At 40.6% G+C, this 143,176-nt stretch overlaps 7 protein-coding genes across 11 annotated transcripts; 3 read left to right on the forward strand and 4 right to left on the reverse strand.

The window, feature by feature from the left end:
* The first annotated feature begins 3,659 nt into the window (after positions 1–3,659).
* Positions 3,660–29,623, forward strand: LOC142385587 (CD9 antigen-like). Of its 2 annotated transcripts, none has more exons than XM_075472243.1 (8): positions 3,660–3,840; positions 21,380–21,482; positions 26,059–26,156; positions 26,410–26,484; positions 26,565–26,666; positions 26,776–26,865; positions 28,003–28,086; positions 28,930–29,623. In XM_075472243.1, the coding sequence occupies exons 1-8, from the start codon at positions 3,772–3,774 to the stop codon at positions 28,993–28,995; spliced, it is 687 nt and encodes a 228-aa protein (XP_075328358.1). In that variant the 5' UTR covers positions 3,660–3,771; the 3' UTR covers positions 28,996–29,623. The 2 variants fall into 2 exon arrangements, with proteins under 2 accessions (XP_075328358.1, XP_075328359.1); XM_075472244.1 differs by lacking the exon at positions 3,660–3,840 and adding an exon at positions 11,423–11,567.
* Positions 29,624–31,625: 2,002 nt separating this feature from the next.
* cwf19l1 (CWF19 like cell cycle control factor 1) lies at positions 31,626–43,282 on the reverse strand. Its single transcript, XM_075472248.1, has 14 exons — positions 42,999–43,282; positions 42,622–42,706; positions 42,458–42,542; positions 40,246–40,347; positions 39,802–40,016; positions 39,558–39,673; positions 39,380–39,464; positions 38,873–39,025; positions 37,895–38,057; positions 37,584–37,663; positions 36,413–36,622; positions 35,691–35,810; positions 35,503–35,600; positions 31,626–32,127 (listed from the first exon to the last, which is right to left on the reverse strand). The coding sequence occupies exons 1-14, from the start codon at positions 43,019–43,021 to the stop codon at positions 31,983–31,985; spliced, it is 1,680 nt and encodes a 559-aa protein (XP_075328363.1). The 5' UTR covers positions 43,022–43,282; the 3' UTR covers positions 31,626–31,982.
* A 708-nt stretch (positions 43,283–43,990) lies between these two features.
* dmtf1 (cyclin D binding myb-like transcription factor 1) lies at positions 43,991–57,946 on the forward strand. Of its 4 annotated transcripts, XR_012770215.1 has the most exons (18): positions 43,991–44,066; positions 45,371–45,486; positions 46,952–47,047; positions 48,315–48,397; positions 48,833–48,944; positions 49,819–49,895; positions 49,985–50,142; positions 50,238–50,270; positions 50,346–50,455; positions 50,538–50,766; positions 50,865–51,016; positions 53,328–53,513; positions 54,243–54,322; positions 55,518–55,676; positions 55,756–55,959; positions 56,069–56,174; positions 56,353–56,435; positions 57,366–57,946. XR_012770215.1 is itself a non-coding variant. In XM_075472245.1 (17 exons), exons 2-17 carry the CDS (start codon positions 45,378–45,380, stop codon positions 57,398–57,400), a joined length of 1,929 nt encoding a protein of 642 aa, XP_075328360.1. In that variant the 5' UTR covers positions 43,991–44,066; positions 45,371–45,377; the 3' UTR covers positions 57,401–57,945. The 4 variants fall into 4 exon arrangements, 3 of the variants coding, with proteins under 3 accessions (XP_075328360.1, XP_075328362.1, XP_075328361.1); XM_075472245.1 differs by lacking the exon at positions 56,353–56,435 and having other exon boundaries at positions 57,366–57,945; XM_075472246.1 differs by lacking the exon at positions 56,353–56,435 and having other exon boundaries at positions 44,004–44,066; positions 45,351–45,486; positions 57,366–57,945.
* A 459-nt stretch (positions 57,947–58,405) lies between these two features.
* Positions 58,406–72,436, reverse strand: tmem243b (transmembrane protein 243, mitochondrial b). The gene is made up of 5 exons (XM_075472250.1): positions 72,307–72,436; positions 64,429–64,697; positions 62,926–62,976; positions 62,369–62,473; positions 58,406–61,311 (listed from the first exon to the last, which is right to left on the reverse strand). The coding sequence occupies exons 2-5, from the start codon at positions 64,504–64,506 to the stop codon at positions 61,192–61,194; spliced, it is 354 nt and encodes a 117-aa protein (XP_075328365.1). The 5' UTR covers positions 64,507–64,697; positions 72,307–72,436; the 3' UTR covers positions 58,406–61,191.
* A 2,835-nt stretch (positions 72,437–75,271) lies between these two features.
* Positions 75,272–87,470, forward strand: dclre1c (DNA cross-link repair 1C, PSO2 homolog (S. cerevisiae)). Its single transcript, XM_075472251.1, has 15 exons — positions 75,272–75,485; positions 75,570–75,621; positions 76,346–76,430; positions 76,565–76,624; positions 76,780–76,835; positions 77,502–77,603; positions 77,702–77,774; positions 78,609–78,749; positions 79,118–79,219; positions 81,784–81,920; positions 82,026–82,080; positions 82,476–82,564; positions 83,722–83,819; positions 84,710–84,796; positions 85,131–87,470. The coding sequence occupies exons 1-15, from the start codon at positions 75,377–75,379 to the stop codon at positions 85,793–85,795; spliced, it is 1,911 nt and encodes a 636-aa protein (XP_075328366.1). The 5' UTR covers positions 75,272–75,376; the 3' UTR covers positions 85,796–87,470.
* A 5,793-nt stretch (positions 87,471–93,263) lies between these two features.
* LOC142385875 (overexpressed in colon carcinoma 1 protein homolog) lies at positions 93,264–98,629 on the reverse strand. The gene is made up of 5 exons (XM_075472568.1): positions 98,482–98,629; positions 95,172–95,196; positions 94,894–94,929; positions 94,733–94,809; positions 93,264–93,332 (listed from the first exon to the last, which is right to left on the reverse strand). The coding sequence occupies exons 1-5, from the start codon at positions 98,552–98,554 to the stop codon at positions 93,277–93,279; spliced, it is 267 nt and encodes an 88-aa protein (XP_075328683.1). The 5' UTR covers positions 98,555–98,629; the 3' UTR covers positions 93,264–93,276.
* A 5,568-nt stretch (positions 98,630–104,197) lies between these two features.
* On the reverse strand, positions 104,198–143,114 carry cpm (carboxypeptidase M). The gene is made up of 10 exons (XM_075472252.1): positions 143,026–143,114; positions 137,830–138,000; positions 133,867–133,964; positions 120,188–120,360; positions 115,727–115,826; positions 114,353–114,458; positions 113,589–113,759; positions 111,849–112,001; positions 111,627–111,775; positions 104,198–110,421 (listed from the first exon to the last, which is right to left on the reverse strand). Exons 1-10 carry the CDS (start codon positions 143,063–143,065, stop codon positions 110,122–110,124), a joined length of 1,461 nt encoding a protein of 486 aa, XP_075328367.1. The 5' UTR covers positions 143,066–143,114; the 3' UTR covers positions 104,198–110,121.
* Positions 143,115–143,176: the final 62 nt, after the last annotated feature.

Raw genomic sequence — 143,176 nt, forward strand, 5'->3', positions numbered from 1 at the left:
CCTGGACGCCTCCCCGGTGAGGTGTTCCGGGCCCGTCCCACTGGGAGGAGGCCCCGTGGAAGACCCAGGACACGTTGGAGAGACTATGTCTCTCGGCTGGCCTGGGAACGCCTTGGGGTCCCCCCAGAAGAGCTGGAGGAAGTGGCCGGGGACAGGGACGTCTGGGTCTCTTTGCTCAAGCTGCTGCCCCCGCGACCCGATCCCCGGACCAGCGGAAGATAATGGATGGATGGATGGATTTCTTAAAAGATTACATGAAGGTGAAACACGATAGAACAAGAAAAATAATGATTTGAGTTCTCCTGATGACATCCATCATATTTGAAGTCACACACATTGACTCACTTTGTGACTCTTCCTTTTGAAAAAGTTGTCTAAATCTGTCTTAAAAGGTACGAACACAGGTGAAGATATACTTTCAGGATATGAGCTTATTCAGTTTTTGAATTATTTTTTCTTTGGCTGAAACACTGTGTTCTTTAATCACCCATAATGCATTAAGTACAAAACCAGAAAATTTTAGTGGAAGAAAGTAGAAGAAAGTTTTCTGTTTTGCTGGAGCTGTGAGCATACAGTTATATTGCTCTCGTTCTGGTCAGCTGGCTTGCAATGGACTCCTTAATCTTCCCCATTACTATGTGTTTGTGTGCAGCTGCAAACAAAGTAGTGGGCTGACAGCTCACACTGCTGCCTTTGTTCTACAGAAGAAGAAAAACAGTCCCCTTTCCAGCACAGAGACAGAGAATATAGCCTCATGACACACACACACTGATTTCACTTTGTGTAGACCTTTGTGGCCTCCTGAAGGCTCATAATGAGGTATTAAGTTTTACATATACAAATGTAATCCGGCTTGTACTATCCAAAACTTGTGAAAAATGCACTGTTCTTTATCATTGTTGAATGACAGGAAATGTTGCTCTCCCTCCTCGAGCTCCCTGTTCACCAGAGAGTTGATATTAAAATGTTGTTGTTTACTTTTTAAATGCCTAGACAGGCTCATCCTGACTTACTTGATCTCTTAAATGCACGTACTGCAGCTGGAGACCTGCAGAGTCAGCGTCAGCAAACCAACTGCTCCTCGATGTACCTAGAACCAAGCTAAAAACAAAAGGCGATGGAGCTTTTGCAGCAGCTGCCCCTAAATTGTGGAACAGCTTAACTCTTTGTATTATCTGTATTATCTGTATGATCTGTTTCCACTGTTGGGCCAATCAGATTATTGCTAAAAACCCATCTTTTTTTCTCAGCCGTCTTTTTGAGCTGAGCAATTTTATCATCCCAGCAGATTTTTTTTACGGTAATTCTTATGACTTTAAAAGTGCTATATAAATAAAGGTGACTTGACTTGACTTAACATGTATCTTTCAGTTTGTTTAGTTATTTTTCTCTGTTCAAAATCTTTTTTTTCTTTCAGTGTTTGCTTCACAGACTTTGATGATGAATGTAAGTGGAAGATGGTCTAACACAGGGATGTCCAAAGTCGGTCCTCGAGAGCCGCTGTCCTGCAGGTTTCCCTGCTTCAACACACCTGATTCAGATGAAATGTATCTCTTCAAAATATTGTTAAGTTCTGCATAAGCCTGCTAACGATGCATTGATCTGAATCAGGTGTTTTGAAGCAGGGAAACTTCTAAAACCTGCAGGACAGCAGCCCTCGAGGACCGGATGTGGACATCCCTGGTCTAACATATCCTTATGGTATGATATGTCATACTGTATGAAATGCTACATACTTTATATTGGCAGCAGTACAAATTTAAAGTAAAAAAGTGTGCATATATATATATACATATGGAATGCAGAATATCTTTACACTATTGAACAATATTGATTGCACTCCTCTGCAATATCATGAAAATGTTAAAGGTTGAACGTTAACATTTAAATATGGGCTGTATAAGTAAGACAGTTTGCATATAAATAAACTACAAATATTCAAGAGTTAAAGGACAATTTCGGTCGTTTACAACATCTAGCTGTATTGCCCAATCTACCCATGATTTAGCCATAGCAAAGACGCAAAAAAATGTCATCCGACCCTGACAGTGTTGCTTGCACGGAGATTTCGGACTGACAACATAGCCATGGGGGCATCAATTTATATTGTGTTTTAAACGCTATTTTTATACCTCTTCTACAGCTCCAAACAACATAACATTTACGTGGTAGTGAGTAGAGGGTCCCTAAAGTCAAACCGAAGTGTCCCGAGGTCTTCATGTGGTCGGATATAGAGTCCAGAATGAATTCAATCAAGCCTTTACCTGCTCTCAATCAGAGCTCTTCCGTCAACATGAGGCTATCTCACGCGAGACATCACGTCACGTGACATTTCAAAATTCCAACCTGTTAGTAAGCTAGGCTTTGCTTTTGCATACAACTTCATTTCACTTTCGAAAGAAATACTGGACTATGTTTGTAAAAAACGGCAACGAAATTGTGCTTGAATTATGTCTGAGGGCAAATTTCGCTGCTTTCCAACAATATCCAGAGTCATTAAAGTTAAACCCACATTAATCAGCTGTAACATTAAAGTGATCCATTAAATACTGAAATACTTATTCATGCTTTTAGGCTTTTTTTTTTTTTTTACATAAACATTCATCTAGAAAAATGCATTAAAACGTGTTTGCTTCGTTTGCAGTTGTGAAAAACACACTCATGTCTGCTCTTATTCAAGTACACTTATCCAGGGGCGAGGCTAGGGTATTTTTAGTGGTGCCAAGGCACCACTAAAAACACATTTTTTTTTGCTCAAGGATGCATTATTTTAGTGATCATTTTATTTATTTTCTAGCATTTGTTTTTGTTTTAACTCTTTACTCCCAAAATAAATCAGAATCAGAATCAGAATCAGAATCGCTTTTTATTGCCAGGTATGTGGACACACACGAGGAATTTGACTCCGGTTACACCTCACTCTCTTTAGTGCAACAATTACAAAAAAATAGACAAAAAAATAGACATAGAACAAGATTAAATCAGAAGTGCAAATTGGTGCATGGTGCAAGGATGAAACACTGAAGTCCGGTTTTAGCTGTTTAACACAGAGACAGCCTGAGGGAAGAAACTGTTCCTGTGTCTTGTTGTTTTGGCGTACAGAGTTCTGTAGCGCCTTGCAGAAGGGAGGAGTTTAAACAGATGTTGAGTTATCTTCAATATTTGTCTCAGGCTCTCTGTTATCCCTGTCAAGCCACAGTCTTTTGAAATGAAGATGTCAAAATTGAATGTCGTAGGGGAAAACACTACTCAAAGCAAAACTAATACGGCTCCAAATTTGTAAATGTACTAGTTCGCCTCAATTAGTGAGAAATAATGTGCCTCTGTGAGCACTGGGGGCTGGGCACCCCTAAAGACCAGATCCTAAAATCGCCCCTGCACTTATCAAAGGCAAATCCATTGTTTGTTTGTTCTTTCTGTATTTTAGTTGATAATGCTTTTGTTTTGTTTTTGCACATCATCGAAATGTCTCGAAGTTAAGCATGATAAGTCTTTCTTTTTTTATATATATATACCAACAGCTTCCTAATTCGGCCGTTTGTGTTTATCAAAGCAGACACAGTTCGACAAAAGGACAAACGACAAAGAAACATGAGCGAAAGCATCCTTCTGTGGGTGTTGAGCAGTCCATCACGTGTTTCTTCACAGTTGATCTGCAGAGCCCAGACAGAGGCGACCTAATAACGGACCTGAGGACAGCCGACAGAAGCAGCAGCCGCAAAGTTGGCAGATATTTGACCTTTTTAAAGAACCTGAACAGACACAGCAGGGATGACGGCGCTAACCAGCTGGGAGTTGTGTGTTAAGTACGCCCTCTTCATCTTCAACTTCATTTTCTGGGTAAGTGTAAAGAAATCCAAATATATGGGCGTTCATTTGAGCTTCCGTATTCTATCAAAAATAAACCTCTAACAAAGTTGACGAACCACCAAATAAAAAGGTTCATCTTGGTCAAAAATCGCCAATGTGTGTCGTTAAAATGATGATTACTGTACTGTAATATCTGACTGCAGTTGGTTAAACTTTAGGACTTAATAACGCACATGAAGCTGAGCATTCGTTCAGTTTAGGTAATGTTTTAGAGGAACGAAAGTCGTCTGTTCAACATCTGGATTCTGCCTCAGGTAAACCCTTTTCCAGGTTATGCTCACTCTTTTCTAATCTCGTCTTTATCAGTTTCTAATAAGCTACAGAAACAACTGAGCATCTTCAGTTGCCTTAAACACCACACCATGCTTTTACCTGAAAATGTGAGAAATGATGATTATAGTGTGCTCTTTTATGAATGTCACAGTCAAATCTGAAAAAGGTGGGTCAGTTTAGAAAATGCTTTTCGAGAAAAGAAAATACCCACATTGTATTTTATATTTACTTGAACTTTTATGTTATGACAGACTGTAAATGCCCAAACTATTTCTCATTTTGTCTCTTCAACTTCATCTCATGAATTGATATATATCTATTTTTGCACTTCAGGCCAGTAAGATTTGCAGAAAAAGTTGGGATGGGGGCAATTTAGGGCTAAAAATGGCATTAGAAATAGATATATTATGTCGAAAAGGTAATGTCAACAGATGATTGTAATCATGATTTGTTATTAAAAAAAATAGTATCCATGAAATAAACTAAATATCGACATTTTCAAAGGCAGTTATTTTATTAATGTTTTAAAAAAGTTTCTAAAACTACAAATTGATCATCAAGTTTTTGATTAATGCAGATTTCCTTGAATGATATACATTGAATTAGGCATGGCGGACAGTGTTTTGGACAGGAGAACTATCTTATTAGGAATATTCTCCTCTTATGCTGCTGTTTTTGTGTGGCAACTAACTGACATCACCTTCAGGTTCTCTGTAGAAAATTTGTTATTTTTGCCCTGATAGGATAAGAATAAAATAAAAACCCATATCTTCATTGTGATGGAATCTGCACTGTTTAGTACAAGTGAAAGTTTTTCTTTTTGTATTTATTTATGCGTATACTGGGAAGTATGGCGTGAAGTTTGAGCAAGACAAGTTTGGAGAAGTTCCAAAAGGGGGCGATAAAGAGTCCATCCTGTCATTAAAGGTCGGCCAGGTTGAGCAGTAGGTGCTCTTTCTTTTTCACTTCCACAGAAAAGTTGTGTGATGAACCTATTAATGTCCATCCAGCCATCCATTTTCTATACTCGCTTAAGTTTTTGAATTATTTTCAACGGGTCACGGGAGGGCTGGAGCCTATCCCAGCAGTCATCAGGCGAAAGGCAGGGTACACCCTGGACAGGCTGCCAGTCCATCACAGGGCCACACAGAGACAAACGAGAAGAACAACCACACACACTCACATTCACACTCACCCTTAGGGACAATTTGTTAGAGACACCAATTAAGCTAACATGCATGTTTTTGGACAGTGGGAGGAAGCCGGAGTACCCGGAGAGAACATGCAAAATGTTTCTTTACATTTTTTAATTTCCTTGAAATAAATGAAAAGAATTCATGTTTTTTTTTTTTTATTCAAATGGTTGGGTTGAAATGCCAAAAGTATCATTACTTCAAAAATGTTAATAGTAAGTAATTTCTTTAAACATTACAAAGCTAAACTAAATGTTATAGATGGTTTACTTTCACATTTTTTCTTTGAGATAAACTGTAGTCACTGAAAAATGGGATTTACCCAATGGTAGAGCAGGACATTAAAGAGTTAAATCAGTCTGAAGGACGCTTCCTCATTCAGCACATTTCTCAGCAGAGAAATTTGGAGCCAATTCAAACATTTTCTGACAGACATGACAGATTATAGATTAATCATGCCATCATAACTCGAGCATACTCATGAAATGACATTTGTCATTTGTCACTGATGACGTTTTCAAACAAAGAGGAATGAAAGGCAGGCAGCAAGGGATGAGGCAGGCTCTCGCAGCGGAGGAAACAAAGCTGGTGTTGTTGGTTTCACTGGCTCTGCTGGGAACAGAGAGCAGCTCCAGGTACTTCAGAGTCCCAGTCCCAGAGTTGTGTATGAACACACCTGTGAAACCTCATTTCTCAGTCTAAAAAACAGAATGTTGTTTTTAATCTGTATGTATCATGTTTTTGCCTGCGTTGTAGCAGGGTGAGACAGCAAGAGGTGACGGTACAAATACAGAAAAAAGCATCCGAACCAACAGCTAGTTGGTCTCTCATAAACAGTTTGATTGGATCAAACAGCTTATATCTACTAAGTAATGCCTCTAAAAATATGTTAATTTGCTGTTTTTTTCCTACCAAATGACTTAAATTCCTTGAAACCTTTAGACTTGGAGTCATTGCTTCTTCTGGAAAAGCTTTTCCCTATTTTTCAGATGATATAGCTAATTAATTTAACTTAAAAACATCAGATGGGACGCGGACAGGTCAGTATCACTGAAATACAGCTGTGGATTTCTGTATGAAGGGACAAAAATCATTGTTACACATTGAAAGTAGAGTTTAAATTGGAAGTTGATCAGTCTACTGATTTACAGTTTTGGTTAAAGCTTCTCCAAAGAGATTTGATACTTTTCTTTGTCGTATTTTGTAGTAAATGGCTTTCATAGCGCCTTATAACCTCTCTGTAGTACATACTGCCCGAACTTCTGTTTTTATAGAGCTTTAGAGGCATTTAATTAGCCGCACCTGGCTGCCACTTACCTCTTAATTCCTATGGAAGCAGTAAGGTTTTTGTCCATCCTATGTGTTTGACACATTGTAATATGTGTTGTGCCGTGTGTTCTATTTGATCACTTTCCAGACTTAAATGATTTGTGTGCCTTTAAGCCTGGGAAAAGTGTTATGATAAAAAAAGGAAGTATTCAGAATTTCCTGTGAATGCTTCCAAATACAACACCTAAATCTGGCCTCCTTTCTGTGACTACCAGCAGATATGTTGAAGTTAAAGAACAAATCAGTAAATCAGAGAAATTAAACCTTTATTCCTTTTTGATTCACAGCAGTTACATTGTAAACCACACAAAAACACATCTATACATCAGCACGCCTCACACAATCCCTTTTCTCTGTTGATGTAGCTACCCTGCAGATCATTGATCTCGGTCACTTAGTTCTGGAAGAAATTAGGCCGAGTGACAGGTGGATGGAAAGGTCGGTTCTGGAATTTAACACCACTGTCATAAAAACGCATCCCCATGTGAGCCATACACAGGAATTTGTTGTCATGACGAAGGTGCCACAAAGACACCATCAAAAATGTCAAGTGACTGTAAAAGGATGTGGTGCAGGACTGGAAACCCTTGCATGCTCCAGGGCAGTTTTAACGGCCCGAGCCAATGTGCACAACCAAAGTTAACGTACTTCAGGATGAGTCAGAAACACATAGTTTTAAGGTTCACAAACTTCTCTAATGTTGCTTTAAGTATTAAGCAAGCTAACTTTATAAGGACATGGTTTGAACGCAAAATCAGACCATATTTACGTGATTTACTAATCAGACCAGTTCCTAGCTATAACATTAACTAATAATAAGTCATTGCCCTGCAGTCCCCTTTCTTTTTTGTCTTGCCTCTTATAGTATTAAGTATTGAGTTAATAATAGAGTTATATGTAGAAATGACTGAAGTAGCGAGAACAGAAGCTAACAAAATAGACGTCAGACATGTGAAGAAGTCATTTGTGTTTTTTGCTAAATGTTCACTCTTCAAGAGGTTTTTGAGGTTGTGAAGAAGTGTGGGCTGAGATTTATGCAACTCTGTGATAGAAAGTTATGGAAAACTGGACATTTGAAAAAGGTGCGTGCAGCCTGTGTGCTATCATAAGATATCATTCAATTTCATCCATCCATCCATCCATTATCTATACCGCTGAATCCGTCGATCGGGTCGCGGGTGGGCTGGAGCCTATCCCAGCAGTCAATGGGCGAGAGGCGGGGTACACCCTGGACAGGCCGCCAGTCCATCGCAGGGCCACATAGAGACATACGAGATTTTATGTTGGCTATCAAACATACTGCCTGTGATTGACATTAATGACAAAAAAGTTCTTAATTTGGTTTAAAAAAATGCAACTTTTTTTTTTCCTGGCCCTCAGGTTGTATTTTGCACATGTGTAACTGAGAATGACTGATTGATGTCCAGACCTGAGGGAAGTGGCACCTTGATTTAATTACAGTCTGTCAAATCATGTCACAATTTGTAACGAATACACACGCATTCACACTGAAAACCTGAGCCACAGAGCCCCAATACTTCACAAATCCCAGCGTGTCCCTGCTAACCACATCAGGATTTCTAAGAATCGTGATGATAAGCATATTTACTTCTGTCACTGGCAAAATGATTACGTTTTTTATTAAGAAAATAATTTATCAGAAATCAGAATTTAATTTTATGGGTTTTTTTGTTCTTCAATAGCTCTTTTTCCTTCCAAGCAGCCAGACTTTCTTGTAATCGGTGGCACGATTCAGAGTGGTCCTGGAAATCAGAGGTGTACAGGGTGAACAGGAATGGAGACAGAACAGTCCCCTGTGGAGCTCCTGTCTTACTGAAGACCACATCAGAAAGACGGTTCCCAAGACGAACAAACTGTGGCATTTCTGACAGATAATCAGCAACCCAGGAGACGGTAGATGTCAGCTCATCGATCCACAGCAGCTTCTCACAGAAAATATTTGGTTGAATGGTGTTGAAGGCACTGGAGAAATAAAAAAACATGATCCTCACAGTGAGTGGGGTTACATGGCACTGAAAGGATCGGATTATTGGCTAAATTACAATAAGACAGAGTTATTAAGTTCATGTAGAAACCTTAATCTGACAAGAAATTGGATCGGATCGGATTACTCGTGATTGGATTAAGACCCCAAGATAACTCGGTTGAAAGTCAAATTAAACGTGTTTGCAGACGGTGAAGCACGCGGTGAATTAGACTTTGCTTTCTACGCCTGCTCGATATTTTTTCCCGGGGTCGTGAACCAGAAGTCGGAAGAGACGATATTACTGTTGTAGTCGCCGTCGGAAAGAAACAAACAACGCCATGGATAATGCGCCGTTGTGCATCGCGTTTGTGCAATAAGCAGCTCATCACAAACGAAATGCAGATGGACGTAGCTTCATCTTGATCTTCCTATCAGGGTATGACACGCTTTGTGCCTCTGATTCAATTCATTCACCGCCATATATCCAAGGATAATTACCCTTGCTCAACTCATTCTTATTGTAATTTAGCCAATTATCCGATCCTTTCAGTGCCATGTAACCCCACTGAATGTCCCCCACTGCAGCAGGTAGATGACAGCATCATCCACACCCACACGAGGCTGGTAGGCAAACTGAAGAATGTCCATGCAGGTTTCACCAGCGGTCTGAGGTGGGACAGAACCAGTCTCTCCAGGACTTTCATCACGTGTGACGTGATCGCGACTGGTCAGAAGTCGTTAAGAACAGATGGGTTGGTTTTCTTTTGTACCGGTACTATGCAGGATGTTTTCCATAGCACCGGTGTCCTCTCCTGCAACAGACTCAGATTGAAAATCTGTTGCAGGATATCAGACAGCTGGGCTGCACAGGAGTTAAGGACCCTCGGGCTGATGCCATCAGGTCCTGCTGCTTTGGCATGTTGGAGGCTCTTCAGCTGTCTCCTCACCTGGCCAGATGTCACAGTCACGTTGGGCGGCATGGCTGATCCTGAAGAGGTTGTTGGAGTTGGGGGTTGTAGTCCAGGGTACTCAGCAGGGGTGGTTGTGGGGAGAGCAGTGGCAAAGAAGATGTGAAGGCAGTTCCTGTGTGGGATGGCCCAGCAGGGGTCCTGATCTGAATCTGTTGAAAAATCCATTCAGCTCATTTGCTCTGTCCTGGCTGCCCCCCTGCTGGTGGTCTTTGATGTTGAAGCCGGTTATCTGCTTCATACCCTTCCACACATCCTTGGTGTTTTTCTGCTGGAGTTTGCTCTCCAGCTGTTTCCTGTATCAGTCCTCACACCTTATCAGTGCCGCCCTCAGTTCACGCTGCATCCTTTTCAACTCATCCTTGTCACCAGATCTGAAAGCTCTCTTCTTTTTATTCAGAAGAGCCTTCAAGTCACTCAGTGGGTCTACATGATGACATTAATTCGATTATAGCTATAGTTGGGTTATGCTCCTTTTTTGAGCAAGGGCAATTATCCTTGGATATATGGCGTTGAACAAATCGAATCATAGGCACAAAGCATGTCATACCCCGGTATGATAGGTACCCATTTGTGCAATGGGTGCAGTGTGGGATCATCTTGACAGAGAACGGAACAAAAGGCAGCCGACATCCAAAGAAGAGCTTTGGGATGTCCTTCAAGAAGCCTGGAGAACTATTCCTGAAGACTCCTTAAAGACATGACAGAAAGCTCGTCTGAGAGGGTTCAGGCTGTGTTGGAGAATAAAGGAGCTCAGTCCAAATATTCACTTTCAAGCTCGTTAGAATTGCACAAACTCTGTTTCTGCCTCATATAAAGTATTTACATTTATGTTTGCACGTTTCATTCAATCACAGCAACTATTTGCTTTTGTTCTCAAATGATGGGTGAACCAAGACCTGAGAATTAATTGGCCATTTCTTTCTGTTCTTTATTGATGGCAACAAGTGAAGTATTTCAGCGCTGGTCTCGGTATGACAGAACTCTCGCAGGAATCCGTCAGACAGAGTCCCCATTTCCGGTAACATTTTGTATTTATATGTCTCATTGTTTCACACGTTGGATCCATTATTGATCAAATATGATTGGATATGAGTAGGTTCTTCGTCATAAGCCAAATAATGTCTCTGAGTAACCCAAATAATGTGTGTGTGCTTTCCGCACCTGGTTCTCAGGGTTCCCTGTTTTGTCTGGGTCAGTCTGTCTCGTGTCCCTCCTGGATCACTTTAGGTCATCATGGAAAAGTACTGAGACTATTTCATTTATAATGTCTAAGACCAAAGCCAATTTTTACAATTACTTCATGTTTTAGTATAAATGACAAACTTATGATAAAAAGTGTTGCTCTCATTTACGTTATCAGTTAAACAATAAAGCGTGAATGACTTTATCATTTACAACAACATCATCTCCAGTCTGTGGTGGAAATTAATAATTATAGGTGTAGAAATACATTTTTGCTACTAACATGTAGATGTTGCAAAGTTTGATTAATTCCTTTAGTTTTTATCAAAGCGTTCTTTCCTGCCGCAGTGGTTTGCTCATTAAATCAATTGTCTCTGTGTTCATGTGGTTCTGGCCCTCACACTTGGAGCCTGTTAATTGCTTTCACCTGTAGTCCAGGTAGTAAATCAGCAGGGCTTCTGTGGTCTGTCTGAAAAGCAACGCAAGCAAACACCCACAGCATTCCCACCCCTCATTCCCACCCCCTCCAGCTCATCTCTCCTCCTCCTCCATTTCCTACCAATGCCCAGGTGATCCACACATGGGTGTGGTTCACTTGCACAAAAAAAATCCTGCTGCCTCACTCTTCTTTTGTTCTTCTCACCAAGTCAAAGTAGAACGCTCATATTTTCCTCTGACAAAGGCCTAAATCTTAAGCTGAGAGCCATGAAGGGATTGCAGTGTGTCAAATACTTGGTTTTTGTCTTCAACTTCCTCTTCTGGGTATGTAGTAATCTGAAAAATGCCATTTGTGGTTGGTATGTGAGATTTCTGACACAGAGCTACTATTGAAGTGGTTTGGTTTGAATTCTTCTGTTATGTTTGACCTGCCTTTGATTGTTGTTCAGCGGTGTGTGTACGTATGTGTGTGTGACCGCTGAAGGAAAGAAATCTGGAACTAGTTAACCTTAAAGCTGCTTTTAGCTGTATTTACAGTTAAATTGCTGGCTTTTTGTGTGTGTTTTCTCTTTCAGTTGCAAATCAGCAGAGTAGCTTCAGGTGTTAATGTTAGGTGTAAACCAAGAGTTTGGCGTGAGATAATACCTGCTGAGTCCTTGTTGTTCAACTGAAGTCAAAACTTTGAACTAACCTTCAACATTTTAATCATCTTTTGTTTGGCACTCTCTAAATCTGCTTTAGATCTCAGCTCGAACACTTTTGACTATTTCACTTATCTTTCAGGACACAAAACAAAAAATGCATCATGTTAATTTTAGAGCGAGAGTTGATTTTCATGTTGGTGCTTTTTTTTTTTGGTTGAGTAATGAGAAAAGCAGGATTGATGAAAAACATCCTAATTGGAGGGTTAAATTCAGCTCGCAATATGTTTCTACTCCTTAAAACAAATATGTTTGATTTAAAGAGTCAAAAGTTGATCCCATCTTTGAGTGTCTGTTCAGAGTCAATTATCAAGCATTAATGAAACATTTTTAATTTAATTTATTTTTTTTTTTTTTAGGACAAGCTTGTCTTAAAAGTGATATTTTCTTGCTCTAGATCAGAGAGGACTGAGATGTGGATTGTAGCTTAGACAAAGAAAAATGAAGAGATGGCGTTAATCCCCACCCCTCTGATGTTTTATAATTATTTAAATTACTAATCTATAATAAAGGTAATAGTTGATGAAGGGAAAACTTCCTTTGCTTCCTGGTCATTTCACCCTCATTCGTGACATGAATGTTGAGCGTTACAAACCAACACTTAGAGCCTGGAGATGCCTCAGAGATTTATCATGCTAATTCAGTTCCTTTTTGGTGTAAATGAAGCTGGGGTAATGACTGTACCTTATGTAGCCAACATCATAGTAGTACATTTAGTTTCAGCCCAGTTTTTTTTAATGTGTCACATGTTTGTCAGATTGGTAAAAGTATTGAACTCCCAGCAGCAGAGGGAAAACTCATTCTGAGATCCACGGTGAGGTTGGGGTGATGTGGTGCCCTGAGCAGCTGTTCGGACCTTTTGCTGCAGGTCATGACCTCCGATCTCATTCCTGCACTTTACCGTCCGTCTCTGCTGAACTTATCGTCTGTCAGTTTTGTCCTAAACTGGAGATGGAGTAAATAATGACCCTCGTGCACTTCAGTTGGAATTAAATCTCTGACTGCTGAAGTCTCATCTGAATAGGGCTGAAGTCTGAGTTTTAAAACGAATAAAGTTCAAGGCTGCTCACTCCATATAAGGTGTTTGTGTGACGAGACTGGGTGTATTTAACCGAGTGTATTTCAGACAGATTTGTTCTCTACCTGCTGTGTTATTGCTGTAATTACCTGTTTACACCCAGTGTTGGACACACAGCTGCACTGTGTTTAATCACTGTTTTGAGCAGTCTGCAGAGTCGGAATGTGATGACGCTGCGTTGATCCATGAGACAACATAACACGAAGAACTAGAGTGCTCATCCAAAAACGTAAACATCAGATTAGATGAGTTAATCAGCCTTTAGTGTCCTGTTGAGCTAAAAACTACATTTCCCACAATCAACACCACGTTCTGTTGTAATTTTAAGTGTTCATTCTCAGTGTTTTCAGGTTTTATGATGCTGCTAAAATGGAAATTCCACTCGCATCATCTCCTTTTAGGATGAATAAATATTGTAAAACCACTCAGTTTACATGCTTGTTTTCAAGTTTGTTTTTCCAATTTCATTTGACCAAACAATCCGGTTAGTGTAGTTTTCTGGTTTGTTTTTGTGTTGTGGCTGAAATGAATTTTAATGTTATTTTGAGGGGGTTTGCTTGAAATAGGGAACATTTCTCCAGCTTATGGAAGCCGTACAGACTTGTGGTGTTTTTAGCTCCGGTCACACTGAAATCATGTCTTAAATATTTTCTGACTTTTGAAAACTGAACGTAGTAGATCTGATTATTTCAAAGTGGGGTGGCTTGTAAATGCCACATTTTGAGAATTACAAAATCTAAATCTAAAACATTCTTTAAGTACACATGATTCAAACTTATCCCACAGAACTGAAGGTAAAATGATGAAAATGAACTCTTCGGAAAAGCCATTTATTTTATTTTTTTTTTATGGGAAGAGGGGGTGAAATGAGGGTTTTTCCTTTATGGACAAAGAAGAGAATGCCGTTTTGATTATTTTGATCAGTTGATGGACACTTATTTGTGTAGTGGAGTTTTTGAAGCGTATTCATAGCTGTGTAGCTCTTGACATCCAAACATTATCACTAAGGAGTGCAGTCTGAAAATTATGAACCTCAATTAAATTTTGCCACTCATGCTAATTTTGAACTACTTGACAATCTTATGAGCTTTTTAGGGTTAATGAAACTTGTTTATGTGATCGTTAAAGCAGATAATTTAATCTTATGAGCCACGCAGCCTTTTTCTGCAAAATTTAAAGGTGTTATCTTTTCCATGACGTTGGTGTGGAGGAAACGGCCACTTCCGGTTGCAGTCTCAGACTTATTCACAACATTACAAAGGAAAAAACCTGTAAATTATTCCGGAATTGCTGCCAAACTTTAGAAATGATTCACGTCTTTGTTGTTTCAGCCCTGCTTCTGTTGCTGAGGGCCTTGAGCGGTTGAGCTGTTCAAATGTACATGCTGCAAAACAGAAGTGAGGGCTTACAGTTTGTGGGTGGCCACGAAGAGGGAAAATCAGAGGAAATCTTTGTTTGATGTTTACACTGGAATCTCCATTTCCTGTTTACTGTGTTGTGGTGTATAGTTATGATGCTTTGGATGCTAATGTTAATTTAATGCCATGTTAACAGTGTTGTTGTGCTACTTCTGCGCAGACTCTTTGATGAATGTCCTCTAAATTTTCGTCCTTCAGAGGATTAATTGCTTCCAACTGTGCTCATTTCACAACTTTTCTTTGGAGGTTTAAGGATAACTTTTAAAAGTTGTTTTAAAGGACAGGTGTGGAGAAAAAAATGGGTTTTTCTTGCTGCATTTCCCTGTCAAAATTACTCTTGAAACTGATAGCGTTCAGTTGTCTCAGTTGCCATAAACTAAACTAAACTAAACTGAACAAACCTGTCCATTACTTGAAGGGAAAATACCAAACATGCTTGTCATAACGACCGCTGTTACTTCACACTGGGGCAATGCGGTCCTGAGTTCACTTTAAATACCACGTTTGAGAAAGTTTGAAGATGGTGTGCCTTCTCACAGTTGAGTCTGCGGCGCCGCATCATGGTGCTGACACATTGTGGGTGTGGTGGGGAGTCATTTCCATTGCAAAAGAATGTTGAGCAAGAACCAGCTTGCTCACTTAACTTTCCCATGACGCACTTGGAGCGTAACTATGCGAAACATGCCATTGTGGATCATGTGGAGTAGAAATGCGGGGTTAAAGTCAGGTCAATATTTTTATTTTTAAAAAAGGTGTCTTGTAAAGAAGCACTGATTATTTTAGATGATCATCATGTAACTTAATATCATGATTTTAGTCATCCAGGATTGATCAGAGAAATATAATCTGGTGCCTGTGATTTTTGTGGTGCGGTTTACTTTACTGCCTCCAATTTAAGGAGGAGGGGGGGGGGGGGTTTGAGGACCCTGTCATGTCATCATTCAAAGGTGGTAGAAATGCTAGAGAGGGGTCAACCACAAAGATGATATGTTAAGGAGGTGTATGTTAAGCTTAAATTTAATATACTTTTGCAAATGGGACACTTTTTACCCTGCTCTGTCACCATTGTAAATGATACTGAATTTTTTTTTTATTTTGGAATTGGGCCTAAAGATTAAGATCAGATTGATCACAGACGTGATCCAGACACCACTGGTGGTGCAGCAGTGAGCTGGTCCTGATCCCTGAATGGTTGCATCAGTCTGGCACTGAACTGACTGAGAAATACTTTTAAATTGATAGCAGTGAAACTGCACAGTCGGTTTATTCTCGTCATCAGTCAGCTGATGATGAGCAGCAGAAAAGAAAACAGCTGCTTACTTCATGATGGTCTCTGTGTACCACCAGCTCACCAAAACGGTTTGCAATGAAAATGCGGGTGGCCTGCTAATCTAATTTTCTGAAGCATCTTCAATCAGTGTTTACTGGCATGTTTGGCAGATCACTCTTTGTGTCATGTGACTTAATTTGGGGGTTTTGCATCACACTGTTGCCTGGGGCAGTTGACATCTGCATAGAAAACTGCACGCTCTTCCTTATGCCTTTTTAAGTGAGTTTAACACTTCTCAGGATTCCTAAAACTCCTCTTGTTCCAGTAACTTTCCATGAGCTGCAAATGTAGAGTATCCACATAAAGGAGGAGCCTCTTCATGTTAGATCTAATCCGATAAACCCATATTTACATTTTGTAGATCTTGAAATTCCTCCTGCATCTGAGTTGAGTCTACACTAGTCCCATTCACATTTGGTGCCAAAGCAGGTCCTGGGTGATCCAGTTAAAACTGATCTAAATACATGTTCACACCTGCTTTTGAAATGAGTCCTCAAGGGTGCTGAGTGACCTTTGAGGACACCCAGGACTACGCCAGTGTCATAAACTAGTTTTGCTAAGGAAATCGGTGTATTTGTGCTGATGAAGATTAAATCTGTACCTTTTTTTTTTTGTTTTTTTTTGTATCTGAGAGGGCAGGATTCAGCAGCCAGTAATCCAGAAAAAGGACTTTTGATGGAATACGTTACCATAGGATAAGTCCTTATTCAAGCAATGTTTTTCAGACCATAATACCTTCACCAAATAGGTGAATGAAAGTACTAGAAAGCCCTGACTGAATGCAGGAACATTTCTAGGCAAGGCAAGGCATCTTTATTTATATAGCGCATTTCATACCACAGGCAACTCAATGTGCTTTACATAAAGGCAAGGCATTTAAAAGATAAAAATTAAAACGCAGTTAAAAGCAATCAAAGAAGAGGGGGAAAAATAAAAATATAAAAAATAATCATTAATTAATTAATTTAAAAGTGAAGAGTGCAGATAAAATACTTTCAGGTGTCATTTGCACAGCTAAATAGAACTGTTTTCAGCCTGGATTTAAACATTGTCAGAGTTGAGGCCTGTCTCACATCTTCTGGAAGACTGTTCCAGATTTTAGGAGCATAAAACTGAAACGCAGCCTCACCTTGTTTAGTCCTGACTCTGGACACCAGCAGGAGACCCCTCCCTGAGGTTCTCAGTCTGAGTTGGTTCATATGGCTCTAACATGTCAGAGATGTACTTTGGTGCTTGACCATGAAGAGACTTGTACATGAGCAGAGCTGTTTTAAAGTCTATTCCCTGAGCGACAGGAAGCCAGTGCAGAGACCTGAGCACTGGACTAATATGGTCGTATTTCCTGGTTCTAGTCAGGACTCGAGCAGCAGCATTCTACTTGAAGGCACCAGTGTTCGGAGTGGAACTTTAACTTAGGCTGCGGCTACACGGAAACGTTTTTCACTGTAAACGATACTTTTTCTTATCGTTTCGCTGTTGCGGCCACACGGAGCCGGCGTTCCCACTACCCCAAAACGATAGTTTTTGAAAACGGGTTCCAGAGTGGGAAAGTTTGAAAACGGCCTCGTTTCGTTTCCATTGTTACAGCTAAAACGTTTTTGCGTCAGTCACACGTTGACGCTGTGAGCCAATTTTAACACTTCTCTATTGTCTCACAGCGTGGCGTGACACAGCGGCGTGTGTATTGCATCGTTTCATCCGTTCTCGTCTGGACAGCAGCGCGTTTCCGTGTGGTCGCAAGAATTTTCGTACCCGTTTTCAAAAAAAAACTCGTTTCGTTTTCGTGTAGCCGTAGCCTTAATTCTACCACTTAACAGTTGGGTGTGTGTCTCCACCCCTCCACCCCCTCCCAACTCCAACTCCAAATGTGGACTTTTTTTTGCCAGTTAAATGTGACGTAATACTCAAAATTGAACAATTTCATTAAATGCATTAAATGGAGGGGGAAAAATAGAGAAAATCACACCTGTGTACATGAGGCATGAGTTTGCATGACTATGTCATTGAGTCACAATGTGGTCTACCACACAGTTTTGCGTATCTCTATTTCGTCCACGTGGGTCTGTTCCAGGACCTTTCTGCTGCTGCTGGCAAACACCCCAGAACAGAGTGTTTGCAGCAAATTGGTCTAAATTTAAACAGATCAATGAACAGTTAACATTTAAAACTTGTGAATTATCCATACATCCTCCAGGATTAGGCTTATAATTACTACAATCTAGGGCTCAGGTGAGGAGAGAAACACATTTGTTTTGTAACCTTTTTTTAAAATGTAGTTAATTGGCTCATTTCACGATGTTCATTATTCATCTATAAAAGAACAAAAGGTTCAATGCCCCTGCCACTAATCCACTAAAGCTTTGTCTGGAGTGGGTAGACCAGGAAGGAATTCCCTTGCAGGAAGGCGGCAGCGGGAGGAGACTTGTTGGGGTGCACAGGGTTGTGTGTCACAGTCACTCTCTGTTGCTCAACACAGACGTCGGGATCATCCTGTGTAGGACATGGAAATTATTTAGTTGGCAACAAGGTGTGCTGATGTAAAGTGTTTTTGTGGTTGCTGTGGAGATTGAGTCATTCAGTGGTTTGTTACTATGGAGGACTCGCAGTAACACTGTTTTTCTACAAATTACTTGATATCAAAGGCTTCACTCATTGCGCATTATGAGCTGTTCATTCATTAACCACATGGGTGTGTTACCCTACATGCTTTTATATATCATCACTGTTGAGGGACTGAATTGTTGACCATGTTTTTTTTGGGTGTGTTTCAGAAAGTTAAACTTCTTCCAGCTGTAGCTTTGTGTATTCTGTTTGAGGAAACCCAGAATGGAGTGTCCTCAAATGTAATACTCTTAGAATGTTATTGTCTGAATGCAATGTCAGCTGATTGTTCCCTTGTTTTAGTCCAGACTTGAACTCTTCAGCAGCTGTCGGAGGAACTGCTGTAAAACTTAGTTCAGACATTCTTGACATTCTATCTGGTCTTGTTACAGTACTGTGCAAAAGTCTTGAGCCCCCCCCTCATTTCTTTATTTCCCTTCCAAGCAGCCAGACTTCCTTGTAAATACTTTAGGGTGGCCTTGAGCAATAGTTCTTCAGGTCTTACAAAATTTCATTGGACATTGGCTGCTTTTTTACAAATTTCAGCCCAGTCCTTGTAACTCACTATTTTTTTTGTTTAAGCCACTTAACACTGATCTATGAATCATTACAGCAGCACTCAAGCAGAAAAAGAATCCTAACTCAAGTGATGAGCCAGTGTTGTGTCTACACATAACAATTTAGAAAAGAACCAATTTAGTATCTTTAGGAACTAATTTTGTTCCCATTTCTTTAGTTGCGTCTATGAACAATAACAGTTTGACAGGCAACAAGGTGATTCCCAAAGAGCTGTTAGCTGAAAAGTTGGCATATCTCAGCATGGTGTGCAGTGTGTCCTTAAAACATTTGAGGAAACTGGACAAGTGGAGGACAAAGAAGTGTCAGGCCTAAAGAACTATCTACAGCAGATGAACAGGATCTGAAAGTGATGTCCTTAAGAAAGGAAAAAAATCCAGCAAAGACCTGACACAGGAGCTGAGAGATGCATCTAGACCTTCAGCTGATCCATCTGCTGTTGGCCCAAGCCTCATCGAAATGGGCTCCATGGAAGGGTGGCTGTCAAGAAGCCGTTCTTAAGGAAGGGAAACGGGGAGAAAAGGCTGAGCTGTGCCAAAGGACACAAGAAGTGGACTGAAAATCAGTGGCAACAGGTCTGATGGAGGGATGAATCCTCCCCAGAGCCCGGAGCTCAACATTACTGAAGCAGTGTGGGATCATGTTGACAGAGAACGGAGCAAAAGGCAGCCGACATCCAAAGAAGAGCTTTGGGATGTCCCTCAAGAAGCCTGGAGAACTATTCCTGAAGACTATTTAAAGAAAGGACAGAAAGCTTGTCTGAGAGGGTTCAGGCTATGTTGGAGAATAAAGGAGCTCAGAGTAGATATTCACTTTCAGGCACGTTAGAATTGCACAAACTCTGTTTCTGCCTTTTTATATAATGTATTTACATTAGTTTCTTGGAAATGTGTTCTAAAATGAGGGGTGGCTCAAGACTCTTGCACAGTATTCTATCATCTGTATTTGTCACAGAGCTGCAAGCATGGTTTAAAAAAAAAAAAAAAAAACTTTGAGCTTAGATTTTTCTGACTACATAGAATTCACAAGTCTGTCTAAAAAGACCCCATGAACTAAACAAGAAACCATTTGTGTTGAAACAAACGAGTTAAGCTGAACTGCTGTTCAACAGTCGCCCACTGTACCGGCATTCTCTGTGGTGGCGGCATCAGTTCACATGTCTGTAATGCTGTTGCTGTGAGCAGCATTTCTATCTCATGTGTGAGAGTGCTCAGTCTGAGTCTAATGCCTGACAGAAAACTGACAACTTTTTTTTTTTTTAAGTGTATACGAGTTGTTTGGAATGTAGAATGAAATTAGCTGTATAAGTATATGTTGGTGTCATTGAAATCCTAAAAGTCTGAGTTAGATGCATCCCAACATCTCTTTTTGGTTCTTGAAGATCTTTAACATCTGAGAGGCTTCCTCAGTTCTAATCAGCGGGTCGGGTATTTCGGGATTTTATGATGTAGCTGGGACATCTGAGTTGTTGAGGTCACATGTGAGTAGCTGACCCACCTGACCTTTGTGTGGGTTGGTTGCAGACATATTTTAGTCGGATGATCCAAAGCATGAATTGTTGTGAAACCGCCAGGGGAGGAGAGTCGCTGTTCGAAAGTGTTACCTGAAGCTTTTTGTATTTTTCCTGTTTTAAAATAAATGGCTTTTTTTTTTTTTAAGTCTTTTCTCAAACATGTGCCTTCCCTGTCCAGAAGGTGGACAGTACAGTCCTTAGGAGTGTCCCTTCTCTTTGAGATGTAGGCAGACAACTTGGTCCTGACCAGAGGAGCTGGCTCTCGTGTTTATGGCATGTAAAGCATTTGAGTTTTCCTGATTTAAAGGTCTGATAAATGGACTACGACGTCTCTCAGCTTGTTTGGGAGTTTTGTTCTTCAGGAGAACCGGTTTCTATCAGAGGGTGTAGTGTTTTTTTTGTTTATTTTTTCCTCTCTCCTGGATGCTCTTTTTCTTTCTAGATTTCTTGGCTGACTTTAGAAAAGCCCAGTTCTTGTATCCACAAGTTTGAAATGTGTCCCCTCAGCCTTTTTTATCGGGACATTCTCATCTCAATGTTTTAGAGTTGGACAGATGCTGGTCTCTGTGTTGAGGCATCAGTTATACCTCGGGGGGGGGGGGGGCAAGTTGTTTTACACATCCTCCCTTGTGAACTTGATGTCTGCCCACTGAGCTGACAGCAGTGAAGAACTCTACTTAAGGTTTCTGATATATCACAAAACAAACCACGACTGTTCCAGCAGTTCAGGGGATTTCTAGCTAAAATTCTGACTACACCACAGTGGTGTCTAACTAAATGTGTAACTAAAACTGTCCCATATGTTAAACGGCTCAGCCACAGGTTTGCCACCGGATATTTTTAACGTATGCAAGAATTAAAGCGTGTACACGTAAAACCTCATGCAGTGACGGTAAAGCTGTGTTTTGTCATGTTGCAGCTGGCAGGTACTGCAGTGCTGGCTGTGGGACTCTGGCTGCGTTTTGACTCCAGGACCAAAGGACTGTTTGAAGGAGAGGACTCTCCCACGGTCTTCTTCACAGGTAAGGCCTCTACAGTTGCACTCGGGACACAAAACACTTAAATCAAAGACACCTGTGCTGTCCTGCAAGCCCCAGTCCTATGAAAAATGATGCGACAGGATACTTGCCAAAAATTATTTTATTTTCAGCTGCATTATGTCAGACATGTTTTTTTTTTTTTTTTAAATTGGCTAGTTTTGCTGACATGCACACGTGTATGAATAGAAAAAATCCTACTTCCAGTCCAGCCAACAACACTATGATGCATAAGTGTTGATATTTATCTTCACAGAAACATACCCACAGTTTATATTTATTTATATATATAAAATCTTTTTTTCCAATGATTTTTATTTTTGTTTCTCATTTTTAAGTTGGTAGTAAGAAACTTAGGAGTGACACATTGCTGCTTAAAGGTTCAATGACTGGTTGGTGATCAAACTACAAGACGTTGGGTTTTTTGTTTGCTTTTGTCAAGACAAACTAACTTCTCAACTAAAGATGAACTTGATAACATTTCTGCAGCAGCATGAACGCACTATTTAAAGGCTGTGGGGAAAAAAATGGAGGAAGTTGCATTTCACCACAGTTTCGTATTGCGTGCATATCATGAACACATTTTTGACTATGTCGTACACACCTGGCTCCTCTTTACATTTCCTACAAATGTTGCATTTAAATGGTAGAAGTACAGTCTGCAGCTTCTGTGATATTTACCTTTTTAAAAATGTGGAGGAATTTTAGAACAGTAGCTGGTTTAACCTTGGGCAGCAGTAAAGTCCTTTCGAGGTTAAACATCAGTATTTGCATTTAGTTTAGTTTTCATCTGGTCTGTGTTGTTGTGAAGTCAAAGTGACAAACAAAGCTTTTTTTTTTTTTTTTTTTTTCTGGAGCTAATACTTCCTCATCTGCAGCCGTCACTGCCTTATTTTTGCCATCCTCGTTGTCCCTTCACGTCTCGATTAAAACTTCTAACTGCAGCACAGGTGGAGTTAAACGTCCGACTTGTTGTTTCTGTGCATTTGTTGGCTGTGACCTGATGGACGGAGCTGCAACATGAGCGAACTAATCGGAGAAGCTGGGCGTACATGGGGCAGCTGAGGCCAGCACCAGTTCACAGAACCCACCACACACAGCCATCATTCTTCACCGCTGCACAGACGCGTCTTTGTTCGCCGACTTGTGAGTTCTCGGAGAAATCATCACAAAAAGACAGATTCGTTCCCTCCCATTGCTCTTTGTGTTTCGCCTCCATCAAACTGATGAGTGAAGTGGGCAGTGAGGCGACAGAGGACGGCTTAAAATGACAAACATCTTAATAACAGCTCTGGAGGAAAGAGGCGCTTGGAGGAAGAATGTTTGTGTGGCTGATGTGCTGGTGACATCAGTGCTGTGGTTATTGTTTCACATTAATTTCTTTATCCTTTGATTATGACTCACCCAGATGAAAACCAAATCGCGGGACAAAAACATCAATCCATCACCACTTGTTTGTTCACACTCACCACAGGATGATCACATTTGTTTTGTTAAATGATTCCTCACATCAAAAACTCGGACGTCATCAGGACTCTGTTGGTAAAGCAGCTGTGACAAGATAAACAAATGACTGGTGTAAATTTACATTCTGTGAGGCAGACGAACGAGACAAAAATTATTTACTGAGCAGCGCTCGTCTTCATACACTCTGTTCGCCAACATTGGAAACCCTCTGAGATTCTGCTCCCTCTTATTCATGCTGGCGCATCAGGCTTCAGATCAGCTGAGCAGGGAGCCCACACAAGTCTCCTAAACTCAGTCAAGTTCATGAAACAAGATCAACATTTGCCTCTAGACATATATCGGATAAACATTATGTGGCAGGTGATGTTGCATGCATAAGAGTAAAAGCCAAACCACACCTGGATCATATAATTTCCAAAATCAGATTTTTAGCAATTTTTTTCCAATCCAAACATGACAAATTGTTAAAATCAAACAATCTGCCCTGATTGTAATAAACTGTGGACCGGAGTAGGATAAACTTGGAGACATTAGCAGAAGTTCTATAGTCAGCAGCTCTGTACGTACTCTCTTTGTATCTTCTTTAGTTTTTCTCATGAGCTTTTTTTGCAGATTATTTTATTTTTTTTTAATTTTTTATTTAAAATAAAAAAAAGAAGCTGATTTGGATGTTGTGCTGCTGGAATGATTTCTACTTCTAGCTGTGGTACTTCTTACCATGTTATGATGCATAACCATGCCAACAGGAAAGTTGTTTCCACGTGGGAGTGGTTGGTTGAGATTTCCAAAGCTCAAGCAATGCCTGGAATTGGACCACAAATCCAGAGGTGTTAAAGAGGAGATGTCTAGGAACAAAATGGAGAGAAGGGATGATGTTTAAATAATTTCTGCCCTTTTTTCATAATGTGAAGTGTGAGATCACTTGGTGGTACAACGGATGAGTTTAAAACCCTAACAAGGATGCAACAGAAGTATTAGTAAGGCGATATTTCTTTCAACAAAACATGGCATCCGAAGCAATTTTAACACCTGTTACTGAACTTTAAGACTATAAAAGCTGGCAGAGACTGCACACAGAGGCAACTGTAAAGGAGAAGGGGTTGCGGTGCTTGTTAACAACAGATGGTGTAATCCTGGATGTGTCACTAAGAAGGAGCATCTCTGCACCCAAGATGATTAACCATTGGCTTTGAGGTTCTGCCCATGTTGTCTTCCGAGAGAGTTCACCTGGGTTACCTGCCAACAATATGTGAGATAATCTAAGTTGTTGCCAAGCCACAAAAACACCCCAGTCCTTTCATGGTGATCTCTGAAGAGTTCTATCCACACCTCTTTCTGCCACACTTGAACTTTCTAAATGTTTATCAGTTGACTTTTTGTTTTGTAGCTTAGCTTTAATAATTATGCTGCAGCAATTTAGTATCCTTCTGGGTTTAATCATTAATTTGAAGACCCAATCAAGGTTAAAAAAAAAAAAAAAAACAACTCATTATGGTCAAAGCAAAACAAAAAGATTTTAAATCTGAAGGTGTCGTATAGAGGAACATTTTCACTGTCTATGAAATTAAGTTTCAAAATCATCAGAAAATGAGAAGACTAGGGGCATGTCCATTGAAGACCCTGACATCATTGATCTCAGGTCAGCTCAAATGAACCAAACTTATGGGACAGAGTGGAGTCAACCAGGTGAAAAATGTGGCAGGTGTTGGAGGTGATCCTCAACTCTCGATCACAATGGCTCCCCACAATATCAATCCAACAAGCATTTTATAACCGTAGTTGGACATCAAACTTCAGATTAGGTGTGAGGCCATTAAACCTAAATGCGTTGCTGGTTTTTCCACAAAATTAATCTACAGTACGTGCACATAGTCCTGTAGCAACCACAATATTTGTGGGTGAACTTGGTGTTTCAATCCAAAGCAGAGATGTGGTTCTCTGAGCTGATATGTTGCCAGATCTGTGGTGGCTTTGCACTTCACCTTCATTCTTTACAAAATTAACAATTTTGTTTTCAAATTTTTCCCTCTGCAATTTAAGTAACTAGCCCAAGTTCAGCAAATTTAGCATACGGGTGGGGTCGGCTTTTGTTCACCTGAAATGGGATCCACTGCATCATACATCCCTGATTTCAGTCCTGCCCTAAAACGCCTTAAAGAAAATCCCAAAAAGCTGTTTAACAGCCCAACTCTACAATTCAGTTCAGAATTCTCACCCTTTTAATGTTTTCAGTAACTATTGTCGATGCATGTAACACGTTTCCATGCAAATCTCTGAGTTTGCTTTACTCTGATTTTACTTTACTCATTTCTCTTGTTGTCTGCTGTTTATTAGAGGAGTTTCCAAGCTTCACTCAGACTGCATCCCAAGCACTGCTCTTCAGATTTATGCCTCTGTAAATAAATATTTGTACATTCTACAGCTCAGCTTAAATCGTTGCACAATTAAATATAGAAGAATACCATGATGCTGCCTTCAAAAGCTTAATTTTGTCTTTGAGTTTTGTCATGTCACCACACTCTATGGTTTTCTCTGCTCAGCTCGAGTGGTTGCTTTTCTGTCGGCTCCAAACCAAAATCCAGACGATCATCATGTTCAGTATTTTCCTCAGTCAGATGTTTATGGGTAAAACTCCAAACCTGTGCCTGCACAGCTGCCACATGATTGAAGTCTGCAGGTGCTCCTAACTAAATTGCGCAGTTTCTCCATAAATTGTGGTGGGACTGCTGAAACGGTCTCTCATTTCTTGCTAATTGAGATCAGAAAACCTCAGCTGTGAGTTCTGGTTGGCTGTTGTGGTAGCCATTAAAAAGGTTGAGTGCAACACTGTCTGTCTTTGAATGAAAATTGGTGTGTAGACTGTGTGTAGATGATAAACAAAACACTTACATGCACAAATTGATTTGAATCTGCTCCTCTCCACCACTTGGTCTTGAAATTCTCTGAAAGGTGCACAATGTGGCAACTTTTGTTACAACTCAAATGTTAAATTTTCCATAATTTTGTCAAAAGATGATCATTTTTAGAAGCAGAACAGCAGTTAATTTATCTTCAAAATTGCTCATGAGTTAATTGTGTGTGTTTTGTGTTGTAGGTGTGTACATCTTGATCGCAGCGGGGGCCCTCATGATGGTTGTGGGATTCTTGGGATGCTGTGGAGCCATCAAAGAGTCGCCGTGCATGCTGGGACTGGTGAGTCATGCTTTGTTCGGATGTTGCCGCAAACTAGGGCAAAAACTGAACAGCAGCAGCTTTCCTGTGTTAGAGAGAATGTTGGCCTCACTACTCAAACCTCCAACAGGAGAGAAATCGGACATTAATATTTAACGGAATGTTTTTTTTTTTTTTCTGGGGCTTTTTGGTGGTATAAGTAGAAAGCTGAATGCATACTGACACAAACGTGACATGCAGCTGAAGAGTGACCCTCAATTGTTTTCTGGTTTAGTTCTTCCTCTTCCTGCTCCTCATCTTCGCTGTGGAAGTGGCCGCTGGTATCTGGGGACTCTCCAACAAGGACACGGTATAACATACACGATTGTTAATCCATTTAATTTGAGGTGATATATCAGCAGTTGGTTAATGGTTTCCTCATGCCTGCAGGTGGTGGAGGATGTTACAGAGTTTTACAAACAGACTTACGCCAACTGGAAGGACACCAAACAGGAAGCACTGAAGGAGACCCTCCGTGTCATCCACTTTGGAGTGAGAACCAGTTTTATCATTTTTTTCTTTCTTTATGAACCTGTCAGCGGGCCATAAAGAAACAAAAAAACTCAGCAGCACACTTTGAGTTGGTCTTTCTTCTCTGCAGTTGGACTGCTGCGGTCCTACGGGAACAGTGATAGACGCTGCCGATGAGATCTGCCCTAAAAAGGAGGGGCTGGAGGTCCTCATCACCACGGTAATGCGGATCAGAGACACAAAACACTGTGGTGGAAAGTTTAAAGAATTTTAAATCCAACAACTTTCCATATGTTGGCTAGGCTACTTTTTCTTATATTATTATCTTTATCTTGTATTGGCTTTGTATGTATCAATTGGACTAATCTGGAATTTAGTGAATAAGATTTGTTTGGATTATGATAGTATTACAGTTGATTGGATTCTAATTGGCTTGAATTGGATTGTACGTTTGAAGTGCTTTGAGATGACTTTTCTCTTTTGGAATTTGGCGCTATGTGAATAACATTGATTTGAAATATGTATCCATTTTAAAAAAACTGTAATGGTGTGAGAATCTTTCACTAAGAGGACCTGCTACATGTATTACTTTGAAGTGCTGTGCATTAAGAAAAATGCCTCAGTATCTGAGTTTTATGACGCCAATAATCCTGAACTTAAAATTTCAGCGTAAAACAAAATGACAAAGTAAATCCAAAAACCTGAGCAGCTTAAAGTGAAGAACGGAGTTAATTTATTACATGTATTTATGCAGGGAAGCCAGTTGAGAGCAAACTTTCTTTTCATCTTCAAAAAAGAACTGAAACTTATTGCCTTTTGTACCAGTGAACTCCACCATTTGTACCAGTGTCTGTATTATACGAAAGAGTATTAGGGCCAGGCATAAGAAAAAATAATAATATTTTGCCTGTCGAGATTAAAGTCGACATGTTGAGAATAAAGTCGAATTTTGGAGAAAAAAGTCAACTCCTCTGGTCCATCATCTAATTACTTTATTTTCGACATGTCGACTTTATTCTCGACAGGCAAAATATAAATATTTTGTCTTATGCCTGGCCCTAATACTCTTCCGTAGTATGTATGCTGCTCGCTCTACTTGGATTAAATTACAAAACTACCTGAACCTTAAGGAGCTGGTTTCACTAAATGAATTTAGGCAAATTTTAAACATATTAGAAGCAGATGTAAATGCTGTCATTGACCATTCTGTTTTTATTTCCCGGTTGAAGTTTAAAAGAATAAGTAAATACATTTTTCCACGATGCCTTAACACAATACGAACATGTTAAAAGCACAATAAGAATAAGGTAATGAGAGCACATAAAAAGTTTAACTGACTGTTTTTGATATCCGACAGAGCTGTCCGTCTGTCATCGACAAGATGTTCAACAACAGGCTGCACATTATCGGCGGAGTTGGCATCGGCATCGGAGTCATCATGGTGAGTCTGCGACCAGAAGAAATTGCGAGTTTGAAATCTGCATACACAGGAACTTTAAAGGAGAAATATTAATGGTTTTAAGATGATAAAATGTAACGGTAAACACGGACATGCCCCTTTTTTTTTCTTTTTTTTTTTTTTAGTTTGCCGTTTCCAGTGCTTCAGGTTAGGTGATAGGCTAATGTTTCATTATAAGTGGTGGTGGCATGTTATCTTTTGTTATGCACATTCCTGGGCCTGAAACTGCCCTGGAGCACCTGGAGGCTGAGATATTGCATTAATGACTTTGATTTCCAGCCCCTCACCACAACATTTTGATTTATGGGCTTTTGATGGTGTTCAACATGACCACAAATTCACGTGCAGGGAAAAAACGTGTAAATGTGGAAAAAGTATGGACCCTGAAATGTGCTTTAGTGTCTAAAAGTAAAAAGTAGCCCTTTTTTAAAAGACTCTTCCGTTGTTTACATGCAAAGATATTAAGTTTGGTCTTAGAGAATACATATTTGTTTGAGAATCGGACACCTGGCTTCTTTCTTTTTTTGGCTATTTGGTAAAGAATAGCAATTCAACTATTTTGATACATAACTTACTGCATTTGATGAATAAAGTAAGTATTAACTGTGCAGTTTGAATATTTTGACCATGACCTAAATTGACTTATTGAGATTAAATGCAAAATGTACAGAATGGTAGCATGATATTTGGAAAAACTCTTGTAAATATATTTTAATACCACCACTACGCACTCCTTCATATAAATTCTGTTATAAATGTTGTGTCCACATCAGACAACTTGATGCCTAATTAACTTGCTGTTCCTGCCTCTTCATCTGTCCGCAGATCTTTGGGATGATCTTCAGCATGATGCTCTGCTGTGCCATTAAGAGGTCCAGAGACTTTGTGTAAACTGGCATAAAAAAAAACCTCCATCTTTAACTCACATGCCCTCACTTTTACAACTTGCTGCTTCAGAGTTTAAACCAGTTTAACAGTAATGGCATTTGTCCCTCAGTGCTTGAATCCATACAGGATGGCCACGTTGCTCAGTGAGAGTATGGAGCCTCTTTAACGTTTCCACTCTGTGGGGTCGACGGGGAGATTATATTTCTGCTCAGAGTAAAATGAACAAAAGGATGTTCTTCTTTCTTTTTTGGTTTGGTATCAAGAACCAAATTTAAAATCTTTTCATCGCACCACCACAGAGCAAATAAATCCTCTGCAGGACAAAGGGAACATATGGGACTCTGCTGCCTTCTAGTGGTAGTTTCTAGTTTTCCCCGTTTTTGTTTAGTTCCTTTTAAAAAAGATTTGAATATAGTAATATTCACTTCAGTTCTGGTCATGTAAAATGCACTAAAATGCAGGTTTGTGAGCTGTAGTGTAACACTTTATTTGCAGCTAATTGAATGTTTTATGTTAGATTTGATTTTTATGAAGCAGAGCTGCGGAGTTTTATGCAAATATATTGATGAATGCAGTTCAAATGTCTTTAAGATGCCAAATAAACTAATAAACATGGATTTGTGTTAACTGAGCCTTTTGTTGAAAGTTTTTCTTTATGGTTCTGATGGTCCACATGAATATAGAGTAAATTCAATCCTAAATTTATATTTAAAACATACTGTAAATGTACAACAGTTTCAGTTATTTTCCCAATAGTAAAGTTATCCTTTTTCAAGATTCATTGTCCAATGAGTGAACAGTGCTGTCAAAAAATGAATATATTTATAATCTTTGAGATGTAAAGCAGGTACACAGATGAAAGATTCGGGCTTATTTAGTACTTGGCGCCGTTAAACCCTTAATTTTCAACACTTTACCTTGTTTGGGGAAAAGCATTTCAATTTGATCACTCTTTGAAGCTATATGTGTCTTTACTGGCAATTTAGTTTTTAGAAAATGTAATTTTTCAGCTTTTTCGTAACCTTTATGCTGCATGTGTGGAACTTTACATAAAAATCATTCTCTAGATTTGTGAACAGAATTTGGTTGTTAATGATCTGATTTTTAAAACTTTTTTTTAATGTTTTTTAAGATTTTTTTATTTTTTTTTTTCTACCCACATCTGACCAGTATGTGATGGGTGTAATATTTTAGCAGTTTTGATAAAGCTCATCTTTTAGTCATTTTGATGTCTTTAGTTTCTCATGACATATGTTAGCATAACTTCTCAACTTTCTTGCTTCCTGCCCATTTTAAACCGTATTAAGGGTGTAATTTCCCAAAAATAACTTCATGCCTGTGTAAACGGTCTAGTGACCTGTCAAACCAGCTGGGTCGGTATAAATATGAAGTAGTCGCAACAGAATTACGTCAATTTTATGCTTGTGAGTTTGCCCGCACATTGAGACAACCGTAATGATGCTGTTTGAGAAGTTGTGCAAACAATAACATATTAAGAAGAAAGATCATGAATGAGAGCAAACACTTATGGATTGTTAATTTCCTGCTTTGGAAATTAATGGAACATAACCTGCCACTCTGGAATGTTTATTTGCCTTCCTCTGTGGACCTATTTTTTTTAAATTTTTTTTTTTTTTCATTTTGTAACAGAGCTGTGAATGGAACTGTGTCGACAAGGCCTTGGGAAAAAGCTTTGAACAATTGAAATCCAATTGTGTGGCCTCAGTCATTTATTTTCAGTCGGGACAGCCACATCGTTAATTTAGTTCAGACTGAAATATCTGTTCATTTTGATCGTAAAGAAATCACACCCTTAATTTGTCAAATAAAGATTAATATCAAATGACAATTTCAAAAGTGTGTTACTTCTGGACCAAAACTCCAAAGTTCAGGTCTCACTTCAGCTGTAAAATATTTAAAGCAAGTTAAAAAATGAATGATAATGACTGGAATGAGATCCTTCCCCAAGTGGAGGAGTTCAAGTATCTCGGGGTCTTGTTCACGAGTGAGGGACGAATGGAGCAGGAGATTGACAGGCGGATCGGTGCGGCGTCTGCAGTGATGCGGGCTCTGCACCGGCCTGTCGTGGTGAAGGAGCTGAGCCAGAAGGCCAAGCGCTCGATTTACCGGTCAGTCTGTGTTCCTACCCTCACCTATGGTCACGAGCTGTGGGTAGTGACCGAAAGAACGAGATCGCGAATACAAGCGGCCGAAATGAGTTTCCTCCGCAGGGTGTCTGGGCTCTCCCTTAGAGATAGGGTGAGAAGCTCGGTCATCCGGGAGGGGCTCGGAGTAGAACCGCTGCTCCTCCGCATCGAGAGGAGTCAGATGAGGTGGCTCGGGCATCTGGTTAGGATGCCTCCTGGTGAGGTGTTCCGGGCCCGTCCCACTGGGAGGAGGCCCCGGGGGAGACCCAGGACACGTTGGAGAGACTATGTTTCTCGGCTGGCCTGGGAACGCCTCGGGGTCCCCCCAGAAGAGCGTCTGGGTTTCTCTAACCCCGCGACCCGATCCCTGGAGAAGCGGAAGATGATGGATGGACGGATAAAAAAAAAATCTTAAATTTTCTATAAAAGAAGTTCAAAGTAAAGTGGTGTACAATTATTTGTTACAATCAAATAAGAAGCCGCAAACCCCCCAAAAAAGAGTTTAATTGCAGTTAATTTACAAAATACAGGAAATGGATTTAAAAACAAACTCATCCAAAGTTAAACAAAAGCATCACTGTAGAACTGACAGGAGAAAATCCTGTGCTGCTTTTCCCAAGGTTAAAGGGACCTTCAGTCTTTCACTAAGAAGTTTCTGTGGTAGCTGCACAAACTCGACTTTCTGTTTGTCCATTTGAATTCCAGAATCCTCTGAAAACTAAAGCAGACCGTCAAAGGGCTGTTTCAGAGTTCACCAAAAACATGACAATGAAGGTACTGACAATGCATGGCTTCATCAGTAGTCCTCAGTTAGCTCATGGAACAAGCGCATGTGTGTGTGTGTTAGTCCTCCCAGGCAAAGTCGTACTGCTGAAAGTCTTCTCTCAGCTGTTTGCAGCTCTCCTCCTCTTCCTCCCTGCTCATCTTGCACTCCTTCCAGTCAGCTCGGGTTGGGATGTTCAGCACTGCCTCGCTGGCCAGCACCTCCCTGGGCGCCCACAAACGTAAAAAAATCATGTAACCATCAAGTCAATCATTGAGATTATCGCCTCTACATTTTTTTCAGGACAGTGTGCATTTCCCCAAACACATTTAGCACTATAAAGTCACTGTATTTTGATTATCAATCTCTGTTCTTGTATTGTACATTTTGGCAACAATAACTACCAGCAGCTTTCTTTCCTGTTTTGCCAAGAGGTAGGCATGCAGCCGCCACAGTACTGGGCGAGGGTGAAAACAATATAAATGGTTTAAATATTGAATTTAAACAATTTAACAATAAAACATTGGCTAAAAACACTCAGCAGCCGCAGAGCTGAAAGCTGAAATGTCTGAGATGTGAATTATGCTCTGGTCCTCTGGAGGAGATCCCAGCGGACAGGGAGCTGCCAGAGCCTCTCTGCCAGTACACTGATTATTTCAGCATACCAGGACTTCAATGGCCAAAATCAGGGACAGACCATGTCTGTGCAACCTTTCCAGAACTGAGAGTATCCTTTCTGCAGGTGGAAACGCGTACAGCAACATGCATGGCCATGGGTGAGCTAGAGCATTGATACCCAGAGGTGCACTCCGATATGTTATGAAAAAGAATAGTGGGTAGTAAGTGTTGGACACAGTAGCAAAGAGGTCCCATATTCGAGCTACCACCGATGGGTGAAGCCAGGTTTAAGGGGAAGTGAACGCATCCCTCCCTGCCTGTTTATGTAAGAGACCACGTTGTGTTGTCAGTTCTGACCAGAACATGTTGACCCGTCAGAGCCTGAACATAATGTTTCAGAGTAAGGAATGTTGCCAGTAGCTCCAAGTAATTGATGTGAAGTTTGGACTGCGCCAACATCCTGACTCCCCTCCCTGCCGCTCTGTCGCACAGAGCCTCTCACCCCCTTAGGGAGAAATCCGGGAACACAACCTTTGCGGAAAGACACTCAAACCGCAAAACCCTCCAAGGGCGGAGAACTAACACGCAAGAGGCTGTTATGGTCAGACTCTTGTGGAGGTGACGCGACGCGCACAGCCGGCACCAGCGAGTCAGCCGTTGGAAGGCGCATCCTTAACAAGCCGAGGGGCACCACGGCTATCATAGATGCCATCATTAAAAAGAAAAGAAAAGGGGTACATACACTAAAATAAACCCATTAAAATCCAATTAATTTTTAGTATTAGCGTCTTTTCCCTCATAGCTCTGAGAGCTAAAATGTAAGCATAGAGCTTGAGCTACAGGATGTGTTGGACCACAGTCTCCGATAAGCACAATATTTTTGAGTTTATCATTTTTGGCTGGACACAACACAACTGGGAGTGAGATGCCAGCTGCCTTGCAGAGAAACTGAGCTGTGCCCACTCTTGTTACTCTGACCTCATCGATGTTTTGTCCTCTAATCAATGCTGAAGCAACACTAGAGAAGTTATTGAATCTGGAAACTACGTGCTTCTCCATTTGACTCCCTTTGAAGTACACCGACCTTTGTTATGCACGTTCTCAGGCCTGAAACTGCCCTGGAGCACCTGGGGGCTGAGATACCGCAGCAGATACCTGCACTAGAGTTCTCAACGGGTCGGCCCGAAAAACCCGACGGGACCCGCGGGTTCGGGTCGAAAATATAAGCGGATGACTCGGGTCGGGTCGGTCCTCGGGCTTAATCTTTTCCGCCCAGTGAAAAAAAAAAAAAAAAAAAGTATTAATCATCGCTGCTGTTTACCGTGAATCATGGTGAATTTCCCCTTGGGGATCAATAAAGTATCTATCTATCTATCTATCTATCGTTCGTAACGAAAGTCTGCATGGAGCGGGGACATCGTCGCTACAGGAGTGGGAAAATCAGAGGTGGTGCTGGATTCTGATGGAAATTCCACAGGTTATGTGCAATGCTCAAAATGCAAGGTGCTGTTAAAATATGACAGCAAAAAAACAGGGACGTCCAGCCTGAGCCGCCATACAGTAAGCTGTGGGCATTCGGACACCACCACCACGCAGCAGCTGCGGATGATTCTGCTTTTTTTTTTTTTTTTTTTTTTAAATCGCAAGAACAGGAAGTTTTCCCATTCATATCATGTTTCTATTGTGGAAAAAATATCGTTTCACTAGGTTTTTACGTGGGTTAGGCCACTGCACATAAGTGCCGTAACGACCCACAGCCCATCAGTCTCCATAGGATAACATGGGAAAACTCGACCCCCGGCGTCGGGCCGCGGGCCGGGTCGATAATTCATATTGATGTGTCGGGTTACATCGGGCTCGGGCTTTGAAAGCCACGGGCCGGGTTGTAATTTTCAGGCCCGTTGAGAACTCTAACCTGCACCACACCTTTTTACCTTAAAGGCAGGGTAGGGGATCTTTTTCTGGAACATTTTTTTACATATTGCTTGAAATACTCTTCACACCCCCATTGCAACCAATTAATTAAAAGTTTTGACACAAATATGAAAAGTTTTAGTGGCCTCTAGAACGTACAATCTAGGAAAAACAGTATCCAATCATTGTGAACGGACCGTTCACAATGATTGGATTCTGATGCCGTCTATCAAACTGCAATCTGCTCCTCCCTCCCCCTCCCTCCCCCTCCCCCTCCTTCCCCCTGTGCGCGTACCCTGCTCCGTGAACGAAGCTTGGCAGGAAGCTAAACTAGAGCCAGCTTGGCTAGCACCTAGCATTATTAAACGTATAGTTAGCATATACTAAATACTAAATACTAAATACGGCAACGATCGATGCTTGCTGTCAGAACAGCGCTCGTGCACCTTCGTGCTCGTGCGCGTTCATGTACTCTAGAGGCGTGCCTTCGGGGGGAAAGTGAAGAAAAGGGTTGGGACTTTTTACCTGTGTATTTTCAAAATGGAGCTTCGCTGGACTCAAAATCCAGGATCTCCTACCCTACCTTTAAGGTGGGCTTTCTCTGGCGTCTTTGTAGTATGACAACAAATTCATGTGTGTGGCTGTATATGTGGTGTTACATCCCACAACTGTAGGGGGAGCCAAAGAGCAAAGGTCTGGTGATACTTTAACAGGAGCTGATTAATACATGGAACTGAATGTTGAATAAAAACTTTCTTATTACACTCAAAAGCCAGATGTTAGTGGATTTTACACTTTTTTTTTTTTTTTTTTTTACAAAGATCGGCTTTATAGATCATTTCAAAGAATTCTGATGGTTGTAATACTATCCAGAACAAGTTGGTTAAATAACCAACCTGTTCCCTAAAATGACATAACATATTCTTACAGAGGATTATGCTTTGGAAAGAAGTTACAGTTGAAGCTCAAGGCAAAGTTCTGTCAGTGTCCCCAGAGTTTGAACAGAATGAGGGTTATTAACTGAGGTTGCTTACTGCTCATTACAGGATAGTTCATCTACAGGCTCACCTTCCAAACTGCAGAGGGAAGTTTTTCTGGATCCGGTAGAAGAGTTTGTCGCCTGTGTCTAGCTCTACGTAGATGTACGGAGTCCCTGGAGGAGCGATCTGAGCAAAAACATTTTACAAGAATGAGTGAATCGAAAAACGACGGCAACGACTCATCCCAGTGTGTTTGTATGTTCTGGTTTCATTTACCTGTTTGAGGTCAGTGTGCTGAGGAATCTCCATCAGCTCCATGTTTTGCTCTTGAGCCTGGACCATGAATGCCTCCTTAATGTCCTCTGTGGTGCAGCGGTCCAGCGGAACTGGGACGACCTGAACAACAACAGCACAAAGTGAGCGATGTAGCAGAAAATAAAACAGTCCAGCTTGGGGGAGAAAATACATAATTTTGCAGCTTTTTCTTGATGGTATCAAGTTTTTCTTTTCCAGAATGATCATTTAAAATGTCGATGAGATTCTGCATTTAGGTTTACATTAATTTTGCATCTGATATAACAGAAAAGTGTAAATATATAAAAGCAAAAAAACTCTGTTAGCTGTTAAACCGTTTTAATGGTTGTCAAATTGTTTCAAAGGGTATAACTAATTATTTCAAGAGACACAAGGTGCACTAAGGTTTTATGGTACATTAATTTTTCTCTTTCTCTTTAAATTTCATGAAAAATTTCAGTGAGTCATCAAGACTTGGAAGGTGTTTTTACCATAAAAAGTCAGACACAAACAACGTGGATCTGACTGCTCTCACTTCAGTTGTGACATCTAAATTACAGTTACACAGAACTTCTAACATCAAAAGCTGCTTATTTCTTCTCCAATGATTCTTGAATATGTCCTTCTGCAGCTTCAAAGAGCTAATCCAATCTATACAGAAATCAGAGGCTAAACTGTAACGCCACCCAAGCTGGTGTTCCTACCTGCAGCTGCAGGTGTTGGCTTCGGTAGTTCCTCTCAAACAGGACACAGCGCTCTCCTTTGCTCTTGTAGAAGCTACTCAGGGCTGATTTATACTTCTCCATCTCCTCCACCACCTCAGAGCTCAGCTCCACCACACTCTGGTAGTGGCCGATAGGCAGAATCAGCACGTGCCGCGGAGTCAGAGCGCCTTTAGCCAGGGCCACGTAGCACTGCCAAACACAGCACTGATTACTTCATGCATTTTCGCAGCAACATTAGCTTATTTACCGCAGGTGTCGGCTGTGTTTTTTTATTGTTATTCAATGAGGAGCTGTTGGGTCTTTAACCTCTAATATAAAGAAAACATGCATACATGTGGTTGTTTTAAAATTGCATCATAAAGGGGAAGTGGAACTTTTCCACTGACAGTTACAGTTCATCATTCATTCTGTAACATATTGTTATCTTTCTTGATGAGCATAGCATGTTCTTTTAATTGCCAACTATTTGCATCTGAGACTCAAATCATTGACTGTAATGAGACGTTTTTCATGCTTTCCTGTTACCTCTGCTTAGTTTTTAGCTGATCCGCGTTGAATCCGAATTAAACAATGTGGCTGGTGATGTGAATGTAGCCGAAGTCAAAAGAATTGCATCTATGACATTTTATTTGTAGGCACAATAAGTTACTAATTGTCTGAAAGAGGAAAAATGATCAAGTATGTCAATTTTTTGCAGTCTGTTTGTAGGTTAGTAATGATGAGATGCTGAAGCGTTGTTCCCAAACAATTAAAAATCCTAAGTATCCTAAAACAACTCCCTACTGCTGTCAAAAACAAAAAAAATTAATTCTAATTTGCTATTTTTTCCACTTTTAAGTTAAAGTAATGACAGAAAACAGTGATCAGAGTTGGAAAGAGGAAAGCAGGGATTGGATTGGGAGGCCCGTAGCGTCCTCAGATCATCCAGACAGAGCAGTTTCCAAGTAACCAGAAACACACATTCTGTTAAGATTTGACTCCACTTTCATAATACACCAACAGAACAACCTGTTCTACGAGAACTCGTCTGCAGCCAGTGACCGACTACAAAGTCGATCTGTGATTAGCATGACAGAATTCATGCTCTAATGTCAGTATGAATCAGTAAATACATGTTTGACGTTGACATGTGTCGAAGGTGGGAACTTACATGCGTTCCTATGCTGATGACGAGGTGCTTCTCCACCTGAGGACTGGCCAGGCAGAACCAGCAGGGACCTGGAGGCTGTGCTACAAATGAGAAAAAAAACAAGAAATATTAAAAGAAAATTCATTTTCTGTTAGGTCACAGCCCCCTTTTAAACTCCAGAAAATGGAAGAAATCCTAAAAATCATCCTATAAACTAACATATACTGTCTTTATTTGAATGTCCAGGAGCACCACGATACGATTTAGTGACATGTGATACATCGAGTGTTTCCTTCATGTTGGTTTTGGGTTTGCAGACTCGTTGGACTCACGGTGGCGGCGGGGCTGTTTTTCCTGCCCCTGATGACGTTGGTCTCCATCGTGCCGCTGACCTCGACCGCGTCCTTCCCAGTCTGAAGGTCTCTTTCTGCCACGACCCCAAGAGCCCCCGTCCTGCTTTCTGCTCAGGTCAAAGAAGAACTGGCGGGCCGGCTCCTGGACAGAGGACAGGACATTCAGAAAGAAGGACATGAAGACGGTCTGCAGGGTTCACGTGTTCAAATGTAATACTTTCACATGTACGACTCTCATTTCCAGAAAGGATGGGAAGTTAAATCTCTCATTTCCTAACTGGCTTGAATCTTCATTTGAAAATCAAGTCTAAATATGTGATTTTCAGTGTTTTCACTAACCAACTAAACAGTTTTGAATTTGAAGCAGCAACACAAAATATTAAAAAAAAAAAAAAGGTCAGAGGCAAAGAAATATATAAGTACATCATTCTGGAAGGTTGGTGGTTTGATTCCCACTCTCGACACTAAAAAAAAAAAAAAAAAAAAAAAAAAAAAAGACTGGTGGAACTGATAGCTGGAGGGGTGTCAGTCCACCTCCTTGTCATGGCTGAGGTGCCCTTGAGCAAGGCACCATACCCCCATGCTCCCTGGGCGCTTCATGGCTGCCCACCGCTCCAGGTTGGCATCTGTCTCTGAGTGTGTGACCCTGTGCATGTGCATGTGTGTGTCAACAGGTGCCAACCTGGATGGGTTAAAAGCGGAGGACAAATTTCGTGTGTATGCATGTATGCATGACCAATAAATCGGATCTTAATCAGATTAACTGGTGACAGGTGAGGGTGTCAGGATTGGGTATAAAAGGAGCTTCCACCAAAGGTTTAGCCTTTCCATACAAGGATGGGGTGTCATTTAAAAAGCAACATCTTTAACCATTTCTAGCAACTAAAGAAGTGCTGTTTTGATGTGATCCAGCAAGAAAATAAAGCACATTAATGGCACTGCCGGCTCTCCGTATACCTCCTCCTCCTCCGTGCTGAAGGCAGTCTTTTGAGCTTCTGTCTTGTCTTTTGCTGATCGCCTGTAGGGGTTTTCTGTGACGTCCTGCGGCTGCTTCGCCAGCTCTGCAGGATCCATGGTCTTCATGGGGATGATGTTGAAGGCGTACAGATACTGCAGACAGAAGCTATAAACTCAGACCCTCCAGAAAACCCAACTGTCCAACATTTGTTTAGGGGTATGCAAACAGAGAAACTTTTTATTTTTTTTAAATAAAAAAATTCTTTAATGTAAGCTGTTAACTTACAATATACATTAAAGAGGATTACATATGCCTAAAGTTTAAGACGTACTGAATCCTAAAGCTGTGTTTCAACTGTGTCTGTTCGGATTTTGAGCATATTTTGTGATTTATGACTCAAAGTGCAGCAAATATCTTAAAGTTTGGGCAAAACTTAACAGCTTTTTATTCAGCTGTAAAGGCCCCAAATCTAACCATACTCTTTCATTCTTTCAAACCACACACACCTTCTTTTTGGCAGGGTTGCTGACAGTTGCCAGGGCGATGAAGCGGCTGACGTGCTGAGCGTTTTCCTGGAGCACCACATGATTTCTGAGGATGAAGAATGCAGCATGTGATAACAGAAGGGGGGAGCGATACAAGTTTTAACATCAGATGTAATCAGGTCAGCGACCGAGCATCTACCTGTATGGAAGCCTCTCATAGTGAGCGCCCTCTAGTGCGGCGAAGTGGTATCGTGGTTTTAGTTTGTCAGCGAGGCTGGCGATGGAGCCGCTTCCACATGACTTTGTGTTCACTTCCTGCACCAGAGACATGAAAAAAAACTCTGGATTATTTGATTCTACCGCACAGCCTTCGTCAGAAAGTCAGAAATCTGTCTGACCCATAAGGTTTTAAATTTGCCAGCAGCACTGATGGAACATGTTACCGGGTTGTTTCCGTAGTTCCACACCCCTCTGGGCCACTGTGACGTAAGCAGGACGTCGACCCCTCTGAACTTGGAGTTGCTGGTCAGCGGACTCACGAGGGCCGACAGATCTTTGGAGGTGAAGCAGTGGGCCGGTGCCGGTTCCTGCAATGCCTCCTGACCGCTGACGTATGCGATCTGCAGTCCCGACACACCTGTGAACACACCTCGCCGACCTGAAACGCACAGTTCAAGACTGTTAGCCAACCGCGTGGCGCTCTCTATGAAAGTGGTCGACTTCAAATCCTCATCTGATGCTTCCAAATATTTCAGCATGTTTTAAAAACAGTGAGGACTTCACAGATTACAAAACAGACTAACTAATACATGACTAATTATTCTACAGGAACACACCTCTGCCGACATGTCAGCAAGGTGTGGATGTAGTTAAAGATGTAGTCGTACCAAGATACGTGATGTTTTCTGCCAGCTCACATCCATCCGCGTTGGGAAAGTTCTTCACCGTCTCCTGGCTTGCCGCCCCCAAGATGTAAGTGTGGATCGAAGCTGATGAGACAAAAGTGATTTAAAATAAAGGGAGCAGCTGTATGTTACACCTTCTTTCGCTGACCATCAGGGGGCGCTGATGAGCTAATGATGATCCAGCATTTAAATACTTTCAGGTACTTGGACTTTATTTCCCTTTTTTTCCGCCCGAGGCTATTCCCCCAAGTTTTTTTTTAAGAGCAGAAACCATCGACCCAACAGCGCCCCCTGTGGTCACAGAACGAGGCTTGAATTTCAGTGTGTTTACTGCACATAACTTTAAAGCAGTGGTCTCAAACTGATCCGTGAAAGGGCCGGTGTGGCTGCAGGTTTTTGTTCCAACCCTGCAGCAGCACGGCTGATTGGTTTCATTCAATCAACTGAACTGTCTGCACTGAAAGTCTTAACCAGTTCAGTTGATTGAATGAAACAAGTCAGCTGTGCTGCTGCAGGGTTGGAACAAAAACCTGCAGCCACACCGGCCCTTTAACGGATCAGTTTGAGACCACTGCTTTAAAGGGATAGTTTGCCTCTTTTGACATGAAGCTGTATGACATCCCATACTAGCATTATTATTTATGAACATTTTCTTATCCCCCACTGCGTCCTGTGAGCCGAGTTCCAGCCCAAGGTAGTCCGGCTAGTTGGCTGGGGCCACAAAAATAAAACGTTTTGCTTCTCAAAACAATCTGCGTTCGGGGCTGTGTGCGGCGTAGTGGGTACAGCAGACGCCCCATGTACAGAGGCTATAGTCCTCGCTGCAGCTGGCCCTGGTTCGAATCCCGCATCTGACGGCCCTTTGCTGCATGTTATTCCCCCTCTCTCTGCCCCCTGCTTCCTGTCTCTCTATACTGTCCTATATAATAAAGGCATAAAAAGCCCCCCCAGAAAAAAAAATAAATAAATAAAACAATGTGCGTTCAAAAGAGTAATACATTTGCATCACAAAATCGTTCTTGGCGCTATTTTCTCTCCCTTAATATCACTGCACGCTGCCACCTGCCGACAGCCGCACCTGTTACGGTGTTTACTGCTCGGTCTGCACGGTCTACACAGCACGCAGTGATACGAAGCGAGAGAAAATAGCGCCAAGCGATTGTGAGGTCTGACTTTTTCCTGGAGAACGATTTTGTGTTGCAAATGTATTACTCTTTTCCTAAATGGCCCCTACTGTTTAAAACCAAAAAATGTCTTTCTTTATATTTTTTCTTCTAGGTTTACTTATTTTACAACTGAAATCACAACTGTAATATAGAGACAGTAACATACCCCTGAGTAAAGGTGTCCTAATATAACAGTAAATATAATTTTCATTATTTGACCACACTGCCCAGCCCTACGACACACTTTAATTTGGGAAATTCTTACGTCAGCCCATAAAGACTTTGTGTCAACTCGTGGTCACTTAAAACATTTCCAGACTGTTGCTCTGCTCTATTAAAATCCTGATTTTATAACAGCAGCTTCATCTGACAAAAATCACCATTCGGATAACTTAAAGATGACCACGACCTCCCACAGAGAAAGTTAGAATGTCTTGAATTTTTCACAGTCCATCAGACATTTAACAAACGGACTCATCTCATGTGCATGTTAACCAAAGATGGTGGTTCAGTTCAACGACCAACTGAAGCTGTAACCTGCTGACTGATGCCGTTCGAACAACATAACACATATATGGATATCATACCATGTCCGGATTTTACTTGATTTTCCTGATTTTGTTTTATGAATCAATTGGTAAACTCCCTCACAATTTTATTACATTTTATACTGTATTGATTTGTTTCAAGTTGTTTTTACCTCATTTTATTGTCTTCTTTAGCTATGCGAAGCACTTTTGTAACATTTGTTTAGACAAGTGCTTTATAAATAGTTATTATTAATATCATTACATTGTCGGCTTGTGCATGCTCAGGAGTTTCAATGCAATCTGTTGGTTTCCTTTCCTTTTTTTTTTTATTTGACTGGATTATAATTGGCTTGAATTGGACGGCATCTTTGAGGTGCCTTGAGATGCTATTTGTTATTTAGTGCTATATTCATACAGGTGAATTAATTAACCAGGATCTCGCTCTGCAGGAAAGTCCATTCAATGAACTACCAGCGTGGTCGTCCACAATGTTTTCACCTTTCTTGGCTCCAGTTTTGTACTGCTGCCACTCCGCTTCGGCCTCGGGTGTCGTTCCAAAAAACTCTCCGACACACAGCAGCAGCTGCAGGAAAGTACCCACATGTAAATGACGATGACAACGGGGTCGATATTGATTATTATTTCCATGATATTTGACTCACATCGAACTGTCCAGTCTTCTTCTGGATGGCCTGGACTCGATTGAACAGCGCGTTCAGTCTGCCTTCAACATCCCCACATGCCAAGCTGCAAACACACGATTTGAATACCTTTTAAGCCTTTAAATCGAAACCAAATAGCAGGACATACATCTAAGACTCCACATTCGGGCTAGAGTCTCTTCTTGTCGAAAATCAACATAATTTTAATTCAAGAACGCAAACAATTAACTCATTTGACACAGTTTCAGGCAACGTTACTGTCAAGCTTTGGTTAAAATACCGTTAAATAAAACACTCAACAGTTTGACCGCGATTACATTTTACAATGCGAAACATTATTAAAGCGATAGGTCAGGCTTTTAAGAAGTTAAACTCACACTCTTACTGGTTGGTCTCCCATGCCTGGGCTACGTTTTTGCTCCAAATTGTGGTGCTTTGGATTTTTGCAACTTCAACCGTCTTCCGTTGCCAACAATGGCGGAACCATTTCTTCTCAACAAATCCCGTATAGTTTGTGACAAAAAAAATAGAGCTACGATATATATGAGAAAGAGTTCTATTTATTTAGATGTGATTTATATTTTTTGTGCCAACGACACATTAGTTAAATAGATGAGAAAAGAAACAAGTCAAGTGGTTACCCGGAAATGTTTTAAAGTAGATTATGCTGGTTGCCAGGTTTGTTTTGTTTACAGTAAAATGTAATTGTTTTAGATTTAAAAAAAGCACGTAACATTAAGAAATATTTGTCCTTGTTGATTGATATTGAGCTGTATAACTATAAGAAAAATATTTTAAAGTAAATGTTTTTAACCCATAAAGAGGAGCCATTAAAGGTAATTATTCCAAATTCAAGAATAAAATTAAAATGCTAATTACGTTTTAAAAAAGTAAGAAGGTAAATGTAAAGATAATCAAGTACCAAAGTTAAACGGAGAGTTTACCTGTGTTACCTGCTGACACTGTGTGTACACAGCAAATAAGTTGTTGTCTACAAAAACAACACCCCAATCTCTGAAGATTTCTACCACACCTATTTCTGCTACAATTAAACATCTTATATGTATGTCAGCTGATTTATATTCTATCTAATTTGATATCTATATTTATAAAAGCCTATACTGTAGCAATATGATTACTAAATTGAATAAAATTGTACACATAGTAAACAGTCTATTTCTATGATTATTTAAAAAAAGTAAGCTACACGTTATAATAGGTAATAGAGATTCCTGTTGTACAATAACTAAACAGTAAACAAATAGGAAAAAAAGAAGGGGAGAGGAGCTGAAATATTCTAGAAAAATGAGCGGAAAACGTACAGAACCTCTTGTTTACTGGAAATATTCAAATCTGGCAACCCACTGGCCTTCGGACGCCGCTCCTCCATCCTGGCACTTTCCTTCATCCTGGTAACTCAAAAGTCCCCGGACCGAAAACAGGAAGTAAGTAGTCAAATCAAAACTAAAATTCACTTTCTGTTCGGTAGTCGGAGCAGCTGAGAGACGCAGGGGAAGCCCTGAACAAGAAAAAACGTCTAAAAGCTGTTAACAAAGCCCCAAAATGCCGTCAAACCACACAGACGCCATAAGCTACACCTTGTCTACTAACATGGCGCCGGAGATTTTTCGTCTTTCATTTAGCCGGGTAGATTGCTGGGTGCTAACAGTTAGCTTTGAGCCAAAGCTGCCGTCCGTGTAATAGCGTTTCTCTCCCTGCACATAAGATTTCTGTACTTGTTTATTCAGTTTTCATTCAGCTGGTGTGGCTTAATAAATGTTTTCACAGAAGTCCAAGTGTTCTCGTCACATAGCGATGCACAGGTCCCGTAAACGAAACTCCATGTTAAAAATGACCAATTTTACACATTGTTGCAGGTTGCGGAAAAACAGGTGCCCGAATTATTTTAAATGGAAGTACAACCTTTTTATAATGACCCAAAATATAATTCAGCGCTCATATTGTCCGACATTCATCGCACATTTATAACAAACAAGGCCAGACAACTAATGTATTATTTTGTATTTTGATAACGGTAGAGGGCGACAGCGAGCAGTTTTCTAGATGATAAATGTTTGGGATTTTTACTTAAATAATCTTATTAGTGGGCGAAAGGTTTCTCACTATGTACCTGTGATTTCATCAAAACTCCCTGATGTTTTGACCTGGAACGTGAAAAAACTGTTTTTGAATAAATCGCCTAATTCAGCACCCAAGGTTCTGAATGCAAATACTTTTTCCCCCCTTAAAACATGCTTAAGTCACTCTATCCTGAATTTTTCAGACCATTTCAACTATTTATGATCGCAGTCAGGTTTGATTTGAATGGAGTGACTGCAACATGGAAGATGGTCTCTTCTTACGCACAAACATTAATAATTGAAAGTATTATTGTTTCATAATTCAACTGTGCAGCACTCGTCTAAATAGATTCAAATCAAGTAGCTGTTGTGTTTTGATAATTGTCTTTCTTATTTCTATAACGATTATTATTCAGCCAATGTACAATTTGATTTTAGTGTGATTTATGCCAAAGACAAGAATTTGGGCCCTAATATTTCATAGATACTTGGTGCTGTACTCTGTTTTATGTCATTGAACATTAAATACTGGCCAGATTATGTTAACAAAATGCTTTTTTTCCCCCTTCTTTTAAATTGACCAAGAAAAAGAAAGAAGACTGTTTCAGATGATGCATCCTGTGTCACAATGCTGATAAGCGCACACAGTGTGTTTTGTTCCCCTGCAGGTGCAGGATGAGTTCAGCAGCAGAGGATGACGATGCTGCAGCGTTAGAAACTGTCAAGTCTGTCACCCTCACTCAGGACAGTGACGGCAGCATCATTCTGCACTGTCCTCCCAACGGTGGGTTAATGCTCCCAAAAAAAAACCTGTCTCTGCTTTCTTCTTCACATTGTTCTTTATATCTAATCCACAAATCGGTCCAGAAATTAACAACAACAAATTGATTAATCCTGGGTACCTGTATACTGATGGATGCTAAGTTCACAAACCTCATTTCCAGATTTTTGAAAAGTTAGTTTGAACCTTTATTCAATTTAACAGACACAAATCCAAATAAATGGTTTTTCGGTGTCTTTAATGACCAAACTCTATCTAGAATTTGACGCAGCAACATTGTGTTCCATCAACTTCCTTTTAATGACATTTTTTAATGGTTTGGGAACTGAGGATACAGATTGTTGCAGTTTTTCAGAGGAATCTGTGTCCATTCTTGCTGAATCCAAGATTTCAGCTGCTCAACAGTCCGACAGATGTGGACTGCTGGCAAGCCACTCAAGCACACACACTCTGTGTGTACGTGGACTCATCTGCCCACAGAACATGTGTCCACTGTCTTTCTGTCCATCTGAGATGAGCTGGTGTCCACAGAACTGGGCCGTGTTCCTGCACACAGCTGATATATGGCTTCCTCCTGGTGTGGTGCAGCTTCAGCTCACATTTCTGGATGCGGCCGTGGACCGTGTTGGGTGGAAATGGTTCTCCCAGCTCCTCCTGAGCCCATGTGGCTGTATGGATCATGGTGGCGTGACGGTTTCTCATGCAGTGCTGCCTGAGGGCTCCCAGCTCATCCAGCAGTGGTTTCTGTCCTTGGCCTTTCCACGCTGAGATTTCCCCAGACTCCCTGAATCTTCTCACAACATTCTGCTCTGTAGATGCTGAAAGACCAAAATTCTTTACAATTTTCCTGACACCCTTACCTGCCAGCAGGTAATCTGCTGATTGGACAATCTTCCCGTGAGGAAAAAAATCATTTGTGTCTGTAAAATAAAGGTCTATTATTAAGTTTTGTTTTAGAAAAACATTGTAACTGTTCTGGAATTGAGGTTTGTAACAATGTCACACTGAAACTTTAAACAGAAAAAGTAGAACATTAAGATGGTTTCTGTAACCAACTTTATTTCCAAAGTTCATGGTAGAAAGCCATATTACACCACAGATTGTGATTATGTGCTTGTGGCTTGGAACATATCATTAAAAAACGAGTTGTTGCACTCTCTGGCTCCTTATGCATCCAAAATTATTTATGCTTGATGTTTTAAAACTCGGGGCCCTGAGGCCGAAACGTTTCCAATGTTTCCATTTGCAAAGTTAAGCTACTACAAACTAGATGTCTCCAGCTTTTGAAGCCTTGAATGAAGCAGGTGGCTTCATGCCTTCAACTCAGATTTAATCAGATAAACTTTCCACTTTCAGGTTGTAAATCACAACTGTGTATGTTGGTATAAGGTCGTAACAGGTTCAGGTTGGACATACACGATATGAATGAGGTTTCTCAAATTAATACAGATATGTGTGTTGTGTGTAGATGAGGACTTGGAGCCCCTTCAGAAGAAGCTGAGACTCTCCCCGGAGGAGCAGGCAGACTCTGAGACGCCTCAGTTCTCTGTCGTCACTTTGCCCAGTGAGACGTTTCACATTTCTGTCCCTGACTGACTCGTTCAGGTGTCGATGCTTGTTTACTGCAGCTCTGATGATTCTGAAAAACTCTTTGACATCTGAATGGAAAAACTGTTGACTTTAAAACGGTTTGAAGTCATGTCTGATTTTCATCTGTTCTCCATACCCCCAGTATGGAAAGAATGTCATAATGGTTGGAAAATCCAATAAATACAAAGAAACAAAAACACACTATGACCACCAAGAGATGGAATCCCACAATACAGACACAAAGTGACTTCATAAGTCATTTTCACAAATAGATTATGGACATTTTAAGGATGTGCAGACAATTTAATTTTTACACACAAGTACATCACAACAGGAGGATTTTTTGCTGGAGATCGGCTCTTCTTGCTTTATGAAGAGACAATCTAAGTGAAATAACACAAACACAAAGATGTTCAAAATCACTCCATCAAACAATAACAAAGAGAAGCAGAGGGACTACAGAAATATCCCATCCACTCAAAATGCACAAAAAGACTTAAAACAATGATAGAATAATCACATAAAGAGCTAAAGACCCCAACAAGTGTCAAAAGGTTCACAAGGACACAAACTAAACATAAACTTATTACAAAAAGACAGAAAAAAACACAGAGAATCAAGACCACAAAAAGTCTACAAAATGTCTCTAAACATCCACAAAAAGACTGGACAGAAAACAACCCCAAAGAGAACCAAAGTGACCAGCAAACAGTCACAAAAACACTTAAAAAAAATCACAGAATGTCACAAAAAGATAGAAAACGACCACATTGAGAATCAAGCCCACAAATAAATCCACTGAGTGTTAAAATAAGCACAAACAGACAGAAATGAACACAGTAAGACCACAAAAGCTGCTCTGGTGATACTATTTTTACGTCTGAAATAAATAATGACCTGCAGTTGCACGTTAGAATGATTTTACTTGTATCCATAATTTAAGCGCTTTTTATATTGTCTCTGCATTTTGGAAAAATGTCCCTCGAAAGAGGAAAGTTACACTGTGCCAAACAAAGAGGTAAATGTTCACAAGAAACAAGAAGCTCCTTTTTGTTGCTAATTTAGCTCCGTATTTTATAACTTGCTGCATATTTGTTTACATCTTGTAAAATGAGGAAGTACAGGCTGACGGTCGTCATTAGTAGCTGCTTGCTGGCTCCCTGTTCTGGTTCTGTATGTACAGCACCGTACCTCAGCTTTAGTTAAAAAAAATTTTCTTCCTTTGTCTTTGTTGTCATCAGTGGCGGACAATGAGAGCTTCAAGGTGACCATGACCGCCACCACAGACAGCGATCTCTCTGAGGACGGTGTCGCTCAAATTGATGTAAATCTTTTGCTTCTTTCAAACCTACATTCACCCTCATGTTTGCCAGGATTGAATCTTCTTCACTTTTAACAGGGGATAATTTCAAAGAGGCAAAGACCAAAATCCCAATGATGCAGCGATGTCAGGGAGCTCAGAGGTTATGGGCCACTGAGGCTTCTAAATGTATGAGGAAAAGTTCCATTAGCTCTTTGTAATACGGCCCATGATTTTACACTGCAGTGTTTATTAATGACTCAGATTCCTGGCAGATTAACTTAAGTATCATGTTAGAATTTACAATTGTGAATTGATAGTAGTTCAAATAATGTACTGCAGGGAATGAAATAAATTAACAAGAATACACAATCCTGTGGTAATAGGACCGGCTTTTATCTACTGAAAACTGAATGAAAAGTGTGAGAAAATGGTCCGAAAGTTGTCCTTTCTGTGCAGATTCTGCATCAAGAAGAGGACTCTCTGTCATCCAGTCAGAAGACAGATGTGTCACCTGTCAGTCAGGCCTGGTTCACCACAAAAGAGGACAAAGACACGCTGACTAACAAAGGTGCACGCAAAGGCACAACTCCCACTCAACACACCTCTTTATAGGCTGGTTTTAAGACCTGGAATCGGACCAGCTTCAGACTGGTTTCCAACTGGTTTTTAAACTGGTTACTGACATTGTTGGATTGGTTTTAAGGAAGTTGCAAAGTGGTTTTGGACCAGTTTCAGGCTTACTCTGGACTTAGACGTTTTTTGGAAATGCATTTTTAGGTTTGGTTTGGTTGGTTCTGGAGTTTGTCTTTAGGCTAATTATAGATGGGGAGTTACAGTCCCCCCCCCCCCCCCCCCCCTTTCTGTCTTCTCAAACCCCAGCTGGTCGAGGCGGATGTCCACCCTTCCTGAGTCTGGTTCTGCCAGAGGTTTCTTCCTGTTAAAAGGGAGTCGTTTCTCTCCACAGTCGCCTCAGGCACGCTCAGGATGGGAGATTGGACCGAAAACAAAGTTTCAGTGCAATCTGTTGGTTTCCTTAGCTAGGAAACTGTTTTTGAATTGGCTTTATATGAACGAATTGGATTATTTTATGAATAATTATGATTACAATTAATTGAATTCTAATTGGCTTGAATTGGACTTTATTATCTAAGTGCCTTGAGATGACATTTGTTGTATTTGGCGTTATATAAATAAAAATGAATTGAATTGAATAGATGGGATTTGGACTTGGATTTTAGACTCGGTGGTTTTGAACTTGAAACTGTACTTGGAAAACCATTAAACTAGCTGTTTGAAAAGTAGTTTATTAAAATAGCAGGTGTGCTGAATTTAACAGCTTTTTCACACACACACACACACACACACACACACACACACACACACACACACTGTTTAGTGTAAAAAGTAGATGCAGAAGGTGTTGAACATTTCTTCCTCTTCAGGCCATAAATGGAAACAGGGCATGTGGTCTAAAGAGGAGATTGACATTCTGATGAGCAACATCGACCGATATGTGAAGGTACATCATTCTCTGTCTCCACGTCTATCATCTTCGCTGATCTTACACCATCGGAAGATGTAAAGTTCTGTTCCTCGACGTGTGTTCAGGGGCGTGGAATCCAAGACCCCGCAGAGATCATTTTTGAAATGTCCAAAGAGGAGAGGAAGGATTTCTACCGCTCTGTGGCGTTGGGGTTAAACAGGCCGCTGTTCGCTGTCTACAGGCGAGTTTTAAGAATGTACGACAACCGCAACCACGTTGGCAAGTGAGTTCACGAGGAGGAGAAGGTCAGGAACACATTGCAGTTTATAGTTTTATCCATTTGAGCTGTAATCTGCGTTTGTGTTCTTCCTCTGTAAGGTACACTCCTGAGGAGATAGAGAAGCTAAAAGCGTGAGTAAAATGTCCTTGTTAGTGCCACAAAAATCCCCTGTCAGCTGGTTTTTAGTTTGTTTTGTGTGTTTTCAGGTTGAAGGAGAAACACGGGAATGACTGGGCAACGATCGGAGCAGCTCTGGGACGCAGTGCCTCTTCTGTCAAAGACCGCTGCCGCCTGATGAAGGACACATGTAACACAGGTGAGGAGGAGCCTAAAAATCAGTCTGAACCTCGAATCTTTTCTGTTTTCTTTTTCATATAACACTGACATATCTCAATCAGGTAAATGGAGCGAGGAGGAGGAGAGACGCCTCGCCGAGGTCGTGTATGAGATGGCAGGCGTGACGCCTGGGTCAGCCGTCACAGGAGGGGTTTCCTGGGCGACGGTTGCGGATCGGGTTCGCACTCGCTCTGAGAAACAGTGTCGGTCAAAATGGCTGAACTACCTAAACTGGAAACACAGTGGAGGAGCGGAGTGGACGAAGGAGGATGACCTGAACCTCTTACGCAGGTATAAAGTGTGTGTGTGTGTGTGTGTGTGTGTGTGTGTGCGCGCGCGATAAACCATCATCCAAAACACAAATCTGTAAAGAAAATGATGTGTTTCAGGATATCTTTGCTGAGAGTGGAGGATGAGAATGAAATCAAGTGGGACGATCTGGCGTGGGGGTGGAGCAGCGTCCGGTCGCCTCAGTGGCTGCGATCAAAGTGGTGGAGCATCAAGAGACAAGTAGCCAATCATAAGGAAATCCCCTTCAGTGGTACACATACACACACACACACACACACACACACACACACACACACACACACACACACACACACACACACACACACACATTTCTGTGACTGCATTTTCTAAGATTGAAGAAAGTTTCTGTAACAACTCCCTTTCCAATCTAAGTGTGAACATAGAGTTTCCAGGATATTGAAAGGTTGAAGGAAATTTTGGAGTTTGTAATCAGATAAATAAGAAAATAAAAAAATTGGACATGAAGACTGATGTGACCACAAAGAGATGCAAAACAATCACAAAATGATTCAAAACGGTTACAAGGAGATTGAAAACATCGTCAAAAAGGATAACAAAACGAGTACAGTTTCAGTCAATGTGACCTCAAAGAGACAAAAGGAGTAGATGTAGAGTGTAAATTGGGTTTTTCTTTGAGTGGTGATGATCTATATAACAAATCAGGGCAACCAATGAGCAATATAAGAAGCTGATTTTTAAAAAATGTTTTTACGTAGTGTAGTATTGCAGCTTCACATGCTAGACTGTTGAGTATGATATGTACAAAAAAGTAAAAATATTTAGATTTTCAAATGGAGAAAGACGAAAACCGTTGTGTGGCTGTAGATTATCAGTCATCCAGGTCATGGTGATCCCAGGATCTTGAAAATTGGCAACTGAATTTGTTTTCCTGGTTCTCAAAGACGTTTCACTTCTCATCTGAAAGGCCTCTTCAGTTCTAACCACCTGGTGGGAAGTTTCAGACTCATAAGCTGTCACTAGTCTCCTGCACGTTTTCATTGAGCCTCATAGGTTAAAAGAATACGTGCTTGTAAACCCGCCGCTGGTCCTCGTCATAATGCACCCATGCCCAACAGAGGAGCCTCAGCCCTGCATCGCTGTGTCCTCACACACATCAAGCTGGTGTCAAGGAATCAGTGTTAACTGCTTAGTTGGTTAGAGTAGCAAGTTCTGCAAATGCCAGCTTTATGTGTGTAAACAGGCACAAGTTAGGATCATTTCGCCTTGGTTACCAGCTCCCTCGCCGGCTCAGAGGCTCAACTTTGGGCCCCTGTTCCGTCTCTGTACTTTCACACATATGCAGATGAAGGTGCATCAGTCCCAGCCTGAAAAGGGAAATGTGAAAGAGGCTACGGACTTACTTGGCCGTTATGTGGGTTGTTTAAGTCACTGTCACCGCCTCCTCTGTTGAAAGATGATTTAAAATAAATGGTAGCTTTTCTTTCTCCTTCAAACCATCTGTCTCACTTGTCCAGAATGTGGGCATTACTGTAGTCAAGGTTATTGACTCAGTCTCAACCTGATGAGTTAATTTCTCTTATACAAGATTCAAGATTCAAGATAGTTTTATTTGTCACATACACAATCATACACAGTACAATGTGCAGTGAAATTCTTCCTTGTCCTGCTACCAATAAAAAGATTATTAAAATTAAATATGAAATATGAATAAAAATGAATAAAAAATATAAGGTTTGGACTGTTAAATTGTTGTGGATGCTGAGAAAGAACATGTGATTAATGGTTGGGGTGGCTTTTGCGTTTTGTTGTAAAAAGTGTCTCTGTTTCCACAGCATCAGCATTGTGTTGGCCACTGATGCTCCTGCCTGTCTATCTGGATGCTCAGTCTTTTCCTGATGCCGGTTATTAAAAAGTGGCCAAAAAGGGGCCAGAATGAGCAGATCAGTTAATCAGTCTACGTCTAAAAAAAGTACCACAAAGAGACTTAAAACAACTACGAAATAATCGCAGATACAAAATAACAACTATAAGAAGATTCAAAATGACTCAAAAAATTCATACAAAGAAAACAACCACAAAAAATAAATAAAAATGGGACAAGGAGATGCAAAACAACAGCAGAGTAACCACAAATAGACTTAAAGCTACCCCACAGTGATTACAAAGATGAATTACAACCACAAACAGATTCCAAACTTCACTAAGAGACTCGAATTGAACTCAGAGTCAAAGATAATCACAAAAAGTTGAAAGGCGACCACAGAACCTCTAAATTACAACAGAGGGATGCAAAACAATCTAAAAGATTATACAAAGTGACTCAAATTGTGAGGAGGAGACCTAAAACCACAACAGCATATTCACAGAGACACTAAAAAGATACTACAAAGAGAATGAAAATGACCAAAGAAATATTCAGAACTGGTACAAAAAGATGCAAAACAGAGACTCAGAATGATCAAAAAGGGGAAACGAGATCAAGTAAACATGTAAAGTTGCTGAATAGATACAAAAAAAAATATTGTTCTCATTAACCAAACCCCTGACAGTCACAGTTTGGCTTCTGTGCGTGTCGACAGTGCTCCTGAAGGGCCTTGAGGAGCTGATGATGTCCTCACAGACGGCATCTTTACCAGGGAGTCCCTCCTCTTCCTCGCTCCAGATCCGACTCACCCGATTGGATGAAAGCAGCAGTAGCCCCGCCCCCAGCTCCGTTGCAGCGCTGCAGATTCCTGTACAGATCCCACTGCAGATCACGCACCTGGGTGAGACTCACACTGCCGACTGATGAGAGCAGGACAAATTTTCATTGGTTTGTTAATCGTTGGGTGGGACAGATGTGGGTACTGTGAATATATCAATAGAAGATTTTAAGCTGTTATAATTAGCCGTAATTATCACTTACATTCGCATCCTTGTTAGCATTCATCTGGTGTTAGAGGTTCTTGTTCATTGATTTAGCTGCAGTGTTGCCCATATGATCAATATACAATGCATCAATACAAAGTTTCCATGGGACTGTCCTACACAGAAAGGGATTCATAATAATGCTGATCAGGGAAAAAGCTTAAAAGTCGGTAAATCTCGTTGACAACAGTGTGATCGAACAAGTATTCCTCTGTGCATGATTGTTTATCGATTTGATGTGTAAGAGGGGCGGAGCTGATGTGACGTGGGTGTGAGAAGACGAAGGGGTGGTGGGCTAAACCAAACATGCAGCCAACACTCTAAGTACAGTATATCAACCATAATAGTTGACCTTTTGCTTTAAATTGCTTTAGTCATTTAGTCCAATTGTCGTCTTATTTATGGAGAGCCTTCTCCACAGTGAAGCTGCCTCATGTCTTCTTTAATAACAGAAAGCTTCCAGACATCATCTGACAAACTAAAAAAAAACAGTGAAATGAAATGAAAGGAGCAGATTGACAGACACAGAGTAAAACCTGGGTGAGGAGGTGGCAGCTGTCTTACTCTCAGTGTGTTTTTCCACGCAGCCTCAGACTCTGCAGCAGCCAGCGACAGTGACACCATCACTCTGAACACAGGGGGCCTGCAGACCTTCGAGATCCTGCCGGTGAGCGACAACTCCTGTTAACCCTCAGTGGCCACACCAGCTGTTAAAGTGGTCAGAAATACGCACACTTCAGGCTTCTTGCTATCCACTGGTATGGCAGTGAGTGAACTGGAAAGAACCTTATCACTTAGATCTTCAGAAGTAATCCGGGAGAGTTTTTCCTCACGTACTAGCTTTCACCTTAAGAAGCTCACAGGTATCGAGTGGCCCAAAGGGCTGCAGCGTCGAAGGTAACAGGTAGTTAAAGGCTTCCCAGCAGTAGGGCATCGGGTTGTACCCAAGATGCTGAAGGCTCTGGACATTGGGGGGTTTTCTCGCCTTTTCAGTGTCATAGGAAGGACTGAGGTGATAGTCCCTAACTACACAGGGCCCTTAAAACATGTCAAATGAACAAAACTGAACTTAAATCATTACAGAAACTTAACCAACAAAGTAAATGGACATTGGGGGGTTTTCTCGCCTTTTCAGTGTCATAGGAAGGACTGAGGTGATAGTCCCTAACTACACAGGGCCCTTAAAACATGTCAAATGAACAAAACTGAACTTAAATCATTACAGAAACTTAACCAACAAAGTAAATCCAAAACTAACTGTTCAACAAAATCAAACTGACCTACCACACAACAAACAAAGGGTGATCAGACCACTCCGACACACAAAGGGAAACAAATACTAACAAAATATCTAACAAAGAACCGAAACAATTAGTTTAAAGTAACTGTTAAACTATTTCTAATCAAACAAGATTAAGTAAATAACTCAGAAATCAAAGAAAATACTAAACATTTGAGAAATAAGTGCATTATGTCTCTCATGATGCAGCAGTTCATGGTATGGGCTGAGATGTCTGAGTTTCCCACCTAGACCCAACCTCAGATAAGCGGATGAAAAAGGATGGATGGGTAGGATCAACATAATTATCATAATGAGACACAAAAAGACCAAATCAGACCTAAAGTGCCATCCGTCCCATGTTGCTTTGCTCTCTGGTGGAAGAGACAGAAAGGCTCTTGGTTCATGGAAACCACAGAAAAGGTTCCTGGAGCAGATGTAGAGATTTCTGATGTAAAATAAAGTGAAATGACTTTTGTTTTTTATGGATGCTACATGAATAAAACTGCCTTTAATTGATTTCACTGTTGATTTCTACTCATTATGTGTGTTTTTTTTTTTTTTTTGTATATTCGCTTTTCAGTCCTTCCACCTACAGCCCACCGGCACCCCAGGGACCTACTACCTCCAGACGACGTCCAACCAGAGCCTTCCACTCAGCTTAGCCAATAACAGCACGGTTACCCTGACGACAGGCTCCTCGCCGTCATCACACGAACACATAATCCTTCACAGCTTGTCGGTCAGTTTTATTTATTCCAGAAGGGGGTTAAAACTGGATGGTGGGAGTGTTTCACGTGTTTATGTGTTGTCCTCCTCAGACTGACAGCCTCTGCTCCAGCGACAGCGTCATCATCCAGACCGTTTCCTCTGACCCCGCCTCTTCAGACGCACTCAGCCAATCGCAGCTGGTTGTAGAGACAGAGGGCCAGAACCAGGACGACGGGCTGGATGCCACAAATCTCCTGGAGGGTTCAGAGAGGGTAGAAACTCAGGAGCCAATGGCAGAAGACTTCACTGACAAGGTAGAAACTCCAGCTTGTTTGCTGTCTGTAGCCTAATTTTGATGACATTCTAACAGTAACACCACTTAGTGTGGAACTTTAAGCTAAACTCTGTGAATGTGGGTGTCAGGGGCTGAGCTCCCCGTCCGTCGAGGGTCCGGTGGTGCATTCTGGGATAACATCTGGCAGCGCTGTGCTCATTGTGTCTCCTCCAAACATCAGCAGCACACTGACAGGTAACACACACACAATCCTGAACTGTGCAGGAATGAATATGTGATGCTAAACACCTTCAAACTATGGACAACATTTTCTTCATATGTGTGTGTGTAAGCATCCATGTTTTAAAGTCTTTAGCTTTTAAGGAAAAATATCGACATTTGAAGATATGCCTGATTTTTTTTTTTTTTCCAGCTTAATTGAACAAAAACTAAACCAAAAGGCAGGAGCATTGAGTGAAAACTAAGTGAACCCTTACTGCTATAGGATTTAAGAGGGTAAGTAGCAGCCAGGTGCTGCTGATCGATGCACTGATTAATTTATCATCAGCAGGTGTGAGCACCTCTATAAAAGCAGACGTTCTGTCAGTTTGCTGCTCTGCAGCTTTCAGGTGTGTGTTAACACAATGCAACACAATGAGGAAAGACATCAGCAATGATCATAGAGAAGCAATTGTTGCTGCCCATCAATCTGGGAAGGGTTAGAAGGCCATTTCCAAACTATTTGGAGTCCATCATTCTACAGAGAGAAAGATTATTCACAAGTGGAAAACATCCAGGACAGCTGTCAATCTTCCCAGGAGTGGACGTCCCAGCAAGGTCACTCCAAGGTCAAAAACCCGAGAGCTACATCTCAGACTCTGCAGGCCTCGGTTAGCATGTTAAATGTTAAAGTTCATGACAGCACAATTAGACATAATTGCATAAACCAGTGCTGCAAACCTCAATGACCTGAAGCAACGTTGGAAAGAAGAGTGGGCCAAGATTCCGCCACGACTATGTGAGAGACTGATAGTCACACAGGAAACCATTACTTCCTGCTGCTTGAGTTGGTTCTACAAGCTGTTGGATCACGAGGTGGACCCGGATGGAAGCCATCAGTGTGACAGCGGTGGTAACTGTTGCTGGAACGTTAGCACAAAGATGGGATCCTCTCTGTAACACTAGTTTAAGTGGTAGAAAAACCCCTGCTATTGTGGCCTGGAATTGTTTCTTTTGCCACGGAGTGGCCAGAAAATGTTATTAAAAATGTTAAAAACTAAAAGAAGAGAAGCTGGTGTTTGGATTGTCACAACTAAATGCTTCACTGTTTGATGATGTTTGATTCTTAATGCAGAGTGTTTATTAGGCACGCAGGCTGAGTGAGCTTCTTTCTGCATTAGTTAAAATGTGTTCCGTCTCTGAACACCACTTCCTGTCTGTCCTCAGATCCCATCTTGGAGAACCAGGAAGGCTCTGACTGAGCTGGATCACAGGACGCTGCTGTTGCCTTAGTGTTTTGAACTGAGTTAAAGTCTCAGACTCCTCTCCTGTTTTTAAACCGGGACATGAGCACTTTTAAGTCGGGCTGTGAACTGTTTGAAGCTTTGCTCAGAAGCCCTGGATGAAATGTGAACGCAGCTCCTCGCAGCCTCTGCGGTGCCAAAGAGACTCAAACGGCAGCGATGGACGCTCGGCTCTTTTTTTTTTAGAAAGACCACACCAGGATGGATGTGGCACCACTTTCTCTTCCTGTCTGAAGGTGAAGCCAAAACATGGTGAAATGTGCTTAAATGAAGCCAGTTTTATTTCCACTCTGAGATAATTATGTAAACATGAAGAGGAGCCTCATGGTGGCAGACTGAATGATACCCATTTGTTATGGAAATAATGACAATAAACCTATTTAAATATGTCTTCACTTGAAATGAAATGATTAGGAGCTTGTGTGGAAGCGTGACAGCTCAAGTCATTAAGATTCCATGTTTGTGCAGTTTTAGATTTATTCAAAAAGTGCTGCAAAACAAACCAAAGGAACCGAATATTCTAGTAACGGCTATAAATAAATACAAAGAAATCATGTCAATTAAAATACTTTCATGAGCCTGTATGAAACTCAAGTGAAGAGGCGGTCAGGTAGCACAATGATTTATTCCATAAAACATTCAGTTAAAAAAACATGGCTTTGACAGTGCTGAAGTTGGCTCTTCTTCACCTTGAAATTTACAATCAGAAATGTTCAGTTTATTCCACCTCAGAGCTTCATCACAGATCTGAAAACAAAGCCAACAATGAAAACATGTTGCTCGGCCTCTTCTTGCTCTGTGCATTATTTTCGCTTTAAAAGGCTGAATTAATCCACCACACCAGAGTAGCCTGAGGAAGTCACCCTTTCCCTGTTTGTTATAAGCTAAAATTAGAGCTTACAGAGGCTTTGTGGCCAGTGGAACACAGACAGACTGACAGAGATTTGATTTGGACTGACAGAATGATTTAGTCACACAGCCTTTATTTCACAAACATCATGTCAGCATGTTTAACCTGCTCAGATGATCCCACAGGTGTCTGCTCTCTGCCTGAAATGACACAATTCTTCTGAAAGCACCATTAAACTAGCTTCTTTTGGAAGGAACAGTCTGAATCGCAGCCTGGCAGATACCATTTAAATACCATTTAAATACCTCTGTATACACACAGTATCTGTGAGGTATGTTGAACTGGGAAAATGAAGCAATTTATTGTCCAGGAATGTGTTTAACACTGAAACTGGGCTTTTAGTTTTAGAAATCCACAATTACAATCTGGATATCTGCAGTACAACTCTGGGATAAACTCCCATTAAAGATGTCTACAGTCCAACTGTTATTTCGGACGTCCATAATGTATTTTTTTAATATCCAAAATAAACTAGCTAGAAGACTTGTCTGATATTAAATGATCACATTATGACTTGATCACTGCGTGCTAAGGCCTCATCAACACACTGGTGTCTCATGGTTGTGGGACAGTTCTGTGGGTGGACTGTTGGGAGAATAATCAAACACTGGAACGCTATTGATCCATTTGTCAATTTGTCAACACTTAATGGTTTCAGCTGTTTAAATTGGATGATTTTCTGCATGCAGCCCTCATTTCTAAATGGTGTGAGATCAAATCATGGGGTAACATGTGAGTTTGCTGCCTTAACTAAAGCAGCAACGTCATCAGTGTGAATGTGTGGAGCTGAAACAGGCCGACAAACCCAGATGTGCATCACGTGAAAACCACAAAACAAAAAATAAAGCTACAAGCCCAGCTCCGATTTCTAAATGGCAGGATTAATAGTGAAAAAAATAAATTTCCAAGGACAGATTTGTACACCACCTCCCGGCAAAAATTATGGGATCGCCACACTTCTTCTTTAATTAGTGACAAATTCAACAAAACAGATCAAACACATGGCTGAATATTCTGGCTTTGTAACAGATTGCTTTGACTCTTCTGTCCCAACACGTCTTCCTTTGTTTCCATTTTCCAACTCTCCCATTTTGTTTGGATTTGCTTCATGTTTTGGTCACAGCTGGCTGGGAACACCCGACATCTTTGGCCACAGAGTTAAATTCCCTTCTCGTAGGAGTTTTATAACTCTTTCCACTGTCAGCTCTCCTGTTGGGGCCATATTTCCTGTCAATCAACAGGTGAAAGAGCTGGTAGGTTTTATTTAAAAAAGCTCATAATGATACCAGATTTTTTATCCTCTACCCGATTTTTTTTTTGGGGGGGGGAATAAAAAATTTACCAAAAAAATATATTTCTGGTATGTTTTACAAAGCCAGAACATTCAGCCATCAAATAAAAATAGTTTTGTCATATTTGTGTTTAATTTGTTTTCTTCCTAGAGAAGCCGAGTGAGCTTCCAGCAAGTGTGACGATTCTGACGCTTTTGTCAGAGGTTTTATGTAAAGTATTCAGTCGTTTTCATTGGTGCCACAGCTGGCCTGAGTACGTGTGTGGCTGTGATGCAAGTGTGAAGTCAGCCATCCTTAGTGCAACATTTGGCAGTCAGTTTAATCCGGCATGTAAATCTAGTTTAAAAAAAAGCTCCTATTAGTGGGACGTGGTTTGGAAATCAATTAAATCGAACGACTACAAGCCGAAGAAGAGAAACAGACAAACTGTTGTGGTTATCTGCCACAGAACCCCGATATGCTGCATGTGCTATTCTCTGGTTTGAATCACAGTCTACGTCACTGAAGGGAAGAGGAAGCTACATCATCTTCCTACTGCTTCAACCGCTGTGTTCGCTGCATCCAGTTTAAAGGGAAAACCCACCCTGTTTAAACCAGACGGCTGATGACAAACACGAGATTTCCTGATGTAGTTGGTTGGCTTGAATGCACCAACAGGCACGCAGCGGAGTTTAGAGAAACCGTCCCTAAAATGCGGACTCATTCAGACTGTGCATCTTGGGAGTGGACACTTCATCCACCACTACATGCAGTTAACTGGCTGCTCCTGCTGTAATCTAACGCCTGTCTGGAGGAACTGCTTTCTGTTCTGCTAAAGTGAGCTCAACCACACACTTTAGCTTTGTGTGGACAATGGAAGGAATTGCATGTTTTTGTGGTGTTTTTTTTTTTCTTTCTATGATTTATAGACAAACACATGACTCAAATCCACCTTTTTTCAACAGCTCTCACTCCCCATCAGCTTTAAATATATATCACTGACTGAATTGGATATTTGACCTTTCTTTGTGCCATTAATTCTGCAATTCTGGGTGAGTCACTAAGTGAGTTGTAAAGTTTAAAGTAAAACTCTCCTTCTTAGCTGTCTGACACTTTTTAAAAGATACATATATATAGTCAGCTATTCGAACCCCTAACTACCAAATAAAGGCAGATTTTTTTCCTCTAACTGTTGCATCCATCCCCTTGTATCATCAGAAGGGCTTTAGTGTGACTGCAGTCATGATTGATGTTTATTTGCATGTAAACACAGCCGTTTATCTTAAAGTTTGTCCTCCAGCGGGCAGATTTATGGCCTCTAGCAGTACATCAAGGCTCTTACGCAGTGACCTCACGTGTCCAGTGTGTTTGCATAATTCTTCATCCACGCGCCATCAGTGATCCTGTGGTTTTTGGTCCCAGTGTTCTCTGAAGGTTCAAGTTAGTTTGTCAGGTTTGTTTTTGGTTGTGCAATTCTTCATTGTCCGTGTGGAGGACCTCACACTGTGCGTCCATCTGTCAAGGCCATGTCGTCCCTTCTTCCTCCTCTACTTCGTCCTCCTCCATCTTTACCTGACGTCAAAGAAGTAGAGGTTGGCACATAGACACAGCAGCACGATGGACGCCAGCATGTAATAGATCAGGTTCCTGAACTTGGGCTCCAGGTCGCCCTGCCGGTACCAGAATATCTGAGGAGAGATGGAGAGCACATCGTTTCAGTCTCATCACAACAGTCTTCGGTGTTGTGATGTGTTAAATGTGGAGACGTCTAACAGCAAAAAAAAAAAAAACCTGTCCCTTTACAAGCATGCAGGAAAAAAACGTGCAGACCCACTCTACAGCCAATGTTTGTTTTGTCCCTTCAAGGCTCCCGTAGTAACAAAAACTAAGTGATAAGAATGGAGGTGAAGAAAGCAAATGAGTTAAAATTGGATCCGTAGAAATAGAAGGTGTGAAGGAGTTAGAAATGATTTGATTCATTTGACAAAAATCACTTTTTATGACAAATAATGGTCTTTGTCAAATTAGCTTGAAATAAATCAAATCTCTTGGTGTAACTTTATGACTACCACCATGATACCGAGTCGGTCTGACTCTTTCTGCCAGAAAAAGGCCCGACCGTCAACCCTCTGAAGCATCTGTGGTGGCCAAACAGGGTGCATTATGCTACTGAAAGGGGCCACTGCAATCAGGGAGCACAGTTTCTGAGGAGGTGTACTGGGTCTGCAACATTTAGGTATGTGGTACGTATCAAAGTAACATCCCCATCAATCACCACTCTGCCCCCAGCAGCTTGCCTTCCTCCCGTAGTGCCATCCTGACCAGTCTGCGTCTCCGCTGGCCCAAATGGAACAAATCGGAATGCTGTGTGCTCTGACATCTTTCTATCAAAACCAGCATCACCTTCTCAGCAATTCCTTCCCTCACAAAGGGAGACCTGCAGCGTTCCTTTAAATAAGTCGCTCATTTTAAAACGCGACTGAACGTAATGAGAAATAATCGTTTCATAGAGCATTTCTGCCACTTCACAGCACAATTATTACAAATTCAACAACTGTCTAATAACGAGGAGGACTAGTTCTAATACAGAAGCTTAAAACAACCTGCTTAATGAAACCGTTTCCTCAGCTGCTCTGCTTACATCAGTTTCGTTTTCTCCAGTCCAGCAACTACAAAATGAATGAGTATGAGACTATATACGTGTGTGCGTGTGTGTGTGTGTGTGTGTGTGTGTGTGTGTGTTACCAGCACTATTGTGGATCCACATGCTAACAGGATGCACACGGCAAAGAAGATGTTTAGAGGCCGCGGAGGCAACGATGGGAACACAAAAGAGAAAATCACAGTCACCTGTTGGACAAAGACACAAACATTTGTTCAAAATATCCGGACACACTGACTTTATAAGTTTAAAGATCTAAACATTCAGAGAATAGCTCTAAAATCAGAGGTTTTGTGGCTCAGTAAAACATTAACCCGAAACAAGTTGTTTTCTTAACTGCAAATACTCTTTTTTCCTTTGAGGTTCGTCGGCAAAACTTCTAGAAATCCATTTTTTCCCCCTTCTTTTCTACAAACTAACAAACAGTTTTTAACGTGACATTAACTCGTATTCTCTAACGGATACAAAAAGTCTTTTCATTTCTAATATAGTAGCACATTTATTCCACTCCATGAACTTGTGAGCTATAATCCAGACTGCTGACCCTCCAACCACACAGAGAGGATTTCCTGTGAGCTTCAGGTGGAATGAGACTTTAAGGTCACACCAACCGCTGACACAGACACTGTTGTGTACTCACCAGAACAACCACGGACGTAAATCCCCCCACTGACATGTTGATGATTCGATCCTGCACGAAAGACACGAGTTTAAAACATCACGGTGGAAATGAGAACATTTTTTGCATTCTTCTGGACGCATTAAGCGCATTAAGACCACGTGTCGGCTCACTTAAAGCATTTCAGGACTGTCGCTCTGCTCTAATGAAATCCTGACTTTTACAAGCGCAGCGTCATCTGACAAAAATCCTTCTTCCAGTAACTCAAAGATGGCGATGCGATGAATTTAGCTGTACTTACTTGTGCCATGATCCCCCACAGAGGAAGATAGAAGCGGTAGTAAACGTAAAGCAAAGCCCTAATTGCTCTTCATTTCCATCAGTCTTGGTAGAAAAAAAACACTTCCTGCATGTATGCCCAGACAACCCGACTGCGGAACACTTTTAACCTGACAGCCATCTCACTGCTGAACCCTCAGCACTCCTCCCACTGGACTGAATGTACATGTAAATGTACATGTACTTTATTTCTACAGCCCTTTACAGACAATCCTTACGATGTACCAAAGTGCTTTACAGCAGGTAATAAATAAAGAGAAGAATAAGTAAAAACAAATAAAAACAATAAAAGAACAGTGAAAGCAATAAAATACAACAAAATCGAATAAGATAAAAGTGTCATCATACTACTGGGTATTAAAAGCCATCCTAAATAAGTTGGTTTTTAGCCTAGATGTGAAGAGGCCCAGGTCAGAAATAAGACGCAGCTGGACGGGGAGCTTATTTCAGAGCCTGGGGGCAGCAACGGAAAAGGCTCGGTCACCCCAGGGTTCGTATTCTGACCTGGGCACTTCCAACAAAAATCGATTTGTTGACCTCAGAGCTCTACCAGGATTGCGGACTGTTAAAAGCTCAGATAAATATGATGGGGCGAGGCCGTTAAGAGCTTTAAAAACAAACATTAAAAGTTTAAAATCAATTCTATAAAGGACAAGAAGCCAATTTTAGCACTCTGAGGTCATTAAATTGATGTAAAGTGGTTTATAAATAAAATACATTATTAATATTATTATTATTAATGTAGGGAGTTAAGAACAGGAGTGATGTACACACGTCTGTTGGTGTTGGTTAAAAGACGGGCAGCAGCGTTCTGCACCAGCTGAAGGCGACTGAGAGAAGACTGGGAGACGCCAACATAAAGTGCATTGCAATAGTCTGACCTTGAACTTATTAGGGCATGGATGGCTTTCTCAAGGTGAACTCCTCATCACTGCATTACAGTTCCACGGTTTCTGTCCACATGCATGTCTGACCCCTCAGCCCAATAACACAACATGTATATTTATCTATATTCCTGTACAGAAGTTAATAACTTAAAAGTAATATTGTACATATTACATCCATTTGTGTATATACTCCACCAACTCTCTACTTACTTTAAGTCATTCTCTGCATTTGCCGGCTTCTTCCAAAAGACATCTCATTGTACAATGACAATAAATATTGATCTATACATCTTCCTACCCGAGCCGAGGTCTCCCCGAACAGCGGTCTGTTGTCCAGGCCGCTGGTGCCATACGTCCTGGTGGGGAAGTCGTCCATGGTGGCGGCGGCAGATGCTCATTCAGCACTGACCGTTACGTCTCAGCAGCACTGCCTTCCGAAAACGCCGGCCCAGCGCTGCATGCTCTTTTCCAGCTGCCTCCAGCCGCAGAGTGTCGGGGGTGTCAGTGTGAACACGCTGGGGGGCACATGACGGAGGATTGACTATGCAGATCTGCTAGGCGGCCGGCCTGTGTGACAACAGAACAGCTTTTTAACAAAGTGCTGTAATTGTGATGTTAAAACAGCATTAAAACATGAAGACTGCTACAGCACATCATCTTCAAACCACCTCTGCTTGCTGTAATTCTTCTTCCCAGAAATTATTTTGTTTCTCAGAAACAAACATGACCCCTGAGACACCGCAAAGCTAAACACAGAAGATAAAGGCACACCATCTTCACCTTTTTAACAACCTTGTGTCTCTTATCCTTCAAGGAAACATAATCATCGACTTTAGTTGTTTTAAAGAGCAGCAAACCAGCAGTCTCCCTTTAACGTGAGCGGGGAACAAACAGAAATCTCCACAAGAGAAACATCTCACTACAGATTATAGTTTAGGCCTATATACGTGAACATGAATCTGCCTCTTATCTCAGTGTACCAACCCTGAACAATCACCTAACAGTGGTGGATGGAAACATACAAAGACGTTGGATTTAATTTGCAGATTTTTCTGAACTGTTAATATTTTTCTATAAATTTTGGTGAAAGCACAGCTGCCGTTAGGTCGTTTTATTCTCTTAAGTTCGGAAACTTTTAGGTGTGGGACCCATTTTACTTTGAACAGAGCTGTAAGTAGTGCAGTGGGCCCGTCTCCCTGTGACTTGTTGATGTTTCAACACGGCCTTAGTAAGTTATGAAAAAGGTCCTAATATGTCTGGTGAAAAAACACATGACATATTCAAATAATTCCAAAATCCAAAAAGTTGATCATATATTTTGATTAGGGCTGGGAAACGATTAAAATTTTTTATCTAATTAATCACATGATTTCCACGATTAATCGCATTTGTACGAAAAATCCAAAAAATAATTAAAAAGTAGTGTATAGCTTTTAGCATTTAGTTTTATTTTAAATGTACTGCCATATGAATGAAAGTGCCATAACATTTGTTGTGCAAACACACTTTTAACATCAGCATCTTTCTGTAGTTTTTCTGTAGAAGCCTCGATCCACTGTCTGTTTCGTTGAATGACTTGCTGCTATCAGTTGTGTGTTTTGCCTATAAGTGATATTTTAGACTGGAACTACTACGGTGAGAAGACCATTCAACTTGGCTGTAAATGCAGGAGTTTTTTTTTTACATTTATTTTGAAATACGTGCTTTTATGTTGAAACAAGTAAAACAGGAAGTAGCGCCGGTTAGCTCCGTGAGCGTCACACAGAGGCCGAGGAGCACCTGTAACGGTGATGTCCAACTTTAAAATGAAAATGGCCGAGTAAAAGTTCCGTACCCTTCTCCAAGTTTGGTGGATCCGCCAATTACTTTCTTTTCCGGTTCCGCAGCAGACAGCAACAGACTTTTACAATAATAAAACCTGCGTTAATGTTCGATGAAATATTTATCGGCGTTAAATAATTAACAAGTTAACGAAATAATAACGAGTTAACTCGCCCAGCCCTAATTTGGATACACATATAGTTACCAGTAATGTTACAGGTTTGTCTAACCAGCAGTCATATGATCACTTAGTTTCCATGCAGCACTGAAACGTCATTGAGCTTTGCTTTAATTCAACAGTCTCATGAGTCTTTACACTTGTCAGTGTGAAGCTGTCCTCTGCCAGGCTCCGCCACCTGGACTCACGACAACATGTTCACCTTGAACAGCAGGTGGAGCTCATTGAAAGGCAGCTGAAGCACAGACACTATAGACTTTATCCTTCCCTCCTGTGTTTATAGCCAAAGCTGATGATAATCTAATGAGCCGCATAACTTATATTATCAGCAAACCGAAGTTCTAAACTCCATAAATGATGCGTCCTGTGACAGAACAGAAAACATCTTCCTTTCTCACTTGACTTTTCAAACACTGTCCGACCCTTGTGGCTTTTACAGTAAATATTCTCTGACATGTGACTCGGAGTGAAACAAAGCCAGTGGTTTCCACTGCCGCAGGGAACACATTGGATTTGACTCATTTTCAACTGATTGTTGTTTTAGTTTTTCCTTTAGCCTTTTAGCTGATTGATAAATCTGATCGATTCAGTATAAATCTGTTGCGTAATTTATTGTGGCATGAGCAGATGATTTGAATATGGAAGAAAATGATGACATTTGGGAAGAATGTCAACGTAACGTGCAAATGTGTTCAGTTAACACTAGACACAACCTAATACAGTTTAAAACACTCAACAGACTCTATAAAAAAAAAAAGCTACACAAATTTTATCCTGATATCCCACCAATATGTAACCGATGTAAATCCACAATAGGTACTCTAGCACATTCTTTCTGGGCATGTAGTAAACTTTATTCGTATTGGAAGTGTATTTTTCAGTTTTTTTCCTGAGGCTTTTGGGAAGAATTTGGTACCCAGCCCTTTGGTAACGATCCTGGGGGTCACAAGTGTCCTTTCTTCCGTCAATAAATTTAAAAGAAGAGCTATAAAATTTGGGATGGCGATTGCAAAAAAAGCTGATGTTTTTACGTATATGGAAAATGGACTCTGCGCCTTGATATAATCTGTGGCTGGAGAATTGTCAAACACTTTACATCTGGAGAGACTGAGATTCCGTAGCGAAGAGAGAGGAGTTAAGTTTGATAAAACATGGGACCCGGTACTGAATTACCTTAAAAATGTGAGCTCATAGACATTGGTTATTGTATAAAACCTCACTGTGCAAACGAGTATGTGACTTTGTCTAGGTCGATTTCATTTATTTTTTCTACTTTGTTTATGTTTATGGTACCCATCTTAACTATGACCATGGAATATTGTTGTTGTAATCCAAGATGTGCTGCGTTCTGCATGTTATGTGAAAAAACTTTGGCAGCTGATCAGATCAAATAGAGAATTGTGAGTTTTTTTACTACTTTAGAACATTCCATATCCAAACAATCAAACATCATTTTAACCGTTCTTTTGACTGTGGCTCAGTAGTATTATACTCCTGCTAAGATAAAATTACACAGACTTCTCTGGCTAGGGAAGGAGGTGGCTTTCCATTAGCAACGGTCAGCTATAGCAGACCAAAGCAGATACAATACAAAAACACATTTGACTGCTCCCTTCTGCTTTACTTCCTTTATTGGCAGGAGCGACAACAAACCACAGCTGACACTGTCTTCTGACTGTGTTGATGATGACAGACAAAAGAGGAAGCTAAAATCAGAACAACTCTCTTTGCTGATTCAACTCTGACAAGACCAGACTGAGGGCCCAGTCGCGTAGTTCCTTTTATTTTTATTTAAGAGATCCATGACAAAGGTCAGCATCAGTGTGTCATACACGTAATAACATACTTTATCATTATACCAAACACTACTCTCTCATTTTTCTTACTGAACATTTATGGAGAGCAAAATCCCATCATCATTCATCCCCTCAGCTCTGTGACACACATTAAATCCTTTTCTCAGTAACAGATTGTATATCGGGTCTCCGTGTCCATTTGGACCACATTCCACTAAATCTTCCTGTTTGCAATATTCAAGAGAATGTTAACTTCTCCATTGTTTGGATTTCATGAATAGCTTTTAGTCAATCATCTGACGTCGGAGCCTTGCTCCCTCCAGAAAGCAATATTCTCATCAAACATCTTCCCCATTATAGTGCCTGTGTCTAACGTCAAGGCATTAAATGGAAAAGCAATCTGGAGCAGTTTCCAAGCATTTGTAGATTTCCTCCCAACAACAAAGGTTTTCTGGGAAATTGCAGAATAGGTGATAATCGGAAGCTACATTCGACCCACCTAATTTCCCTCTATTTCATCCCAACACCATGGTACCCTTCTTATTTTATTCCTTCATATGAACCACATACTGAGCTGCTTGAGTCGCTGCTCCAGTGAAACAAGACCATTGCAGCATCCGGTCACACAGTTCCTCCCTAACTTTACATCTTTATCCATGCGAAGCAGCAACGTGGCCTTAGAAACCAGAATACAGTTAAAGTTTCTGTTTCAGCCGACTGTGGTCACCTGAAATGCGTCATGCGTCACCTTCGACAGCCCCTACTGGGGTTTTGGGGGTGGCAGTTTGTTGCTCTTCTCTGTTCGCCATCAAAGTTCTGGATATTTTTACACCATCCGAAGAGCTCGCAGGATTACTAAAAAATTCATGGGGAAGTTTCATTAAAGTTTTACCAGAACGGGGCATCGACAAAGAGATGAACTTAAGATGTCAATCCTGATCTGGATGGAGCGTATTTTTTCTTTCAGTCCTGGTAGCAGTACGCAGTCTCAGACTGAAAATCTTTCAGAAAGATCTGTCAACCTTATGGAAATTCCCACCCTGATTTTTGATGGTTCATAAAACAATTCACCAATGACTGAAGGTAAATATATTTGTTAAAATAACCGTCTCCAAAATCAACCTTTTAACATTTATTATTCTACCAAAGATTTTGTCCTGAGCTTCGAAGAACAAATCTTTCTAGTTTCATAAGTTTGGGACCAGTTTTAACTACATGAGTGTTATGAAGGCCCTTTTAAAAGTTTGAAAGGTATAAAAGTAAGTTGGTTCTGTTGTTTTTTTTACCTCTGATGTGCTGCCTTTTCTTCTGATTCAGCATTAAGGCTCTAGTGTACAATATTTAGGGCAGCCTATAAGCATAATCACATGAAAACAGGAACTTTTGTGTGTTCCTTACCTTAGAACAAGTTTATATCCAAATATGCTTTGGGTTGACCGCCTCACCCCACTGTCGTATTTCTACAGTAGCCCTGAAAGGACTTATTCATATGTTTATGCATTTGGCAGACGCTTTTATCCAAAGCGACTTACAAACGAGGATATAACATTACACTCGACTCACTGTAGTCTCCATCTTAAACAAGAGGCGTTGCCACTGAGAAATAAAACCGCTGCTCCACAGAAATTGCACCACTCATACAGATCGTCTGCTTTATTCTAAGTAGTATTTGATGTTTTTGTAACTTTTGCAATGACAGTACATAATTTGGTTTTGATGAGTCCTACTGATGCCTGTAGAGACTGACCTGCCCCCACACTCTTCCGGCTCTCTCCGTTTAAAAAGAGGCTACTTTCATGGCACGTGGCAGCAGACAGGAGGCACGTGCCACTGTTCACCTCCATAAAGCATTCATTTATCAAACTACAGACACTGCCCGTTCAAGCCTGGATCACACATGCTGCTTCATGTGCAATTTGCTGATTATATTGTTTGAAACTGTGATTTCGATTTGAAAATGCTTAATCCTTAAAGCATAGCCCCCCAAAATACTGAGCCATGGACTGGCACTGAGCCTGCAAAGCATTTGTTCCTAAGCCTCGAGTAGTCCAGCATAATAATAATACCGATAATAATAATTAGGCATTGAACGAAGGAGAGTATTCACAGTCCCACCTTTCCTCACTTGAATTGTGGGGATGATGAGTGGAAATATATGAATTGAGACAACCGTAACTGAAAGAGATGTTGGAAACAAGCTTTGGGCTACCACTGATCCAATGATACTTCAGGTGAGTTAAATATTTGAGCTATGTGAATATTGTGTTAATTCTTCCAACATCCACTTGGTAAGATTACTGGTCTACGGTGGTCCACGTAATCTGTTCTAAACCACAGATGTCGTGCCAACATTTTACAATGTACGAAAAAAGGTAAAACTGAATGCTGTTACTGAACAAATTCAAGCTCTTCACGCCCACCAGCTATAACACAAACTGAGCAAAGATTTTGTTTTTAATGTTACGAAGCCATCGAGACATTCTGTGTCATCGTTTTAAAGCACAAAGTCTCACAATTCAAATGCCACAAAAACCTTTTAAGACACCACTGCAGCAGCAACAACAAAAGCTCCTCACTTTGTAATAACCCTCCGCACATGGGTGCTTTCTTACCTTTTCTATAATCCAGTTATTTTGTCATTTGTCAAATTTGAATCGAAGCAATGAACACTTGCAGCACTAACAGCTGAATGGTACTTTCGATGGTGCTTGTCCTTTAAAGACGGCCTTCCACTGCCAGGTTTTAATCAGTTAAAGTCCCTCATTTTCATAAATGTCGCTCATCATCTCATACAAAGCCAGATTAAATGGAAACATTCACTTTCTATAGGAAAGAAACGTGAAGTTATGGCTCATTTTGCCGTTACAAATGTGCCCACATCCCTTTTCTGTTAGCACACCTGGAGGCTTCAGCGTATATTTAGACACATTAAGCAGCAAACAAAACTAACAGGTTTGTTCATCTTGGTCATCTCAACTTTAAAAACCCTTCTCCGGCAGAATTTCAGACCCTGCAGAATCGTTTTCACAAAAGCAGCTGCCTTTGTGGGTGAGAAGGCAGCAGGAAAGGAAATAAAACCCTCGCAAAGCTTTCTCAGCAAAAAAGAATACACACAAGGTGGAAAACAAGAGCCTCATTATGAGCTGGAATAAACCTGACCTAAAGCTACATTCCTCCACAGCCTTGTGATTCACAAGGCTTCTTAAAACAACCGCACAGCTTAACTGAGATGACAAGGAAAATATCTGCTTCACATGTGAGCCGAAGGTAATGATGCTGCAATTAATCCTGGAGGCTGGCAATGAAGAAAACAAATCAGCTGGACACTGGTTTCAGGAGGTGAAAGGTCAAGAGAACATCTAAATCCAGGGTTCCCACAGGCATGAAACCTGGAAAAGTCATGAAATTAGGTGAAAATACTAGTTTTGGAGTCCACATTTGTCATCTGCAATGAACCGAGTGAATATTTATCAAAGTAACTTGGCTTAGTTTTCCTCAACTACATGACTTGCAAAATTACAGCTGTGTGTGCATGTAAACAGCCAAAAGAAACTCTATATTCTGTATTGATACCAGACTTTGTTGTCCAGCGAGGTGAAAGGATGACGTAATGACACTGCCTGTTGTTGAGAGCATTTCAAGAGAATGAAAACCAAGAATGAGATGATGACAAAAAGTATGTCCTTAAAGAAGCCATGACAACAGAATACATTTTAAATTATATGCTCGGTCCTTGAAAAGTCATGAAAAAGTTTGGATTGTGTAGATCTGAGAGAGATTTACCTCTCGACAGTGAAAATGTCATGTTATCAGTTCAGGGCCATGACCTGTTGAGGCAGGGCAAGTGATAAAATCCCCACAATATTCAGCTCAATATTAGTGAAGAGTTAGGACACCAACAAAAGCATTATTCATAGAAAGATTGTGATCGTTCACGGTCTGCAGGGACATCCATTGTATTTAAACTGAAAAATTAAGAGCCAATTTTAGCACGTTACTTGGTTTATACAGTTTAGAGTGCTGGTTTTAGATAGAAAGTACCCTTGAGTTTGCAGAAACAGTGATTTGTTAGCCGCGTAAGTTAACTCACCTCAGGTTAACCGACCTTATGCTACCGATACCTGAAGAATACGTCGAAAACACAAGTCATTATCAGCTGGCAATGCCGCTGAATATTCAGAAAGTGGCAAAAGACAACAGTAAAGCTGCCTCCACTCTTTAGCTAACCCGAGCTTTGCCCGTCACAAGGCCAACTCAAAGCAGGCTAACGAAGCTAAGCTAACCAGACAGAAGCTCCCACACCATTCGAGGAGAATAAACATATTCACAAAAATGTAGCGGACAAGCCGCTAAGCCACTCGTTTCTGTCAGATTTACTTGCCTCACAGTTCCAGTGTTGGTTCCAGTGAGAACATAACTTCATAGAAGCCGTGCAATAGGGTCAGAATTAAAGGGAATAAGTCCGGTAGCTTCAGTTCAAGCTGTTAAAGGTGAGTTCACTTACTGTTGAGCCGACCGTTGGTTAGTCGGCGTCAGTGGTGCTCGCGTAGCCTCTCCAAATGTACTTAACTGATGCATAAGCTCTCAGTCTGCTTTTTAAATAACTCAAGCCACTTTTTGTAGACACGAAAAAGACGTAGATAAGCAGATAGTAATTAAAAGACAAAACATAAAAACATAATCTGGCTCAATTTTGTACAAGTAAGTCGTGCGGCAGCTTCAGTACATTAAAGGTGGGTTCTATCAGTTACTGTAGAGGAGACGATCCGCTACGTTTGTCATAAAAAAACTGTAAATTACAGACTTAAACAACTCTGAAAAATAATTAGTTTTTTTTTTTTTTAGGTTTAATTAATTTTTTCCAAAAGAGTACCAGAATAAGGTGTCCCAACGTAGGCATATTAAAGCAAGCCCAGGGATCGAACCCGCAATCTTCTCTTTGAAAGACGAGCGCCTTGACAAGCTAATCTTGGTCATAACGGCAAAATTGAGGGGGGCCATTGTTTAAACCATGATGATGTTTCATTGTTAAACTGACATTAGAAGCTTATTTCTAATTACTTTGAGTAAATGTAGTATATATCACCTATTCTGCTGCAGCAGTGCTGTGTGTACAGCAGTCACATCTACTTACCCTGCTGCAGGATAAACAGTTTTTATAGGACAATTTAATTAGCATAAATCTCTTTTGCCAGTGGCAAGAAAGGTTCTTAATTAGGATTAATAACCTCAGATGTGAGACACAGTGGGTCCATACATAATCCTCCTCCTCATGTTACATGAGGAAAGTGTGACAGACTGAGATTAATCCCGGAAAAAGAAAAACCTCGGTATTATATCTGAACACGTCATTAGTACAATGCCTGAAATATTTACTCAGTGATTCTTTGGTTTGATACAGAAAACAAAGTTTGTGTATTGGTTAATTAAGTGTTATAAGCCAAAAACAGGCTGCAGGCCTCTGATCTACACCCATTTCCACAACTTCATGGTTAAATTGAAAGCAGAAAGAATGTGTTCAGCTTCCTGCTAATGGCAAGTTACCACAAGCAGTAGGTTAACTTTATTTTTTATCTTATTTCATGTAGCTAGTTAATTTGACAGAGACAGTTAACATTATAGGCACCATAGTTAAAAGGCAGCTTTCAGCTGTAGTACCCAGACAGTTGTTATAACAGTCTGAAACTGAAACTAGAATCCACAAAAGAAACATAGAATTAAGACATAATTATTCAGATTTTGAGTAAACAAAACATCAATTCAAGCATGTATCGAACTTATTATATGATGGATTTTTATTTTAGCAGTTGGTTTTACCAACTCAAAAAAGACTGTAAAAAGATTGTTGAAACAATTCTGTAATCAATCTGCATTCTGTGTATTGACCAGCAGGTGGCGACTTATGCACAGTGCAAAAGGGCACTAGTTTCATGTATTTTTTATTTTGAGCATGATTGATAATAAAACAGGGTTTGCTTTAGGGCCTTGAGCAAGCTCTCAAGGTTCCCCAAAACTCCAGATCACTTTCAGGAAACGATCAAGGACATCAGGGAACTCTCGGGGAACATTATCTCAGAGATTCTCTTGAAGTCCTTCTTTGAAAACTCCATAAAGACGTAGACACCCGGGTCTTATATCACAAGTTATCATTACTTATATAAATGTCATTAGTTCTGATGTCTTCTGCCACACGTTATGTGTGGCTTTTTTTTTTTAGTTCAATGCAAAATGCTCAATCTTTTGGAGGAAGAATTTTTCCTTGTGCATTTCCTTTTTGATAGGAATGTTTTAATCTTATTATTATAATAACAATAGAATTAGATATTTGCCATTAACCAGCCTTTATTCACTAACAGTCGTGCACACTGGTGCATGTCCTGTGCACATTCCCTGACTGTTTTTTGCCCCAAAAGCAAACGTTGAGCAGACATCAGGACGATGATGTTTAAGTTTGACAGCGAGGTGGCATTCACTTTGCATCACAACAGACCTTTCTGTGACCTTAAGGAAATGTTTGCAGAATGTTCTTGTGTTTGCTGTAAAGTTTGTTTTTATATATACATATATATATATATATACAAATACTGCCCATTATTGTACAAAATGTAGATGGTGTGATAAATGCTTGAATTGATAAATTAATGACTAAATTAATTAATAAAACAAGATAGTAAATAAATTTATAGGACCTGCAATTATGTGGGAGTTTGTTCCACATATATGGTCTATAAAAACTTAAAGCAGCTTCTCCATTTTTAGTTCTACCTCGGGGGATAAAAAGCAAAACTGTTTCTGAAGATCTGAGTTGCCTTGAATGTTCATAATGTACCAGAAGATCCGACATGAAACCATTTAAAGCTTTTAAACCACAGTATTTTAAGACCAACTATCTGATGGACAGGAAGTCAGTGTGGACACTTCAGGACTGGAGTGATATGATCCATTTTTCTGGTCTTTGGGAGGACTCTGGCGGCAGCGCTCTGAACCAGCTGCAGCTGCCTGATCATCTTTTAGACAGAGCAGCAAATATACTGTGACAGTCATCAAGTCTACTGATATTAAATGCATGGAGCAGCTTTTCTAAATCTCTCTGACACATTAGCCCTTTAATCCTTAAAATATTCATCAGGTGATAGTCGGTTGACTTCATAACTGACTTGATATGGCTGTTGAAGTTCAAGTCTGAGTGAAAAAAACATCTAAAATTAATGAAAGAACACGAGAGACTGAAATAGCCACAAAACAATTTCGCGTTTTTAACAGTAGGTGGCGATATGACCAGAATGCGCTGGATCTGCCATGAAATGGATCGTAGAAGAAGAACGTCTCTAGTCCTTTCAGTGGGCGGGATAAACAAAGATAACTCAGGTGATGCTGGGAAGTATGTTGTCGTCCACATACGGTGTGGCGTTAGTTTTGTAGGAACTTTTGTGAAAAACTTCGACATAAACATGAGTTCATTTGCGGGTCGAATGAAAGAGTATCCCTACATTTCTCTGGACCGGTTCGACAGGGAGAACTTACATGCCCGGGCATATTTCCTCTCTCACTGTCACAAAGGTAAGCTAGCAGCATCAGAGCTGTGACCTAACGGCCGGATTGATGGAGTTATTTACAGTTTTCTTGCTGTTTTACTCTCGACAGATCACATGAAGGGACTGAAAGGGCCTCTGTTGAAAAGAAAACTGCAAATCAGGTGAAAACAGTCTGATTCTGGTTTAATTAATGGTCCGAACTACGCTTTAACATGACAGCTCATCCCCTTAAATATATGGAGTCGTTTCTGTTTGTGAAGACAAAAATTTAGAAATAAAGTTGATGGAAATAAAAACTATTGATAAAATTTATTTTAAACTCAAACCTTCAACTTGAAAATGTCACAATGCTTAAATATTTTGATTAATAAAAACATTTTCACTTTTAATTTGAACTTTATGATCTATTAAGTTCAAATGTACTTAAAAGGAAAGCGAAAAAGGGAAATCTGTGTTGTGAAAGCTTTAAATGAACAAATTTATGAGACAAAAACTTAAAATGTCATTCAGATTGTGAGACCTAAAGGCAAATATTTAGTTGGAATTTTAAAAAGATTAAATAGTCCACGTTTTCAAAGCCGAATCTTTAAGGAATATATCATCAAATGTTTGATATCTGACTCAGTAACTCAAAAATGATCAGATAGAAAGTGAAAATGCAGAATTACAGGAAATCTAAATGATGGGATAAAACGTAGAATAGAAACAGGGAGAAAAGGCTGAGCTATGCCAAATGACACAAGTAGTGTATACACAAACTCAAACTGCAGAGGAAAAGCTTAATCACAGTGTTGGAAGGTAAGCTCCTTATGAGGTAGACTCAGTTGAGAAAAGGATGACTGTTTTGAGTCAACTAAACATGAGAGACCTGTTTTCTGCTTGCAGTCGCACAGTCAGGCTGTACTGCTCCTTTGTGACCAAAGAGCTGCTGCTCAACAACCCAAAATATGCTTTCTGGGAGGAATACATTGTGAGTGTCCTATTACTTTTTAATCATGCTGTTGAGTTGTTGTTTTTTTTCTTTGCTTCAAATAAAACCCATCATACAAGGAGTGTTGGAATCAAAGCTTCTTCATGGTGTTTCTTGATGATTAATCTGTTCAGGTTCCTCTGGAGCTGGAGAGCCCAACTCAGATTTCTCTTGTGGATGAAGCATCTGGGGAGGTGTGTGTTTGTTTCCTTTGACTGTGACAGTTGAGATTTTCACGTGTCGGATGAATCAGTCGTATGGATCGCATTGTATCCAGCAGGTCGTAGTTTTGAGTCTGCAACTCTTGACTTTGTGTGTATGACTGCGTTTTCTGGTGTTTGTGGAACAGAAAGAAGACATTGTGGTGACGTTGCTGACAGCAGGTCACTGTCCCGGCTCCGTCATGTGAGTGAAATCATTCTGAAACACGTCTTCCATGTTTTTGTTCGGTCTCATGGAGAGAAACAAAGCTGCCACTGAAATCTGCCAGAGTTTCTGAAGAAAGCCCATTAATCAATCAATCAATCTTTATTTATATAGCGCATTAATTATATAGAGTCGTATTAATCAAATTTTACTTGTAAGACAATCAGCTGTAGTTAGAAGTGGGTACATCGATTGCAGTCTTACAACCTAAATGTGGACTCAGTTTGGATCTGACACATTGCAACAATAGTCCATTTTAACAGGCTGCTTGACCAAAATATTTGGATGCCTAAAGTCCATACGTTTTGATTATGTATGTATAAGGATGCATCTCTTGAAACTGAAGCAAACTGCGACGGAGAAGATGAAACACTGGTGTTTCAAAACAAAATGTGAAATCATATGAAAGTGGTGAGATTTCCAAAATGGCCGTGTTCCAATTAGATATTTTAGTCTGTGTAATGTTTGACTTTGATGTAAACAAGCCTAGGAAGATGGATGTCTTTTATCTTAAGGTTGCACACAGTCCTGAAATCCTCCAGCAACAAATTTATCTTCCACAGTAGCCTCTACTTGGGCTGTACCAGTGTTGTTATTAGCTTTCTTCTGCACACAGTTCGTGTTACATATGGTGTTGATTTTTAGGTTCCTGTTTGAGGGTGGCCAGGGAAATGTGTTGTACACAGGAGACTTCAGGTTGGCTGCTGGAGACGCGTCCAGGATCGAGCACCTGCACTCCGGCAGCAGGTCGGTCATCACTGAGCATCCTCTAACACGTCGAACAGAGTTCACTTTCCTCCTTTGGAATACTTTCATCACTTATATGAACTTTCCATGTCTCGCAGGGTGAAAGATATTCGGAGCATTTATCTGGACTCCACTTTCTATGACCCACGCTTCTACCAGATACCCACTCGGGTAAATATGATTTGCTGTATTTGATACCCCAGAACTCCACACCAGAAAAACATAGTTGGTATGGAAAATGCCCAAAAAAATAAATACACAGATACAAGAAAACTTATTGATTCTGACATTGACTATTTTATTGTAGAACCCAAGATATTTCATGTTTTTTTTTTCTCATCAACTTCATTTATTTGATAACGTACATCCATAATTATCATTTCAGGCCAGAAACAAAGAAAGTTGTGATGGGGATAATTTAGGGCTGCTAATAAAGTTAGAAAATATAACTAATTATATTATTTCAAACGGGTGATTGTAATCCTGATTTTGTACAAAAGCAGCATCTGTGAACGGAGCAAAGATGTTCAGAGGATCTCCAGTTAGTCAACAAAAGTGTTAGAAGATCACTGACCTGTTTAAAAAGTGTTCTTCGAAGAAAGATTGGAAGGGATTTTCACATTTCTGCCCCTACAAGGCAGAGTATCATTAAACTATTAAAGGAATCTGGAGGAATTTCATTGTGTAAAGGACAAGGGAGCAAGCCTGAGCTGGAAACTCCTGAAACTCTTCATCTTAAATGCCACAACGTCTTCCAAGTGTAGTGAGAAGGAATGACAACATAAAAAGTGGTAAAAGCTCAACTGTTCCAACTCTTTTTGGGATTTTTTTCAGAACCAAAATGTTGAAATGGATGTTTATTCTCAAAAAGTGCAGTTGGTGAGGGCAAAAAAATTGTAAATTTCTTGGTGTATTTGAACAGGTTTTTTAAATTAAATTTTATTTCTTACATGGTGTTCTAACAATGATCCAGAAAGTTTTGTGTGCATGTGCATGTGTGTTTAGGAGGTCTGTTTGAGCGGTATGTCTGAGCTCATTGGAAACTGGATCAGCCAGAGTTCTTATCACGTTGTGTGGCTCAACTGCAAAGCTGCATACGGATACGAGTACTTGTTCACCAACCTGGGAGAAGAGTTCAACACACAGGTGACACGTTCACATTCATTCTGTGTAACTCATCGAAGATTTCACTATATCCATCGAGAATAAACCTCCATAAATCTGCTCTGAAATCTTAGAAGGGAGACTTCATTTTTTTATTAAAAATGATCCAGTCTTTGTTTTTAATTTATATCAAAGTGATCCAGTGATGACGTCTGGACATCAGTTCATAGAAGGCATAAAGGAATTGGAAAAATATAAGTCGGCTATGTTTACTCCAGCCATTGTGAACAAATAGAGCCTTAAAAAAGAGACATGCCTGTTGTCAACATCTGTCTTATTGCTACTCAAACAGGAGCACATGCTGGTGTTGCTGGTAAATCTGTTGCATGATTCCTTTATTTTCCCTTCAGATCCACGTCAACAGTCTGGTCATGTTCAAGAAGATGCCAGAGATCCTAACCTACGTCACAACTGACCGCAGGACTCAGATACACGCCTGTCGACACCCAAAGGTGCCCTTTACACTGATGGTCAATTTCCCAAGGACTTGCCCAAACCATAACTACTACCACCACTTTAATATCAGTTGAGATAATGTAATAATATCTGACAGGTTTAAACGGCTGGATTTATATTTACCAGGTAGTTTTTCAAATGCTTTGACCTTGTGAAAACCTTCCAGATGTGGAATATGTGGTGTGTTTCTCTTTATGGCAGAATTCATTCATTCACATATCTGAATACACTTTAATGAAAAGTTCAAACCTTTACAAAAAAAGATTTGTGGTCATTACGGTGCTGTAGCGCAGGCTGCATCTGTGTCTGTTTGTGAGGGTGTGGCGGGCCGGCCTGGTTCTGGAGGTGGCAGCACAACAGAGAGCCACAAACGGAAGCCGGTTTGTTCATAGGGTCGTTTGACGCTTTGCTGGGTGCTTTGTTTAGGGGGAAAAAAAACACGTGAATAGTCTGGAAAGCCACAAAACTGATTATAGAAGAAAAAAAAAATCGTTGTCTGATTCTAATTTGCCATCTTCATCTTGTCCCGTTGACATATCTTTACTTCACCGCTGCAGACAGACGAATATGTACAGCTCCTTTACAGCCCGAAACTGCTGTTGTCACAGCAGAAAGCTAACGTATAACCTAGTTTTTTTTCTTCTAAGAGCTCTGCTGAGACTGGGACATTTAAGTTGAATTTTTTTCCAGATAGTGGTTGATGGTTCAGATTGATGAAATCAAGCAACTTTTCAGTAATCCCTGCAGCCGTCATGCTGTCTTCTGAAGCTTCACTGAAAAGCATCAACGAGCTTGTGCTCTGTGGAGTTTCCTCTTTGACTGTTATTTTGTACAACACAGCATGACTTCCAGGCAGCCCCTCTGAGTGTTTGTCTTGCACACGACAAGCTGCCGCCTCTTTTCTATGGCGTGATCTTTGTGCCACCAGGTTGAGCGCGCAGTGACACTGATTTGAGGGCACAGATCTATCTGAAGGAACAATAATTTTAAGCGTGTGCGTATGAATCTCACACACGCTCGCTCATAGGTGCTCGGACACGCGCTCAACTCTGACAAACTGCTCGCTCGAACGGCTCACTCTGCTCGCGCTCGGCTCTATCTCTCTGCTCGCTCGCAACTCTGTTAGTTGTATGTAAATGAGCCACACCACCAGCCAATCACAGACTGGTATTTGTGTGATAAATAATAAAAAAATAAAGAGGAGGAATTGTAATAATCATGTTAAAACTGGTGTAGTTGGGTGCTAGCTAGTTAGCCTACTGTTGTAGGGTGTCACAAATATTTTAGAGAAAGAAACCTAACATCAACTTTTTTATTTGTTTCTCTTTATATTCTTTTATGTATTTTTAATGCTTCTTCCACTCCCTGCTGCAATGCTTTTATTTTATCTGAAGCACTTAAATTTATTTGTAGCACATTTCATGTACAAAACAATTCTGACTTGATTTTCATTTGATCAAAATCTAAAACGGTAGAAAAATAAAACTACACCAGCTTAGGAAATTAAATGTTTGAAGTATTGAAGTGGTTGTTTTTACCTAGTAAGTTATGAACTATAGCAGCTGACCCACAGTGGGTTTTTTAAACTTTTAAACTTTAAACTGATCAATTGTGTTATTGGTTTAATCTGTAATGGTTACTGGTTTGACAAAAAAATATAACATCTAGTTTAATTCCTTTAGGGTGATGGTAGAAGTTCAATTGAGTCTGCACTGCAGACTCTGCAGTGATTGGCTGGTGGTGTGGCTCATTTACATACAACTAACAGAGTTGCGAGCGCAGAGAGATAGAGCCGAGCGCGAGCAGAGTGAGCCGTTCGAGCGAGCAGTTTGTCAGAGTTGAGCGCGTGTCCGAGCACCTATGAGCGAGCGTGTGTGAGATTCATACGCACACGCTTAAAATGATTGTTGGCAGCTTAGGCTTGCGATAGATCTGTGCCCTCAAATCAGTGTCACTGCGCGCTCAACCTGGTGGCACAAAGATCACGCCATACTTTTCTGTTTCTACACTAAAAATGATCCAGACAGAGAACACGGTGAGGGAGCAGACTGCTCTGTCTGTGGCAGTAGTTCAGCTCCAGCTTCATCTTTATGTCTAAATTCAGAGAATATGAGACATACGAATACATGTGGGCATTATGAGTAATTAATTGACTTATTTATTGGATAACTAATAAGTAACTGCAGCAAATTACAAGGTGATTTGGAAATATGGAATTTAATTACAAGAATTTTATGTAATATTTTGAGGTATGTTTAACAAGCTAAACCTGGTATATGTGGTGCATCTGAACTCAGATACTTGTTTTCCTAGTAGGAAATATTAACTGTGGCACCATTCCGGTTGAATTTGTGATTCAGAGAGTCGGAGGATTGCTTTTATGATTAAAAATTGTGAAAGCGGCAAGAACCCGTCAACTCAGACCTCATCTACAGCTCTGACAGCCGAGGTTATAGGAAGGCAGCAGCAACTTTGAGCTGTTACTTAAAGCAAAGCAACAGTGGTTGTTAAAAGTGCATTAAGGACAGAAAATTGTTATCTTGTCTGTGATTGTGTGCAGGATGAAGAGTATTTCCAGGGTAACAGGGTACCGTGTGGTTGCACAGCGGCTGACGGGACTCCTCTTCGTATCATCAGCATTAAACCGTCCACCATGTGGTTCGGAGAAAGAACCAGGAAGACCAATGTCATAATCAAGTACGAGTGGGTTCAAAATCTAAAAAATGTTTGTGGAAATGAACAAATCAACCTGAATCGCCGTTACTTCGGGTAATAAAAGTGTCTTTTTGCTGGTTTTTCCAGAACCGGAGGCAGTTCATACAGAGCCTGCTTCAGTTTCCACTCCTCCTACTGCGAGGTAATGTGTTTCTGTTCATCCATGTCATCTGAATTATGTCATTAGAGCTTAACAGCATGTTAGTTTATTTAATGATGACTTTAAGGAGGCATTCATGCAGATCTTTGAAGTCCTCTTGTAAGGACACTGAAAGTTCCCGAATTTGCTCCATTCTACACCTTCAGCTATCTGTAGCTGAGTGTCGCATATAATGTGAAAATCTCAGAGGGAGACCTGGAACTTTGAAATGGAAAACATGTGGAAGGTCCAGCTCCTTTCCGTCTTCATGCCTTTGATGTTTTTCATCTTTTAAAAGCAACTCTTCCCGAAGACAACCAGCCATGTCTTTAGTTTAGCTTGTTTGTCCTCCCATCCACACGTTCACTAAACCTCATGATGTTCCTTTTAACTTTCAGATCAAAGACTTCTTGTCGTATCTTCAGCCAGTCAACGTCTACCCCAGCGTCATCCCTATTGGACGCACTCTGACTGAAGTCACACAGATGTGAGTGCACCAGTGTTAATTTCGTCAACCAGGACGATGACGAAAATATTTCGTTAACGCCCCTTTTTCCCGTGACGATGACGCACAAAATTGCTTCCAGAAAATAAAAATATGACGAGAATAAAAAATGATTTTCGTTAACGAGACTAAGACAATACGAAATTTACAAGCCATGGACGAATGGACATGCAATTGTTTATAGAAGATTACGCGCTGTTGCCCTGTTTGTCCCTGCACGGCGCCTGTCCCACAGAACATTAGTTGGCTAACTAGCTCTGACAGCCAGTACCTTTCCGGAAATGTTGCTGCTGCACCTGCCGCTGAAGACCGTGGTGAAGTTGGTTTGATATTGGATATTTGACAGATATTCACAATAAGGAAAAAAGGTATCTTTTTTTTCTAATACCTCCCAAGCCTTGTGACCTAGTGAGTGTAGTACCAACCACACACACCTTTTTGTACACCAATTGAATGCACACTCTATATCCAATATCAAACCAACTTCACCATGGTCTTCAGAGGCAGGTGCAGCAGCAACATTTCCGGAAAGGTACTGGCTTGATTAAATTCATTCTGGACTCTATATCCGACCACATGAAGACCTTGGGACACTTCGGTTTGGCTTTAGGGACCCTCTACTCACTACCACGTAAGTGTTATGTTGTTTGGAGCTGTAGAAGAGGTATAAAAATAGTGTTTTGTAGCTGCGATACAATATGCCCTCATCACTTCCAGGCTAACGACTTTTGGCTAAAAACGGTCAAAACAAAATTCTCAAAACACATCCGAATGACATGATTTTGATGTCAACTCAACGTATGTACTCCCAACATCCTGTAAATTGATCTAAAGTGCATTTTACTCCGGATTATCCCTTTAAGACTGGAGTGCACTTTGAGTTTTTTTTTTTTTTTTTTTTTTTTTAAATCATCTTACAGTTAAAAGTCAGACCTTCACTTTGCTGTTGAAGTATTTTAAATGTCAAAATTAAACATTAGTTCTAACATTTAAAAGGATTTTTCTGCCTTTGAAAAAGCAGTTGACTTATATCAGTTAGTAAAAAGGAAAAAAAGCTGAAAAATGAGGTCAGTAAATTAACTTTTAATATTTTGTAAGAGGAACCTCAGAATAAAGATAACAACCACGACTCTGTTCAGGTTGAGGCTGATGTGCAGGAACCAGTCTGATCGGTCGGCGTTCGTTTACCAACCCCTGGGAGTCCTGAAGCGCAGCAGGGCGCAGCGGCCTTTTTACGGTGACTCACACAGCGACATATACTCTCCACAGCAACATGTGCACATGCTTTTGTAGCAGAGAGCCTCGTTCACAGTTCAGCCCCAGTTTGTGTTTCCTGAATTTATAAAAGAAAAGAAAACCATTTGGCGAAAAAATGAGTGGAAGACATCAGTGAAAATAACCCACAAACAACCCTGAACGAGTCCAACACTGCTGCTCTGCTGCTGTAAAATACACAGTGCTGCAGAAAGGTCTTGAGCCATACCCAATTCCTCTAAATATCTGACAGCTACAGAAAGCCTGGAGAACTATTGCTCAAAACCACTTTAAGAGATGACGGGAAGTCTGGCTGCTTGGAAGCAAAATATAAAGAAATAAGGGTTGGCTCAAGACTTTTACACAGTTCTCTGTATGTTAGTTTAAAAATGAATTGTTTAGACGCATATTAACATTAACACCTTTTGTTTTTATTGGTTATTTCTGGTACTTGATCGTTAATAGAATTATGGATCATTTTACTTCTAAACGCACCAAAAAAAGTTACAAATTCTGTTATTTATTCCCACGTTTGTTTGTTTCGGAGAACTCAGACGGTACTTTTTCAGGTTTAAATCTCACTCCCTTCACAGAAATGACTGTTTCATGTGAGATTTTATTAGGATTTTCACATAATCACAGACTTTAGAAAGCTTGTTAATGGAAATCACATCATTGATGCAGGTTGCAATGAGCCCTGTGTTTATTCTCTGAGCCTGTTGGTGGCAAAAACAAGCTTTTCTACTGAGAGCTCGGCAGCTTCTCGAATTCTCTTTAAAGTCGATTTAACCAAATATCAAGTTCTGGATTTTGTCTTTGTGGGCTGTGTTGTTAGTTGCAGGTTTATATTCAAATGTCCGTGTTTCTGTTCAGACTCGGAGAGTGACGATGAGCTGTTTGAAGGTTTGGACGTGGCACCAGTGAGGAAAAAGATGGGACTGAACCAACAGGCAGAAAATGGTGCGCAGCCGGAATTGATATTTTTGTGCGATAACTGTGAAGGTCTAGATACATCTAGATACATGCTCCATTGTTAGAAATCTAATGATGGAATTGATACTTTTACTTGGAAAACTTGATTTTTCTAAATGCACAGTCACGTGACCTGGAAAGGACCAGAGAGTTTTTCTGTTCTGATCAGATGAAACCTTAGAATTTACAAAAGGAGAACTTTCTATTCCACGTGACTGTTTTTCATTGTCAGTACTGTAATTGGTTGTTTTTAAGCACCTGAGGACTTCTGGCCGCACTTTTGTTATTTACTGAACTGTAATTTTCCTTTTGTTGACTTTAGAAAACATTCCTGAGACGGCAGCACCGTCTGTGTCTGTGTCGTTACCTCTGATGGTGTCTGACGCACAGTCTGTCGCACAGGACTACTTTGACTGCACCGAGTCCAATGGTGAAGACGACGATGATGAGGAGGAGGAAGATGAGAAGGGAAAGAGGGAGGAAAAAGGCAAAGAGTGCCAGCCTTGTTCTGTTAAGGCTCCGAAATGGGAGGACTTCTTCACCACAGAGACTCTGACTGACAGCCAGAACAGCCTCAACAGCCAATCCCGGTCCTGCTGCTCCTTCTCCACCGACTCACAGACCCCCGAACTGTTCAGCGACGAAGACGAAACTCCAGGCATCGACAACTTCAGCCTGACCCTGTCTGCCTCTTTGTCCAATCATTCCTCACAGAACATGGACTCCCATTTACCAGATACCTTGATCCTCCAGCCAGAGCAGAGTGGGCAGGAAGGTGGCGCAGAGCCCCGGAATAATGGAAGCGATGGTGCAGCGGTCCAGTCAGAGCTGGAGGAGCTGTCAGCATCTCAGGCATCATCAGACGTCGATATTCCCTGCTCGCCTGAATCGAAGGTGCCACGGCCTGACGAGCTGTTGCAGCTGTACCGGAAGTTGGCTTCAGGAGAGGAAGTGGTCATCAGAGAAGGACGTCGGGGCTCTGTGTGAATAAGACGAACATTGATGCAAACATTCCTGGTTAATATTCTGTGGAGAGCAGCCAAAATGATGAGAATTCATGCCTTAAGAATGCAAGTGAGCTCTAAAGGAAACCTGCAGCACTGTACATTCACACTGTTAGGCCACAGATGTCATAAGAACAAACCTTCGTCTGAACCCTGCACGTGCACAGCTGTACAGGCTGACAGGACACCCCAGAAGCCACCAAATATGTCAAGAGACGAAGAAGGGGAATGTTTCGGGACCAAACAGGAGTAGGGTGGCATATTTTATTGGTTTATTCCAGCAAAACAAAGGTGACAGAACAGAGAGCGGATCAGTCATTGCTTACCGTTAGCAATGATGAAGCTAGCTGCGTCTGTCATTCATGCTTTTTTTTTTCTCTCTCTGGCAGTAAAATCCATTCTGATGTTTATTCTTGTCCCATGTCTTGCTCCTGCACTCTCTCTTCTTCCTCACGGCCATCTGGTTGCATCTCTTTGCCGTCTTCTTTTCTTTTTCACTTTTTTAGCGTGTTTTTATCTAGTTGCTGCTTTGTGACACAATACCGTAAAGCAAAACGTTTTGCGGGGCTGGAGCAACAAAGTTCTGAAGTGTGGTATCCTGGGCCCCCTCGGGCTCCTGGGCAGTTTCATAACAGGTGGTTGTGCTTCCAAACGAATCAGAAGAACATAGTTTTAAGGTTCACAAACCTCTCGTGTTGCTTTAAAGCAGACTCTGCTGCACTTTAGTCGCCCCACTTTTTAGTGAGTAACATTAACTTCATGTGAACACTGGCTCTGCTGGCTGCCGGGTTCCTGTTTTATTCATGCTCTGAACACAAGCTTCTCTTTAACCTCACCCTCTCAGTGCACTTTAGGCTGATTCATGACCCACATGGACTGATGCACCTGTGCACATCACACACAGACATTCCTCTTTAGTTGGCAGTTTGTGGTTTTCTCTGCTTCTCTTCATTGTGAAAGTGGATCAACTGATCGTTTGTATCAAAGCAAAATGTATGTTCAGAAATTTAAATGAAATGTATTTATTTTTTATTAAAAAGCACATTTTTGGGGATTTAAGATTCCCATAAGATTGACCATTTTTTGTCTCACAAGGGGAATTCAGAAAAAGCGTGAAAAATAGCACACCTCACTGAAAGAAAGGAGTATCAACTCCTTTATAGCAGAAGCAACAGTACTTAGTTGGACTTGTTCTTCAGAAACAAGCAGGTATTTTGCGATGCTGCCTTTTTCTTTAAAGAAACTTTCTTGGAAAAATAAACATTTTCAGTTGCACAACTATCTTTCCAAAATGATTATTTGAAAATACAGCTGCCTCAATTCCATGTATCCATTTTCATTATGGATAAATCTTTATTTCACAAACCAAATGTGGCATCTTCAGATGTCCAAAATCAACAGAAAAACAAAAGTTTTACAGTTTCAGGCTTCATTTGTCGCTCCACTTTTCTTCAGCTCTGGTTTGTGTTCCTTTCTGGAAACATCTAATTTTAAGCATCATTCATGTGAGATTAACTTAACAGGAGGAAAAGGGAATCAGACAGTCACTGCGCTCCTCTTTAGATGAACTCATCATCCTTAGTAGCATTTTACCAACAGGTTAAAAAAAAATCCTCCACAGCGGGGTGCCTAAACGTTTAGGGAGATACTTGACGATGTCCAGAATAAATGGTGACGGGGAGATACAGAAAGTCTTCACAGCAGGTTCACATGAGAGCTGCTTGTTGGTGTACAAATAAAGTGCAAAGTGTTTGTTTTTCTGTTTTCCAAAAGATCAATATTTGATTTTCTAAAAATTAAGCCTATAGAAAACTTTTCACATTTAGACAATACGTAAAAAAAAAGCTTAACATTATAACCACCTGCCTAAGATTGAATTACTCCAACCAGTCTGAGGACAGAGAACATGTGAATGTGTCGTACAGTCAGTCTGGTTCTGGGTCGTTGGCAGTAGATCCTTTGGGCCCCTGTGAGATAGGGTCCTTGACCTTCACTGCCATTTTTCAAAGGTAATATGCTCCTTTTCCTCTGGGCAACAATAAGTATCCAGCCCTTAAACTGGGGTGTTGGGAGCTTTTTAGATCCCTTTGATCCACTTTTCAGGGGTTTTAATGTTATGGCTGATCAGTATACAACATATATGTATCTTGAAGATGAACACCATGATGTTATCTCTTGGGTTATATACCATTTAAAAACCAGTTTAGCATTTTAGTCATCACATTTTTGTTTTTGAGACTGTAAGGTTTGAGATACTAAGAACCTGTACTTGTTAAGGTCATCACTTTCAGACAGATGCTCCAGATGTTCTGGATGGAAAATTATCCGCTTGGTTTATGAGAACCATTAGATCATGACGTGTTCTCCCTGTTCCGAAGAAGGAGAAAATTGAAATATCCTTTTAAAGTAATTATTGAACATCTACAAGTTTGTGCTCAGATGTTAAGATTAGTCTTTCAAAAAATCCACTGAGGGAGCAGCGGGTAGCAGTAGAACTTCTGTGTGAATGTTCTGTCGCACCTTGAGGTCAAGTGACGCTCTTGGTTCTACTTGTTACTGTTCTTTGTAGGGATTTTGAGTACAGCAAAATGATCGTCATCGAGCTTCTGCAGACGGCTGGAACTGAATATTCTATTTTCAGATATCCGTCAGTCGATAGGTGATCAACACTGAGGAAGTTCCAGTGTTCACAGCCGGATTTACAACCAAGTTCATGTGGCACAGGTAGACTTCCCTCTGTTTTCAGTAATCTGTGTTAAACAATGTTTTGCACTTTTATTTACAGACAGAAAACAAGACAAAGACTTTTGCGAAAACATTTACAGGCCCCATAAGAGGTGACAATTATTAGCACAAATAAAAAACTTTTATTGTATCTCAAACAGATGTTTCAACAGCACGTTTGACATCCATTTGTTCTTAGAGATAAAACAAAAGCAACTTTACTCAAACAAGAATGTAAAAGAAATATAAGAGCTTCTATTCTGCTGAATATTTTTCTAAATGCATTTTCAAATCATTTGGTCCTAAACTAAAAAATGTTTGGTTTTATGACAAACAAGATGCAAAAAGAGTGATTTTTCTTTTTTCTTTGGCACTTTTACTTTAAATAAAAACAAGAGCCAGTCCTCTGCTAAGGCAAACGCTGTATTTCACAACTTTAACACAAGTATTTCCACAACAGAAGTGAAAGGGTTTTAAAAAAGACCCTGATGTGATCACTGCACAGGCTCAAACAGTCCTGCTCACCAACAACTCGACTAATTTCTGTCCAGCTCCACGTCAGCGGCTCCAGCTTCATTAACGTGTGAAAGCTCTGGGGGGCGAGCGGGTCGACCGGCGTCCCCTCACAGCAGGATCCTCATGCTGTTGGTGCCCCGGTGGGCTCAGACAAGAGGCTGCAGGTTTTTTTATTCCCAACAAGCCGGCCACAGGTGAGCTCAAGTGAAGACTGCTACATTTTATTATAGCCATTAAAAACCAGAAAAAGACCAAAAGCACTGGGTCCTTAGTCCATCTCAAGATTTTCTTCCACAGTTGAAGAAGCCTCAGAATTGGTTTCATGTGTTGGATAGCTTTTGATACATTTTTATTAAAAGGGATTTTTTTTAAAAGATAAACATCTTACAAAATCTGACGAGACAGAAAGAAATTGCGTGTAAAGATGTTGATATAATCATAAGATAATTCCTTTATTTGCCGTCACGTGTTTAAACCATTTTCAGGTCGGTTTTCCTGCCCTCTTTCTGGTCTTTAGTTACCTCCACAGACTGGGGATGAGACTGAAGTCTTGTTTCTGGCTTGGCCACTCCAACAAGTTGGTTGTTCTGTTGTTTAAGTGTGCTACACACTTTGAGACTTTAGAGATGTTAGACGTCATTTGATTGACTGTTCATCTTGAACTTGTTTATTGACTTCTGTTATTTGCATCTGACTTAGCAACTTATATTGCTGTCTAACTGCGGCTTATGCACGAGGTGTCAGTTGGCTTGATGATGTAATTCCTGATAGTTTAGTGCCTTTCTTTATCACTGTTGCATTTTGTTGCAATAGATGTCGTGTTTTTTTTCATCATTTGTATTGGGTGGCTGCACAGGGGTCAGGAGGGATTAAGGAAAGAGTCCTTTTCAGGGCTCTGACCTGGAATAGAAACAATTTTGTGAATCCTCTCTGAACTGGAAAGATTAAAATGACTCAGCAGCCATTTTCTGTTCGAGCAGGCAAACAAACCCCACGTCACTGACCAATATCCTCCCAAAGATTAAAGTAATCCTTAAGAAAAGCTCTGTCCCTCTTCCTTTTGTGGAAGTCCACAGCTTTTGTTTTCCCTCTTTGAGGTTTGTTTTTACCTTGTACAGCTAGAATAAACTTTATTGCCATTGCACACCAGGGTACAATCAAAAATTACGAGCAACATAACCTACGCAACCAGGTTTATTTGCTTCAAAACAGTCAATGAAAAGGTATCTTATTTAAATGTCTTTTTGCGTGGCTTTATTAAAATATCTCTTTGGATTTGGTCTGTGCCAAAGCTCCGCACCTCTAATTCTTTCGTGCAGCTTGTACACTTTCTTGTGATTTATTGACAACCAGAAAAGATGGAAAGTCACCGCACATTAACGAGTTTGGCGTCGACTTCTGTCTTTATGTCTGCGTTTTCCTCCCGCAGTGCGCGAACACTCACCCAAAAGACTTTGTGCCCCACTGTCAGCTGCTACTGGCTCTTCATTAAGCGGCAGCACAACACCATTGAAGAGCTCCCCATGGAATCCTCTGGTGAAGTTGGAATGAAAAGCCTGGGCCTGCCACATCTGCTTCCACAGAAGCACATGCAGGTGTAACCACATTATTAGGGTCACCACAGTCTGTTAAACCAGGTGGAGATGAGACAAATAAAGCCTCCAGAGGGGATGCTGGGAGACGAGATTGGCTCTGCTGGGTGCTGCTGTTGCTGGAGTTTTGAAGACAACATTGAGGAGCTGATGGACGCCCGCTGGGCTTCTGATTCTCACCCGACAGCCTCGCTCCTTCTGTCGAACGTTCAGAAGCACAAGAGGAGAGTAAGCCACAAAATGCACTGAAATCAGCTGTGTGTGACCTGCTCAGATTCAGGCAGAGTGTTAAAGGCCCATACCGGTGTTAGTTTTTTTTTTTCTTTTTCACCCCCACCACAAACTAGCATAATTTATCTTTATATATATTCTAACAGACAGTAACATCCCATCAGGAGCTGTCGGTTCCCAAATCTTACAGCAGTGCTGCAGCTGATGGTCTGATCTCAACATCATGGAGTCAGTCTGGATTTATGAGTCTGAATAAGTTCTGTAGACCTATGAGATGCTGGAACAGCCTGCCTGAAAAACTTAGAAGATGACCTCGTCAAATGAATAATCAATCACTTTGTGAAGAATTTAAGCAGGAGCTTATTTTTTGCTTGGAGTCCTGGCATGTCAACATAGTGTGAGATATAATGCAAAAACATGCAAATCCTCACATTCAACAGCCAGACTTTCACTTTAGAGCCAAGCTAAATGGGTTTTTGGTTGCTGAAACAGGACCTTCCTCGTAATAATCAATAGGAGAAGTTGTTACTGCAAAATCATTATGCATCATTCAACATTAATGGAGCCGTAATGGTTCCACCTGTTCCATATGTGCCAACGCACCCCATCCCATCCCAAATGCTGGTTCATCCAGGATGTTCAATCAGAATCAGGGATTCTAGTTGTCCACATGTAGGTTTAATTCCAAATTTGAACGATTTACGGGTCAGAGCAACATCATTATCATGTGGAGCTTTAGGATTCAGCCTCATTTTGGCTTAGATTAGATTAAATTAGATTCAACTTTATTGTCATTGCACAGAGTAGAGGTACTGAGACAACGGAATGCAGTTTAGCATCTAACCAGATGTGCAAAAAGCAGTTAAAGTGCAGAGTATGTGCATATGTAGAGTTAGAAGTGAATAAATGCAAAAAGCAGTTAAAGTGCAGAGTATGTGCATATGTAGAGTTAGAAGTGAATAAATGCAAAAAGCAGTTAAAGTGCAGAGTATGTGCATATGTAGAGTTAGAAGTGAATAAATGCAAAAAGCAGTTAAAGTGCAGGGTATGTGCATATGTAGAGTTAGAAGTGAATAAATGCAAAAAGCAGTTAAAGTGCAGGGTATGTGCATATGTAAAGTGAAGTGGTGAATAAATACAAATGTAGAATGAAAAGGTAGAATGGAATAAGTACAATGAATTACACTGTGAGGTAGTATGGAATAAATGGAATGAGGTAGAATGAAATGAAATAAATACAATGAATACAATACGATGTGAATACACTATAGTGGGATAATACAGTACTAACAGTTCAGTGCAAGGTTCAGTGGCTGAGGGGTTTTGTGTTGCAGTCCACAGTCTCTGGGTGTGTGTGTGTGTGTGTGTGTGTGTGTGTGTGTGGGGGGGACGACACCGAGGTTGACAGTTCAGCAGGGTGACCGCTGCAGGGAGGAAGCTTTTCCTGAACCTGCTGGTCCTGGAGCGAAGAACCCTGTAGCGCTTCCCAGAGGGGAGGAGGGCAAACAGTCTCACAAGCCTTCCTCACAGAGTCAAACAGACTGAATGGAGTCTTGGGTCTCTAACTGCTATTATCACAAAGGGCTTTTATGCCTTTAATGGACAGGACAGTTGAAGAGAGACAGGAAGCAGGGGGCAGAGAGAGGGGGAATGACCTGCAGCAAAGGGCCGACCGATGCGGGACTCGAACCGGGGCCAGCTGCAGCGATGACTGTAGCCATGGGGCGCCTGCTTAAAGGGATAGTTCGCCTCTTTTGACATGAAGCTGTATCACATCCCATACTAGCAATATTATTTATGAACATTTTCTTACCCCCCGCTGCGTACTGTGAGCCGAGTTCCAGCCTCGTTTTGGCGTTGATGAAGGTAATCCGGCTAGTTGGCTGGGGTTTAAAAAATAAAGCGTTTTGCTTCTCAAAACAATATGCGTTCAAAAGAGTAATACATCACAAAATCGTTGTCCAGGAAAAAGAAAAAACCCCAGCCAACTAGCCGGACTACCTTCATCAACGCCAAAACGAGGCTGGAACTCGGCTCACGGGACGCAGCGGGGGGTAAGAAAATGTTCATAAATAATATTGCTAATATGGGATGTCATACAGCTTCATGTCAAAAGAGGCCCTTTAACCCACTACGCCACCGACCACCCCCACAGAGCTGTTTTAAAAAAATTCTTTATATCATTTTAAATGTTCATTTACATCTCTGCTAATGAGAATATGAACTTTTTTTTGCTGAATTTCTGAAACTGAACTTTGAGCTGACACCTGGAAAAACACTGGCATGGTCCTTTAACTGCTGACTCCACATCGCAGCGTTCATTAATGAGGCTGCGGAGAGAAACAGGAGGAGGTCGCCACTCACCCACCGCAGCATGCACCAACCTGACTCTTCATTAAAATCACAGTCCGTTCCCCCACAGTGGCTTCCTGAGGGATGGTGAGTCTCCCTCGATCCCTGTGGAACACAACCTCAGTAATTAACACAAACACACATCATACATTGCATAAGATGCAGTTGTGGCACCAGTGAAATCTGAAATACAATACTTTACATACACACGCACACACACACACACACACACACACACACACACACACACACACACAAAACACCAGCAAACACTGTTTGTGCAGTATTTTCTCTCTCAGGCTCTTCTGACCCTGGAGATTCAACAGGAAATTGAAGCTGACGTGTGTCTGTGGGTGAGTGAAGGAAATGTCATCTACAACTTTGTGCAGAACGACTGTGTTTATGTGCACAGAATAAACCCCAGTTGCAATCATCTTCAATAGTTTGCCAGTAACAGAGAGCTTCAGGAGAGTACGTCTCAGAGGGAGAGAGGTCCTCTGTTGGGTTTCATGTTCATGTATTGCAACACTTGCGGTCGAGTGCAGATCTGCGCTCGTTACAAACGGCACGTCAACATTCAGACGCGCAACCATCCAACAATCCAGCCTAACCCGAGTGGGAGTCCATCCAGGGACCTTCTCGGTTTTAAATTCACACTGAACACTTAACTGCTGTGACGTTAAACAAACTGCGTTCAAACTGAAGCAACTTGACAAAGAGCAGTGCAATATCTGAACTTGAGAACAAAAGTAGTGCCATGCTCTTTAACATAGGTAGTAATACACCACCTGACAGGGTCGACATGTTTGTGTAAGGAAAGGCACGTCTTACATGATGAAAAAATTCTGTATATTTTGACCTGTAGAAAGCCACCTTGTAAAACTTATTATCACACAATAGTATGACTTACAAACTACACTAAAACATATACGATAGCATGATACATGCCACACATTATATAGTACAACAAATACTATAGAACAACATACCTTTGCATGACACATTCCATACGATGACTACACTATAGTAGGAAACATACTACTCTAAGACAGTGCTAAACAACATAATGCTTGCTGTGACACGCTCAGACACTATACTATGAAACATACAACTGCATGACGCACACTGCAGCAGAACACGTACTATGGAGCATACAATAGCATGACACATACTATACTCTACAACAACATACTGCAGCATGAAACATAGTATAACATGAAATATACTTTACTACAACACTTACTGATGTTTGCCCTTTTTTAAACAATGTTACTCATCATGTAAGGTGACACTGAGCTTTGGAAGGTGCCGTTAAATGAAATGCATGACGTGTCATACAGCCACATACTGCAGTATGTCACACAGTACAGGATTACACATATTATACCACGATACATCCACGTAAACACGTAAACACACTTATACACAACAACACACACTTAAAGTCTTTTATTGGAATACTGTGAGCCATTTATACGAGGACACAATGTGGAAGTAGCTGATACCTCTCAGTGGTCCTATCTGGAATTGAGGGATGCTGCTCAGGTCTGTAGGCAAACCCACGTACACACCTCCATAGTTCCTATTCTCACACACACACATTTACATCAGATCAATAACACAAATTTCTTTGAGGTGTAACGTATGTAGATTTTCAGTGACTCACTTCCGTTTGTCGTCTTCATGCACCATCTCTTCTGGTCTGTCAGCACACACGCACACACACACGCACAGACACACGCACACACGCACACATACACACGCACAGACACACACACACACGCACAAACACACGCACACACAAGCACACGCACACACACACACACGCACACACACACTTAAACTTATTTTGTGGACTGAAGTCACTCGATTAAAATGAACATCAGAGAAAGGTCAAACTCCAACACGTTTCAAGATCAAAATGTTTTTGAAAATTTAACTTACAGCTTTGATGACAACTCAGCGCGACCTGTGGTCAGAAAGGCACAGGGGGTTGATATTAGAGGATGTAAATTGATTTTCTGTGCAATTAATTCACCGTTTTGCCACAATCTGACATTTTCATGAATAGACGTAAAATGTTTCGTTCCTGTTATCTGCCTCCAACAGCTGTGACACACACACACACACACACACACACACACACACACAGACAGACACACACACACACACAAAGACTCGACCAACAGCAACATCAACAAGAGTAAGGATTCCTGTTTGTTAATGTCTTTAGGTTTATTTCTTCTAAGTTTTAATATGAAGAAAAACAAAAAAGATGTGACAGATCTGAGCATTATATAGGAAAATATAACCTATTTTATATATTGATTTATAAAATATCTAATACACTGAAATACAAACAATCCAAAACTGTTGTGTGTAATGACTGATCTATGGTGTCATTCAAATCTATTAAAACTATTTTGTTGTATTACAAACTGTTCTTTAAGTGGATATGTTTCTATAATGGAGCTTCGTAGAATAGTCCAAATTGTTCATGTGAAATTAAAAGAAAAAGAGGGGGGTTCATGCATATCCTTAAGTCAGCACAACCTTGTTTTGCACTGGTTGCAGCTGCAGGTCTCTTTGGGTTTGTCTGTGTATGTTTAGCAGATCTAATCCCTGGGATGTGTGCCCCACCAGAAGGCAGAAGCCACCCACCTCCTTCAAACTGGTTAGGTTCTGCTTGGTGTTCAGCAACGTTTAAGTCATACCTCGGATCGCATTTAGGTCCGGGCTTTGCCAAGCCCAAGCAGAGAGACTTCAATTCACCCCCTTTACTTTTACTTTACTTTACGCAGTTCAGTCTCAGATCTCTGGCAGACTGAATCACTTTTTCTTTAAAAAATATTCCTACAATTCTGACCAATTTCCCAGGCCCTGCTGATGGGAAACACCCCCACAGCATGATACTAGCACCACCATGCTTCACTGTGGGGATAGTGGCTTTGAGCCACATGTGGTGCTTTCCTTGATGCCCAGAAACGTCAGTTTTAGTCTAATCTCCAGTGCCTTTTGGTGAACTCCAACCATCTTTTTTGTTTTTGCCTTGAAGCACTGGCCACTTTTCCAGGCTTGGAGTGGTTTGCAGCTCCTTCGCCTCTTGTCTGTTTGTCATAATTTTGGGCTTCAAAGTAAAGAGACTGAACACATATGCACACACTTTTTTTGTTTTCATTTAGCTTCACCAATTAGCTTCGCCAAACTTTTTTTGTGTAGATCCATCAGATAAAATCTCAATATATGTTCATATAAACAGAAAATGTTGTCATTTAACATATACCATTAACAATCCTTCTTTTTAGACAATGAATGGAGCCTGTGTTACTGCACCAGAGTTTGATATACTGCAACTTGTGTTCAACAAAAACTTCCTCGTCTCTCTTTATAATGAAATATCAACAGGAAATCTTAAATTAAACCCAATAACAGAAGAGGTGAATCCTTTCGTTCTGGAAAAATCCCATTTACATTTTTAACATTTCTATTAACCATAGATTAGATGGTTAATAGATGGAGAGCCAAGGATTAGATACTTTCTCTACATTTTATGGATATCATTTCCTTACTTTTAGATTCAGCAGTAGAAATCGAGCCATGGAAAATATTTCTAAGTGTGTCTGTTGTTGTAGGTCAGTAGCTGTTTGAACATCTACCACCAACTCATTTTTTCCTCTCGGAGAACCCAAAACCATCACCACAAAACTTCAACATAACAGGCAACATGAAACAGATTGACCAAAAAGAGGCACAAGACTATTACACACTAGCCCCCCAAAAGCTAAATGACCATGAAAAGCAACTAAAATAGCATGCAAAACCATCTAAATATGACCTAAAGCATCCAAAAATCAATAACTGCTCAAACTGAATAGGGCAAAGGTTTTTTGACATTCCTCAATATGGCAGCCTGAAAAGTACCGACCCAACAAGTAGAGGAAGGGAAATACAACTCATGAGTGTTTCCACATCAAAGCAGACATTATTCTCAAGGTTTTTCATCTAAGAGGCCACAGCGTCCTCAAAAAGAGGAAGGAGGGGCTCTCTAAAGTGTTGACTAAAAAATTTTTGTTACTTCCTAATTAGGTCCCAACGATGCAACGATTCCTTGATTAGATGTAAACAGAACATGTCATGATGGAATATTGTCTATATACAACATGGCTGGTTTTAGAACATAACATCATTTGTTTTTTGTTTGAAATCAAAACTACATGATTAGGGTCGAAAAAAAAACATGATTTATAAAAAAACATTCTTACAACATGAATGTTTGTCTTTTCCCATGTAGTTGCTTCCACAACCACTAGAGGCCGCAAATTCCTCAAATGTACTTATTGGCCTTAAATGCCAGCATGAACAATCACCACGTGCTTTGGGGAGGAGTGTCCTAGATGCAATCAAAATAAACAATTAAAATAAAGCCCAAAAATGTCTAAAAAAAAAAAAAAAAACTACCACAATTAGTGCTTGAAAATAAAAGCATGAGCATGAATAAAACAACCACACAGGAGCTAAACACAAACAGAGGTACAAAACCACCACAAAGTATCTCTAAACTAGCAAAACAACCAAAATGTAACCAAAAACCAAAAATGTCAGTGTCAAAACACACACATTTACCCCCCAAAAAGAGATAAAGCCAACAAAATGGGATAGAAAATCATCATAAAAACATGCAAAACAACCTCGAAGTGATCCCAATGCAACTGAAATGAGATGCAAAATTCCAAACAAGAGGCACAATACCATGATGAAGTGACTCAACACAAATATGATTATACATAAAACATCTACAAGCAGCAAAACCACCAAAAAAGCATACAAAACAAGCAGAAAGTTTCCCAAAACAAGCTGAACAAGATGCCAAATGTGCTAAAAAAGAGGATTTTTTTTTTACATGAAAAAAGCAAATAAAAGGACAAAAGTAGTTAATATGTACTAAACATCTGGATAAAATGATAAACATGTGACAATTATGATGCTCAAAGAAATGATCTTGAGACTTTAAAGCACTCTACAGGTTCTGCATCAGTGTAACTCACTGATCACAAAACAACTCCTTTTCTCACACAAGTTTTCATCACCTCAGCTTCAGTTGCATTGTGTTTCCTTAAATACACAGAGCAGACTGAGTTTCTAACAAAACTGCAGGGCAGAAAAAGTGTAAGGGCAGAAAGAAAAGTCTATTATCGGGTTTAAAATGCATTAAAAAGCATTACGTTCAGGGTGTCCCACACTCTGCGCTCCTCACCTCTGCTGCTGCTGCTGTTGCTGCTGCTGCTGCTGTTGGTGTTGATGGCTGGTGAGGAATTTCCACATCCCATCTCTCATCCGACTCAACTGAAGCTCTGAGGAATCATATGAGTGAAAGACAGTAAGCAGAGAGGGAAACGGGCTGAGAAGAGGGGAACAAGTCCTTTCTGCTCCTGGCACTCCGTTTCTGTCTGCTCTCAGCAAAGGATTAAAATGACGTCAGAAGAATAGGAGGTGGAGGGAGGGAAGAAGAACACAGATGGGAAAAGTGTATTCACCCCTGCTGCTGAGGGAGCAGAGTCCCTGGTGTGTGGGCTTCAGTGTGTGTGTTGTGCTTTAAAATATCCACACAATTCAAAGAAAGTAGATCAAAAAGTGAGCTGGAATCAATTTAATAGGCAACTGAGGGGGAATTAGAGGCAAGCAGCAACCAAGGAACCAGCTTCTTATTTTGTTGAAACATTTTGATACAACAAAAACACACCTGAGGGCCAGGATCCATAACTAAATGGACTTATAAGGCACAGAACCGGTGACCCAGGAGGTCAGGGGAACACAAATACAGAGAAACTACTGTATATACATTTCTTTAGACCAGTGGTTCCCAAACTTTTTTGGCCTGAGTACCCCCTGAGCCTTCTTGTCACATCACGAGTACCCCCTCACACATACAACGCGTGCGATGATTCTCCAAAAGTAGAGCAACACAGTGGTTATTACATGAAAATCATTTTATTTAATACCCTTAACTTGAACATAAAATTCTCAGGCTTTCTCTCTCTCTTTTTTTAACCTCAGTTGAATTCAACATAAGAATAAAAAACATTTTCTTGAAATATGAATAATTATTCAAAATAGTATAAACACTAAATCAAAATAATCTTCCTTTTGTTATCTAACTTACAAGTAACATTTCTCTTTTTTTTAAGAATACATGAACATAACTCATTTCTCTCTCTTTTTAAGAATACATTAACAGGCCTAACTCAGTTAACATTCATCACAAAACTGGAGTCTCCTTCATAAACAGTCCTCCATAAAAGTGTGACGCCTTAATACATTTTTTTTTTTTTTTTTTCTTAAAACTCCCTGTGCGCCGCGTACCCCCTGCAGTACCACCGCGTACCACTAGGGGTACGCGTACCACAGTTTGGGAACCACTGCTTTAGACTGAACAAGATAAAAGACCACAACGAGTAAGAAACGCAGCAATTACTAAAAGGATATGTAAAATCACCATAAAGAGACAAAAAATGACCAAAATGAGATGTACTATGAAGCGCCCAAAAACACCATAATGAGATAAAAAAAAATAACTTAAGCAAGACCCATAAAGGTTCTCAGAAACCAATAACATGTTCATCAACTAAGATCACAAACAATCAGTCAGGACAATCAAAAATTAGAAGCTCACAAAACAGTACCATAAAGAGGCATAAAAGCAACAAAAAGTCACAAAATGACAACAAATCATAAAGATGCACAGAAATCATAAAAAAGAGGCCCAGAATGATGACAACCAATACAGTGGTGAAGGAAATAACAACAAAGAGTGCTGTAAGCATCATAGTGTCTATTTATTGCAAATGTACATACTGTATTTATTATTCTCATACACATCCCTATTTACCACCCATTCTTACTGTTCTGAATTTCTAATTTTTATTCTTTTATGTTATTGTTGAGTGTTGTACTTTGCGAGTGAAGTTTTACCGGAGTCAAATTCCTTGTTTGTTTGGTCAAACCTGGCCAATAAAGCTGATTCTGAGTCTGATTCTGATAATAGACCCAAATAATAAATGACCACAATGATGCATAAAACCACGACCAAAATACCTGAGCCACCACACAAAGATGCAAAAGAGAGAAAAAGCCTTCCAAAATGAGTCTGAAAACCACCAAGGAGACAAAATAAACTATAACAAACAACCGAAAACAATCCAACATTTCCTCCACGTCAGTAATGACGTGCTTCCAAAACATCATAAGCATTCACATAACACTGGCTGCTTCAGCATGGTCATGACTCATATTAAACAACTGAATCCACTGTAAAATATGTTTGAAGTGGAGACTCAATTTTCCAAAAGTCATTAATGGTCAGACTCTGACGTGTGATTGGTTGATGGTATAAAAGATGCTGTGGAGAAGCAGCAGCAAAGGAAACATGTCATTCCTCATTATTATTGTCTGTGTTTGTCGGCCTCCTCCCTCTCCGCTCCTTCTATGCTGAAACTTAAAATGACTCATGCCACCAACGCTCTAATCTAACAACCAGCTTCTCTGCCACACTCACCTCAATTATTGACAAAAACAAAGTGACCTTCAGGATATGATTGATTGTTCTCGCTGTTTCAAGCAGGAAGTGAAAATGACTTCTGGGTACACGCTGAGGGTTGTTCATAAACATCATTTCAGTGTGCTAAGCCTTTATTTTGCAGTCAGTCGAGAATCAAAAGGGAATATTTTAAGAGCAGCTCCAACAAGAACCGAGGGTTCAGCCCACTGTTGGCAGGGTCTGGAATATCAATTAACAGCTTAGCCTTGTCAGACAATAATTCTATGTGACCAAAAGAAATGTTGAAATGCATGCTGTGAAGGTCTGCAAGCACAGAAAATTCAAAGAAAAAAGATCTAATGCTGTGCTGAAGTGCAGTCAGATGCAGAAAGGAAGACCAAGAGCTCCTTCTGCTCCAAACCAGAAAGTGAAAGTTTGCAGCAGCTCAGATATGATATCAGTCAAGTTTAAATTAAAGTTAACTGATGCCTAGAGTGAAGAAAAAGAAAAAAAGTCATTTGTGGATGCTCCTACAAAACTGCTTGGAAAAAACTTCTGGTGGGAACTTCATGGATCCGGTTGAAGGACGAGGAATTTGCACTGATGTTTTTACAGATTACACAGAAAGTCTTTCAGCATAGACACACACGTTTCTCCAAATGCTTTTGTCTTTAATATGGCTACTCTTGCAGCTCCATTTGCCTCTGAACCCAGAACACAGACAGTAAGAGAAGTTTAAAGGAATCCCTGGTTGACTGAATCTGCTCGGCACAAATCAGCAAACGGGCATGATTTTCCTGGCAAAATGCAAAAGAAAGTCTGCAAATCTGGCTGAAAGACTTTAAGGGTTAAACTGAGTAACAACATCATCCCAGTGGTGAAGCACGGTAGGAGCTGGGTCATGATGTGGCATAAATGAACTCCCAGGTCAAGGGGAAAACATTATCTCGTTACAGTGGCACCTGGGAGTGGGTGAGACATATTTGTCAGCAAATTCTTCGGGCTCCCCAAACACCGTTGCAGACAAAGTGCACCCCCTTCATGGAAATGGTACTCCCCGATGGGTCTCTTTCAGCAGGATAACCCTGTCCCACGGCAGAAAGGCTTCAAGAATGTTTTAAGTGTTGACTCGGCCTCCAAACTCTCCACGTCTCAATCCAGTTACACATCTCTATCTGAATACTTTTTCTTTTTAATCTAAAAGATCTGAATTTTATGGACATGTTAGTTCAAGGTTGTGTTTGCCACTTTTTCTTGAGAGAATTTGAGAATCCAGACTGAAAACACATGAATCAAAGGGACATTTTCATTTCTGACGGATATTATTAATCTATTCCAAAGAATCTGTGTTGAATATAAAGAAAACTCCAGAAGTTGAGATTCAAATTTTCACTTTTCAAGGTAATTTGGTGATGATTATTGGTAAATACTACAGTATATGCAGCCGCTAAAACCCTGTTCTGCTCACAATTTAAGTCCTTGTCTTGCCTTCAAAGCTTAGTTCAACCGTCAGAAATCTGGGAGTGACCTTTGACCTTTGATCTGAGGTTGGACAAGCAAATTAACAATGTTGTCAGGACTATTTTTTTCCAGTTACGTCTCCTGGCCAAAGTTAAAATGTTTTTAAGTCGTCATGACCTTGAGAAAGCCATCCATGCCCTAATAAGTTCAAGGTCAGACTATTGCAGTGCACCTTTATGTTGGCGTCTCCCAGTCTTCTCTCAGTCGCCTTCAGCTGGTGCAGAACGCTGCTGCCCGTCTTTTAACCAACACCAACAGACGTGTGCAAATCACTCCTGTTCTTAACTCCCTCCATTGGCTTCCTGTCCTTTATAGAATTGATTTTAAACTTTTAATGTTTGTTTTTAAAGCTCTTATCAGCCTTGCCCCATCATATTTGAACAATATTTTGAGTTTTTAACAGTCCGCAATCCTGGTAGAGCTCTGAGGTCAACAAATCAGTTTCTGCTGGAAGTGCCCAGGTCAGAATACAAACCCTGGGGTGACCGAGCCTTTTCCGTTGCTGCCCCCAGGCTCTGGAATAAGCTCCCCGTCCAGCTGCGTCTTATTTCTGACCTGGGCCTCTTCACATCTAGGCTAAAAACCTACATATATTATATGTTTTTATATGCCTACATATAAAAACCTACCTTGTACATATATTTTTAATTTTTTTTACATTTATTACTTTATTTTATTATTGTTATATTTTTTGTTTTTATGGCACCAAACAGACCAGGCCAAATCCCTCGTGATTTAAAAATGACTTGGCAATAAAACCTTTTCTGATTCCGATTCTGATTACTTATTTAGGATTGCTTTTAATACCCAGGTAGTATGATGGCACTTTCATCTTATTTTACCTTATTTGATTTTGTTGTATTTTATTGCTTTCACTGTTCTTTTATTGTTTTTATTTGTTTTTACTTATTCTTCTCTTTATTTATCACCTGCTGTAAAGCACTTTGGTACACCGTAAGGATTGTCTGTAAAGGGCTGTAGAAATAAAGTACATTTACATAAACAGCAGCATGGCAAAACTGCCCCTTTGTTGAGCAAGACTTTTCTATCATGTCTGAGGCTTTTTTCAGCGGCGGACACTTTCTCCGATGGTGCAGTGTGACGTGCAGGGGGAGAAATGAGTCTATGATCCATCCAATCAAAGTGTAGTCCAACATTAAGAACACAGGGAGGCAGTGTTGTCATATTTATCTCTGCACACTGCCTCATCAACTGGCTGACAGTCGGGTCAAAAGTGCAGAAAACCGTAGATTTAAATAGGTTTAGTGTCAAGATTCACTGCAGCAGAAGCAAAGGATGGTGCATGTGTCTAATCCACAGTAACTTAAGTGGCAGCAATTACAACAGAAATAAGTTGTAAAAGGTGAAATATCCTCATGTTTGGTCATGCTAAATGAGCCCAATTAATCACATCTAAAAGCTAACAACAAAATTTCCTTCATAACTTATTTTCCTTATAGATTAATTAAAAAATTATCCACACATTTCAATGCAGAATTTTGCACTGCCAAGTCTCTATAAAGGGGTTTCAGTTTCCTGAGCTCTTCTAGGAGAAAGTGGACAAACAAAATATAAAGTTATCTGCTAAACCTGCTGCAGCTCACCCGGAGGATTTGAGTTCAAAGGATTGCCTTCATTTTATTGTTATTGTGGAGAGAGTTGTCTGCTGGTCAACTCTACACTTCAGCGAGCCTCAACTCATCAAACCCAGCACTGCCAGCCACAGAAGTATGGAAGCCCATTCAGGACAAATTTAGTAAAACGTTGAATAAAAGTAAAAAAAGAACTTCAAGTCAGAAATGATTGAATGAAAAATAATTTATGCTAAAAAAAATAAAGAAAATTTGAACAAATATGGAATTCCATTCAAGACAGACAAAGCTGTTGAAATATTTATGGAAAACAATTTGTAGCGATGGTACATTTAAAAGAAGTGATTAGGATAAAATCACAGAAAAAAAAACAAGCAGATCAAACAATTACAAGACAACAATTGTAATTGTTGTAATTACAATTACAACAATTACAATTACAATCAAATTAACAATTGATTAAATCAACTGTGGCCTTCAAATCGAACAAGTTGGTTATGTTGGCTTTAAAGTTTAAGTAAAGAACACTGCTGACAACACGTTACGACCAAGCGAGCAGAATTTCAGGTTTACAACATTTACAAAACCAAGAAGACACACCAGTGAATAAAGAAGACTTTTTTTTTTAATTTAAATAAAATTTCCTTCTAAAACCAGGCTGAGTATATTTCACTTTCCTTCAGGCCAAAGTCAACAACAACATTCAGTGTGTAGTTTTACAGTGTGAATGAACACACGAATGGAACACGAATCACAAGAAAGGCAACAATCATACTGAGGTCTGATGTTTCAGGCGTGACGGATGCCTGCAGCCACGGCAGATCCAACACAGGAGGCGTTGTTTGATATCAAAACCGTACAAAAAGTAGAAAAAAAAAAAAAATCGGATTTTTGGCAACAATAACGTTCGACTTAGGATGAATCTGTTGAATGTGGCTGGGTTTCTTCCCTAAATAAGCATGAGCTACTTAGAATGAGATGAACCTATTTTTGTAATTGGTGCTGATCAGAACTTGATACACACCTGCATATTTTGTACATGGTTCCGAATCTGAGACTCTTTAAAACAGCGTATAAGTAGTTTTGGTCAATATGAACAGAGGTTTTCAACACATTTATATGTAAGAAAATGGACTGAAGAGAGACTCGTAGTCTGTCCTTTAAGAAGCCTGGAGAACTATTCCTGAAGACTGCTTAAAGAAATGTCTAAGAGGGTTCAGGCTGTGTTGGAGAATAAAAGGAGCTCAGACCAAATATTCCAGTTCCCATAATGTTGGGGCTTTGAGGCTACAAACAAGAATCATAATCTTGCCTTAGAATTCCCCTCAAACATCCATAAAATGTCTCTGCATTCCAGGGGTTTCTGCTGGGGCTACAATTGGAGACCTATTATTCTAAGGCTCCATTTGTTTACATACTTACAAAGTGGCCCCCATTGACTGTTCGTCCAAATAGCTTTTAATACTTCCTGTTTGCCGTTTAGTCACAGCTTTACACACACCACCAGATAAAAACTAAATGTGATCATCGTACGGAAAATGGGCTTTTTCTGGTGACTTTTGTTTGCTTTCTCATAGAGATAATGAGGTACACTGTTACACAGAATCTAAAAATATGTGTATCGTTATGGGATTTGGCTGAGCTTCGAGTCCAAGGACGAGTACAAAATCTGATGAGTTCATGAGGTGAGGCTAAACTGACTGCCTCTTATTTTTCTAAGCAGATAATCAACCTTTAAAAGCTTGTTTCTTTTAACTTCTGTACAAGGCACATTGTTTTGATTTATTGATCGTTGGTTGACATACATGTGGTGCCAGCTTCTGCCACTAGGTTGTGCTTTTGAGTAATTTTATCTCTTATGTCTATCTATCTATCCATCAATCCATCTATCTATCTGAAGAAGAGGAAGTTTTTGTACTAACAGGAAACAAACCTTGAGGAAGACAAAACAACAACTGTGGTGGACAATGAGACATAGACATGAGAAGAATGAAGAGAACTTGTCTTCAGGAATGAGTTTAATCTAGGGGAAGATCTGGGATATTAAATCGCATCAGGAAAGAGTTTAGCTCGATGGCTCCCACTAGAAAAAGCTGGAGAGTAATTTCATTTTCCTCTTTGAAAAGTCAGTCGTGATTCTTTGAAGCAGGCAAACACCACCTCATGTGCGCGTTTGCATATTCAACATTCCCATTTACCTTTACTTGTTCACATAATCTAAAAGAGAATCAAAAGGAGCAACGGAAACTCGGCTTCTTTTATCATGCTTGCATTTTGGTCTGTTTTGCTTTGTTGATGTCTGGTATTGTGTTATGTTGCTTCGCACGAATGAAAAAGATCAACCTGATGTTAAAGCGGCAGCGGAGGAAGACCCCTTTGTTTTACAGCCAGTCGTGATGTAGCAGAGGATTCAACAGACTGCTTTGTTTTTGTGACTAAACAAAGTACAATAAACTATGCAGTATTTCACAATAAAATACAGAAAGAAAACAATAGAAATATCTCATTATCGACCTTGTTAATCATGTGTTGACCCTCATTATTAAGCTTCAGGATGGAGGGGCAGAGGGAGAACACTGCATGAACTTGTTCAATCACTCATCATTAATCAAACAGTAGCAGTAATGTTACAATCTTTGCTGTTGTTTCCACTTTCGACTGCTGTAAAGCCTTTTCCTCTTGTTTAAATTTGACCCTTTCTAAAAACCCATCTTCTTCTAGCGAGTGTTATTTCTGGTGTTCCTTCCCACATATAAAATTACAGTCACAACCACCTGTAATAAATCTCCCTCACACTGGAACATCGCAGCAGGGAAGACTCCAAATCCTCAGGCAGTGGAGCTTTTTCCTCCCACGACAATCTCTCTGATGTCTTTTGAAGAAAGACAATCCAGATTTAAAACTCTTCATTCCTTCAAGAGTACATAACCTTCGTATATAGTGCAGGAGAATGTTGCACTCTGGGTTTCCATTTTTACTACAGCTTAATAGAATTACTTTGCTGAGTTTTTCCCCCTTTATCCTGAGTTTTATGGTGTTTATTTTCGTGTCATGTCTTTCATTACAAATACAACACTGTTACTCAGTAGTTAATTTTCTTATGTTATTTCTAAATTAATAATTATACTATAAAAGCACCTCCATTTGCTATTGCAGTAAATTGGTTAAACTTCTTTGAAATTGGACAAAAATCCCACTAACGTTGGGCTTGTCTTAAAGACATGGTTGGTAATCCTGTTCAGAAACACATTTTGTAATACTGGGTGAAATGGTCCGTGTATCCTGAGAGAAATCTATACAAGATGTATTTAGAAAAAGGGACGAAAATAATCAGACCTCTGTGGCAGCTGCAGGACTGAGAAAAAGCTGACCAATCCAAGATCAGCGGGATGCTGATCTCGGATTGGAGCGCCTACAAAAAACCAATCAGATGCCTCTGCTTTCTGCCTACGCCCCCCTCTGTCGGCTCCCTGCTCCGTGTGCACACGCGGTTCTACTGGCTTTGGATGAAGCACTGACGGAATGGGGAGGGGGGGGTGGAGCTTAGAGGAGGGGACACTTTCGAATCTTGCTAGCTCTCTTGCTAGCTCTCTAGGATTACCTACCATAGCTTTAAGTGATAAAGGTATAATTTGCTCATATTTCGAACAAATGATTTGCAGTAGGCACAGGTTTTGAGCACAGAGGGGATTATAAAAACATTAAAACCATGTAGAAGTATTTTTACTGTAACCAGCAAACAGCGATGTCCATAAGACATTTCAGTTGTTGGTTGTCAGTGTCAGGTTCTTACCAACCAACGAGAACTTGTTGTGTACGTTGTGTAAAATGGAAATAAATGTCCAAATCTCATAAACTATGCAAAAGCAGAATGCAAGAACACGTCAAATGTTTAAAGTGAGACATTTTACTACATTCTGTAGTAAATTTTCTGTCATGGAAATCCCTGCATGGGCTCAAGAGCTCTTCCAGAAATCAGTCTGTGAACACAGCGTGCCATCCACAGTTTAATTCAATTCAATTCAATTCAATTCATTTTTATTTATATAGCGCCAAATACAACAAATGTCATCTCAAGGCACTTAGATAGTAAGTCCAATTCAAGCCAATTGGAATTCAATTAATTAATAATAATCATAATTCATAAAGTTTAAAAGCCCTGTCATGCAAAGAAAGAGCCATATGTGAAAATGATCTGGTCTAAAGCTTATTTTGAATGGACTGACGCAAAGCGGAAAACTGTTCTGTGGTCAGACATACTGAAATGTGAAACCTTTTTGAGACGTCATGGACGCTTCGTCGTCCAGACTAAAGAGGAGAGAGACCCTCCAGCTTCTCATTAGCGCTTAGTCCAATAGCGTAAGAGTAAAATTAAAAACCAGCTGATGCAAAATTACAACATCTTTGTTCCCCCTCGTAACTGCAGAGTTTTTCTAGACAGAAAAGTTATCAGCTATGAGCCGGGACTCATTTAAGACATGACTACAGTTAGGAGCTGCAGTTTCAGGAAATATTACACTAAAAAGGGTAATTGGCACACTATTGTTAAATTTGTTGGTGGTTGGGGTGCTGTACCAAGTACATTCTGTCATATTAGAGACTTTAAGGAGCAACAGTTAAGGGGACGGCTTCAGCATCCAAAACAGAAGAGGAACTAATTTGCGCCACAAAATTTAAGAAATATAATTATCAAGTAATTGATATCTTTTTAAAATAATATTCAACACCGTTGACACATTTCAATTCAATTATACAATTAGTGTTTTAGTGATTATCAATGTTTTTGTTACATACACCTACAAATTTGTTTTTGTAACTGTACGTTATCTTTTATTTTATATAGTTTGTCTTATGGCAAATCTAAGGTGATGGACCTGTTTATGTCAAAGTCTACTACAAAATCCTGATTTTACATCAAATTGACTTGAAAAAAGGATATATCAAATGCTTTTAGGCCATTTTAACAGACATTTTCCCCAGCAAAATTAGTCATTGATTTCCAAAACAAAGTTTGGATGGGGAATTTAATAAATTATTCACTTGTATTACAAAACTAATTTATCTATCTGACACATCAAGTTTACTTTGACAGCTCTAAAAATTAAACTAAGTAATTTAAGTTAGACATGATGTGTCGGAAAAAACAGGAAGGCAAATAAGTCCATGACAATTGGAAAGGAGACAATTCCCCATTAAAAAACCTGCATATATGTCCAAATTTTGTTGGATAAAATTGTGTTTTCCCTGGAATTTCTGAGGTCTATAAAATTTTACAAAGGGGCAAAAAAATAAAAAACCTGTAAAGACTTCTGTGCCAATCTAATGGTAAATTGACCAAAAGCAAGCTAACTCCTCCTTGGATTCTAGAGGCAACAGGAAACCAGAAAGGCATGAAGCTAGCATGCTAGCAAAGCTTACTGCGCCAACATTTAATACAACCTTTTGTATTAAAGAGTTCATTGCTCTGGGAGAAAGGATTTTCTATAAATAAATAGTGTCAAAACGTTGTTCAGGCAGTATACAAGCTCTGCTAATGTGACGGATAAGTGTTGCTAATGCTAGCTCGTCACCTTTTTATCCCTTTGAGTATCAATAACTTGTGTGAATTGATACCACACAAAACAAAAACAGTACATCTGTGTAGATGCACCAACTCTTAATAAGCAAGTCAACTAAATTTGAGTTGAATTGGCTAGTGACAAAAAAGTTGCACCACCTGACATTTTCCAACAAACAATATTCTATGTTGTTTGTAGGTACAATCACATTCAATTTATACTATATGTGGACGGAAACCCAGCTTGTGCCCCTTACCAAGACCTCGTAACTAAAAAAGATCGAATCAAAATGGAATCCAGCTATCATAAATCTAACTTCTTAAAGCCGTGCTTTAGGTTTCATGTGGAAAAGGCATTTTTGCCCCATAAGAAGTCATCAACTTCTATTGTTTTGAGGATCATAACTATTCTGCATCTCCTTCTACTTTCTTCTGCAGCTTAACGCTCCCCTTTAGTTCATTTGTATCCTCCCCAAGCTGGCAGGGTCTGGCAGACCCAAAGTCCAGTCTCCACACACCACTTCAGAAACCTCAAAAGATCTTTTTCTTCAGAGGTTTTTCTTTTGGTGTTTGTCTTAAAGTTTGGTTCAGTGTTTTGCTCAGAGACACTCCAGCAGGTCAGGCACTGCTGCTGTACTCAAACCTGCAACCTTCTGCTCACTGGACGTCACGATGACCTCTTGGACAACTTTAATCTATTAGCAGTCGCAGCAATGCCACGAAGCTGATTCCCAAGGCCAGACGTCTCCATGAGGGCCTGGGCATAGCTCCACCTCCTTCCAGGTGTAACGTGTAGTTACAGGTAGGGGTGGGGTTAGCTTGGGTGAGATTAGCTTTGTTGGACTTAGCTCGGGTGGAGTTTGGTTGGGTGGGGCTAGTAGACTTCAGGATGCGTCGTAACAGGAAGTTGTGTTTCATGGCGGAGTAGTGATCTGGACCATATGGGATGCTGAGAGTCTCTGTCAGAACCTCGTGACCTGGGTACGTCACCTGTCCATCAGAAAGATCAGAAACACAGAAAGATGCCAATGAGCGAACAAAGCCAAATTTTTAAGCACCAGCATGATATGTTAGGTTTTTTTTTTTTTTACAGTTTCTTTTCTTTTCTTTTTTTCTTTAAAACAAAATCTGTTCAGTTCCATATGCCCAACAAAGATCCTCTCAGTCAATGTGAATACATAAGTCTCCATTTTTCGTGGTGTTTTATCAGCTGGTAGTTGCTTCGATACTTTATCCACAATCTACTGTGGTATATAGATGCTAACTGACTGATATTAAACATACATTCTTAGTTTCACAGCACTCCTCTTGATGCGAAAACTGAGGACTCAGAACAATCCCAAAACAAAAGCTCAAAAGAAACAATTATTATTTTTTATTTTATTATTATTTTTTATTATTATTATTATTATTATTATTATTATTTTCTGATTGTACAGTCTCACCTTGGGGTGAACTTGCTGGGACGTCCACTCCTGGGACGATTGACAGCTGTCTTGAGTGTTTTCAACATGTGAATAATCTTTCTCTCTGTACTCACTGAATGATGAACTCCAAATAGTTTGGAAATGGCCTTATAACCCATCCCACATTCCCGCACATGCCTGCATGCTCTCGACCAGCAAACTGACAAAACTTCTGCTTTTATAGGGGTGCTTACGTTTTATGATGATCAATTAACCAGTACATTTGATTAGCAACACCCTCTTAATTTCTGTGGCAGCAGTTTGGGTGGAATTCTGGCTTCTGAGTTCAGAAGTTTACTTTCTTCAGGTCCAATCTTTAATGGTTTTGTTGGGGTCTGGGCCAACTCGTATCATAGCAGGTCTTTTGGTTTGTTTTACATGTTTCAGTACCAATAAATTTGGACACACTTGCTAATTCAACTGGCATCTGACTAGTTGCATAGGTTAAAAGTGGATTTGAGGAGAAATTGTCATGATCATACAAGGTTACACGATTTGTTAAAAGCTAAGAGCAGTGAAAGCGGTGTCTTTTCTGCTTTAACTGCATTTTATGTCTCATTTCTGGTCCAGATCAGGCACTGGTTTTGGACTTCTTTATCTATTAAAGATGTGAGCCCCGACTTTAAAATAATTTGGTTGCACGTATCAGGGTTGGGTTTGTTATTTTGGCTCTGGTTGCCCTTCACAGGACTCATCACAAGAACAGACAGACAAAGCGAGTGTGTTTACAGTGAAGGTGTAGTTTCCAGGGAGTAGCAGCCTGTAGTATTCTCCATCTTGGTTGGTTCTGAACGGGCACATATTACTGCGACCTTTGACCTCCACCACTGCATTCTGTACCGGCACGCCCGAGCCATCAATCACAAGACCTTTCACCCCTGAACACAAACAGAAACAAATGTAATGACAACATTTTTGTCAGTGGAGAGATTTACAGGTAAAAAGACTCACCAAGGTGCACCTGCTGGATGAACGCAAACAAAGCCTTTCTGTTGTCCATCCACAGAGTGGGAAGTTCTTTAAATGGAGGAAACTTGCAGCAAGACAGTTCAAGAGTCAGCTCCAAACACTGTCCCCACACATAGTTGTAATCCTGCATCCCACCTTCAAACACACAAACACACACAAAAATTCTCAGTATTGTCCAGTCTGGAACGTCAGATGTAGGGAACTCTACAAATTAAGTATAGACAAGAATACACGCTGGGCTGAGCATGCTGAATTCACAGATTCACAGCCAGTCACAAACTGGCTCTTGAGACTTGGAATGTCACCTTGTTGGTGGGGAAAGCCTGAGCTGATGTTAGAGGTGAAGCAGTAACAACTACATGTAGTTGGGCTCACCTTCGACAGAGCGACAGCTCTGGAACCAAGCTCCTGGAGACGGACTGGGACTGTTTGAGTTCGCCCCAGTAAGTGAGAGGATCGTTTAACTGCAGCTGAGGGAAGGTTCTGCCTGTGGTTTCTGGGTATGCACCAAACTTCTCTGAGTGGTTTCGTGGAAGAGGTGGCACCTGAGGATTCCATTGTTCTTCTGGGGAACTTCTATGTTAGTCATTGATTGTTCATTACAAGCATAAGGGGATTCATAAGTGTACCTGTTAAAAGGCAACCGTAGGGCCAAAAGTCAATGATTGACTCTTTAGTTGTATCATGAGGCCATATGTCTTGGACACTCGGGTGAAAAGAGGGGGGAGAGCTGCCAACTGATCACCACCTGGGTGGTGAGTTGGCTCTGTTGGCGTGAAAGACTGGTGAACAGACTCGGTAAGTCCAAACGGGCAGGGAGGGTGACTTGGAACATCTTGTGTAGGCCCCCGTCCGTGAGATCTTTAACTTACACCTCCGGGAGAATGTTTCTCAACTACAGTGGGAGTTTCGGATCATGGCATCCGAATGGACCATGTTTAGGACCTCCATTGTGGATGCAGCTTCCAGCAGCTGTGGCCAGAATTCATTGGTGCCTGTTGTGGAGATAACTGGCAGAGCTGCTGGTTGGCACCAGCGGTTAGGGAAGACATCAATCTGAAGAAGGAGGCATGTTAAGCTTGTTTGTTCCAGGCGGTACCTGTAGGAGCTGACAGGTACCGTCTGGCTAAAAGATGGTACCTGCTCAAGGATGATCAGGCAAACCATTCGGCAACTGAGAAAGGGGACGCAGGGCCTGTCTCAGGCTGTTTGTCCTGGGAGGATAACTGCAAACCTGAACTGAGAATATCATTGGGCAGTGGAAGGATCTGGAACACCAGATCTTCATTCTCACAGAGTTACTGGGGGGGTCATGGGAGTTTGACCATCCAGTCTGTTTTGTGGACTTGGAGGAGGCTTATGACCTTGTGTCCTTCGATGATATTTTTAATAGTCTTATTTTGTCAGGGCAACAATCCAAAACCCAAAGATTTAAACCTATGTATTCTGTATCTATAGGGTTGAGTTTCTTCAGATGTGTTCAGGTTGCAGTGATCAAGTGTCTGCTGCAGAAAACCAGAGAGGGCAAGGAGTGATGACCAACGCAGTAGCTCCTCGTCGTGCGTCAACTCCAAATAGGAAATATTTTTGTGTAATTTACTTTTCATTTGATTTATATTGTATCAATTTGGTTCGAGTCTGTCGCTCCAACCAAGGTGGGTTGTTCTTTGGTTCCCCGAATACACTCATCCTAAAATACAAGAGCGACTGTGGTATGCTGACCTTGCAGAGGATACCACTGGTATCCATTGGTGATGCCGTCCATGAAGGGTCTGCTATCCTCACAGAGGTCACCCTGGTGCATTGAAGCGTGATTGAAGGAGTACACTTTGGCCAGGTGCACAAACACGTCATCATCAGGGGCGATGCTGGCCCTGCCCACCAGCTCGCTGCCTGTGGATATAAGCATGGAAATACTGGTTATTCGTCTCTTGACTGGCAGGAAGATGGCAGCTCTTTTTGTACAGCACGCATCTGAAACCACTGAGTGTTTTATTGAGAGAGAAAAGGTTAAGTCAATAAAAAACTTTTTAAGCTTTAACCGTGATTTTCTTTGTTTTTGGTGTTTTATTTCCCACCCAGGATCTTCCTCTCATGTGACCATTGGTTGTTTTAGCCTTCAGGGACCGACTCCTTCAGTGTCACCTGTTAACTTCTGCGTCTAGGCTGCCAGCAGAGGGCGCAGTACTACTGACTAACTAAGAACAACCAGAAAACTGTGAAGTTCTACTAGAATCCTGCTTAACCACATCTAATTCTGCCAGGATCATTTGACTGAGTTTAAGGTCCTGTTTCTGGTTTCTGTCCCTTTTCCACAATTTCATTTACAGGACAGAAAACCCTTAAAAGGTCACTTACATATGTCAAAACATGATCACTGGTCTTTTTGTTTAATTCTTTCTGGACTTTGAGCATCCTTGTTGAGAATCATACCACTGTCTGACTTCTTGCAGTATAATAACAGCAGTTGCATGTGTTAGTTTTACCTCTGTTGCTGTTGTCATAAGGATAACTGGCCACCAGAGCTCCTCCGTGAAGGTTGGCGGAGAGAACAAAAGTCTCTGTCCTCAACCAGCCAATCACAGCTCTCACCTGGAACACATCAAAGAGCAACATGGTGATCACTGATTGACTTAAAGCACCATCGTATCTAAATAGCTTTATTTATCTAAATAGGGGTTTATGGGTTGTTTGTCTCGTTTATCTCTGTGTGGCCCCATGATGGACTGACAACCTGTCCAGGGTGTACCCCGCCTCTCGCCCAATGACAGCTGGGATAGGCCAGCCCAGTATGATAAAGCAGGTATAGAAAATGGTTTACAGGGCAGAACTGGTTTACTTATTTGTAGTATCTATCAAATCACATGAAATAGGTACTATTCACAGCAGCGGATTAATCCACATAAAGAGGTAAAGATAGTGCTTGAAGCTGCAGGATGAAATGAACTGTGCTTTTGCGATGGTGAAAGAATATTTCCTTCTGTGGGATCGCATAGGATTCATTGTTAGTCACTGTGGTAGGGAGTGGTTTTGGCCCAGCTGTTGGGGAGAAGAGGAGAAGATTGGTGCCAGGTAAGGCAGATGAACAAAGCTTTCATTTCCTAATCAACCTCTACCTTTTTTTTTTTTTGTGTGTTGCGTGCTGAGACACAGACACTGACTGCAATAATCACCGTTGTAGGCAGTGAAGACAAAACAACTCTTAGCCTTAATTTAATTACATTTAATTTCCCTCTGGGATAAATAAAGTATTTTTGAATTGAATTGAATTTGAATTGAATTAAGCGATAAAAATAGGACTCTGTCTTTTAAGTATCTTTAGATGACATTCGTTGTGATTTGGCACTATATAAATCAAACTATATTGAATTGAATAAAAGATGGGCTAAAATCCAGCGTCAGTAAGTAGTTTCAACAATGAAAATAAGATTTTTTTTACATTACATAGAGACTATCAGTTGAGTTCATCTTGGTCCATCATCCCAGAGCAGAGATCTAGTTGCATTTCTAACATGAATAATACTCAAAAAGACTTTAATAGAGGATGCATGAAACAGTAGCCAAATGTTGACGTCTAGTGATGCTGGTGAGGCATCAGAAAGAAAGAAATCTTTTCCAGAAGCTAACCCATAGTTTTCCTGATGGAAACCAATTCATTTTGATGCCTTAACCAGGAGTGACTAAAAAGCAGTTTTATGCAAATTAGAGCTGTAACACTGACAGTCTGTTGTCAGCTGGGACCTTAATGAATAGAAATTGGTCATTAAAGGCTCCGATCAGCCAACACGCTGATGTCGATCCCTGCACTTCGTGTTGAGCATAGACAACAGGACGAATGCACAACAGGTCACATGACCTACCTCAGACTCCCTCTTTTCCTCTTTCAGCGGCTGATGCTGTCGTAGACCAGAGAAAGCGTCGGGAAAATTCCTGTTCAAGTCGATGCCATTGTGGTTGAACCTAAACGAGACGGAGAGACACCAACTGGTCATTAATCGGTCAGATTAATTCAGCAACTTTCAACTAATTCAAAGGCAGTTCAATCCATATTGGGGCTAATGTGATTAGAGCTTCATCAGCAGGAATGAGGGCGCTGCTCCAGTCTGTGGTGAAGAGAGAGCTGAGCTGAAAAGAAAAGCTTTATTCGTCCATCTTTGTTCCAACCCTCACCTACGGTCACAAGATCTGGGGTCATGAGGTCACGGATACAAGCGGCTGAAATTAGTTTCCCTCAGAGGATGGCTGGGCTCAGCCTTGCAGATAGAGGGAGGAGCCCGTGGTAGAGATATCACGAGCCTCCTTTTGAAGGTTTTTCGGGCACGTCCAACAGGGAGTAGAGTCCCGGGGCAGACCCAGAAAACACTGGAGGGGTTATACATCATCCGACCGGTACAGAGGTAAAATGTGGGATGGAAGCATATAGGTCTGAGTCAGCAGTGAAGGCAACCACAGAGCCGCACAGACGTGTGAACATCTGGGACATCAAGCAAAATGAGACTCACCTCATTAACCAAAACTCTGTGATGCTCACTTCCTATTTGAAAAAAATCACAATGATTCTATTCCTGCCTTAGTTTGGTCTGTTTGAATGAATGAAGGGGAACGTATACAAATCTTTTAAAAGAGGGTGCGCTTCTTTTTCACACAACTTTATGTCCCTTTTATGAGTTATTCTTACATTTCCTTTCATTCAAATGCATCTTTCAAAATATAAATATTAGTATTAGCATTAGTTCATTAAAAATATATTCAGCTATTTCTTACTGTACTTTCATACTTATTCTTGTTATGGGACCCCATTAGTCATGTTAACCAGGGGCTCTACTTCTGATGGGGATCGATTGACTGAGTCATCCTGCACGGAACGACATGAAGAGACTTTACTGTTGCTGTCCACTGTCTTCGAGAACTGTTTTCCTGTTTCAAGCACAAATTCCAAACTCTCCGTTTCATTTAACTCCAGATCGAGTACGTTTTACTTTTTTTTTTTTTGTTTGCTTGTTTACATTGACACGGCTCAATGATGCGTCTGAAAATAACGCAGTGCGTTTAAATCTGCTCGACCGCTGCCAAGGCTTCAGTGAGCGAGGCATGGATTGAAAACATCGTTTCCCACGGTCCTTTGACTGCATCCAGGAAGTGAGTGCCTCTTTATTCAAACAGCAGCTGCTGAAATCAAATGTCCTGGAAGATTTCTCAGCTGCATGCAGAAAAGCCAGCAGACGATCATCACCGTCAATTCATTTGCTCTCTGAATAAAACTGAAGCTGCAGGATCTGGATAGTCTTTTAATTAAAGATGATGGTTGGTTGATTAATGTCAGCACATCTTTTAGTGGCTAATCTGTTGGTTATTAATAAAAACGCTTCTTGGTTTAGTTTGATCTTTCTATCCTGGTTCAAGTCAAGCCTCTTTTAAATGTTATCTTCTCTTATTAACTGAATTTATGAGTTTACATGAGCCAAACCTCCTTGGATCTGTATTGTCATGATAAGAACGAGGGTCATCAACATGACCTCAATCATGTGACCTCTATCGGATGACATCATGAATCATAGTGACCTCATATCTGACCCGTTTGTATTTCCTCTTCATAAATGCTTTAAAACAAGTCTTGATGATCTAATTTCTTTGGTGGGGGATGGTCAGTTTTTGTCTCCTCATCAACAGGAAATAAAATCAGCAGCTGAGTGGGAATCAATGAAAATGTTCTGGTGCTGCATTTCCTTCTAAGATGTGGAAAGAAACGACCTTAAACGCTCCTCACACACTCACTTTAGGCCAAATATAAACCCTGCATTATAACGTTGCCGAGGTGAGTCTCCATAATGAGGCTGTGTGAACAGATTTTCACCATCTCATTGTGACAAACACAAAGACGCACAAACACAGCAGTCTGCTATAAATAGTGCAGAAGATGAAGTCAAAACACATAATTGGACACTTAAAGGCTTTAAGTGTGTTTATAATGTGTCTGTGTGATGCAGATCAACAATGCGTGTGTGTGTGTGTGTGTGTGTGTGTGTGTGTGCGGCTTCCTGCTAATCAGAGTATTTTGGGCGTCGGAGCATAGAATAGTTTAGCCTTTGCACAACAAACACAGCGGCTGCACGCATGTGTTCTCGTTTGGGTAAATACTTTAAAGTAACAGGAACATTTCATGTCCACTGTCAGCTTCCATCTCCGGGATCAGTACTTTTATTTTAACAACAGATCACATGGCTGCCTGTGTGTGAAAGGGGTATCTGGCAGTGGTCAGCCCTCCCTTCTGGAGCTGTAGTTCCACAAGGGAATTCAACTCGCTGCCTTTACTCAAATCAAATCATGTACTACAAAGAGTTCTGCATTCAACACATGAACATTTGAGGATTTGTTAAAAAATAAAGCCCTCAGCAGTTTAAAGAAGAAGAGCTAAAACTGTAAGAGATGCGGAACAAATTTTGCTTCAACTTGGCTTACTTCCCATTGTTGGATCTATTGTGTCTCTGTGGGTTCAGCTAACTTGGCACGGTCCACCTCCTTTGTATAGAAAGAGAACGGTGGACCACGGACCGGACCACAGGGAACAGGGCTTAAACAAAGCCCAGACATGAACAGCGGAAGTTGAATGTTGTGTTTACAACAAGTTTTCAGTTGTTGCCGGTTGAACTGCAGTGGGGACAGACTGGCAGAACTAAGCCAATCAGCCATACATTGAGACCACTGACAGACCAAGTGAAAAAAATGTGCATCTCGTTATTATGGCATCTAGCCAGTGAACTTTCCATCTTTGAAGTCGGTTTGTTGCAAGCAGAAAAATTGGTAAGCATGAAGATGGGAGCAACTTTGACCTGGGTCAAATTGTGACGGCTGGGTTACAGCATCTCCACAACTGCAGCTCTTTCCGGATTTTCCCCGTCTGCAGTTGTCAGGATCTAGTTAAAGCGGTCCAAGAAAACCAGCATCGGGATCAATGGCAGCCAAGACATGTTGATACATGTGGGCGATGAATGCTTTGCCGTGGTGTACGAAGGTGACCTACATTCACTGCAAAAAGCATCTAGGATGGATGGCTTAGTCTCATGAATCACCTTTTCTTTTACATCATATGGACAATGTACCATTCAGCAGGATAGTGTGCAACCGTAAAAAAGGTTTGAGGAACACAACAAGGTTAAAGCGTTGACTTGGCCTTCGATCTCTCTAGATCTCAATCCAATCAAACATCTGTGGGATGTAATGAACAAGTCAGATCGATAGAGGACGCAACTTGCAATGTACGGGACTTAAAGTCAGAGAAAAGCAATTTCAAAGATTTGTATTTGACTGCCTAATTGTACTGAGACTGCAGAGGAATAATGAGAACAAGAAAAACGCATACCGGGTTCATTTTCTGAAGAGCCAGAAGGGGCTGCACAGAACTGACGTTTAAAGAGAAGCCACGGTCAGTAGATGCTCAGTGGATCTATTTTGTGCAGAGCCATGGTGATAGAGAGTTGAGGATCAATGCAAACACATGCCTCCGTTTTTACCTGGTAGGTTCACTAACTTTTACCAACTGGGATGACCCTTTTTCAACGGATACACTGAATCACGGCCATGGACCATGTATGATCCTTGGTAGGGCATATACACCATGAAATATGTAAATTGCACAATTTAACAATGTTGGTGACAAAAAAAAAAAAAAAAAAAAAAAAAAAAAAAAAAAATCAATATCTGTGACTTTTCACTTTTTTCGGTTAAAACAAGCTTTGTTTGATTGTTAATGTCGTTCATTTGAGCTCATCTGAGATCTGTCAATCGGGGTCCTCAGCGGACACACCCTCAGCAAAACCTAATTTTGTTTCCTTGGCAAATTTGGTGATCATCCGTGTTTAGCATGGTGGTTAATAACACTCAGATGGTTACAGGAACCACAGCACACATTTAGAGGTCTTGTGAAGTCTATGCCTTCATGCGTCAGGACAGTTCTGTCAGAAAAAGTACTCAACAATAGGCGGGTGGTCATGTTATAGCTCAACAGTGAAAGACATTAAAAGTACATAGAAAAAAGGAAATGTTTTGTGCTGCAAGCCGCACCCTATGCTTAGTTTGGGCCCCTGTTGAGACACCACAGCATACAGGGAGTTATGGAAAGAACCCTCAAAAAGTCCCTTGTCTCTAGGGAAAGTTCCTGCTCTTAAAATATAGCCTTTAATATCTGTTATAGGTCTCCACCTGGTGCAAATGTGGTCATTCATTTTGAAAAATGAGCAGTAAAAGCAAACCTATGAGCTAAAAGAGGATAAAAAAAAGCTGAGGCGCAGTTTCTGCTTAGATGCTGGAGTGTGTTTGTGTACCTGCCCTGGCTGTACTGGCAGTGTGTGCCTGCATCATCAAAGCCATCAGGGTTCATCGTCGGGAGGATGTGAACGCGAGTGCTGTTCAGTAACTGTAACGACCATGTTTCATTGCTGCGGTAAGCTCTCACCAGGTCGTCGATTAGCTGGAGCAGCAGCACCCGACCAAGAACCTGAACACACAACAGACACACAGATTGACTGAACACAAGTTCAAATAGACATAAAGTAGACATTTAGTTGGCTAATAAATGGAACAAGCAGCGGCAGAATGATTTCAAGCTTTGCTGCATTTCAACCAACATCAGTCTTGTTTTCTGCTTGATGAGCCTGCATGTTCCTTCATGATGGAAACTACGGGGGAGGAAGTGATGTTGTGAGTCAGAGAGGAATTTAAAAAAAAACAACCCAGGGAAGGGTCGGAAGCTGGTTTTCCTGGGTAGGTCAGCTCATTGGACGCATGGGAGTGGATTTAAAAAAAAAAAAAAAAGAACTTTGTGACTGAATGTGAGCTTCAGGAATGAGAATGAGAGAAGGGTGGGAAAGGTGAGAAGGTGTATGTACAAAGCCGCTATACACACAAGCCAGGGCTGGCTCTGCCTCCGGCCTACGTTCTTCTCTCCTTCATCACTTGTCAAAACCCTTTTCTCTCTGCTGCCATCATACATAACACACCTGTTTGAGCTTTATACCTCAGGAATATGTCTGCTGATATTCTGTTATGAATAAAAGACGGAAGCAGCAATGAATTCATCCTACCAAGAAGCCATTCTGTCTTCATCTGTTTCACAAAGCTTCACTGTTGACCGAGAACACATCAATGGCACGTCTGAAACAAAGTCGGGACGTGGTACTCAAATCAGTTACAACCGTCTCAATGGCTCAAAACGTCTGCCTTTAATTGACAGAATTACCAATAAACACAGTAAACGTTTTTATAACACGTTTTTAATTATCTAAGTAACATAATAACCATTAATGTAAGCTTCAGAAGCCATCATATCAGCTGTGACGATCAACATCTTTAGTTCTAGCTCTCAGAAAGGGATTAAAACCACGCTTTGTTGCCATGTCTGTGGTTTATGTGTCATCGGATGGGTTTTGTAGCAAGTTTAGACAATCAACAAGCCAAGTCCTGTTTATCTTCCTGTGCATTAGCAGCTGTAAGAGGAGGCTCAGTGTTGCAGTGAAGTGAAGGTGGGCCTCACTTCACTTAAAATGTCCTCAGAGACAACAGTTGAGGACAGAAGAGCCTGTGTGCAGTTTGCAGCTGCCATTCCTGTGAAGACACAGGAAAACGGCGTCATTCTCTGCTGCCTACACATAAACGAGCACACCTTCTTAGAAATAAATCTTTCCCGGTGTGGATTAGATACTGACAGGTGAAGATTGGGAATATTCCAGAGAGGACACGACTGTTTAGCACCAGTTTTCAAAAGGATGAGAGAAAAATTATAAAATAATTTACTTTATAGGAATCACAAGGTTTTCCAGAGAAACAGTGCATGTGCTTTAACCTCATCTTTTTAAAAAAGTGTTGATAAACTTGAGAAATAAAAGAAATCAACAATCAGAGCAAAGCAAACAGCCCAAAATATTACAACAGACTAAGATTAAGATTAAGGTAATTTATTTGTCATGGATGAACACAGGAACATAGAACTCTAACTATTTAAGCAACAAGAAAGCAGGGGTTACAGCTAATTGCAGCTAGTTTATGTTTGATCCATATTTGGCTAGAAGCAAGAATTAATAATGGACTTGTGTCAAAACCTGGAAAACAGTGAAGATGTCTTAAGTCCAAATATCTTAATGTGAGATTAAAAGTCTTAACTGAGGATAACTGAAGCTATTATAACCAGAACAGCCTGAGAGAAATAATATTTATTGAGTTTTTTTTTTTATTTTAAGAAATAACAGCAAAGTGGAGCTTATAGTGGTTCCATAACTTCCAGAAAAGTTTCATAATCGTCTGTAACATCCAGATGTATCCTCTAGGGAGGATTCATATCTATTAAGCAAACAAATAAATAAATGGAACTATCCTTTTTAAAAAAAAAAAAAAAAAAAAAAGGCTCACTGAATGGCAGACCTTTTCCTCCAGTTTAGCATGAATACTGTAAAAACAGACATTAGTAGCAGAGCACATTAAAAGCTGCACAAATCTTCAAAAAGGCTTCTAAAAGACTGCAGGCATGTTAAAGATGCTGGGAGTGAGAACAGCAGGTAAAGAAATAGAGAAGTTAGTGCCATCTCAAAGACATCTTTAGATTTCACATTATTGAGGCAGAAAAGATGGCAGACTTCAATCCTGCACCAAATTCTGCCTCAACATCCTGGAGCCTCTTCCGATTGTCTGTGGATGTGCAGTAGGTGTTGCCTCCTGTGTTATAGATTTTGTTAGATAGTATAGTTTCCAATAGTTAGTTTCCAAACAGGAGATAGATTTGTAAACATTAGATAGATTTGTAAACAGTGAACATGAAATAGGAATGTGGGCCCCTCACACGGACATTAACTAAATGGAATGTGAACATTTCCACATCCTTGAGGTGAAAACACAATGTGTGATTGTGATATGTGCATAAACTTGCTGCAGTACTGATTACACTTCATTCTCTGAGAACTGCAAATTATATCGCGAAGCTCGGCATTAACAGTAGCCCGGGGCAACTAAACTCTGAGTATGGGCGTGTAGAAAGTCTTATGCAGCTGGGAAGTGAAGACAAATGCATTCATTTATTTTCATGAATTGCAAACGGTGTTCTCTACCGTAAATATTGCTTTTGTCCACCACTCACATCAGGCTGTGGGATTTACAACATCCACACAAATGAGGAACCTTGGAGTTATTTTTGACCAGAATCTATCCTCTGACTCACATATAAAACAGGTTTCCAGGACTGCCTTCTTTCACGTCCGTAATATTGCCAGAAAAACTGCTCCATGCATTTATTACTTCAAGATTGGACTACAGTAATTCTTTATTGTTGGGCTGTCCCAAAAATTCTCTGAAAAACCTCCAGCTTATCCAAAATGTTGAGACTGAAAGTTTACTTGTGGTTCCCAGAGTTTCTAAAAGCAGAATGGGAGGCAGAGCCTTCAGTTATCAGGCCCCTCTCTGTGGAACCAGCTGCCAGTTTGGGTTCAGACACCCTCTCTACCTTTAAGATTAGGCTAAAAACTTTCATTTTTGATAAAGCACACGGGGATGTGCAGGATGTTCAAGGAGCAGCAGAACATCCAGAGTTCAAAACAAAGATGATGCGTTCAGAGTCCCTGCTATAGTAGTCCTACTACTGACAGCTGTTCTGAGAACAAGCTGGGACCCAGTAGGATTCCTGTATTAGTTAGTAAAAGAAGGAATCGAAAACACTCAACCTGCTGGGTGAATCTAATCTGTTAACAGTACCACGTACAACTCAGAATACAACAGAGACCAGTGTAAACTCCACAAAGCTAGCCTTACTTATTATTAGATCTCTGTCCAATAAGTCACTGTTAGTTAATGACTTCATAATTTCACACAACAAAATTCTGTTCTTAATCATTAACAGATCTCCAGGATACTGTGCAAGTTTTTTTGGGGGCTTCTTATGCCTTTAATGATAGGACAGTGTGAGAGCGACAGGAAGCAGAGAGATGGGGAAGACACGCAGCAAAGGGCCGCTCGGTGCGGGAGTTGAACCGGGGCCCGCTGCATCGAGGACTAAGCCTCTGTACATGGGGCGGCTGCTTAACCCACTACGCCACCGACCGCCACTGTGCAAGTTTTATTGATGAATCTTCTGAATTATTGTCTGTTATTTCGACTGATTTTAACCATCTCATCTTGATTTTACATTCACATAGATAATATGACGGATGGTAATGCCAAAGAATTTTCTTCTGTGCTGGACGTGTTTGGTTTGTGGCAACATGTAACGGAACCTACCCACCTTCGAGGTCACATTCTGGATCTGGTCATTTCTAAAGGTGTTGATATTTCTTCTGTTGTGGTTATTGATTTGGCCTTGTCTGACCATTTTTGTATTTTATTTGATTTATTGATCACTCAGAATGTTCAAACAACCAGCTTCTCAGTTAAGAAGAGGTACATTAACGAGAAAACAAGTGCTCAGTTTAGGGAGGCCATAGCTATGTTACCAACAATGAGCACAGAGTCGGTTGAAGGAATGCTGGATCATTTTAACTTGAACATTTTGAATGTAATGGAAGCTGTTGCACCGATAAGAATCAATAGCACCTTGAGCAAACAGAAAACACCGTGAAGAAACACCACTACGGTCAAAAACTATGCAAGAAAGCTGAACGTAAGTGGAGGAAAACTTCAGATTCACTATTAGCTGTACAAAGAAAGCCTGCGTAGTTATAACAATGAGCTGTGCAAGAACAGACAGCTGCATTTATCTGAAATGATTAATAAGAATGTCAACAATTCTCCAACTCGGTTTTCTATGGTTGAAAAACTCACAAATCCTCCTAAACAGTAAAACCCCCAAAAAAATTTGCCAACTTCTTTTAGCCAAAAAAAATCAAAACAATTAGACAAAACATTCACGCCACACAGACAAACAAGAAAACTAATCTTTGTCTAAAACCTAGAAATAACTCTGACGTTATGTCACAATTTAATATTGTTGATTTAAAAATCCTAGTGGAAACAGTTCGGTATCTGAAATCAACAACTTGCACTCTGGACATACAGTAATACCATCAGACTTTTTAAAAACTGTTTTTACCTCAGTAGAAAGTGATCTCCAACAAATAGTTAACAGCTCACTGGCATCAGGCATTTTTCCTAAGTCACTAAAGACAGCTGCCATTAAAGGAAAACTCCGGGGCATTTGAAGCGCAATCCCATTGCTAGAGGTTGTCAAATACTGATAGTAGGACACAGGCTGGTGCAAATCGGCGCTCCCTGTGTGGAGATCGCGCTGTTTGCGTAGCCTGTCATGCGAGGCTAATACGTAGTGGCTAGGGGCAAGCGCTAACCCTTCCACGTAAAACAACAACTTGCACACTGCAGAAACGTCACACCACTTTATAAACCATCCGACAATAAAGTCACAAGCTTTACCATCAAAACCATATGCATGGTTCTCACATTACTGGCATGGGGACGTTACTTAATAAACAGCATGTCACTTACCTCTTGTCGGTAGGCGCGCGCATGGGAAAGCCCAAAAGAGTCGATGGAGAATAATCACATATACAAAACAATTAATCTTCTCTAGAAAAACTGCGTTCAAGTATTTAAAACATTACAACAATATTACTGGGCATGTATTGTTGTAATGTTTTAAATACTTGAACGCAGTTTTTCTAGAGAAGATTAATTGTTTTGTATATGTGATTATCGTCCATCGACTCTTTTGGGCTTTCACATGCGCGAGCGTACAACTAACCGGTAAGTGACATGCTGTTTATAAAGTTGTTTTGTAACGTGCCCATGCCAGTAATGTGAGAACCATGCATATGGTTTTGATGGTAAGGCTTGTGACTTTATTGTCGGATGGTTTATAAAGTGGTGTGACGTTTCTGCAGTGTGCAAGTTGTTGTTTTACGTGGAAGGGTTAGCGCTTGCCCCTAGCCACCACGTATTAGCCTCGCATGACAGGCTGCGCAAACAGCGCGATCTCCACACAGGGAGCGCAGATTTGCACCAGCCTGTGTCCTACTATCAGTATTTGACAACCTCTAGCAATGGGATTGCGCTTCAAATGCCCCGGAGTTTTCCTTTAAGCCACTCCTAAAGAAGAGAACTCTAGACGCCTCTATGATGAACACCTACAAACCTGTCTCTAACCTCTCTTTTTATATCCAAAATTATTGAGAAAGTTGTATTTAACGAGCTCAAAGACTTTCTGAATGAAAGTGGAAGTCTTGATAACTTTCAATCAGGCTTCAGACGTCATCACAGAACTGAAATAGCTCTGGTCAAAGTGTTAAACGACATTAGGTTGAATACTGATTCAGATTGTGTTTCAGTCCTGGTTCTGTTGGACCTCAGCGCTGCGTTTGATACTGTAGATCACATAATCCTGTTGCACAGGCTGGAAAACTGGGTTGGACTTTCTGGAGCGGTCCTTACCTGGTTCAGGTCCTACTTAGAAGGCCGGAGTTATTTTGTTACTATTGGCAGCTATGAATCTGAGCGAGTGGCCATGACTTGTGGAGTCCCCCAGGGGTCAATTCTTGGACCTCTTCTGTTTAACTTCTTTATGCTCCCTTTGGGTCAGATATTACAAAACTTTAACATCAATTATCACAGTTATGCAAACGATACACAACTTTATGTGTCTCTGTCAACAGACTACTGCAGCCCAGCAGACGTACTGTGTCAGTGTCTGGAGGAAATAAACTAGAATTTTCTACAATTAAGACAAAACTGAGAACATTCTGTTTGGTAGCAAATAGAAGAGGGTCAGCATTGGTAAATATCTTGAGACTCGGGCCCTTACAATCACTGACCAGGTTCGTAACCTCGGAGTGTTGATAGACTCAGATCTGACTTTCAGCAGCCACATCAAAGCTGTCACCAAGGCAGCTTTTTACCACCTCAGAAACATCAACAGAATTAAAGGTTTCCTCTCCCAAAAAGACCAGGAGAAACTCATCCATGCATTCATCTCCAGTAGACTCGATTACTGTAACGCTCTTTTAACTGGACTTCCCAAAAAGAGCATTAAACATCTGCAGCTCATCCAGAACGCTGCTGCTAGAGTTTTAACCCGGACTAAGAGATCTGAACACATCACACCAGTTTTAAAATCTTTACTCTGGCTTCCAGTCAGTCACAGAATAGATTTTAAAATCCTGCTGATGGTTTACAAATCCCAGAACGGTTTATGGCCAAAATACATCTGTGATATGTTCAGAGAATATAAACCCAGCAGAGCTCTTAGATCCAAGGACTCAGGTCAGCTGGTCCAGTCCAGAGTCCAGACTAAACACGGAGAAGCAGCATTTAGCTGTTATGCTGCAAACAAGTGGAACAAACTGCCAGTGGAGATTAAACTTTCACCAAATGTAGACATTTTTAAATCCAGGTTAAAAACATTTCTTTTCTCATGTGTCTATGCATGAAATCTGCACGGTATCTTTGAATTTATCTAGACTGTTTCTTGTTTTTAAATTAATTTAAATTATTTTATTTGTTTCTCTTTATATTCTTTTATGTATTTTTAATGCTTCTTACACTCCCTGCTGCAATGCTTTTATTTTATGTGAAGCATGGAAACATCCCATAGTTATGCTGCTATAGGCCCAGACTCCTGGAGGACCTCCCATGATGCACCTCTCCTCCCTCTGCTCTGTTTGCTCTCCATGAACATGTGACATTACTGTTGTCATTAACTTGTGTTTCTCTTTCTCAGCAGGTATGCCTGGTATGGTGGAACTGTGCTTGTTGACCCCTCTTTTTAGACCCCCAGCTGGTCGAGGCAATTAAAACAGAGTTTTTTTCTGTCCCCTGCCGCTTTGTGCATGCTCAGGAAGTGGGATTGGATCGAAGAGACGTTTCCGTGCAATCTGTTGGTTTCCTTAGCTCAGCTTTTTATTTTATATATATGAATTAGAATTTAATGAGATTCTAATTATATTACAATGAATTGAATTGTATATTTGGAGTGCTTTGAGATGACACTAAACAGCTAAAACTTATTTGAATTTAAAGAGAGCAACCAGCTGATTTGGGGTTTTAAATGTTCTTCTAACCACGAGTTTAACCCAGTTTATGGGGAAAAGTCAATAAAACTAAATGAAAACATACAAAAAAGCAACACCACAGAAAGTAATTCCTATGGAATCGGCCAGAAAACTTTCTCTGGGTCTGCTGCAATCGGAGGGTCATGGCTTATCAGTTGAATATTAATGCGTTTATATGTTGGTAACGTTAAAAAGGCATGCTTACGGGGCGGCTGTTGCTCGGGAAGTCACCTATCAATCGGAAGGTCGTGGTTCGACTCCCGGCTTCTCCGGGCCACATGTTGAAGCGCCCTTGGTCAAGACACGGAACCCCATGTTGCCTACCGATGCGCCCACTGGGATGTGCAAGTTAAAAGCACTGTGTAGCCTATTTAAACTAAGACGAGTGTGTGAGTGAATGTGGCATTTAGGGTGAAAGCGCTTTGAGTGGTCATGGAAGCGCTATGCAAGTACAGTCCATTTAACATTTACTGGCACCATCAGCAGAGGGACACTAGCATCGTTTACAGCCGTTAAAACTGTAAGTTTTATTCACCAAAGTTTAAATCAGGTGATAAAATCCACTCCATGTAACAATGTTGTTGCTGTGCAGATAAAAACATTTGTTTTCTGTACTATAGAAAAGATTAAAGGAGAAGCAAACACAGAAATGTTACTAAAAAACTGTTTCATATCAGTATTTTGTTGACAAAAAGCCACTGCAAGAGTATAACTGACAAAACTGTTGTGTACTCAGACAAAAAGAGGTGGCAAAAGAAAGCTATACAGGAGTGGAAACAGTGTGGCCTGCCAGCTGAATCTGAAGGATGGAAGAGACGAGTCTGCACACAGAAAGTCAGAGGAGAGCATTTATAACATATATATATATACATATATTTCATATACTTTGTGCTCTGTCACAGCTCATAAGTGCACATGTAAAGCCCAAGTAATATCAGTGTGAGCAGCATCTGCTGCTGTAAAAGAACCACACTGGAGTACAAATAACTCTGGTTGGAAAAATTTTGCTTTGAGGATGAAAAAAATCAAATTTGACAGAAAGAAGATTAAAAAGCTAGAAACCATTTAATTAGGCTGTCGGTCTGTTCAAACTCACTGCTCAACTGTTGTCACCACTGAAATTAAATGACAGCTTCAATATAAATGAGGTTATTAAGTCTGTGTGTGATCCTCCCAGGAAATAAACTCCAGTCACACACAAAGTTATGAGCTGGGAACTGATCGCAGAGACGCAACAACAGCCAACAAACGCTACACAACACCTTTTCAACTTATCCATTGAGCATTCCTGCTGTTATAATGTGTGTGTGTGTGTGTGTGTGTGTATGTTCAGATGAAAGGTCTTTTTCCGGATGTTTCTTTTGAAGCGACACACTCCACCGCCTCCGTGAGTGTGAGAGTGTGTGTCCAGGCATGACTCGTCTCTTTTAGGACATTTCCATCGACTCCCACACACATGCAGCGAGATTAACCGTTCACTGTAACCATGGCAACCAGATGCTGGTCAGGGGTCAAGAAGAGTTTCCATTACTCTGTTTTAATGAACATTTTATAACCTTTTAACTATTCAAAATGCAGTGGATCACTTTAAACACATACAGACTGTTCTAGCTTTAAACTTTAACTTTTAACTTTCACCAACCTGTCTACTTGTTGCTTTTGCTGCTCAGTTTTGTTAAATTAAATTGAGCTGTAACACTGAGTCATAACCATTCATAATTCATGTCCATGAACTCGCCCAATTTTTCACCCAAAACAGTAGTTGTGACGACTGAGAAAATGACACCCCTACACCTCAGGAGTAGCACCAACAGGAGACACACAGGAAACTACACAATTTCAACTTACTGGTTTTACTTTAAAGTGTCTTTTGATGTGACACACCCAATAGTGTCATTAGCTGCAATTCTTAAAATCACTGTTTTGTAATTCTAGTGGTGTGTAGTGTCAATAAGAAATGATATATAATAATAAAATGTAAGCCAGTTAGGATCCACTGAAAAACTAAAGCCAGGTTAGACGGTTATCACAGATGAAAGATGAGAAATGTAAAAGAATCATGGCGATAGGTTTGGTTGTTGATTAAAAACAGCAGTCGGACATTAAAAAAGATATAGAAACGGTCTTAAAACCACAGATGGTCGGGGACTAAAATCTGACAGTGTCATAAAATCATCCTGCAGAGTCACTGCTGCGATGGCCTGCAGGTATCATGAGTGATACCGTCTTCTTGATTTAAAAACAAAAACTAGCCTAAATAGTGTAGATGGAATTAAAAAAAAGAAGCAAATCTGGTTGAGCTGTGGCAGCAGAAGTCTTTTCTGCATGATGAGTACACAGCATGCAGAAAACTCTCTGCTGTGAGTGGTTAACCAGGGAACATATCAAAATCCCAGTAAACCGGACGGTCTTTTTTCACGCCATCAGCTCATAAAACCTACTTCACATTAATGAGGCACCTGGAATCTCTGTTAATGTTCACATTTGCAGTCTGCTACGATTCAGCAGGTGTTATGTTCCTACAGTCAGCACGCAGCAGATATGATGTCATAGTCTTCTTCATCAGATTCTCGTCACACAATGTGGTTTTAAGTGAACTTATAAGATGGATAAAATGGCAAACCTACAGTATAAATATATGTAAATTGCTAGGCAAAATACACTTGAAAATAACAACAATATATAAATGTGTGCTAAATCTCTCGTCTTTCATGTCTTTCTCTGCATTTGCAAACATTAACCACTCAGTATGCCTTTAACCTGCATTAACTATGAACAGATTAAGACCTGAGGGGCCCTTTTTCAAGCCATCTGCACAGTTTCAACTACAGAATTACACAAAGCAATACCACCTGTCTTTGAGGACAAGCATCTTATCAGAATAAGCTTTGCGGATGCAAATCTGTTTCAGAAAAGACGCAGGCCAAGCAGGAAGGCCTTAAGTACAAGACTGATAAAAAAGTGTCAGTCCATGTTGGAAAGGTAATCCTGTCAGCATACTACAGCTGATACATGTCCAAAAACACTCCTGGAAGCTTTCATTCAGCAAAACTTTTTTTTTTTCTTCAGTAAACACATACATCAGTAAAATAAAGTCTAATCCTAATCTATGTGTCACTACCACACAGAACTGGACAAAACTGCCTCACGAACAGCTGTTCTAACCCTGTACTGTTTTATAACTTCACTACTTAGGTTGTCTATCAGAATATGCTCAGATCCTTGTACATGTGGGACATGCATACAGTAAAAAAGGTGCATCCAGACTTTACAAGAGAGTACTACTTCATCATCTTAATGTTACCGCTGCTTTTGTTATGGATGCACAAACAAGGAGGACAGCTGACACATGCTCTCCTGTGTTTCACCTCATCAATCATGCAGGCTTTGGTGGCGACAAGTGGTGCGGAGAACTGCTTTTTTATATGCAAAAGTTAACAAAATGTCTAAAAATAGTGATATTACGATGTGACTGTCTGATTTTAGCACTTAGAAGAAAGACCCCCTCCTCTCCGCAGACTCGGGCATGGATCATTGTGCTTTGCTTGGATGTACGCAATAGTCATACTTAAGAAACACACTGAAACATTGCCCAAAGTACTCGGATACATTTGAAAAAAAGAATGCACATGACACCCACTCTGCCAATATATTCCAACTCATTCTGAACAATGCAAATACATCAACATCATTTCCAGCAAAGAACATCGTGTCTGATATAGTGTAATTAACATGCATCTGCTCCTAAATATTTATGCATCCTAAATACTGTATACTGCTTTTCAAAGCATGTTCATGTAAAGCATGGCATACTCATTCTTATGCATGTTTTTCTTAAAGAGGCTTGCAGCCTATCACAGAGACAATCCTGTCAATGACAACACGGGCAAATTTGATCTAATCTACAAACCCTATTTTCTAAATATTTTGGAAGTTTTCTAAAATGCAAGAAAAATTTAAATCTCTAGTTTGTTCATTTGAACCTTTATCGAACAGACAAAAGTCCAAAGAACTGATTTTCACTTCATTGCGTTTAGAAAGCATTTTAAATATACTTTATATTAAAATCTGATGCAGCAACACACTCAGGAAAAGTTTTCAGAGCGGAAAATAAAGACAATATAAAGATAAAGATAATATAAATAAAATAAAAGTTTATAGAATCTGCAGGAACAGCATTTTGTGCTGGTGACCGGTGAGGGTGTCAGGATCGGGTGTAAAAGGAGCATCCATCAAAGGTTCGGTCTTTCAAAGCAAGGATGGGTCGTGGCTCACCACTTTATGCCAAACTTATGCCAACATAGTTCTTTATAAAGATTGTAAAGAACTTTGGTCTTTCAGCATCTACAGAGCAGAATATTGTGAAATGATTCAGGGAGTCTGAGGAAATCTCAGTGTGGAAAGCACTGTTGGATAAGCTGCCAGACCTCATTCTGCACTTCCAGCAGCGTGTCTTCATACACACAGAGTGCGTGTGCTTGACCGGCCTCCCTGCAGTCCACATCTATCCACATTATATGTGACATTATTGTGGTCATTAACTCGTGTTTCCCAGTTCCAACAGATATCCTTTGAATGGTGTTACAGTGCCCCCCCCCCCCTTTATGTCTTCTCAAACCCCAGCTGGTCGAGGCGGATGTCCACCCTTCCTGAGTATGGTTCTGCCAGAGGTTTCTTCCTGTTAAAAGGGAGTCGTTTCTCTCCACAGTCGCCTCAGGCATGCTCAGGACGGGAGATTGGACCGAAAACAAAGTTTCAGTGCAATCTGTTGGTTTCCTTAGCTAGGAAACTGTTTTTGAATTGGCTCTATATGAACGAATTGGATTATTTTATGAATAATTATTATTACAATTAATTGAATTCCAATTGGCTTGAATTGGACTTTATTGTCTAAGTGCCTTGAGATGACATTTGTTGTATTTGGCGCTATATAAATAAAAATAAATTGAATCTGTCTCCTATTGAAAATGTTGGAGCACCATGAAGAGGAGAATCAGACAACAACAACCAGAGACTGTTGAGCAGCTGCAATCTTGGATTCAGCAGAAATGGACCCAGATTCCTCTGAAAAACTGCAACAATCAGTATCCTCAGTTCCCAAAGCGTTAAAAAGTGTCATTGAAGGAAGACGATGGAACACGAGGTACTTGGTACGGCACAAGACAGAAGGAGAAGGGACCACTGGAGTTCTTTCTGTTTAACCTCTGGGGAACATGAATGTGAAATCAAATATTTGACATGGTCTGGACAACCACACCAAATCCTGTATCACTGAATCAACTGGACTAAGTCTGGGGTAAGAGAAAGCTTTTTAAAGAGACCGTATCCCTGAGAAACAATAAATCTGTGTACCAACTGGAGATATTTCAGTCTGAATTGGTGGATCAAGAGAACAACAAGCAGACAGACCGTAGCAATCAATACAAGTTTGTAGTCATAACAAAGTAAAAATGTATTATTCTCTCCAATCATTGAACACAGAAAGATAACTGAAACAGCATTGTTTACCCTGAGAGTTAAACCATCTCCTTAGAGTGAGAGAACACAGAGGGATGTAAGCCTTTCAATGAAGCTCTTTACCTCTAAGATCTATAAATCTGCAACTAATTGACCTGAAAAAGTGTATGTGCATATGGGATTAGCTTTTCTTTGCTGTGGCAGCTGTTAGATGAAGGCTGCAAATTCCATTTTTTTCTTCTCATCGAGTTCTTCCTGTCGTTGCCATTGAATTATTAACCCCACACCTGTTTTATAACGGTGATGACTCAGCGTACTGTCCGTTTTCATCTGAGAAGAATGCAGGCCACCTCGCAGTCTGTCGTCTGCACACAAAAGAGCGCGTGGAGTGTGTCTGACTCTGAATGGCTTTTGTGGATGGCTTTAGTCTCCCTTTAGTCCCGCTTCCTGTTAACAGGGAGGGGTTCAGTTGTTGTCGGTGTGTTTGTGCGTGTGTGTGTGTGTTCTCTTACCTCATTTCCATGCATGTTCCCCACATATTTGAATTCTGGGATCCCGACGGTGTGACGATGAGCACCGACACCCAGGGCTAACACCCACAGCTGCTGTCCTGATGGACACAGAGAATAAACAGCTTTTACACAGGACACGTCACATTTTGGAAAGTTCCGATCTTCCGACTCTTTACTCTGTCTCATATTGTAAACCGTCCTTTTTTTGTGATTAAGCAGAGTTTCAACTAAGATACATGAAATACTGACAAAGTCAGGTAAAAAAGAAAGTGCACTTTTTCTCTTTACATATCAGGGGATGATGAGCAATCATCTGGTCCTTACCAGCTCTTAAAATTTGGTAAATCCAACCTCAGATGAACAACAACACATGACATATCACTGTGTCGTTATTTATTTAACAAAAACAGACAAAAATGCAGAAGTAGTGCGTGAAAGACTAAGTCCATCATCACTGCTTCCACGGGAATTAAGATGGTAAGTAGCAGCCAGGTGCTGCTAATCAATATAACTTGATTAATAGATCATCAGTGAGTTTGAGCACCTCTATAAAAGCAGAAGTTTTGTCAGTTTGCTGCTCTGCAGCATTCAGGTGTGTGTTAACACAATGCCAAGGAGGAAAGACATCAGCAATGATCATAGAGAAGCAATTGTTGCTGCCCATCAACCTGGGAAGGGTTAGAAGGCCATTTCCAAACTATTTGGAGTCCATCATTCTACAGAGAGAAAGATTATTCACAAGTGGAAAACATTCAGGACAGCTGTCAATCTTCCCAGGAGTGGACGTCCCAGCAAGGTCACCCCAAGGTCAAAAACCCAAGAGCTACATCTCAGACTCTGCAGGCCTCAGTTAGCATGTTAAAGGTTAAAGGTCATGACAGCACAGTTAGAAAAAGACTGAACAAGTATGGCTTGTTTGGAAGGGTTGCAGGGGAAAGCCTCTTCTCTCTAAAAAGAACATGGCAGCACAGCTTAGGTTTGCAAAGCTGCATCTGAACAAACCACAAGACTTCTGGAACAATGTCCTTTGGACAGACCAGACCAAAGTGGAGATGTTTGCTCATAATGCACAGCAGCACGTTTGGAGGAAACCAAACACAGCATATCAGCACAAACACCTCACACCAACTGTCAAGCACGGTGGTGGAGGGCTGATGATCTGGGCTTGTTCTGCAGCCACAGGACCTGGGCACTTTGCAGTCATTGAGTCCACCATCAACTCCTCTCGATACCAAAGTATTCTAGAGTCAAATGTCATGCCACCATGATCAATACAGCCACATGGGCTCAGGAGGAGCTCGGAAAACCATTTTCACTCAACACGGTCCACGGCTGCATCCACAAATGTAACATGAAGCTGTACCACACAAGGAGGAAGCCATATATCAGCTCTGTGCAGAAACACGGCCCAGTTCTCTGGACACCGGCTCATCTCAGATGTACAGAAAGACAGTGGACAGATGAGTCCACGTTTCAGCTGCTTCTACCAACAAATATGAGAAATTAAATGTTATTAATTCAACATTAAATAAAAGATCAAACAAGTAACCAAACGTTTAAAGTTATTATTACATTTTAGAAAATGTCCAACTTTTCTGGAGATGAACCTGTATTACAAATTAGCACAATATTTCTAGACATGTTAACTTATCCAATCACAGTTGAGCTCCTGAAGAAGGAAATTTCACCCCACATACTAAAAAGGCTTAAATCCTCCCCCAAGTTACAGCTTTAAGCTGTAAATTTCAGCCCATACTTATACTAAATCAGATATTACTTAAAGAAAGAGAACAAGATGGTTGCAATGAAGAGCTGAGTACAATATGTCATTAAGCACAAGGTTAACTTTTTTGTATTTTTATCCAGTATTTTCATTTCTTCCCAGTTAACTAAGGGTTAACAAAGATGTGGTGACTCTGCAGGTCCTCTCTGGTCTGTGAAGCACCTTTGAGCTTAATGTTTTTGGTTTTGCAGCGTCCAGCTTTTAAGTTTTGCTTTAGTCAGGCAGCTGATTTCACGGTGGAGCAAAATTTTCCAGGTAAACATAACTGCTGTCTCTCTTTTGAAAGCTGTGCTGCAGAAGACTGAATGAAAGGAGCTCTGCAAGCCTCTACAAGTCTGCAGCACACACGCGCTGAGCAGCGAATCAAGCCAGCGAGCAAGGTGAGAACAAGTCATCACAGTAACCGGAAGGAAAAATTGCTTCACGCCAGGCAGACCAGATGACACACAAAAATGCACACAGACACACACATGAGTGCACACAGGTTGGAAGCAGGCCAACTGGTGTCCTGGATTAGCTCAGATTAGCTTGTGTGTGTCTATGTAAGTGTGATTAGCCTGAGTAAGCCGTCCCAGATTAAATGAGCTGCCGTCTTTGGTCCCCGTCATACGATCGTGCCAGCAGACATGCAGTCAGTGTCCTGGTCGCCATAGTGACTGATACCTGACACTTCATCAGTTAACTGCCCTCCTGAATGTGTGTGTGTGTGTGAGAACAGTCTATTTGTTGCTCTTGATGTTAAATTAAATTACTTCAATTACTGAAAAGAATCTGTGTTTCAAAGCATGTAGAACAACAAAACATTTACAGTAAATCCACTGTATATTTACAGTTCAGTTGCTTCTTAAGTTTCTCAGAAAACTGGAAGTAGGTGCAGTTATTTATTCAGTCATGAGCAAATAAATGTACATACAATATAAAGGGCTATTCAAAGGAGCTTTAAAGTGAATATCTGCTCTGAGCTCCTTTATTCTCCAACACAGCCTGAACCCTCTCAGACGAGCTTTCTGTCCTTTCTTTAAGGAGTCTTCAGGAATAGTTCTCCAGGCTTCTTGAAGGACATCCCAAAGCTCTTCTTTGGATGTGGGCTGCCATTTGTTCCTCTCTCTGCCAACATGATCCCACACTGCTTCAGTAATGTTGAGGTCCGGGCTCTGGGGAGGATTCATCCCTCCATCAGACCTGTTGCCACTGATTTTCAGTCCACTTCTTGTGTCCTTTGGCACAGCTCAGCCTTTTCTCCCTGTTTCCCTTCCTTAAGAACGGCTTCTTGACAGCCACCCTTCCATGGAGCCCATTTCTGATGAGGCTTGGGCCAACAGCAGATGGATCAGCTGAAGGTCCAGATGCATCTCTCAGCTCCTGTGTCAGGTCTTTGCTGGATTTTTTCCTCTTTCTTAAGGACATCACTTTCAGATCCTGTTCATCTGCTGTAGATAGTTCTTTAGGCCTGACACTTCTTCTTTTGTCCTCCACTTGTCCAGTTTCCTAAAATGTTTTAAGGACACACTGCACACCATGCTGAGATATGCCAAGTTTTCAGCTAACAGCTCTTTGGGAATCACCTTGTTGCTGCAGAAATCCTGTTTTCTGTCTGTCAGACTGTGTTATCTTTGCTGTTTTTCACACATGCAGCTAAAGAAATGGGAACAAATGATGTGTCTCTGTGACAGGCTGCTGGGAACAAAGTGCCTAAAGATCCAATTTAAAATGGCTTCTTTGCTAAGTTGTCTGTTATGTGTGGACACAACACTGGTTCATCCCTTGAGTTAGGAGCCTTTGTTCTGCTTGAATGGTTCATAGGTCAGAGTTAAGTGGGTCATCAAAGAAAAAAAAACACATTCTTCTGAAAATGCTGAGGTACAAGGACTGGACTGAAAATGAGTGAAAAAGCAGAAAATGTCCACAGAAAAACTATGAATGACCTTCAGAAAGCCTGGAGAACTATTACTTTAGATCACTTTAGATTAGAAGAAAGTCTGGCTGCTTGGAGGCAGAATATTAAGAAATAAGAGGTGGATCAGGACTGTTAAACAGTACGGTACGGCTGAAATTCCTCATTATCCCACAAAATATGATGCAACATCTGTTATTGGCCTCAGTCCAACAGAGTCACGGTTTCACATCATTTTACATCTACAGATGAGACAGATAAGAGCAGGCAGTGGGTGGGCTGTTACCTCTGACAGATTTGCCGATGCTGTACAGGTGTACGATGTCGGGGTTGGAAGCGTTGACCTGGCGGAGGTACTGCTCGATCTCACGGTTGTTGTGATAACGAAACTCAAGCGTCCAAGCGGAAACGAAGAAGAGGAGGAGGAGGAGGGATGATGACATCACTGCAGAGTGAGCTGAAAGAGTTAAACAGAAACAAAGCTGGGATCAAAGCTGTGGATGAACATGTCATGGAACCGATGATCTTTCTCATTTCATTCATTTCTCTGTCACTTTTAGCTCTGTTTGCTTTGCTTCAATGTCACAGCTGACAGCAGGTGTTGAAACACATGAGCATCGGTGTTTCATGGTGGAGTGAGTTTCTGAGTTACAGACAAACATCGTTGTACTTTAGTCAGCCTTTAGTCAAGACGTACTGTAGTCACCAGCAGTCTGAGTTTTGTCCCTTTTACCGCTCCATAAGCTCTCACTCTGCCCTCGCATCATTTTATCTTGAGCTTTACAGTGTCTTCAGAGTCCCATAAAATCTATTTTTTTCCATTAGAACAACTGGAAACAACTTTGTGCCAAAACTCTTCATTTTTTTACATCTGAGATTTGCACATTTTTGTTTTTATTTCTGGCTTAAAGCGGATGGAGCCCCACTGGAATGAAGCAATGCAGCACTCAGCAAGATTTGAGTCAAAATTGAATGACAGCTGAAGGGTTGTTGCCAATTTAACAGGCTACACTCAGAGTACAGGCATGTGTTTCTATAGACGAATGCTCACTTTTTCAGGGCCTCGAAGCAGAAACTCAGCCTCCTTTTTTTTTGTTTACCCTCTGAATTTGTTCTTAAAGAAACTCAACTGTTAAAACCTCATTTGGATTATTTCTCCCCTTGCGTACTTACTTTTGTTTAGATTTTGAAAACTGCCTTGGCTTGTTCTGTGCCTGCATTTTGGCAAAAAGTCTATCAATCAAAATGCTAAACAATACAACTGAGCCAAACGAAACCAGTCCAGCTAAAATCAAACTTTATTTGCTAAATCCGGATGAGACAGATTTAATTATTGGCATCATGAAAACCAGTTTTTCATATCAGATCTGGCATCAAGGATTATTTTGAATAACTTATGCTGCATTGGTAGCAACGTCTTGGTTTTGCGACATCCTTGTCAACATAACTAAACGTTTTATACATTTAGTTGATTGATCATTAATCATAAGAGGATAATCTGCTTTTATTTATGATAGTAAACTGCATATCTTTGGGTTTTTTTTAACTGTTTGTGTTCACCATTTTAATAAACTTCTTCTTGAAAGTAATCCAAATGTGTCCAATTGTCACAACAAGAGTTGTTCGAGACAGTCTCCAAAAAACAATGAAATGCAAAAGCCACAGATCATTTGGTTTGCAAAACAGCAGTTAGACAGAGGAAAGGCTGCAGGGGAGTGAGATCAGACAGTTGACAGCTGCTGTTAAACCTGTCAGCAGAGAGAAAATGATGACCCGAGGCACAACTGTTCAGTCTGCAACTTCCCCGACAGCATCAGTAAAGGAGCTGTGTCGTCAAATCAAAACTTTTTCTACTAATCTTAACTCATTGGCTGCCAGCCATTTTCAGTGCAGAGAGACCCATACGGCCAAGTGTTTTACAGTATTTTGACTGATTTTCCAAGACCCACAGAAAAGTGTGTCTTATGACTATGTACACACCGAAATTACCAAAAGAAAGAGTAGACTCTCTTCTTTCATCAGGAAAAAAAAGTTTGTTTCTACCATTTTCAGTCCTTTAGTAATAGACAGTAGAACATAGGTTGGTTTCACCAAAAACAGCTGTTTTTGACCAAAAAAATTGAGAAAACAAGCTTTTTTTTTTGTGCAAAGTGGCACTGCTGCCACCTTGCGGATAATTTTGCCAGTATATTCTCTGTTTAGTGTTTACAAGCCTAAGATTTAGTGACAAACTCCGCTAGATTGTTCCCCAGCCCGCTCTGTTAAAAAACGCAATTGACGAAAGCAACCGTCGAAGGCATTGAATGAGTTAAGATTCCACAAAACACTAACTGAACCTTCACCCTGGAAGTCAGCATCCTATTGTTCTCAGAGGGTTACTCCCAGAAGTTAAACTCACGTGTAAGACTGGGATTACATTTTTCTGCGGACGCCTGCAGGAATGCCTTCAGCTTACCAACGGGCCACCCTCACTGCACATTTCATTTAGGAAGCTGTGCATTAGTAGTTAAACAACTCACGCACGAGCTCAGCTGGGTCTTCATTTCTGCTTCGCTTGTAAGTTTCAACTTTATAACTGTAGATCACTTTGGCTCATTCAAGTAAGGAACAATTCCATCATTATCGTCTGCATGTCCTCACAGGACAGCCACTCATCGAAAAACACAACTCAAACTAAAATTGAGCAAATGCAACCAGCGTCATGGAAAAACACATTAAACTGATACACCAGCCTCTGCAGCTGTGTTCATACTGTCGTGTAAGTACTAAAAACGGTTGAATCTTTATTTCACTTTTGTTGATTTACAGCGACTGAAACTTAAATGGAAATCAAGGGGAATCTCCCACAACTAATCTAAGTTTGAATTAATGTCAAATTTAAGCTTTAAAGCAAAACCAGAGAAGTTTATGAACCTTAAAACTATGTGCTTCAGACTAGTTTTAAAGTAAAATAACCTTTGTTTTGTACATTCTAGGACCTGAACCTTCCTTAGAGTGGCTGAGATACCGCGGCTCACGACTTTGCTTCCCAGCCCCGCACCACACTGTTTTGCTTTGTGGCCTAAACAAATTCAAATGCATGGCTGTACATGTGCAGGGCTCACATGGAGATTCGTTTTTTAAGACAGTGGTGTTACACCCTACAACTCTAGGTGATCTGGTTTAACTAACCTTATTCAGCATCACTATGTTGGTCATCAACTCGAAAAGCCAACCCAAGTTTTTTGACCCTGGATATGAGCGCATTCATGCTACACGAGCATCAGATCACAATCATATAGTTGAAGACAAAAACAGGATAAATAAATCTGTGAATGCATAAAGCAATAAAGATGGTCACTATCACACTCTCGTCATCAAAACACACGTAGAGCTGATTATGTATGATGGGACTCAGTGATGATTTTAATATAAATAAATAAATAAATAATGATGGTCAGTTTCAAACCTTTAAAAGTCCTCAGGTTTTACAGTAATCAGGTTACATAAGCGTTTCCTTGTGTAGAAGAAGGTTCTGAATGAAGGTCAAAGTGCATAATTAACCCCCTACCTGTCAGGATCTGCTTCTTTATGTTAGGTTAGCCAAACCAGATGAAGAAAATATACACTTGATATTGTTTGGTTACCAGGTCACGACTGGTGTGAATGGCTTTTATGTTTGTTGTTCTTTCTTTGGTGCAAAGAGTGATAAAGTGGTAAACAGCCAATGTTGCAGAATAATTTCCCACATGTGTCAAGAACACACCTGCAGCTCATTCATTTAATGAAATGCAAAACTGCAAGTCGGCAGATCTCCGTGTGCTTTGATGACATTGCAGTGATATGCGTCAGCTCATCGGATTATGCACTCAGTCAGTTTTTCCTCTTACTTTGACTGCAGTTTATGGGATAGATATCAAAATTCTGATGCCAACTCTGCCCGTTTTACACAAAAGCGCTCACTCAGTCAATAACCTCACTGCAGTGTCTGAAATGTTGGGGCTGGTTAAGCCAAATCACCTAAAGATATCCTGGATGTGTTGAAGCTGCCTCGTAGTGCAGGCTCCAGGGTCTGGAAGGGAAACATAAACCTGCTTCAGAGGACGTTGGCTGTCAAGAAGAGAGCTTAACCAATGTAACAGTGCCGAGGCAGGTTAGGCTTCCAGAAACAGGATGGAACGGTAGTCCATTATGGGAAGAAATGAACCAGGGTCGGGACTCTGAAAACCTTGAAATTACCTCGTTAGCCACTAATCCCGCTTCAGAACACAGGCTAACGAACTGAATTTAGCCAAGTTTTGCCTTTACACCCCTTTGCATCGTTTTATGACAAATGTACAATAGCTTTAAAAATAGAAATAGTGCAAAGTCGATTTACCATAAAAGCAGAAGCTTTAACCTCTCAAATGTGTTTCAGCTCGTTTTTTTCCCTTAAAAATAAAGGTTTTTTATGGACAGTTTCAAACAAATATCAGGTTTCAGGAGGCCATTCTTTTTTCTTTAAAGAAGCCTTAGATCTAAATGGAATTGCTTAGAAAATAAAGCCAAAAAGTCTCGTTCAGGTTTTACAGCATTTTCACAGCTCATAAACAGGCTTCACACTGTGCAGCGATGCTGATTTCAGAGGGGAAATCCTGTTTGGTTTCCTGCACTGAAACGGGCTCCTGTCTGACAGCATCTGCCCCTGAGAGAATAAAGCGCATTGATCGAATTGGTACCCGAGAAATGGCACAAATTTCACGGGAGAACTAATCAGATGCAGAATTTAGGGACCAAATGAACGTATCCTGTCGCAATAAGAAGGCAGCTCCTTGTTTGTGGAGCACAATTTCAGTGCTTTAATGAGCTGGTCTTCTAAAAAAAAACAAAGAACTGAAAGGATCTTATATTCCACTTGCTTTTTATGGAAAGAAATATATTCAAAAGCAACCCAGTTTAAGCCCCCCAACTATAATTCAATGACAAATTCTGTCTCCGTGATTTTGAACAGTGGTGCAGATGAAAACATCAGTCTGAATAGCTAAACTAATTTAGTTCTTAGACTCTCACATTCCCAAGAAGTTTAAAATAACTGAACTGAACTTGTGTTTGGACCAAATTATAGGAAATGATTCATTAAAGTGTTACCAAAGGGTCTGTAGAGATCCTGTGGAACAATTACTGAGACAGAGTTCAAGCTGTTTTTTTTTTTCTTATTTTCATGGCTAAACTGTAAAGTAGTTAATAAAAGTGCACATGAAGCTCTGACAATTTGACACCAACATTTCTAAAAACCAACAAAGTGCCGGCATGAAATCTATTATAGGAAAGCATACTATAGGAAAAGACGGGTTACAGATTATCACCACTTGTTAACTCATCTGGTGACCATTAATAGCATGACACAGAGCCTTTCTCATGAATATTTCAGGGACTCTGTAGGAAGGTTTCCGAGCCCTAATTGCATATCGTTTAACAGCCACTAAAAGACATGTAGATCAGCACCGAGCATCAGAGGTCCTACCTGCCCGCTGCCTGTCGTCTCCCCGCGGCTCTGAACACATGCCAAACACCGGCAGGCTGAAGGAGGGACCGTTTAAAGACGAGTCTGCATCTGCCTGCAGCTTCTGTCAATGAATGTTACTTATTCTCCATCGGGCCCCCTCCCTCTGTCC

The sequence above is a fragment of the Odontesthes bonariensis genome, chromosome 8 (genome assembly GCF_027942865.1).
Source record: "Odontesthes bonariensis isolate fOdoBon6 chromosome 8, fOdoBon6.hap1, whole genome shotgun sequence".
Taxonomy (NCBI): Eukaryota; Metazoa; Chordata; class Actinopteri; order Atheriniformes; family Atherinopsidae; genus Odontesthes; species Odontesthes bonariensis.

Excerpts from the sequence above, each read along its gene's own strand:
- LOC142385587 (XM_075472243.1), top strand. The coding sequence starts at position 3,772 with ATGACGGCGCTAACCAGCTGGGAGTTGTGTGTTAAGTACGCCCTCTTC. Across the intron at positions 26,485-26,564 it reads GACTCTCCAACAAGGACACG|GTGGTGGAGGATGTTACAGA; the intron begins GTATAACATACA and ends TCATGCCTGCAG. Across the intron at positions 26,866-28,002 it reads TGGAGGTCCTCATCACCACG|AGCTGTCCGTCTGTCATCGA; the intron begins GTAATGCGGATC and ends GATATCCGACAG.
- cwf19l1 (XM_075472248.1), bottom strand. The coding sequence starts at position 43,021 with ATGGGAGACCAACCAGTAAGAGT. Across the intron at positions 42,707-42,998 it reads GGAGACCAACCAGTAAGAGT|CTTGGCATGTGGGGATGTTG; the intron begins GTGAGTTTAACT and ends GTGTGTTTGCAG. Across the intron at positions 35,811-36,412 it reads GCCAACACCTGCAGCTGCAG|GTCGTCCCAGTTCCGCTGGA; the intron begins GTAGGAACACCA and ends GTTGTTGTTCAG.
- dmtf1 (XM_075472245.1), top strand. The coding sequence starts at position 45,378 with ATGAGTTCAGCAGCAGAGGATGACGATGCTGCAGCGTTAGAAACTGTC. Across the intron at positions 45,487-46,951 it reads TCTGCACTGTCCTCCCAACG|ATGAGGACTTGGAGCCCCTT; the intron begins GTGGGTTAATGC and ends TGTTGTGTGTAG. Across the intron at positions 54,323-55,517 it reads AGACCTTCGAGATCCTGCCG|TCCTTCCACCTACAGCCCAC; the intron begins GTGAGCGACAAC and ends TTCGCTTTTCAG.
- tmem243b (XM_075472250.1), bottom strand. The coding sequence starts at position 64,506 with ATGGACGACTTCCCCACCAGGACGTATGGCACCAGCGGCCTGGACAAC. Across the intron at positions 62,977-64,428 it reads TCGGGGAGACCTCGGCTCGG|GATCGAATCATCAACATGTC; the intron begins GTAGGAAGATGT and ends TCTTTCGTGCAG. Across the intron at positions 61,312-62,368 it reads GTGGATCCACAATAGTGCTG|ATATTCTGGTACCGGCAGGG; the intron begins GTAACACACACA and ends ATCTCTCCTCAG.
- dclre1c (XM_075472251.1), top strand. The coding sequence starts at position 75,377 with ATGAGTTCATTTGCGGGTCGAATGAAAGAGTATCCCTACATTTCTCTG. Across the intron at positions 77,604-77,701 it reads CACCTGCACTCCGGCAGCAG|GGTGAAAGATATTCGGAGCA; the intron begins GTCGGTCATCAC and ends CATGTCTCGCAG. Across the intron at positions 84,797-85,130 it reads GAACCAACAGGCAGAAAATG|AAAACATTCCTGAGACGGCA; the intron begins GTGCGCAGCCGG and ends TGTTGACTTTAG.
- LOC142385875 (XM_075472568.1), bottom strand. The coding sequence starts at position 98,554 with ATGGGATGTGGAAATTCCTCACCAGCCATCAACACCAACAGCAGCAGC. Across the intron at positions 94,930-95,171 it reads GCTGAGTTGTCATCAAAGCT|ACCAGAAGAGATGGTGCATG; the intron begins GTAAGTTAAATT and ends GTGTGCTGACAG. Across the intron at positions 93,333-94,732 it reads CCAGATAGGACCACTGAGAG|GGATCGAGGGAGACTCACCA; the intron begins GTATCAGCTACT and ends TGTGTTCCACAG.
- cpm (XM_075472252.1), bottom strand. The coding sequence starts at position 143,065 with ATGTGTTCAGAGCCGCGGGGAGACGACAGGCAGCGGGCAG. Across the intron at positions 133,965-137,829 it reads CATCGGCAAATCTGTCAGAG|GACAGCAGCTGTGGGTGTTA; the intron begins GTAACAGCCCAC and ends TGTGTCCATCAG. Across the intron at positions 113,760-114,352 it reads TTATGACAACAGCAACAGAG|GCAGCGAGCTGGTGGGCAGG; the intron begins GTAAAACTAACA and ends TTATATCCACAG.